Here is a 144,179-nt window from a genome sequence, read left to right on the forward strand (position 1 = left end):
GAACCCACCTTCTATACGTTTAGGTCAGTTTTTAAATTTAGCAAATGACAGGGGAAGACTGCACCAGTGTGAGGTTGAAGCTCCATCACTACAACTACTTTTAGCTTCTGGAACCAAACCAGACTCTAAATCATATGGATGCTCATCTGTAACGCTGTTCTGAGGTGGTGGATGGATGCGGCCGGGACGCTGCCTGTTTTGTTTTGATCCACAGCTTTTGGTAGGTGACACTCAATTTAGGTGTCAGGTGATATCAAATTAAATTTGACTTATGGAAATGTTGAGTCTGCCAAGAACGTTTCTCTATAGGTGGGCTCTGACCGCATCTTTAAAAATAAGTGACGGCGGCTTCTCTCTTGCTGCCAAAGCCGTCAGAGCACAGATTTCAACATAATGTGTCCTCAGCTCTGTCTGAGCTCAGGTGAGTGTTTGGATTCCTGAGCTTGTCACTGCTCTCTCAGGTCCTGCCCCAGCAAAGCCTCAGGTCAAGGCAGGGCACTGCAGGTCTGCAAGGGTCGGGTTTACATACTAGCCTGGCCTTGCTGTCCCCACCTTCCCTCATTCCCTGCACCCACCCAAAGCCTACATGAGATAGTTGAGTTAAAAGCGGTGCAACATCCAAATCTACACAAATTACCTTGTAACAGAAAATGTTCCTTTGCTTTCTAAACTGCTGACAAAAGTAAACACTACTTTCCACTTTAAAGCTTCTGTTAAGTGAGGTTTTCTCAGGAAACCATCCTGTATTTTGTGGAAATACAGGATGGTGGGGGGGTGGCGATTTCTCTGTAATAAAGTCTCTTCCATGAGTCAGCATGCTGGTTCTTTTCCATCTGTCTCCAACAATCAGGTTATGGTGACCACATGCAACCTTTCAATGAAATAAAAGACTGAGTCAACTGGAAGCGCTATCAGACGGCCACAGCTTAAACAGAAATGTTTACTCACACACAATCCTGTCAAACAATCCCAATCTGTCCAGCAGATTTGTCCCTAATTTACTCAGCATACAAGCTCTGACGTGAGGTGATGGGCATCTTGTGGCTACATATTTGTATTGTGTGATGTGGGCTGCTGCAGGCATGTTTTGCCCTCACTCTGAAGTGCACCCAAGCTCCGGGACATGGTCTTTAGCACCGCTTAATGAGCTGCCTTTTTACAGCGAGCTGTAAAGCCAAACAATACATCATTAGTCTTTTCTCGTGAAATACACGGGTTCAGAATCTATTTATTATATAACCAAAAAGGAAGTTTCCATGTCAATAATGAACACACATTTAGGAGATCCTGTCAAACAAGATTCCCTCCATACCAATGGTTTCAAACTGTTTTGTTTAAAGTACACTGTCCGCAAAACTGTAATTCCAATTCCCCCTCCTCCTCTTTTGGTTGGAAAATAACAAAATGGTCCTATACTGGCGTCGTCTGTATTTGAACAAATATGGTTGGACGCTCTGCTTGGTCTCTGCAGAGTAAAGCTCTTTTTTATCTACTTAAACGGTCTGTGTTTCAGTACAGCAACTCAAAAACTACAGGTATATTTACTGACATATGTTTATGTTTTTGTTGTCAAATTACTGCATCTAATAAGACTAATGTTAAGGCATTCTACACATAAATGGTAAACGGACTTGCACTTGTATAACACTTTTCTAGTCTTACTGACCACTCAAAGTGCTTTACAGTACTTGCCACATTCACCCATTCACTCACACATTCATACATCACTCACACACTGATGGGTCAGCTATCAGGGGCAACGTGGTTCAGTATCTTCAACATGCAGCCTGGAGGAGCCAGAGGTTGAACCACCAACCAACTTTGTAATTATTGTACAACTTGCTCTACCTCTTAAGCCACAGCCACCCCATTAGATAGGGGTGGGGGGGTTGGAGTTGAGCTCGAGAGTTGTGCTCACCGCAAGGCAGGGTATACAGCACAGTGAAGAGACAAAGTGGACTCACTTCTTCTCCTCTAAGAGTACTGACTCTTTCTCATCTTCTGTCAGGTGGATCATGGACTAACTGAGACTTCTCCCTGATCTACTGTGGCCTGAATTGTCCCTCATTTGTCCATCACTTTGGACCAAAGCGTCTGCTCAGTGCCTCAGTATAAATCTGTGGTGTGACATTGTTCATGAGAAAAAAAAAGCATCCTGTCTGGTTAAAGAGATTGTGTTTCTGCTTGTGATGTTAATCTCAACTTCACTACCCCCGTCTAATGGATAAGGCCATTCCATTGATTCAGCGTGGTGCCAACACTCAGCAAAAACATGCAGTGCAGGGTTGTCTGGGGAAAAAAAAAAGTTGAACCCTATTCAACTTTTTCCCGACCTCATCCGGCAATGCATTGCAACAGTCTGTCATTCTGCATAGGAGCAAGTGAAGGTTTCTGATGAAACTGTGACATTAACATGTATTTCTACTGTTTACGTCATGATCATTGTGACCAAACCAAATAACTGCCGCCGTGACAACTTTCCAGAGTTGTAAAATAGACAGATTAGACGGAGACACAGATAATCAGTTATCACAGAGACAGATGAAAGTGACTATGAACATATGTGGAAGATGATTAAAATCATACGCCAGCTCAGTTTTTTGCTCTGGTTTTGGATGAAGACAGTGCTGCTATGAGTGAATACAGAGAAACATTCACTTATTGCTGGAAATATGAACATCTTCGGCAGCTCTAAGTAGTCATCATCTGAAGTTCAGGATGAGTTAGTAATAAAAGAAGCTTTTGACATCTCAGGACAGCAACATTCTTGGTGCAGATGGAAATGATGATGGGGGATCACAGACAAGATGGATTATAAGAAAAGGGGGTAGTAATGATGGAGGGTCGCACAGGAGGACAGGAAGATGGTAGTGGGGTGTGGGGCTGAGAGGATCAGGGGGCTGTTTACAGAATCCACAGTCTGCTAAACACATTAGATCCCTCTCCCTTCAGCTCAATGCTGCCAGAACCACTCATTCATAATCAGTCATGGTAACACACATTAATGCTCTTAAACACACTAACACAAAACCAGTCATGTGAGCAGAAACATCCTCCACAAATACAACAGCATATACAAACACACTATGGTGCACTAGCAATAAAATTCCTAGATATGGATTGAATTAAACGAGTCCTGCAGATAAGGAGAATCAGTCCAGACTGTAATTAAAAAACCCAGAGGGCTTGTGGGAGAGTGCTGACGTGGATGTTTTGCCTGAAAAGAGATGCTTTGCAGTTGAGTCATCCCAGGCAGAGGGAGCCATATCCTGGGCAGGCTGAGCCCCTCTGACCCCTCCCTGGCTCTCCCCCTGGGCGCCCTCCTCTCTGTCTCTGATTTACACTGCGTTTCCACAGGGACTCTTAGTTGATATGCTGGATGCCATCCCCCCTGGGAGGTCATCCCAAATCATGACGACAAGTTAGCCCCCCCAGGAGGAAGTTGGCTCCATGTGGAACATGAGAGGGTCTCCTCCTGGGAGAGATGGAGGACAACCATTGGCTGCTGCTGGAAACAGAAGACAGGCAAACAGGTGTGCGTCTGTTCCCCATAAACTGCCTCTAACAGGGCCAGGGACCCCCAGCGGAGGCCTGACACCTACACATATGTGTGTGTGTAACTGCAGAGACACACACACACAGAGACACCTACAGCTGGCTGGGTGGGCCTGCTGTTTGCTGAAACAACAGGATGCATCACGGCTGTCAACATTTCGCCATTCTGATTGTTTGTTTCTGTCTCTTTGGTTCAGTACCTCTCTCTGCTTGGCATCAGCCTCACACACACAGAGAGATCACCTAAATAGCAAAAAAAAACCCAAAAATAACATAGTTTCAGTTTTACTGAGGTTTTGAGATGTCAGCTGCTGAGACTTCTGCCTCCACCTCAACACGATGGAGGTCAGAAAGTTTGCGCTACTCAGCGCTCTGAAGAACTACGTTTAAATTATTCAACGTGCCTTTCCAGGAATACTGTCCCCATCTCTTGGAGGTGAGCTTCCAAAGCTTCAGCGCTCCTTGAAAGCATTGGCAGGCGGACATTTTTCCATCTTCAACAGGCCCCTAAAGTTCTCCAAGCAGAAGGCTTCCTCCAACCTGCGCCATTTTTCAGTTTGATTTAGCACTAAACCGACATTTATTTTTGTATCTTTATTTAGATTTTTTTTGTGTGTGTGTGTGTGTGTGTGAATAAACCAAGATTCTGACATTTTGTAGGTGCATGTGTATATATGTGTGTAACAAATGTAGATATGTGAGCAGCACTCACCTATTTCTTATCAAATGCTGTTATATTTTAAAGGGCCATATCAGTGTTTATAGCCCGTTTACAACACATCACGGTATAGACTTCACAGCGTCATAGTTAACTGTTTTGAATATGATGTCATGTTTTGTAATCCCAAATGTATTTTTCCTGCTATTCCAGGCATCCATTGGCTTCCATTCATTTCCAAACAGTATGAAAATCAGTAAGCAGACTCTTGACACTTGTTTGAGTTGTATAATCGTGTGTAATTCTAGTTTACATCACTTAAGCAAGTGTCAAGAGTCTGGCAATAGATCTTAATACTGTGCAGAAGAATAATGAGCAAAAATAAGACGTATTTATGACCTTCCCTTCTAAAACTAAAACACACTGTCTGTCAAGTCTGGGGATATTTTAATTTTCTCATTGTCAGCAAATGCACCAAATCCACCAGCCCCCTACAAATACACCTACTCTGCTTACTGAAACAGTTGGCTCCGGTTGAGAGCCTAACTTACCATTTTACACTTGAACAGTTTGAATGGATGAAACAGACAATATATAACATCCAAATTAGTGAGTATCAGAAAGGCTGGCAGGTAGTTTTTTTTTTTTGTTTTTTTTTTTTACCTTTGGACAGACCCAGGCTAGTTGTTTCCTCTTGTTTCCACACTTTATGCTACGCTAAGCTAACTGACAAGAAAGTGAATGAGCATATTTCTTAAAAAAATATCCCTTTAAAGTGTGTCCACAAGTCTGGGGTCAGCAGAGAGCTCATTCAGGCCATCTGGCCCATCTTGGGCTGGTACTGTTCTCTGAGACCAGTGTTGTATTTCAGTTTTCACATCTCTTTGAGTCTGAAATTCAAGGTTAAAATACATCTTTTACATTTTTTCTTCCTATTCCTATCCACCCACCCTCCTTCTCCTCCTTTTCTTCTGTCCTTTTTTGCCATTCCATCTCTCCACAGTTTTTCATTCTCCTCCTCCCCATCCGCTTCACTTCTTCTCCACTCTCCCTTTCTCCTTCTCTCCATGTGTAAATGGCGGCTGAGGGGGTTTGAGATGGTGGGAAAGCTGCTTGTAGGAGGTTTCCTCCCCCCCTCCATGTTAACGTGTTCACCGGCTGGACAGCACATTCTTTCCACCTCTGTCGGCCTCACGGGTCAAGCAGAACCATACCTCCTCTTCTCTCTCTCTCTCTCTCTCTCTCTCTCTCTCTCTCTCTCTCCCTCTCTCCCTTCTGGTTAATACACTGATCAGACTCTGCTAAGCTGCTGGAGTGGGAGCCTCAGATGTGGTGGTGGTGGTGGGGGGGCCGTGGGCTGACATTTTCATTTGAATCACACTTTCCAGTGGTTTCCCCCTCCTGTGTTTTTCAGGTGCTTTCTGCGAAAGAGTTTTAAAAAAAGAGGAAAAGGTTTTAAAGATAAACATATGTGGCACACCAGCAACGTGAGTGTTTCCATTCCAGATCCTTGATTTATGTCTGCCAGCTACAACACAAGACACAAGATAAAGAGGAGGGGGTGGAAGAGACAGATACGGTCAGAATGGAAAGACTGAGGATGGAAGAGAAGATGGAGAGTGCTCATTAGGTTACAGTGGATGCAGACCTTTCTAAAACATGTCTCTTTCTCTTTTTCTGTCTCTGAAACACAAGCACAAATAGTAACACGTGCTCACAAAATGAGCATACAAATCCTCTTACAGCTGAGCAATCATCAAGACAAGATCTGGGGAGTGTTGACTGTCTCTGCTGTTAACATCTTTAAACATCTGTAGAGCCTGCGCAGCCACTTTGTTTACTTTCTTAGAAGTAGGATATCTCCTCGTCTATCCCTTCAGTACACACACAACTGGAGAAACTACAGAGTTAAAATCACTGTGAGACGGCGAATAGAGACATACAGTGCTACAAGGGTGAGTCATAGTGTACTTAGCGAGACATTTCCCTCATTGTGGGTTTAAACACTCCATGCCCCCCCTCCAGTAATCACTAATATGAACTCAAGCACAGACACTGAGTAATCCTTACGAGAGGCGACTCAACAGATGCAGTGTAAAGAAATCTGAAGGAATCTGGGCCCTGAACGCTGTGGGAGAGTGAAAAAACAAAAACAAAACAAAAAACAGCCTCTTGTTGCATGGTCGATTGTACATTTTCCTGAAGTGGTTCAGATTAAGTTTTTGGACAGGATGAGCTGGTTATGAATTTGTTACGTGGCAACCCAGTGAAGTCATGATGCATATTTCAGGAATTGATACATCAACCTGGAGGAGCTTATCATCCCCAGGGAGGTCTGTGAAGAGCAAACTCTCACACACACCTCAGTTGAGAACAAGATGATGCAAGTCGATGTACAGTGGGTCTACCAGACTTCGAGGAGCCCAGAGGAGGTTCGTGGGGGGTTGGTGGGAGCTGTGGGGGGGGTGTAAAGATGGTGAGTTTTTGTGGGTCAAAGAGTCAGCGATTTCAGGTGTAGTGTGGTTCAGATGGCCTGGGTGATATCGGAGGTAACTTACACCTCTCTTTAAACAACCTGAGAGAAGTAGTGAAGTGAAAAAAAAAAAGGGTGAGCTCATTTGTTTTTGCCTGAGGTCCTGGATGGTGAGGGGTCAGGGGTTTGTGCTGTCAAGTGTGATGGGGGATGGCTGAGGGTAAAGAAGGGACAGGATGAATAACAGGCATTTACCAAAATCAGCAGGTAATGAGAAGTTCCTTCCTCCGCCTTTTATCCCAGTCACAAGAAAGCGAGCATGATCCTGCTTTTATATCTTTATAATCTACACTCAGACATAAACCCGCACAGACAAACACACACTTCATCATTTGCTGTAATGACACATACAAGATGAATGACATACATCCAACTGCCGACCAAAACTGTTTAAAGTTACAAAAGAGACCTGTGATTGTAGGAGGATGAGAAAACTAAAACAGTAGTTCTCCTTTAAGAGTAGTTATATTGTGCTTTTGTTTATTTTCAAGAGAAATAAAATCCAACAGAAAGTCTCAACAAAAGTGGTCTTTGCAGGGCCCAAAACATTGGCTCAGATGTCTCCATGTTGAGAGGTCCCACAGATTTGCGGGGGAGTCAGTACAGAAAAGAAAAACACAAGTCACGGAAGCACAGAAGAAGGGTTATTTTATAAAACTTTGGCCGTCTGCAGGATTCTGCTCCCTCCACAGGTTTGTGGATTGAGCATTACTGCCATCTGTATTTTCATGGCAAAGAGGGCACCAAACAAGTGGTTGGGAAAAATGTCTGCAAACAACTCTTTAACTTTGTTTAATCCCAAAGTTAAACTCATTGGAGACAATGGTGTTCTTATTTTTGAAGGCACGTTTTAAACACGCATTATCTACTTGTTAAATCTTCTTAATGCATGCACTATGTCACACTGTCTGTCATCACCATTAACAATGTACAATTGTACAAAGTTAAGTTGGCAGGGAGGATGATGAAGATGAAATTGACTATGCCTGTCAAGGGACAAGGTGCCCACAGCATTTCCAAAAGTCTGTTTTAGGGGCATGAAAACTCAGGAACACTATGGACACAAGAACAAGCTTAGTTTGTTCCCCCTGAATCCAGTCTTTAGTCTTTATGCCTTTGATATTTTACAAAAATGCCCCCTCCTAACAGAATGGTCTTTCGAAATTTCACTTCTATGCTGATGACACCGAAATCTAAATTCACAGTGTTGAGGTGTGTATATCTGCAGTCAAATGTTGAATCTTTTTGCTATGGACTTAACAACGAATATAGAGATGTAGATGTTTAACTACTCTACAACCATGAGTGGCAGGACTAATTTCAAGATCCAAGTTCTTCTTCTTTCATGAGGTCAACCAACTCAGACAGCAGATCATAATTTTGAATCCTGGTGCTCAGTTCTGGTTTTGAAACCTAGAATACTGCTGTATTCTGTCCCAAGTCTAAATTGGTTTCTGATGTGATACTTGTAATGAAAACCATGTGGGCTCTGGCCTGGGCGCTGAATTCCAGGATTGAAAACCAATGGTCAAGAGAGTCCACAGAGTTGCTGCAGTTTGTGGTCACAGACTGTTGATGCTGACTCCTCTGTAGGAGGTTCTCATAGACAATGGCACCAACTCTGCGTCTATTTCAGGGAGAGTTTAAGTCAGTTAACCACCTAGCTTGCTTTTAGCTTTTCATCATCAATCTTCTCTGTCTGTCTAACCTACTGTATATTTTAATGTAGCTTACTTTTTGTTCATTTATGGTGATCTAAAAAGCACTTCTTACCAGGGGGTCTGAAGAGCATGTACTCTTTAGTATCTAGCCAAGGGTTGTATTTGCATTATGAGGTCATTTGATCACACCATTGATAGGAGTGGAACTGGACATTATGATAAGATCTTCAAAACTGGAAAAACTGTGATGCAGACAATGACCTTGACAGTCACTGTTATTGTCTATTGTCACCATTTGTTAAAACCTATGGATTTCAAAAATATCTGTCCACAATATTTAAAGATAACAGCATAAGACAAGATGTCTAATGCTCACATTTTCAAAAAATTCTCCTCTGTGATTTAGGGTTTCTGTTATTGGTCTTAACAGAAGTAATGGACCTTCACACTTTGAGTCCCTTCTGCCAAACCAAAATGCGTCACCTCATGAGTCTTAGCAGACCCCCAACCCCAGTCCTGAATTTGGGCATTACTCAACCTTCAGCACCAGACAGTCTCTGCACATTTTCTCCCTCCATCAACAACAAAATGCAGTTTTTACAATCCCCCCAAATGAATGGAGGAGTGGAAAATAGCAGGAAATCGCATAACAGAGGGGGCAATGTGGGGATTCTGTTGTTTGATTGAAAACAGCTTGTTGGTCTTCATTACCGTGATGTTTTGAGGGCGAATGAAGGCAACGCTGACTAAAGCCTGCAGCTGGGAATTATTTTGTTCCTCAGTCTTTGCTGATATTCTAAGAGATGATTTATAAACTCACAGCTGTGTGTACAGCTCACTCGGCATTGGACATGTTTCATTTTGGACGGACAGAGCACTGTCATGTTCAAGATATCATTTGTTTCAACACATTACAAAGGACAGCTATGAAAACAGACTCATTTGCTGTGCATAAATAGTGCAAGGTGTAGCTATCAGTGCCAGCTAGATGCCATCAACAACGTGTACGACTACAAGTAAAAGCTCAAGCCAAGCAACATGAAGAACGGCGCCCAAGTCTGGCATGACACAACAATGTAAAGCCTCCATAGAAGCCAAACTCTGGCTCAAGTGTTGCAAAACCTATAACACTGACTGAAAAGTAATAATTCAACATCACTACAATATGAGACAGTCTCAGAATCAAACAGTTGCTACAGAAAAATCATAATTACACAAGCTTCAGTGCTAAATGAAACAATATTCTTCATCTTTGAGTACTGAAACCACAAAGTGGAATTACACTCAAAATGTCCAGAGCAAAGATATCATTAGCTGCAATTTGCTGATTATTAAGTTGAACTGAAATGTAGCATGAAAGCCAGGTTTTATTTATTTTAATTCATCAGTTCTTGCAACTTGTGGCAACTCACGCTGGTAATGGTTTCCTTGGGGAATCCTTCAACATTGGAAAGGAATTTATCACCTTGTGAGTCAGACCTTTTTCCACTTTTCCAGACTGAAGGAAGGATAGCCCCATGGGGGTGGAAGCCTTGTTCAGACTGCTGGATGGGGGTGGGAACAGGCTTATTCACTACAACCCCCACTGGTTCACTGATGGTCATGGAAAGAAAGATGAACATTGTAGACAAGTTTGTCATGTTGGTCAGTTAAGCAGTGATCTGATGCAATGGTACCCTGAACAAGACAGGAAGGAGGAGGCGAAAGAAGTTTGAGGAGGAGGAGAGAGTGACAGACAGACAGACAGAGTGGTCATGTGGCAGGGCAGTGACTTTGGCTCTGGTGGAAATGCATCCTAACTCAGCAGAGTTCAGGATCAGGGTTCTGGAGAGCACCGCTTTGCTGCGGTCCGCTGTGCTCCACAGGCCCTGCTGGAGACAACAACATTACAGGCTCTCGTGGCTGGATTAATGGGTCACACTGCACTCTGTTTTAGAGACAGAAAGTCTACCATGTAGTGAACTTACAATACACGTGGGCTCTGGAGACTATATCCAACATGCTCTCCCTCCCTCCTTTCTGTTTCCTCTCTCTTTTTCTGACCTTTCATTTCATGTTTTCTTGTGTAATATATTTGGACGCCCTTCTACAACTTGCTACTTAACCCCCCCACCCCTTTCTCCCTCACATCAACTTCAGTTTCTCTCTTTCCTCCCCACTGTAAATTCTGTCCCCTCCCCTTCCATGCCTGTTATGAAAATGCAGCACAAAGCCAGACAACAGCAGGGTATAGAATGAGAAATAATGCATGGATTAGACTGGGACAGAGGATAACGTGAAGGTTTGGAGTCAGCTTGAGTGATTCTCATCAAGGGAGGCTCAAAGTTGATCATAAAATACCAAATGAGAGGTTAGGCTCAAATTTTGTTTGTCAGGGCATGTTACAGTGTTGGAACAAACATCTAGCAAACAGCTTTCTCCACACCCCCCCCCCCCCAACCAAAGACTTCTCCATCTTCTCTTCCTCGTGTTTCTCTTTTTTTCCAACATTTCTCGTCTCTGCAGTTGTGTATGAATGTGAAGTGGAAGTCAACATATCGTTGAAGTGTACACGTGCTGTGCTTTGGGCTACTCCCTTTTTATTTGCCCGTCATCCAACAGATACACACCAATCAATGAATGCACTCATCACATACAGCATGAGAGCAGCATAAATCAGGAGGTCAGGTTAATATTATCTTTCTGTCCTTTTGCAGTTTTATAGCAATCATAAAAGGCTACAGTTCTCATGATTTGACAGGCAGTCGCTTACATGATTTCAGATCACTGACTGTACTGCACAACCTGTAAAGTAAAGTGTCCCCCTCTAGTGGTGAGAATGAGAAACAGAATCATAACGGTGCCAGATCTCCTTTTATTCTCTCACCCTATCACAGAATTTCTAGAAGCAGAAACAGATAACAAGTAAACAGCTTGTGCCTCAGCAAACAACAAAATAAATATAAAACACACCAAATGAATATATATGGTTACAGGCAGCATGTTACTTGAGTGTAACCCTTAAAGATTGGAAATACATTTTAGTATTGCCTTAAGAAAAAACATCATGCTTTCTTTTTTCTACAAAACATGAACATAACCAGTCTGGCGTTGAGTTCCTGTGTGGTTTCTGATTCATTAGTGCTCTGGCACAAAATAATGTGTTTACAATTTGCTTATACATCTCATCTTTGTCTGTGTTCCTCAGATAAACAGTCTCTTCCCCCTCCTGTCTTTCCCTCTTCCCCCACTTTTCCTCCATACTGCTGATGTGTCACCAGCCCCCCTATTCTTCTGCAGCTCCCCCTTCTCATACATACACACACACTAGCTCTAGCGTTTCCAGATGTGTGCAGGGGTGATGTCATGGCAGACCGGAGGCATTGGACTCCAATCCCTCTCTTTTTCCTCCAGAAAAAAAAAGTCATCGCAGACAAGTGAGCACGAGGCGGAAGAGAGAAGCGTTGATAAGTTCCCAGACAGCACTGTGAGTGTGCTGCGCTTAAAGCAGAGCTATCTCCCTCTGATTAGCCGAGTGGGGAGGGTTTTCTGAGTCACAACCTGTTTGTCATTGAACTCCTACCAGAGTTATTCACCATCTGACCCGACAGCCCCTGGAAAACTGTATTTCTGTCTTTCTGCATAGGTCACACCCCTGCATCACCAATAGTACCTGAACATCCCAAAACATGTGAACACATCTGCAGCAGATGTGGTTTTGTGCAAAAAGGGGGCTAGCTACTGATGACACAGGGAGTATAAGAGGAGGAGTTGGTGAGTGTTGTGTTGGTTGCTAGACAACTGCACTGTAAATAAATTGCAAGAGAAAAAAAAAAAAAAAAAAGGCCACAGCATGAGGCCTGTCTTAGTAGGAGATCGGCGGTGAATAGTGAGGGACAACATGAGCTGTCCCTAACCTAGTTACACACCCCAGCTGGACTGGAATTCAGGCCTCAGACACCAGCTGGAGGGAGGAAACCCACCTACCATCCTGTCACACTTTTACAAGGGCTCCAGCAAAGGAAAAAATACTTCACTCTTTGTGTAACAGCTAAAAGAGGGACATCAGAGCAAATACTGTACATGTGCAAAACTAGTCATGCAACTGACAGGCACAGTTAATGACTACCTAGTGAACACAGTGGAGCATTTAGCAGCTAAAAAGCCAGTTATTTAGAGCAAAACAGAGCAATGCAATGCACAAATGAAGTGGAGGAGCTGTTCACAGCTGCAAAACATTTAAAACAAAGTGTGAATGATGGTGGGTAAGCTCCAGGAACACCTCAGAAAACAAATAACTACTTAATATGTGGAAAAACATTTAGTTTTTTCTGAGTAAATTTTAATTGTCAGTGGCTTGCTAAAGTTGCAGTTTGAGGTCTGGTGCACATGTGTCGTTTTCTGTTGGTAAAAAACAGAAAAGTATGTTGACTAGTTTTCCAACTGCAAAAACTATGACAATAAGTACAAACTCCTAATACCATGAACGATGGCTGCAGTCCATCTCCACTTCCAGGGCTCTGGTATGAAGCACGATGACTCACTGGTGTGGCTTACTGGGACACCTCATGGAACAGAAGGATCATTAATGTCATTAGTTCCACCTGTGCTTTTACCACTGCCATGAAAAAGCCTGTAAAGCTTATTGAGTCTTGAATCGCCTGAGTTTCTTTAAATTTCATGGACATTTTCTAATTGTGTATCACTTTCATCTTACACCGTTTATAGTGTGATGTAGCACTGGCACATGACTCCTTTCTCTACTGTCCCAGTGTATTTAAAACAGCTGAGTGGATCAATCTAGCAGCTAATTGCTGACTTTAATCAGATTACTTCACTTTAGCCATGAAGATTACATCCCCAGCCCACCCACACACCACACAGTCTTGGTCTCAGACTTTTTTTTCTATAAAGACCTTGTGAGGACACAAAACTCAAAGCAAGTGATCCAAGAGACAATTGCTTTTGATTCTCTGTTGTGATTAAAAATAAAACCAAATTTTGGCTTTATTCCCCTTAAATCCAAATCCCCTCTCTGTTTTTCTCTGCTGGGTGGTTTCACTACAAAGGCTGGGTGACGGATCTCCCAGCTGAGGCTAATCTGTGCTGATCTGTGTGGCACCTTTTGGTGCTCTGTTATTCTCAGCTACGACTTATAATCAAATGATGTTTTGGTATTCAGTTGATTTAAGATGTAATCTCTAAATCCATCTGACACTCGACTGTTTTATGGTCCAACAAAAGAAAGGGAGATAAAAAAGGGAGAATCTCACACCTGGCTTTAGTTTCCAGTGATGGTGAAAAGTGAACTCAAATACGGGCCAAAATCGGCCTTTGAAGTTCAAACTTCATAGAGACAGGCTGAGAAAATCAGTCTTACATTAGTGATTGCATCAGCCATGAGCTGGAGATCCACTGGGGGCACTTTCACCATGCCTCTTTTAAACAAACACAATCACAGCAAGCCCCATACTGTATAAGTGATAGATTATTGAGAGGCCATTTGAAATCTTTCCAAACACTCTCAAGTAGCCAGTCTTGCCCCATTTAATAACACTTGTCTGTATTTTTAGAAGGGAAAAAAATATTTGTAAAATAAGAAGCCAGGCATTTTTGGTTTGACAGTTTCAACACGTGAGCCAATATCAATAGTTTGCATATTAACTTTTTCCAAAAGGCTGGGACCTGAAGGAACATTTTTTTTGTACTTCTCTAAAAAGCAATTTCAATTGCAAACATTTGTCTTACTCACATTGCACTCTATTCGAATACAATGTTGTTAAATTTCAACTCGAATCACATTCACCACACGTTGTAATTCTAGTGTTACAAAGGCAGCATTCATGAATGTAACACTGCCACGCTGGGAATGATTTTTACCATTAGCTTAACTTCCTGTAGCCTGTAGCAAATTACAACACATCATCTAGAAAGCCTTCAGGTAATTTTGAATCTTTTCACAGACCCAGAGACAGTAGCCTACATATGATAATAGTAATCAAGATAATAATGTGCTTCTGGCTGTTTCCTTCAAGAGAAAATTATGGATTTGTTCCATTATTTACTGTTTGTTTGTCTCTATATTTTTTACAGAAAAAACAACAGGGAATTTCAGCTAGATTGAAATGAAATGGTTGAGTTAAAGCTACCCTGTGGAAATTAGCGCCATGGAGCAATGCTTTTAAGAGTGGGTCCCTTTTTGTTGCTGATGAAATGGTTTCACAATATTCCCTATTGGTGGAGCTAACAGGAAATGCAGCCATGTATCTACAAAAGGAGAGGAAGAAGACTGATGGCTAATAAACATAGACAAACAACACTGGTTCCAAAATGTTTAATGAGCATTTGAAATGCATTCAACATGTCTGTCAGACCTCAACAATATACCCACAAAGCATTGTGGTGAGAAACAGTAAATGTAAATATAACTTTATGTGTTCACAAGAAAAATATACATGTTGCCTTTAAACCTTTCGTTTCCATGAGTCAAAGAGATGCTTTTGTTTTTTTTCTGGGACAGCACCACTATGTTGAAATTCAGTGAAATAAGGATATAGCTGATATTATGAAGTTGTGCACCTTTGATAAAACAAGATGTGCTAGCCCACAAAAGTCAAGCTACTTGTATGTGAATTGATCATGGACTGCTTCTCATCATTTTAACTGAGAGTTTTGCCACTTAGCTTGTGCACAAAGAATGTGCAGTCACTGACATATTACAGCACATGCTCTCATATTTGGGTGTGCACTTGTCCCACGTTTCAGCTGCCATGAACTCACCAGACAACAGTTGGAGACACAAGAAAAAGAAAGACAGCATGGATCCAGACTCTGGGATGCTGTTGCCAGGTGAGGTCGGAGACAAGGTGGATGTTTGTTCTAACCCACTGATGAAATAATTCTCAAGGCATAGACAGGACAGAAATTAGTCCATGTTTCCTGCACTGTTGAGTAACATCACAATGCTGCTAAATCTTGACTAGATTTGACATTTCTGACACAGAAAACGGCTCAGCCAGAAACACAGCACCGGGTGATTCTGGAAGAAACAAAAAACATGAATCAGTTTTTCTAGGTCAGTGAAGAAGAGGAAACATGTAATCCTAGAGGCGCTTCCCAGATGGAAAAGTGTGCTTGTTTTGGATTTTGCCTTTATGTGACTGTCAAAGAGGAAATGCAGATGAAGCTCGCAGAAGCTCACCTGCATCAAGAGTGACGAAGTTGTCATTCATGTTTTGATGTCTGAAATAAAAGATTGGCGGTGTTAAGCTGATGTATTATCAATGTTAATTGCTATGTAAAGTTGTGTGTCATCTGCATAAGAATGGAAGAGAGTGAGAATTCAGACAAATAACCAACAAGCAGAGAAATTTGAAGCATTACTTCAGATGGGAAACAGGTAGCATCATTATTTTCACAGGATGCCTGTGAAGACCACTGTGTTGTTTTAGCTTGTTACAGCTTGAAAATCGCAGGTGCAACTAATTACATTAATGATGACTCATCTGCTTTATTTATGTGTCCCAGTAAGCAATTACTGATAATTAACTACATCTGTGCTTTTCCTGTTAAGTCATGTCAAAATGTCTGCGGAGACAAATGCCTGCTGACAGCTGAACAGTCTCCGAGTACAACGTCTGTGGCTAACAAAGGCATATTTTATTTTACATTTATTAATTCTGAATTTAAAGCTGCATTCATTAGTATATTTATTAGAAACACAACGAGTAATTTATGTGATTTCTGTAGCGTCCACTATGGTCCAAAGTGGCCATTACAGAATAATGTAAATCTTCGTACATTTGCCAAGAATTTATTGAGTTCATTGCTTTACTTACACCAGACTGAAAACAAGATGAACATGGGACCACGAGCAGGACACAACAGTGTCTTTAATGAGGTACATGTGTTAACTTCTTGTTTTAGTTTTGTGTTAAAACCTAAAATATCCGCCTGTGATAACGTAGCAATAGCACAAGCAGAGAGCAAAGATAGCATTAGCCACCATTAGCTACTGTTCATACCAGACCAAGCAAAAGTTGTAGCTGCCCTTTGGTCTACAGAGCTTTCTAGCTAATTTTAAGCTTTTAAGCAGCAGCAGGCAACTGCTTTTAGAAAAAATCTTACAAAGTTAGTGAATATAGTTTGTGAACAAAATGGAGCATTTAGCAGCGAAAGAGGCAAACATTTCCCTCACAGGTGGAGACCAAAACAAACCTAAAAAAAATTGAATATTTGGGCCATATGACAAGAAATATGTCTCCAAATAAATGCAAATGTTGTTGGATATGTAGAAAATGCCCAGCTGTTATTCCCTTTTTCCCCATAGTCTTGTTTTCCTCCATTATACCTACATTTAAGTACCAGTTGGAGCTATTAAGTATGGTATTGCTCCCTGATTTGTACTGTGAAAATTACAGTGTAAATTGCAATAATACAAATATTTTTTCAAATTCAATTCAGTTTCAATTTCAAGTCAAACTGTCACCAGCAAGTTCTCGAGAAAGTTGGTGTGATGCCCATTTACAAAAGAGAACCTGACAAAGAATGCTGGACATTTGGTGTTTGGTGGGAGACAATGATGAAGAGTCAAAGAGCCAGTTCTTTGACTGTCAAAAGACAATAAAAAAAGAAGCAATTCCTCAGGTAAATGCTTGCGTTCACAAGGTTTCTACCAGATTTTCATTTGTGGCGCCGGGGGTATCCTTTCTGTGTCAGTTCAGAAATGAGACAAGCCTGCTGCGAGAGTCATCTCATGAATTAACTGGAAGAAATAAGATCTGCTGTCCTACAGGCACCTTGGGATTTCACTGGTGACAAGGCCTCTTAATTAAAGCTCGTTTTTGGGTCATCTAGGGTGGAGGCCATTTCTCAGTAAGAGGCCGAGACTTCCTCAGGAGCAGGACTGCGATCCAGGTTTACTGCAACGTGCTGTATGATTCATAACAGCAATCCTGAGTCATCTCTAAAAGCTCTTATGGTCTGGTCATGTTGACTTCTTTGGTATTTTATTTCACCAATATAATTTCCCATAGGACTGCTGAATATGGGACATTGTCCACCCAACAGGCTTGTTAACTGTTTTCTTCAGGAGGAAAACTGAATGTAATTGGAACGACGTCAGGGAAAATAACATCAGCTACAGGTTAATGTCCTGTTAAAAATACCCATTAGGTGTTTAGGATTCACAAGAGGTGGACACAATAACGTGAACACCTCTAGAATTTAATGTAATCAGTGTATCTTATGAATCTGTGGTTTATATGAAGTAAAAGATGTGGTAGAAACCTTTAATGGAGGACAGGAGAAGGGTTTGTTTACAAGCCTCCTCCATTAGGGTTTCGGCTGTTTTCGTGTATCCATGTCTTTGGTTTCGAAGGGTTGGGGAGGATCTGTGCACTTAATTACCCTGGGTTCATTGCTGGCTCCATCAGAGCGCGGTGGTTGGACCATCACTGATTGTGAGATAGTTTCTCTGTGGTACGGCTGCCTGGAGTCAGAGGTGGTCAAATGGTCTGGACGTTTGCCACAGCTGCAGTCACACCGGGTAGAAAAAGGCCTTCTGAAATTGTCCAAAGATTACAAAGAGCGGCTGGGGCAACAGAAGTTCCTTTGTCCTGCGGTGAAGGCTTTCCTTACACTCATACGCTGTGGTATTCACTGTGAATACGTTAGTTTCCAAATGTCATTTTCCATCGTGGTGTGTGAGTGCATGTGTGTGTGATTTACTGTGGGATCTAAAGGAGGAGGATGACACTGGTAGAGCTGCCTATGAACCATCCCTCTGGTAAAAATGTCACACTGCAATCTAACCATGTCGCTCGGAGCCACTGCCGAAACCAAATTATAACTCAAGGTGGGGAGGTCAGAGGAGGAATTTCTTTTTTTTTTTTACAATTGGTGGGGGTTTCTTTAAAGGTGAAAGTTAGCTCACTGTTGCCTTCTTTCTCAAAGGAACTCCCAAGCACACATTTCCAAAACCACACAAAGAGAGGACTTTTACATCAAGTTAGCTATGAATGGAAATATGGAGATCATCAGGTTATTCCTTCTCTGAATTCTACCAAAACCAGGAACATTGTGGCATGTGGGCGTGAGTCTCCTTTGGTTTCCTTCTGTTAATGCGATGTTTTCTATAACTTCTGTTTATAAAGTGCATTCAGACCATTCAGACAAATGCTTTAAACATCATATGAACACCAATGCAGCAGTGCTGAGCTTGCCACTCTGGTAGGGAGCTTTTCCTAGCTCAAGTTTTCCCCACTCAGTGGCAGCATATTTTCCACTACTGCGCCAAAGAATAAATGGGATCCATCACAGTTCTGCTGATGCCTGGGGAGAAAGATGAAATAGAAAAGGAAAGTGAGAGGGCACGCCGAGCAGGAGAGATTTTCTGGTAGATTATGAAGTGTTTTACGGTCTCTGACCCACAGTTGTACGCTTTTGTCTCTAATTACCAGCAGCTAATTAAAGAGCAGAGATGAGTGGCCAGCAGCAGCCGGGCTGGCTGTGGGGAAAGTGAAAAGTATCTGCTGACACACCCGCAGGCCCTGTGTAAACTTATAGCACACATCAATGGTGCCTTAACCCCATGCTGTTTCAGCTCTGAGAAAGTTATGACTGCTGTAACTAGTACGTGCCCCGAATCAACCTAAGAGCTCATTCAAACAAACCTATAGCTCATTCTCTACTCTCTGTACCTTGTTGACCTTTATGTTTTTCTAAACAGATATTTGTTGATGATATAGAGGACTTATTACCAGATGGCTGCCTAACAAGGCCACATTGTTGTTGCTGTGAGGAGATGGGACAGTGCTGAGTTGTCATTTGGGATCATAATGTGCAGAATATCATAGAAAACTGAAGCAGTCCAAGTATTATCACAGCTCAGCTGAGGTCCCGGCCTGGTGACAGCATATCTATTCCAGATGGAGGAACCAGCTTCTCTCTGACCCCTTTTTGCACATTTTTCATTTTTCTTGGTTTTCAGAGCCCTTCTTTGTTACACTGGTCTGTGGTGTCATTTTGGGAAATGCCTTTGTGGATGCCTTTGTGTTTGTCTCTAAAATTCAAGTATGGCCTATTAATGGCTGTGGCATGAATCTTAACAGGCGTCCAGGCAGTCATACAAGACTGTGTCTTTTGTTGACTGGTGGTTTGTGTCATCCTTTCTTATTCTTTTGGGAAGAACTCAACATATTTTGGCCTTGAAAAATTCACTCAACTTGAATTTCACAGTGTGGAGGACAAAGCTGCAGCAGGCCAGCAGCTGAGTGCTGTTCAGCGCTGAGAGATGTTTACTCATTCCAGGCTTGATTTGACATTGCCATTACAGAGACTGTGAATAATAACGTTCCTCATTCGGCACACCTGCATTGTATCCATGTTGTAACTTTTATTAAAAAACTGGATAAGAGGTCCACGAGGCCCTCAGGGTTTTCTGGCTAACACTGCTTATGGGACATGAATAATGTGCAGTCATAATAATCATCATCAATAAGAGTTTGATTATTTGTTGTGACGGCTCTGTTCAGGACACTGAAGAATAAAATGGCTACACACATAAAAATAGGTTTAGCTGCTGTGGAATGACAACATGCTAAGTCTTAAATTTAGTCCAGGACACCAAAGCATGTTGTATAGGTACTGTAACACACACACACACACACACACACACACACACACACACACACACACACACACACACACACACACACACACACACACAAGGTATGAGGTGATGGCTTTGATGCGTTTCACAGTCAGACAGCTGCACCCACCGGTCCTTAATGACGGGACAGACCGGGCTGATCTCCAGAGGTGTGCTTTCCCCATCAGGCGCAGTGCTCTCACACCGGGCTAGACAGGAACATACCAGTAATGGAACAGACTGAAACCAGCAGGTAAAACACACTGTGGTGACCAGCCAAAAAACCTATTACAACCTTAAAACAGGCCGGAGACTTCAGCGCCGAGTTTTATTGTTTCACTGAAAACGCTGAGCACTGAAACAGTAGCACACAGTGTTTACTTCAGGTGAGGCTTTTCTTTCCTAGTGTTTTGTATTTTAATTTGTGAAGATGAAATGAAGACAGTTTTAAGGACCGCTTGAATTTACTGCTGGTCCAGCCAAGATCTCCCTGCTTTGGGGTTTGGTGGAGTCTTAAATCATATCATGAGGCTCAAGTCCAAGTGAAGTCACACAAAAGTGAAGTGTTGAAGGCAGAGCTGAGTCCCTTTGGATTTTGTGGTTATCAGAGGAAGGTCTTCAAGTCAAGTGGCATGTGGTAACAAAACTCTACAATGTAGTCACCATAAGTACAAAGGAAGGCAGACGACTTGTGTATATTATCAGCTGTTGACAGTATTACTTGATTATTAAATCATGCAACAGGAACATGTTCAATCAAGCCAAAATCTTGCAGGTTCAGCTAAACAAAGCTGAAAGAAATGAAGCAAATCACAAACTGAAGAGACACACAAACACAACTAATGGTCGTCAGCCATGATAGCAGCTTTCTGAGGCTTCAGCACAGTGACATTTGAGCTAACTGCTGATGTGAGCACACTAAAGATGCTACTGTAGCATGCTGTTGTTCAGCAGGAATAATGTTTAGCGTAGCGTGTTAGCACGCCAACATTTGCTAACTAGAGCTACATATAAAGTGCAGCTGAGGTTGAGATGATTGCCATCTGTGTTGCAGGCAGTTGGTGATAAACCAAAGGATTGGACAAGCTGAAATTTTGACCATATGATGCCAAGAGATCAGATAAAAAAAAAAGTTATTACACTTCATTCCAAAGGAAACACGTGTCTGAACCAAATTTCAAGGCAGTCCATCCAACAGTCATGGTGACACCAATGTCAGCCTCATGTTGGTGCTATAGAACATGGATGGAAGGATTAGGGTACATCCTCTGATCCAACAGACCAGTCAAACAGGCATTACCACCCCTAGCATAGTAGCATGGCTAAAAGGCATCCATATGGTAAAAATTCACTGTTCAATTAATGTCCACAACAGTGCCTTCCTCCTCTCTCCTTCCATCAAAGCATCTATTATCTTTTTCTGAGTGATGCCTGTCAAGCACCAACAAGCTCCTAACACACTGTGTATGTTGTACTCTAGGTGGAAAGGGAGGTGCTGAACCCCTAACCCTAAACCCCTGATGCCCAGATGGCATTCAGCATCGTCCTCCCTCTCACTCTCTGCAGGTTGTTCAGACTCTACAGTGCACCAGACCTTTTAACCTGCATGTTCATATTAGCTGAGACCTTCAGCCTCGATGCTGCCCTCCCAGTACACAGGCAATCCAATCATAACTGAGCGGCCGCACTGTTTTCTCGGTTCCACACAAGAAAACACCTGAATTTCTTAGAGCAGTCTCCTCAGTCTGTGGCAGCAGGAGATAATGACCAGACTTTAGTGTTAATTCATGAGAAAGTTTCACACAAATGTATTTGGTGACACTTCTTCAGTGCGAGTCCAAGATGTTCTGAAGTGTGTTTAATGTGCAGCCAGAATCCTAGAACTAAAGGGAAAAGATCATTAGTTTGGTTTACACTGGCTTCAAATAGCAAACACCAAAACAGCAAAAAAAATAAAAAACTTAAACAAAGGTGTGAACAATCCATCTGTGACCAGATATTAATATTTCTGTAGAGATTTTTCTCTGATATATGGGGGCCAAAAGACAGATTGAAGATTTGTCAGGGGCTGGTTTAATCAATCCCTACAGTGAAATTGAAAGCAGTGGCCTCTTTTAGAGAAGGAGTGTTGATGCTTTGGGATGATCTGCTCATCTTTACTCAGAACAGATGAAGCAGACACAAAACCACTTCAGGCTCAGGACTAAAAAGAGTCGGTTGTATTATGTGATGCTGTGGTGCCCTCTATTTATTCTGCCGGCTTAAATTCAGTTTACATGCCTGCTTGGTAGAGAACTGTTTTGTATTTTCTATCCGTGTGTTTGCCTGTTTCATGTTTTTTGTTCAATTTTAGCACTTTGATGCCTTCAAAGATGATTTACATGTGTGCATTTTACCCATGCTATTTTTAACAAATAGCTCAGGACTACAGATTAAACTTTCTGTTGTTCTCTAGGCTAACTCCTGCAAAGAATATAAAGTGATGAGTTGGATGTCCTTGCCAATCCAACCCATTATGAAGCTCTGAATCATGTTTAAATGGAAAACTGACTTTGCCCCCTTGGATTCACTGAAGCCATTCATTTTCTTCAGGCATATCAAGCCCCAGTACAGTACAGGGTGTTGGGTTCCAGGGAGCAAAGGCCAATTAGGCTGTTTGAAAGTGTTCAAGGAGGTGAGTGCTGCATCTGCTGCACAGCATGCGCCTGAATATTTCTGTGGGGCAACGAGGAACTGGTCACAGCTGCAGCTCTGTGGGCCAGAATCAATTGGCAATCCAGTTCTGTCTGTGGGCCAGATCAATATGTGTGACTGCTGCAGTGTCTGGAGGTCCAGTGCAATCTGCAAAACAGTGCAGCAATTAGAAAGAATAATGACAATGTCCATAAGACAGACACCTTAAAGGAGACTTTACTGGGATGAATTCAAATGTCAAAAAGGGAGAGTAAAGTCAAGGCAAACAGAATTCAAACACAGAGGTAAGAGCCTTTCTGAGGTACACTTTGCATTATTCAACAACCACCTGTGGAAGTTTTCTCGTGTTAAAAAAAGTGCTGCACTGTCACAGAAAAATAGTGCAATAAAAAAAGAAAAGAAGGAGCGAGAGAGAGCAAAGCACAGTTGGAGACGTCTTTGTCGCCAAGTTAGTGGATTTTGATGGAACATTGCTGCACTCTGGTGGACGAGAGAGGAAACATCCAAAATATGTTTGTCCAGTGTTTTGGTTTCTTGATGCCTTCAAAATAAAATCCCTAACATGTGTTTCATAAGTCACAGTTGTACCTGCTTTGTGTTAAAAACACTATGATTAAATTATCCCATTGAAGCAATGTTGCGATTGATTGATTCAGGGTAATGTTCAATGACCCCACACAAACTGGTTAAGACAGCCATTTTTTAAATTAGTTATCTACAGGAAATGGTTTTGTGCATGACTTATTTTCACTGTAGACTACTGAAAATATTATGGTTTATATTACAAACTGTCAACTATGTTTTTATCAAGTGTATATGGTTCCTACTAGAACTGAAATTATCTGCCAATTTATCATCAACAGAATATTAATAGGCAACAATTTTTGTCATTTAATTGTTGGAGTTGTTTAATTAAGCAGAAATGATAAAATAAAAAAAACCGAAGATTTCCTGCTTTTCTCTTCAATTTTATTTCTGTCTCTGTGTTTTAGATCATTGGCCAGTTTTAAAAGATATTGGAAGACATCACCTCGACTCTTCAGAACTTACATCCATATTTCATAAAGTAAACAATTAGTAAATTAGTTAAAATAATTTAAATATACTGAACATAAAATATAAACTGACAATAGAAATAATTTTAGTTGCAACCTTAGTTTGAACGCATATGCAAAAACATTAGAGAAATTACATGTGGTTGATTTGTGTTCAGAATAATCTTCTTTTAATTAAATCGATCATGAAGCTTCACCCACAGACCTGTGTATAAACATCTATAAACCCAGGCCTGATTGTGGGTAATTAAAGCTGCTGTTAGTGATGATTGACACTGTGGGATTGAGGCTGCTGATTGTGGCCGACTCCCAGGAGGAGAAAGAAAAGACATAATGCATTATTTACTTTCCAGGCATATTTAATTGGCACAGTAAACACAATACAAAGTATTCAGTGCTCCAAAACACAAGCATGGGCTACCAAATGGAACACAAACAAAAAAGTGCAAAACACACCATTTGGTAGACCTTACAAAGGAAAAGAAGTCTTACTTTGCAAAGCAGATAAAGTAATGGTAAGACTCTCAATAGTTAAAATAGATGTTTTCCTTTTTTTAAACTTTATTTATATATTCATATATATTCTCTCTAATTCCATCGCGCCATTTCCACTGTACAGGCAGGTTATTCTGGGGCATGGACTAAAAGGTTTGTGGTGGTCTCATTGCAGAGCACCGGCAGGCAGGGGGCTACTGGAAAGCTGCTGCTGCCCGTGAAGCGGTGGTCTTTGCCTCGTCAGATTTATCTTGTCATTTATCAATGAGAAATAAAAAAAACAAACAGAAGGGCTTGTTCGACAACTTGACGTGTTGAGATCGGTGGCTAAAAGCAAACGTGATACTTTTAAGCTTGATTCAGCAGGGATTTGATCATTCCTTCCATCAAATGGTCATTAAGTCCATCACTCGTCCATTTAGGAAGCGTACATAATATTCTGCATCACATGAATATTCAGCAATGGCTTCATCCAAAACACAAACAGTGTAATTGTTACTTATATTTGCAGTTAAGGGATTTTAGTCCCGTTCAGGCAGAATAAGCTACAACAAATTTCCAGCTTAAAATAAAAACAGAAAAGCAGAATCTCAACTTAAGATCATCAAATATAAAACAAAAATGTTAAAATCACATATAATATGTGCCATTGAGCAGGCGGGGGCAGTCAGTGGACATAATTCCTCTTGTTTGACAGTTTCATGATTATAAAAACTCTGAAATTTGCCCCCAAACTTTTTTTTTGCTTGTTTGCTTGGTTTTTTTTTGTTTTTTGTTTTTTTAGATAATCAGATCTTGATCCTTTCACCACACCACAGCTTCATCACCAGCATTCTTCTCTCTCTCAGTGATTGAACACAAACCCGGTAAAGGCCCAAAAACAGGTGATTCTGTCACACTTCAGTCACTAATTCACAGGAACATGATGAATCACAGTATATTTTCATATACAGTAGACAGTGAGTGGACCATCGTGAAAACATAGGGTGTAAATAAATCATATCTTCTTGGGTTTTATTTTTGGGCAGACTGCTGCTCGAGCCGAGTGGAAATGTTTCCACAAGGTGATTAACTGTAAACTAACAACAACTTGCGTTAGACACTCTGGTCAAAACATACAATACTAACATTTTTACATACATACTGTGAACTTACAGTAAAACAAATTCACAAGACATCCATGACCTACCTATGCATAAAATCACTCAGAAAACAACATTTCAGGTCCCTGTTGTCCTTTTCTGACAGTTTTGAGATTAAGCTGGGGAACACTGGGAGGAGGTGATCACTCACTCACTGTTAAAAACAGGAAAACATGCTCTCTGAACCAACAACAGAGAAGAGATTCAAAAAGAAAAAGAACCACAGGCACCGAACCCAAACAGTAGCATTCAGGTTAATTACGACCAGGCAATGAGGGTTAACTGAACAGAAAGGCTGGAGGCTGGAGGCAGGGGGGGGGCATAAGCTGACCAAACACCCCCCACCACCTCTTCCGGGCTGCCAGCAGAGGGGGCGAGGAGGACGACAGGGCAAGCATGCAGCACACCACAACGCTGAGAGGCCCCCGCCCCTGAGCTGTTGCAAAAAAACAAACAAACAAAAATAAAATAGGGTGGGGGGGGGGGGCGCTCAAAGCAGCCTAAGGGAGAGCCTGAGCCGCCTGAGAGGGGGAGGGCCGTGGAAGTGGGGGGGGGGGGGTGGTGTGTGGTCAGAGAGAGGAACAGACACCAGTGACAAGACAGGAATTGGTGGATGAGAGAGATGGTGAATGAGCCCATCATGCATCTCGTCTCCCTCTGGGCGGTCCTGGGGAGGTGGGAGTGCTTGTGGTGTGGTGAAAATGGGACATTAGGACACAAAACCTTTACAATAAGGCAGACACACAGGTGTCCACAATAATCAATAAAAAACAGGAGCAACACATGATTAACAACTTCACTTCTTCTGTTTCCTGTTGGATAAAACCTGCAAATATGGAGCTGATTTTAGTGAAGGGGGGGGGGTCACAGGCTCATGAGTCCAGGATGATTCTCTGTGTGAGTGACAAGTTCATGACTTACACGCATACACACACACACACACACACACACACACACCGCTGGATGAATTGGGGACATGGCTTCCTCCAGCTGGTCTTTAGTCCGTAGGCTCCTGCTGGTCTCCGTCCTGTCTCTGACCACACCCTCTGCCGTGTGTTTGTGTGTGTGTGTATAGGTGTGCGCAACGGGTCAAAGGTAAGGAAAAAGAGAAGTGGCAGAGCTGGGTGGGGGGGCGTTCAGAGCGAGGAAGCCAGAAGCCACTTTCATGACCGCGCATGGTGCAAGCGGAGTTAGTTACATTAAGAAGCAAAAGCTTTGCTGAAAACAACAAGAAGCAAATCGTATACTGTGGTTGTGACTGCTGCTGGATGACTGTTAAGAATGGAAAAGGTTATGAACGCTAAAATTTAGATGGATTTCCCTTATCCTTGCTTCACACTGCAGAGTTCTGCAGAGGAAGCATAACACTGCGGATAAGTTTTTTTTTCTTTTCTTTTTTTGTTACGGTTTGGAAACTGAGATGCGTTATTATCGGCCGTCTCTCTCTCTCTCTCTCTCTTTTAGATTCAGGTCATCGTTCACTTTTTCTCTCTGACTCTGTGAGCGTGTGAGGAACGTGGTGGTTTCTCCGAGGCTGCTTGCCCTGCCATTCCTCCGTCAGCCTCACACTTTTAGGAATCTGCAATTCAAAAAGGAAATACAAACAAACAAAAGAAGAAAAAAAAATGACAAAAAAGGAAAGTTAGATAGCTTTAAAGGAAAATCGGGTCAAAAGACAAGCAACCCAAATATTCAGACATGGAGAGGAGGAAGAAAGAAGTCACTGCATATATGAAAACTGCTTTAAATTGACTGAATGTGAATCTGTGAAACACCTCAACAATGAATCTGTTTAACTAAGAACCTTTCAGTTTTCACTCTCTGGCTTGAATGCATGTCAGGATGCAGCCACTCGACTTTGTCACAACATGCTGAGATCATGTCACGACAAACACCGCAGCATGCACCACATTTCAAATCCTCTTCAATCAAAACAATCACAGGAGGCGTGAAAGGTGTATTTACAGCACTGATGTAAAATGACATCCTTAAAAATAAGAGCCCCATGCTGTGCCGGTAACGAGCCGTCAACGCTGATTAAAACGTGTGAAAGGAAGTTAAACACAGGCTTGTGCGATGAGTGAGGAAAGAGATGATTTCTGAGGTTTTGAAAAGCAGCACAGACGTGTCTCATTATTATTATAGCAGTGAGGTGAAATGACACGCCATGCTTTCACACAGGTGCTGCTCAGAGACCCATGCAAGAAACCACAAAGCTTTAAAGTCATGACCAGCTCCATCTCTCAGCCCAGTCTCACCATAGAGCTTAGTACAGCTAATTCTCAGTCCTTTATTCCTTTACCACTGGCCTGGAAGAAGGGACCAGAACAGCCCAACACTATCATTACCACAGAGTGGATTTAAAAAAGAAAAAAAAACATCTGAACAGGGGCTATCAGTTACTGATTTAATCATTAATTTTTATAAAATTAACCCTAAACAAGGGAGAGTAATTACTTTCACAACTTCTTTATGTTGTAACAGCACTATGATCAATCTACAGCATGCAACACTTGAGTGGGGGGCGGCATATTTTTTTCATTTTTTTTTCCTGTTTAGCCTAGAAAAATATCTTTTAACATGTGTCCATAATTTACAGCAGATTTAAATTACATTTGCATGATTGCACATCGAGCATGCTCTTCGTTTACAGCGCGACAAGCAAACACAACGCAGTAACTTGTGTTGTGGTCACTTGGGCGACAATTCAACTTTCGCTTGATGTTCAGTGTCACTTCAGGTGGTGCATACATTCGCTCGGCTGAGTTCAGTGATTTATCGCCACAGTGGCTTTGACAGAGGCTGTGGATCAGACTCGTGATTACAAGCGCTTTCATTTGAGTGGAATCTGGTGATCTGACGAAAAAAAACAAATCCAGTACTGTGTTTGAAATGTACACGTGATCATTGTCAGTGAGTGATTTGTCCCATCATGCTCAGCTTTGACTGGGGTGGTGTCGCATTTTCTTTGCATGACCACTAGGTGGCACTGCAGTGAATAAGTGGTGAGGAACTACAAGCGTCTTGTACACAACATCCTTCAGGCTCAGCTGGCATTCAGTGTCATTTCCTATACATTACTACATGTTTTGTTCTCATGAACAGTGCACAGTTACACACACACACACACACACACACACACACACACACACACAACACACTGTCTGCCACAACTGTCCCGACTGTCATGAAGCACAATGGACAATTCTGATTGGGACACAGAGAACAAGTGCATGTGTGTGTGTTAGAGGAGTGTATTCTCTTAACTGAGCTACCAGTAACAATCTTTAATCTCCGTAACTTTCCCCATTCACTTAGCGTGTGAACGGAAACTTACTGACTCGCAGTAACAGAAAACACTTCGTGCTGAGTTAAATGTATGTCATAGCACCTTTGGCATTTGTTTCCAAAAAGACCTCAACGTAGGATGTGGGGACGTATCCCTCCTCGTCCTCGTTCCTGCGCACTCGCGTCCACCCGTCTCCTTTGTCTTCCTCTATGACGTACAACAGCTCACCCTCGGCCACGGAGATAGTACCCTCATTATGACCTGCAGGAAAGGGAGGGGGAAAAAAAGAGAGAAATAAGAGAGGGCAAGACATTCACACTCTGTGCACTTGGAGGAACTAACTTCATGTAGATTAGATATTGTAAATTAGATTTCCTGAATAAAAAGAGGTAGTAAAACCAGCTGGTGTGTGATATGAAAATGATGTAACTTCTACTCTGCAGTAGCCCACAGAGTGTGTGTGCTGCCCTGTGTTAGATATGAATGAATTATAACATCAACCTGCAAAAATGTCCACCTCTCAAGGAAGGAAATTACAACTTTCTTATCAACAGTTTCCAGAAAACCATCACATGATCACAGTCACTTTATCCTCTAAACTTAATCTGTTCATTAATTCAAAATCTGAATTATTTATGGGCACAGCAGAAAGTGACTGTCTGCAGATGGAATCTCACCTCTCATTCAAATCCCAAACAAAACTGGATGTAAGCATTTGTGGATATTTTACATTATGAATGAACAACTCCAGGACTGTGTGGTTCCAATATTCTTTATACCAGTGGATCCCAGCCTGCCAGTCAGGACCCTCCAGAGGGGTCCAAACATAAATCTGGCGGATCACCAGGTGATTAATGATATAAAGAATACAATATGTTACAGAAAACTTTTTTTTCTTGTGAAATACTGCATATTTACACATCTTAGCCTCAAAAATCCTTAAAACAGGCTGCAGCCAATATATTTATTACTTAAGACCTTTAAAAATCCTTTAAAAAAGTAAAATACAAGACACTTTCACATCCTCAGGCTTTTAAAATTCCTTCAAATGAGACAAACAAGATGAAAAAAATCACTGTTCACTACCCATGACTGTGCTGTCATGAGGTCACAATTAAACTTGGCCTAATTATAAGGAGTCACAAGCTTTAATGAAACAGGGCCGTTAAAAGGAGTGGCCTTTCTGGTAGCGATGAAATATGCTGCCCTTTAATTCATCAGTGTCTATGAATTCTCTTTTGCTGTGATTGTGCTTATTCCAGGGCCGATAGTCGTATTATATCAATTATATCTATTATATATGACTGTACTGTGTTGTTGTTGAACATTTACATTTACTCATTTGGCAGATGCTTCTATCCAGAGCAATTTACAAGGGAAGCTTCAGTGCGGTAGGAAACCTTGGTTAAGTATTAAGTACTACATGTATTTAATAGATAACTAAATATAAAGTGTGCACAAGAAAATAAAAATCAGCTTTAAACTAATTACTCCTGACAATCATTATTAGGAACATATAGAGGTTTTGGATTCACCTGCATTCATCACCTCTCTCTGCTTTGCGACCATATTTGACATCTTTTGAGAATTCAAATTTGAAAATAGTTTACCAGAGAAATGACTGTATTTTGCACTTCCACATATTTACTCAGAAAGGTCAGACCTCTACTCCTCCTCATTCAGAGGAAATCAAGTCAGATTCCTCCGCCCTGCATTCATAGAGGTCAGGTCCCTGTTCAATCTGTTTCCAGAAATAACAGGACTCAACCAGCAGCAGCCGCCCAATAGACCCCAGCCAACCAGCAAGCTTCACGCTTTAAAACTTGAGCAGATAAGTCTTTTGGGTTCATGCTTTTTAATTTGAACGTGTGATTGTAGTTACCTTCAAAGGGATACAAGGCTTTGCAGGTGCCGATGGCGGGCAAGGTCTCCTCATCGTCAAACTCATCGTCAAACTCCGGCGTGGTGGAGGTGGGGATGGGGTGGGTGTTGGCTTTGACCTGAGTCTCTGAATTCTGCTCCTCTGTGTAGCTGCCATCCGGGCTGCTCAAGGGCCAACACACACACAGTAAATATACTGTGAAAACATACATAGTTTTCTTTGGAAAAAAATAAAACGTGCAACAACTGTGGGGTCTGGGGCTGATGTGGGTTTGGGTGTTTGTCAGAGTATACCATACCTCTCTCTGTCCTGTGCGCAGTTGTTGCTCACTGTTGTGTTGTTCTGGGTCTCATAGAGCCCACTTCTCCTGTGTGTATCGCTCTTGGATGGCATCCTCTCCTCCACCTCTGCTAACCAGCCCTGAAACACATGCAGCGATGATGTGTGCGTTGGCTGAAGCTGCATCTTTTTTTTTTCTCCCCCTACATGACTACATGGCAACTTGAAATTTATTTTAAGTGTAATGGAATTCTGTTTATCCAATATTAATTTGGCTTTACACTCCACCTAGTTTGCCATTTATTTACAGGGTTAAAGCAGGCCAATGTTCTGGGAGTCGTCTCTGCCTGCACAGAGGAGGATCAGGCAGCCGGCCTGTCCAGCTGTATCACATCTTCTCCTAATATGGACGAGCGGCGGTCTTCTCTGGAACTATCCCAGCTGGAGGTGTGTGTTTGAACTCCTCATTATTTACTGTCTCACATAAACCAAACAAGACAACTTTGCCAACACTAACATTCACACAGAAATGAGAGAACCGAGCCTGGCATCGAACTAACCTCGAATTTCTGCACTTCAGACTGGAGCTTCTCGATGTTCTGGCCTATTTCTAATAGCCGGGGGTCTACGCTGGCAGGGTCTCCCATCTGAGGGTTCTTCACGTACACGTCTTTCATCTTAGTTAGAGCGTCCCTATGAGAGCAAATTGCTACAGTCAGTACAAGTCTTTGAGCCTTTGTTGCATATTAAGAGGTGAACACACGCATCACTTGTCAAATGTAGAAGGGAAAAGAATTATAACATTTAGAATTTAATGAAGTTACCGCTGGTCCATCTCTTTCTGAATATCTTTATTTAATTCATCTATCTTGCCCTGCAGCTTCTTCCTCCTCTGCTCTGGTGGCAGGTGGCTGAAGTCCTCTGGTCCAGAACCCTGAGAGGAAAAAAATGGAGGAAGAGAGGAAGGAAGGAGAAACAAAAAAATGGAGAAAGAGGTAGAAAGAAAGTGTAAGATAAAGAAAAGCAACTTTTATGGTCCATTGTCTGTTGTGTTGCTGTTTTGGCAGGGATTTTATCATGTCAGGTGCAGTATCTCCCTTTGCTGTGAACCCTGTGAGCCAAGACTCAGGGATTAATGGACAACAGGATCACAAATGGAGTTTATTTTTATGTTCCAACCACATAATTCAACCTGAAGGAGATACTGCAGCTGCTCTCTAACACACACTCACTGAGAGTTGGGATGTTTTCTGTGTATAGACTTCAGACCTTCCACCTATTCAGTCGCCACACCTAATCTAGTGCTCTCTGTGAATGCATCGGAAATGTAATACAGTATTACCTACTTCCTATTATTGCTCATATAGTGTTTCAGTGTGAGCTGGCTAATGCGTGTTGTAATAATGGTGGTTGTGTAAGTGAGAGTTTTTTTGAGGGGTGACTGATGGGTGATATTTCCTGATGAGAAGGTTTCCAGGCTGCAACACTGAATTATCTGCAGATATAATGGATCTGTATCCTGAAGCTTGCTTTATTACAATGATATCTGGTCTGTATGGAGCTCCAACAAGTTCACAATTAAATGAATACATAATCAGAAAATAAATAATCATATCAAAATATAAATAAAAATATATAAATGAACTATTAAATTGTGAAATAATTACATATATTTTGACATTCATTTTATCTTATTTATTTCCTGTTAATTCCTGTTAGCAAAAACTATTTGCAGTACAGATAAAGTAACTAACCCCTCTTTAAACTTAGTTCAAAAATGCTGCATATGCTACCAACCAAGCCAGCTAACTAGCTAGGTTGGTTTCTAACCTTGGATTATTATTTGTCTTAAAAGTTAAAAGCCACTGTTAGCAACAGCAGCTAGCTGGCTGATTCAGAGCGTTGTAAATAACTAAATACGGTGTTCAGAGAATACCTAGTTCTGCAAAGAGCAAAAACACACAACCTTTCTCTGTGCTTGCTTTAGCCAACAGAGGCTGACTAGTTAGCAGGCAGTTGGTTAGCTTGACAAACCTAGCTAGACAAGACACTTGAAAATAAGATGTATGATTTACTGGAAGTGTTTTCAAACAATATGTTTTGCTTTTACGACAGCAAAGACATCTGGGGAGAGGACTAAATGATTGGTTTGGCAGATACACCACCTTTCATAATTTGTTGGTTCATTCCATAGTTTCCTCTATTTAGTCACATAAGTATATGTGTACATTTCATTAATACTGAACTAATCGGGATGGTAGTCTCTATCATTTTATTTTTGAGTAGAGAAAACAAAGAGAAAGCACTGTGTGGACTGAACAGATGAAGGCCTGCGATCGGATCTCATTGAGATGGGTCACAGCGTCACCACGGGCTTTAACTGCTGGAGCTACAGACTCAAGGTCAGGATTCACTGCACATGAGCCAGGTCAAACACAGCAGCTAGGTTACCATGGCAACCTTACCCTTTCTCCCTGTATCATCACGCAACACTTACCAGGCATGCAACATAACAAAGATCTGTCAATCATCATGCAGAGACATGCTCCTTTCTCAGTCACATGTTACAGTACAGAGGTCATGTATTAGTCTTTACTTTCTCTATGAACCCCAAGACAAATGAAAACACTATCATCTAACGTATAATTCAACTCTACATGATCAAAAGTAAAAGTATGGGCAGACACAGGCTTAATGCCTGCAGTATGATGAAATTATGAATAATAGCTCTGTATGGAATTAAACTCCCATATTAAATACAAGAATACTGAAATTATAAAATCATGAAAAGGCCTAATTTTCATTACAAAATTAGCTTAGTTCCACATTTCAGGAAATACGCTCCTCTTTCTTTCCAAGAGACGTTCTCATGTCTGTACAGCCGTTAGCTTAGCATAACTGGGAGCAGGAGGGGAAACAGCTAGCCTGGCTGTTTCTGGAGCTGAGCTATTTCTTAGCAGTTGGTTTTTGTACTTATTAAACAAACAAGATATGACATATGATATAGTGAGCAAGTGTCAACCTATTTCCAGTCTTTATGCTAAGCTAAAGTAAAGTAAAGTATTTACTTGCTGTAGCCTCATATTTATTAATTTAAAAACACAACAATAAAAGCATATTTCCAAAAATGTCAAATAATTTAACACTTAAATTGTCTTGGTCTGAAAATATGAAGTGATGGAGGCCTGGCAATGTACACTTCTCTAATATATCACTTTCACAGAACAAATGAAACTGGCATGCAGTGTAAGGACATGAGTGAGCAACTACTACATAAGATCAGATTAGTATTTGTTACAAAGACATACAATTTGTCGAGACAGTAGGGACTACCAGACAGGCTACGAGACGGATACATAAAACATAGAGTAAATCTGATCACCTCAATGAGATTCCGGACGTTGGAATTGAGTGTGATCTGCACCACAGAGACCACAGACACGGTTTGGGAGAGACATGATGACAACACAACCACAACATAAAAACAAACAACAAAATAACACATAAAATGAGACAACGACATGAGTCTGAGGGTCCATCGTTGTGTCACAGCAAAAAATTAAATTATTAACTCAAATCCCAAAAAAATAAAAAAAAGAGCACAACAAAAACATAACGGCGTACAGAACGTTATTAACAATGTGTTACTGAGGGGGGGGGGCGTGACATGCGTGCTATGGTCATGCCGCTACGGTCGTGCGGTTATACGGTCATGCTTACCAGCTTGAGAGAAAGCTTCATGGGGGAGAAGAGATAGAAATGGCGAGGAGCAGGAGAGAAAAAGAGACAACATACAAAAGTCAACATCAGGAGAATATTATAGCCATTTGTTTCATTTTCCTTCAAACAAAAATTCCTTACATGTATTTTATGATAATGTTTTGCTTTGCCAAACTTCACCACTTAGCCAAAAGAGGGTGCAGCTCTTAAAGGATGAACGATTTGGATTTATATGCAAGTTGTGTTGTAAAAAAAAAAACAGCAATTTCAGCTCTAGAGCCCCCACTCTTTTCTAATGTGATGAAGTTTAACATTTTCTAATATGATGGATTAAATGAGAAATGAGAAATAAGTTGGCAAAAAGGACCAACCTACAGCACAAGCATGGAGTAAAGGATGAAAACAATTAAGGGAAGACAGATGAAAACAAATGTAGGGGAAGAAGTAGAGGTACGGTGGCTTCGACAGGGACGGATGTGCCCTTTACTTCTTGATCCTGCTGCCATTACAGTGACACGCAAAGTGACAGCAGAGGGCGCCAAAAGCATGTACCACATTAGCGGATCCATAAGTTGACATGGAGGCAGATACAGAGCACACTCAAGCCTTTCAAAACCAAAGTAATACACTCCAAACGAAAGCAGCTGAATGAGGGTAGAGAACAAGTGAGAGCAATCATGAACTCAAAGGCAAACACAGCAAAAAGAACAAAAGAAACTTTTCAATGTGTTTATTCGGATCGTTCGCAGAGTGATTCTGGAAGGGACGTGGTTATGTTTTGAATACAAAGAACAAGAGTAGAGAGCATGTTAACGACCACTGGCTGGTATAGCTGGAGCAGATGACTTGTAATCCTGTTAGAGGCTCACAGGCTGGTGCACTGAGGAGCTCTACTCCACTTTAGGCCACTAATCAAGTCATCCACCTGGAATGGACTGATGCAGTCCTCACTGTGACGCCCTGTGATCCTTCACCACCACTACATCAGTCTAACATTTACTCTGACACGTAATAAAATGTTTGCATCCAGTTTGGGCCTTGTTTCTGTTTCTATAATCTAATGAGCCTGGCTATGAGAGAAATCCTGAGTCTTGGAATGAAAAAAAAAAAAATTGCTTGTAAAAGCAATGAAGTAATACAGTATGTATAAATGAGAATGTTTGCATTTGATAGGATGTTAGACCACTTTTAATTCATTATTTTGCATCTGTCAAGTCTGCATACAGCAAGAATAAAGCTTGTTTGCAATCACTTTCCATGTATCTCCATCTTCTTCACTTGTCAATATGTTACTGTATCCTGTTTATTACATGACTGTGTCTGATGTAAATTGAAAACACATATGCCGCTGAGTAAAATGAGGCAGATTCTGGGTAAATCCTTGTCTCTGATTGGCTATTCCTGCTCTGAGCACTCTTATGAGAAATCATGCAAACACTTGAAATCTGCAGTTTGCCTTAAGCTGCAGGAAGTCACATGATATAAGTGTTTTGTTCTACACTTTGAAAAATAACTCTTCACTCATGTGTTGGCACTTTAGAGCATTCTACGTTTGATAAATACGATCTACCTGAGCTCTTTCCAACCACCCAGACAGACACAGATATACAGGTATATTATGGTACTTACACACAGATAACATCGCTGCTGTATGGCACACCAGCACAGAGAAAGCCCTGGAGGGGTGAATTCTGGGTCCTGTAGGCTGAACCCAGACCCAAAGTGTGACCGGCACCTCACCTGATGTTACATCCACCTGACAGTGAGATTTAAATGGCAAGGAGTGTGGGGGGGGTGATTGCTGGGTGGGATGAATAACATCCTCACACCCAGAGTTCCCCACATCCACAGGTGCTTGTGACACTTTGTGAATTGACCCCTTGTAGATGCTCAGTGGGAGTGGGGGTGGGGTGGGGGTGGGGAGCCCTTAAAACAGCTGCGGGACACAGCGAGCGTCAAGAAACCTCAAGCTGATACATGTGATGTGGGATGAAGTCATCATCTTCTCCGATCATTCGTCCTGCTTCTACACGTGTCCGGGCCGTGTGATCAATAATGAGCCAGGCACAGACACTCGCCTCCTTTGTGAGGAGAATTTTCCTCATTAACTGTGACAAACAATCTCCTCGTAGAGACTGAACATGTCACACAACAAATTATTATTAATGAGGCTACTGCCTGTGTCGTACATGGCTTTTACTAATCACACACATCCAATCACGTACAATATTCATTCATACTTTCTGGCAGCCACACACCTGTACACACACACACACACACACACACACACACACACACACACGCTGCTGGTGCTCACTGACGCCCATCACACACACACTTACAACATATTGCCTGGCTTCGAAAGCATATGTGGGTCGGCCCAGAGTCCTCTTCATGAGCTCTTTGTGACAAATGAGCGAGCGCGGGGATTGCTGCTGTGGTGGTCGTCAGAGAGAATACAGCTTTGTCAAAGAGAACTCAGAAAACAGCACTGACGTCTTAAAGCTCTTATAAGGTATGTCGCCGTAGTTTCACTCACAAAACACGTACACTTTCTCCTCTTCCTCCCAAGCAACACACATACACGCACACATACACGGTGACTGTGGATGGATTGCACAGCTAATATGCGACACACAAAGGCTCTCCTGCAGAGGCAGACATCCTTCCACTGTGCAGAGACACGACACCCCGCCCCCACTGGCAAAACTACTCTGATCCCTAATGTGTCGCTATGCTCTCCTTGCAGGAGACGGGAGAGGGATGCTTTTGTGTTTACTTTATTTACCTGCAGCTTTAACCAGTATCAGTATCACATCTTGTTTTGCTTTGTGAAGTCTTTAAACAGGGTTTCTGCAGGGCTCACTAAGTTAAGTTTAGGCAAATAAATACCTGATTCCTGACTATACCATCCAAAGTATGATGGAAAACCGGTGGGGATGACATTGCCTAGAAATATTTATTATTAGATCACATTTTTTTTTCAGCACTTCCCAGCAGCATATAACTAATTTTCAATGAGGCAACGTCCTAGATATGAGGCATAAAAAGGATGGATGTATTAACCAATTCAAGGTGATTCATTCTTTTAAGTCCATTTAAGTTTTTGCTAAAATCAGCACTATGAGTCTGTGAGCTTCCTTGCTACAGTGGTAGTGACAGCGTTTGCTACAGATCTGAAGCTGCTGACTGAAACCCCCCCCCCAAAAAAAAGGATTGAATAGCATCCTGCATCCATTGTCACAACAATCCCACTTTAATTAATTAGCATGTAATATCTCCCAACGGTCTGCCATCAGATAGAATTACTGTCTGTGGCAGGCAAGGAAAATATCTGTGACTTAAAATTAAGACCTCCTAAGCTTCTAAGACCTTAAAATCCTGCAGATACCCTGTTAGAAATAAGCCTTCCCTCTCAAAATGAACACAAGACACTGTAGCGCTGGTAAGCTTGGTTTGACCAGATGGATGCAGGCCGAGGAACTGCCCTGACCCTCCACCAGCAGTTGTTCACAGGCATTAGCCCAGACTGTCTGTGCCAGTGAGGCAGTGGGGCTGGCGTCCCTACAGGACCTCGTGTCATTTTACTGCATGAACCATGCACCTTCTGTTGCCTTTTATTTACCTTTAATATCCGGTAGATTTTTTCAAAAACAGAAGCAGTTATACTGTAAAATATACTCTAAATTAAACAACATCTATATACATGAAAAACAGAAACAAGTAACTGTCATGAGACATGCAAAGGAGTACAAATTTATTTAATGTGTTGTTATGAGGTATGGAAAGGAGTGCTAATTTGATTCTCCAAAGGGCTTTCTACTCTGATAGTTTCTAACCTCTCATGGCCTTAAAAAACATCATTCAGCCTCATACTTGTTCTGTGAAATGTTGCAGTAAGGTCAAACTTCAATCTTTTTAATCTATGAATAGTTGAATACAATGCATCTGATTTTTCTTTGAACCTTTTTTATCGCTCTTCTCGAGAGTTGTTGCAGCACTTCCGCTTTGAGAAACGGGCACTTCCTGCTAGATCTGTCTGGTGCTAGAAAAAAAAAATACATGCTTCCCTTTTTCTGCTGACCTTCACTTGTTTCCTCTCCGATATGCTCGTGTACCGCACTGTAGCGCCGTATTGTTCTTGGACCCCTTTTCAGACGTCATGTTAGCACCAATTCATACCAATGTTTTCACTTTGAGTAACTGCGACCCTTTCAAAATATGAGCGTAAACAAAAGCTATATTTGCAGGGGACCGGAAGGAACACGTGAGTTGCCGCCCATTCCTGAGGTCAGGGAGAGCTGGAGGGTGATAACGGGAAGGCCTGCCATGACCTGCCCCAGCGGGAACTGGTGATGACACCCACCTGGACCCTGAGCTGGTGCTGATAAAGCCACCCTACAGGAAGCCTTCTAAAATTACTCTCCTGGCCTTCTCACTGTACCCTCCAGCCATATCCACAGCCCTTTACTTGATTCATATTGTGATATTCAACTCTCTTCTTTATGTTCTTTTCCTTATATCGCGTGCAAAAAAGAAAACCAAAACAAAAACAATCTGCCTCCGGCACAGACTGCAGAGAAGTGCGCAGGGAGCAACTGCAGTCTCCATGCTACTACCAAGACTGCTCAGGCGTCTTGCTAATTTCTGTCAAGAGGGGAGGGAGGGGAGGGAAATGTGGATGAGAGGGATCTGTCATTGTGAGCACAGTTAATATGAAGAATGAAGGGACGAGATGGAGAGACTGCTGGTGTGTCAGACAGGTACTATGGATTCATAGTTATGCGCTACAGAAGCATGCTAGAGAAGCAAAAAGCCTGAGCACTGTATGAGTGAAGCTGAGAGGCCTGTTTAAGATTGACCTTCACCGACTGGACTATTTGAGCTGTTTGTAATAATAGCATCAATTTTGAAGGCAGTTCTGAACTCAAAGTGTGAAAGTGAAAGCAGGAATGTGAGCACTGTTTTCTGCATAAAGATGCATGAAGCTGCTGGATTCTACCTTTGTATGACTTCACCCATACAGTGTGGCAGGTACAGAGCTCAGAGACAGGTGTACAGACAGACAAACACGTGCACAAAGCTCGCTGGACACACACACTTACCCCTCGCCTCAGGCTCCGGAGGCAGTGCATTTTGGGTTTGGAGGTCATGAAGTCGTTGAGGCGGTGGGAGAGGGGCTCCTTTTGCTGCTTGGGAGACTGGGGGTCGTTGGGAACAGCAGAGGGTGAGGGCGGGGATGAGGCTGGGGGGGCAGGTGGGGGCTGGTGGGGGGATGTTAACAGGGACATAAGCTACCAGTAAGAGAGGGAGCCGTGACGGAGAGGAGGAGGAGGAGGAAAAACATGGAAGAAGAAGAAGAAGAAGAAGGGGTCGAGAATCCAACGAAAAAAGAGGAAAAGGAGGAGGGAACACAAAACGAAATAAATAAGCCTCCTACAAATATTAAAAAATAAACACACAACAGAAAACCCAAACAGAACGTAAAAGACAACTGAAGGAACGTCAAACCTAGTGTATCAGTAGTTATGTCGTGGAGAAAAAAAAAACAAATATCGAACACAGAAATCATAAAAACTGTTAAAACAAAAAGAAGAAAACAACCAGAGTGAGTAGGAAGCGTAATATGTGTTAAAGCAAGCGGCTGCAACAAAGCAAACAGCAAAGAGTTTCAGTCAAAGCGCATGCAGGCTTCCATTTTAGAAATCCTTCTCCTTTTTTTTTTTCCCTTTCCCGACCTCATCGCATGCCAGCTAGGACGAGAGATCCACCACATCCCCACGGATACCAGCAGTTGATTTTGAGGTCATCATCAGAGAAAATTTAATTGCTTATCGCTGTCCTAAGGCATCTGACTGCATAATTCATCAACCGGTTTTTAGAGGAGTTAGAAGATGAAGCAGTGACGAGTTCTGAGATGCCGCACGATGCGCATGCATGGGCGAGTGATTCAGAAACAGTTCTTTACAAAACAAAGAGACTGAGAAATCCCTAAAAGCCCTGGTTCTTTAAGGCAAAAATGGTGCTTTTATACTGAAATGTCAGTATAATGTTTTATTTTTGTACATCTTTCTGGTGTGCTTGCATGCAGGTTTGTGAATGTACAGTATAAATACCTGTGTGTGTTGCTGTCTGTGCTCCCAAACGTTCTCTATAGAAAACTAATTCTGAGTACATCAAGCACAGATAATAGAAACATACTGTTCTGAATGAGTATATGTTTGGGAGTTTACACTGAGTTTAAACACCATTTTCTGCACACATACAGTCAATACGCAGGGGTTTCTCATCTAGCACTGCACACACTTGCTTCCAGCCTTCCTCTTCCACACACACGCACGCACACACACACACACACAGCCAATTACCCTCTCATGCTCTGATCTAATTCAATACCAACAGTGCCACCAGCCCATAAGACGGAAAGGGATCAGTTTTGCTGTTCAGAGGCAGGAAATTGAAGGATGCTACTCAAGGCCGATCACCAGTCGATGGAAAAAAACGAGTGAAGGGGAACGGTTACTTTAGATCGAGTTAATATCTGCCAGATGAGTCCGTCCGCAGGTTTTGAAGGTAGAAGTACATTAGTGTGTGTTACAAGAAGGGAGGCTCCAAAATCGGTGAGGGTGGTTGCCGGGGGAGGGGGGGGGGGGAGGAAAACGGGTGGCAAATAATAACAACAAAAATGGCAACACCAACAGAGAACTAGCAACAGAGTTCTTGAGCTTAACAGAAGTCAACAAAAGTCAAAAAATCTACATAAAAATGAAACTGAATTAAATACACAACCACTACCAGCAATGTGACAGATACTACAAATGTAACATTGAACACAGGTATTTCTATAGCCACTGGATCACGAGACATAACCAACATAAAGTAATGCAACCTATAATATCCACCCCACCCCAAAAAAATCTCCCCAATGTGACCTTCAAATGTGCAAAACCAAGTCCTCTACAACCAGTGAGGCTTCGCTGCATGTGCGAGTGTAAACGTGACTCCGTGTTCAGTGTGCATTCATGTGTTACCTTGTTCTTGTTCTTAATGAAAGGCCACAGTTTGGTCTTGCTCTTGCCAGCAGGCTTCTCCTTGCCCTCTCTGGGGTTGGACAGGCTGGTGTCAGACGCCGTCCTCTTCATGGGCTGGCCGTAGTCCTCAAACTCCACATCGCCCGGGGGCTCAAAGCCAGACTTATAGGACTCCACCACCTGCTTTGAATCCTAGGAGGGGGGACAGTGGTCACAGCAATCAGGGACAGTCTTACTCTTAATACAGTTTTGTCTGTTTTTTAAATGTTATATCTCGCTTTTAAAAACTTTTTAAAATGCCAGCGATGTCTGAAAGAGGGATTTCTGTTTGTTCAGATTGTCCAGCTAAGCAGCAGGTCGGGAGATAAGATGCAACACAATGGCGGCCTGCTGATTCTGTTGTTTAGAGTTGTTTCTGTCTGATAACAGTTGGTGAGCGTGTCATGACAGGAGAGGGAGAGGGACTGTCGTTATTCAGTTTGTGGGCCACAGAAGAAAGAGGAAAAGACCTAAATCTGTCAGGCAAGAGTTATGACAAAACAGTGAGGTCAGGGACACAGCCGAGCTCGTCAGACACAGGAAGAAGCACATTAATCAAGTGCAGTGTGCATCGACCTATCTGCACTGATAAGGGCAGAGGGTCTGGTTGCAGTTCAGGATCAGGGGTCAAAGATCTGCTCTTGTGCACTGTATACATGACAGAAGAATAAGAGACAGAGAGGCAAGGAGCATGTGATATGTTATTCCCTGCTGTTGTTTACTGCAGCAGACAGTCACAGGCTGGAGTCATCTCCCTGGAGCTGGGCCATGCACGCAGTGACACACACACACATACACACACATACATACTATGTGATCCCTGAGGATAGTCTTGTTTTTTGTTATAAGGCAGGCAGCCAGCATGTGACATCTCAATATATCAAACTGCTCATTTTCTCTTTAACGTTGGCGAATCGTTGTTTCTTATTCAGCATCCAAGTTATAAATAATAAGCCATGGGACAGATCTGAGGCCAACGACTGCATATTATTATTATTATTTTATTTTATTTTTTTCAACGACTGCATATTAGCTACGAAGAAGTTCTAAAATGAAAATAGAAAGGCTCTGATCAACAGAGGGTTTAAACTATAAGAAGCAAAGGGGTTTGACTTCTTCCTGTTTCCAGAGCAGCTACTGTGGAGGTATTATTAAAGAAATGTCCAGGCACTTTATTAGCTTTTCTATCTGTTAAGAATAAGGCCTCTGTCAGCAGCTGGTTAGCTTAACATAGCATAAAGACTGGAAACAGCTAGCCTGGCCGTGACTAACAGTAGCAAACTCTGCCTACTAGCACATCTAAAGCTCAATAACTTCTGGTGGATGAGTTAGCCTTAAAGGTGCTGATTTGCAGATTTCAAAGCCACTGCACTGACCCAGGCAAGCTGTTTCCCTGTTTCTTTATGCTAAGCTAACCGGCTGCTTGCAGTAGCTTTATATGTACAGCAGCCTTTGTGGAGAGCGGTATTAATCTTCTCCAACTCTGCACCAGAAAGTGATGAAGCACACTTCCCGAAATATCAAACTATTTCTTCACATTTAATGGACTGCAGCGAGGCACACTTAGCAGCTCTGCTCTGGGTGTGTATCAGGAGTGAGGCGTCCTCTGGAAGAGGGCCAGCACAGCCTCCTTTATCTGTATCGCCGAGCTCTCAAGTCAGCCCTCCTTATTTTCAACTACTTTCCTCAGATCTTCAGCAGCACCTAAGGGTGAAACTCAGACTGTTGCAGCTATGAGCTCATTGAGAGGCACTGGACAGGAAGCACCTTGGAGGAAACTGTGTGTGTGTGTGTGTGTGTGTGTGTGTGTGTGTGTGTGTGTGTGTGTGTGTGTGTGTGTGTGTGTGTGCTCACTCATCACGTCATATGAAACTTAAGGGGTAATCCAGAGATTCATTGTGCTGCAGTTTCTCTCCACTTCACACAAAACAGATTAAAAAAATAATGGTCAAACTGAAACTGTTTGATATTCTGACTATTTGTCCCTTGTATGGGTCAAGTTTCAAAAATGCTGCATCTTACATTTCCTGTAATGCCTGCAAGTAGCATCTTTCATGAGACTGCACCTGTGTAAATAACTGTGTCTTTCAAACCCCACACATTCAGTTTTTTTCAATCTCAAGCCAAAACTGAAACAACCCTGATTATATCATCAATGTCATTTTTTTCAGTGTTTGGAAATCTCCCTTCAGAGCCACAGGAGACAGTATCCAACTGTTTTCACAGGCTGAGCTGAAAAACAAGATGAGTTCACTGACATTTTTTGGTAAAATCGGTGGAATGCCCCTTTAAGGGAGACCACCGGTGTGTATTTTTTAGGCAACACAAAGGGGGAGAATACAGTGTGTGCTCACAGCACATTGATTTCACCATAAAGGGGAGGTCAGCACATAAATTTAATCTTTTTATTCAGCTGTTCTCTCAGCTACAGCACGGTTCTTTGTTGTTCGCAGGTGGGTTGTTTTTATTTTTAAAAAAAGCACTCCCCAAGAGTACCAACCCACCAGCACACTTGTTGCTTAAGTGAAAGCCTAAATCGGTTGTGTTTGGGTTGTGACCGACAGCCTAGCTGAGTGAGTAATATGTCCCACATGATGGTGTGTGTGTGTGTGTGTGTGCACACACATATATCTCCTTCTGTTTACTCACAGTCTTGGGCTCGATGGACTCTGCTGCTTTCGTCATGCCGTCTAAACATTTCCCCACGATGGGTAGCACTTGGCGGTCCACGTCTGCAAACGTCTTCATGCACACCCCTATCCTCTCGATTCGTTTCTCCTCCATGTCTTGAAGTTTCTAAATAAACATGCAGACATATTCATACGTAAATACAAGCTTCCCCAGCATGCGTTATAGAATGAGCGGGCAGGGCTGTTTGAAAGAGGTGTCTTTTGATATTGAGCATCAAAGATCTGACATGCCATCTGGTACAACTCTTATGCGCTTTCCATCCTTTTAAAATATTTGACTCCTCACTTTTCAAAAAACAGAGAACTTCAGAAGTGAAAAGCTTGTGAATATATGGAAAACCTCCTTTTTTTGCATCTCAAACTCACAACACTGTGACTCCAAGCTCACAATCTGTCAAAATGCAGCACACAGAGCAAACAGCTTGTACAAAATAGCTGTGCTCTTTATAATAATGGCTTGTTAGCCTCAGTGTTTCCCACATGTTGAGAATTTATTTTTAGTTGTTGACCCTGAGGGGACTGGGGTGTGGGGGGCGTGATGGCCAGCAAACAGCAATGTATTCACAAGCGAACTAATGATTGCACATGAATGCACCTTTGTGGCCAACTTTTCAATCAGTCAGCACTTTCAGCTACATTTGCACACAAGGTTTTGAAAGCTGATAAACACATTACACAAAAAGGTAACCTCAGAATCTGATGTATGGGAAACACTGATAACCCAAAATAAAATGTAGGTCTGTTTAACACATTTAAGTGCAATTATCTTGCAGTAAAAAAATCAACTGAAGCATGGCAGGTGTTGCGGTGTTGTTGTATTTACCTGGAATATGTTGGGGATAATTGTGTAGTAATGGTCATTCTGCTCCTGGTTGAACTTCTGCAGGTAGGAGGAGTATTCGCTCTTACTGTCGGCGGCCATCTGGTGTCTCATCTGAGCTTGCTGTCGTGCCTGAAGAAAACAAAACACACAAACGTGCACATCACTGACATGCTCTCCGCACTATCCCTCAGTGTCCCCGTTTAACACAGACATATGGGTTTTACACACACACACACACACACACACACACAGCCAGGGCATAAAAACCTACATGAGTTGACATATTTGTGCACACGAGTGTTCATGCATGCTCATGTACACACATTAACACAGAGCTCGTAACAGGGTCACAGGTGCAGATCCAAGTCGGGCGGCAGCAACAGCCTTTGGCATTAGACTTATGTAGGACAGAGCAAACATATAAACAGGGATACAACAGCCTGCTATGGCTGCAGAATGGAGGGATTTGGATTTTGATTGCCCGCCCCATCTCACCTCTCTCTGCTGTCAATAATGTTGATTATTTTAAGCTAGTTCAGTTTCAGGAAGCAAAGGCAGGCAGTCAGAAACGCAGCAGGGGCAGCCTATTACAGATCCACGGCAAGCAGATGGAGATGAGATTATCTCAGCTAGACAGCATGAGGGATGTGTGTGTTGTGTGTGTGTGTGCTCATGCAGCTAAGTGCTCATATCTCTTTCCTCTTTCCATTAGATCTGTGTGGCCGCGCTGCACATAAATAGTGATTTCACTGGTTCTTCCGTAACAAAGAGTCACCTCATGAACCTGTGATTGCAATCAGCGTTCAGTCTGCTGAATAGCAGATGAACAAAAACAACTGCGGCCGTTTAGCTGTGCAGTGGAGGAAAAATAACCCTGATCTGTCATAGTCCTGAGGGAAACATTTAAAGGACTTCATATAAGGACTTTCCCCCTCATCTGAGGCAAGATTTAAATCTCTCACACTCACACTCGCACACATATGGGTAAGTAATAGATGACATAATAGAAGAAAAGGAGGACATCAGAGCCGAGGTGCTTGTCAGACACAAAGGTACATTATGTGCAGCACATGAGGGATGACAGATAATACTTCAGTGGAAAATGATAGTCAGTCTACGAAAGAGAGAAAAAAAGGAATCTAGAGAAAAGCTAAAACACACATGTGAAAGTCCAGCTGTTTAAAATCTGCATGCAGGCCCGTGAGCGTGCATTTTAGAGACATGCTACAGTAGGTGTAGGTTCATGCAGAGTGTTCTGAATGTTTTGAAAAAAAGGATGAGGGCAAACAACATCGCCATGGTAACCTGGCGGATAACGAAACCTCGAAACAAGATTCTGCGTCGGCAGCCACATCACATCCTGTTGTCATTTTCTGGAAATTACCTGTTTCACTGTTACTCACACCTCTGTGTGTGTGTGTGTGTACGTGCACCTATACATACATCTCTATCTATCTATCTATCTGTCTGTCTATCAACGCATATCTTAATGCGGCTTATTTACAATACAGAGAGTGAAGAGCAAAATCTGAATGGAAGAATGAAAGCTGCCGCCTTACGCAACATATTCAGCATTTCTCTCATTTCACTTTTCATCACACACATAAACCTGAGGGTGACAAAGTGTTCGGCAGGAAACAGCAAGGCAAGCCACTGATCACGGTCAGACAGGACAGGGCGTGTTAACAGTGAGCCAGTGGAGGCTGTGTGTCAGACTCTACATGAGTGTGAGTGTGTGTGTCTTTGTGTGTGTGTGTGTGTGTGTGTGTGTGTGTGTGTGTGTGTGTGTGTGTGTGTGTGTGTGTGTGTGTGTATTGAGACACAAGTCGAGACAGTGTGTGTTCCTACAGATATAACAGGCTGTCTGTCCGCTGGACCTACCTTGTGGGAACTTCGCTTCAAGGTATTGCATAAAATAAATATACAAACACACGCACACACACACACACAAAAAAACAAAAAAAAAGGTTTGTTAGCTGTTTCCAGCCAAACAAGAAGTTGCCATAGATGCACTTCCTGGACCACCAGGCCTGTCATCTGTCAAAAGGGGAAGCTGGCATCATCCTGCACAAACACAATAACCGCTAATATACTAGTATTGCTAACCGCTGTCTTGTGATTTTAGTCGAGGCAGAAAGTGTTTTTTCTCCAATTCTCTATGACTGATGATATCCACCATAGGGAAGTCTGTGTGTGTGTGTGAGGGCCAGGGGTCCGTCACAGGACTTGAACGGGCTTTGTGGATATCTGGGCTGTGACTCCAAACCCCAAATTGAGGGATTTTGTTTGCCAGCCGAGAAGAGGGAACAGTTAGAGGTTTGCTCCGGTTGCGGTGAAAACCACAATGCATCAGCTCAACAAACAGCAGCTCTTTTGCATTAGACAGAGACAGCACATTACAGACAACAGCAACTCCTGGAACTTAGCTTGTCAGAATGAATCTGCATCAAATAATAGCAGATTTTTCTTTATTGTTAGTGACAAGTAACTCTGTTTGAGGGATCAAATGATATCAGTTCTTCATTAGTAATCCGTCAAATCCTAAACTGGCCTTCGGCTGCAGAATACCAATGTACAAAGACACAAGAACACACTCAACTTTGCTCAGAAACATGTATAAACACTGTCTCGTCTCCTCTTTTTTCTCCCACCATGCATCTGCTCTGTCCGCCTCAGACCTACTCACACCCCGAGGCTTTAACTATGACTAAAACACAAACTAGGTCGAGGTTGTGGTATTTCATCCCTTCCAGTGATAAATGCTCAGAGGCCCTGTGAATAACATCTCTGTATCTCACCTCATCTATTCATCACCTCAAAACAAACTGTGCACTTAATAAATGATAATTCATTTAAATCTTAACATGATGTAGCAATGATAGCATTGTATGAATATCTATAATATACACTCTCTGTGCTACTGAGCAAATTTTTTAACATCAAGCACATGGAAAAGACACACAACACTGAAAGACAACATAGATGTAAAACACACACACATTTACACACTTTTGCACACTTTGTTTAGAATCAGATACAGATTTGACACACACCAGTAAAGTACCTGTTTGAAAAACACACGTCAGAGCAGAATTGTGTGGGACAAAAACATCTTCCACACAATCAGTCTTTTCTATTCTAAGTTCTTCATTTCTGAACAATGGAAATGTGAGTAGGTGAAGAGCAGAGCTGAGGTCGGTCAAAACACCCACACTAAGCTAATATTTGACATTTTGTCACCTTTATTTTATGTTTTTAGGAAAACTCACTTTGTTTTAGGATCAAAAACCTAAGGCTCATCTGAAAGTGAGACATTGAACAGCATCACATTTACTACCAACACTGTGCTGCCAGAAAATCAGACCTTAGACGAAAATTTAGGTATTTTTCAGCCACAGTCTCTCACTATGGGTCACAGCAACTTAACCACCTTCATTATGGAGATTTGGAAACTCCTGACACTTTCCAAAGAAACTCAAGTTTCTGACTTGAGTCTGTTGGTACAAAACTGTTATAACCAGTGGTCAGAATGGCAACAACGGTAAGAATAAGACCTGGGTTGAAACATGCCACAATTTTCCTTTAATTAAAAAAGGCAAAAAGTAATAATAATCTGGACATTATAAAAATGATAATGTAGTTTAATTTGGTAGTTTCTTCCATTATAAAAGTGGCTACTCTTTATAAAATTTTTGATGTCTGGGCATCCTAGTAGGGACTAACCCAGAATTGAATTTCAGTGGCATAAACGGAAACTAAAAGTTAAGAGAAAATGATCAGCAGAAATGTAATTAATGCACAATTTGGTGTTAAACACAAGCAAAACCACTGGTATGATCCTTAAGAGTTTAGAGTTGTTATTATTATTGCTTTACACAAACAGTGATACAGTGATAAATCAGAGTCAAAAAAACACAGAACTCTTTCTCTTCCTTTTACAGAATTCTGTGTATGACTCTTTCATGCTCCCATAAATGGAATAACTGTAATCACAAACAACACAACTCTTGTTTCAAAACTTTTTTTTTTTTGAGCTGCTGTGCTGGGTCTTTCCAGTTGAGTTCAGTGTTAGCCTAAGCCTATTGTAGCTGTCTGGCTGTATGTCCAGAGTGCAGAAAGGCTCTTTATTCCAGCCTATATTTGCATAATAATCGGGTCTGAACTGTGTCAACTCAGAGACTGAGCTCTGCTCCAACAGCTGATGAAGCAGCAGGAGCACGCGCTGCTGACCCATGATGCCTTGCGGCCGTGGGAGCTGTGTGGGTTAAAGGCTGAGATGCTGATGGCTCGTTTAATTGGTTATGACAACAGGAAATGACATCAGCTACAGGCCCAGGGGGCTCTGGTCTACAGTTCCTCAGAACTGGATGATGGCTGCATGTGTTGATTTATTGAAGTGGACGTATGATAAAAAAATACACATTCAGATCCTTTGCTTATCCACATTAACACACACAAGTGCTACCATGAACACACAGTCCTCTTTGTTGCTAAGGCCCATACAGCTCAGCAGAGTGTTTGGTGGCTGCACTACAGTGATAGTGAGGACTCGGCGCTGCTATCAGCTTTGTTTAGCTGCAGATCTGAGACAATGCCAGCTTTTACACAGAGTTCCTGGCATCAAACACACGGTCACTCAATCTTTACTGTCTTTCAAGCTCTGTGGAATGAGGAGTCAGGGCTGGAAGTGGGGGGCGGGGGTTGCATAAAATGTAAAAGAAGATGGCGAGAGCTAAGGGGAGGGTGCTAGGTGGGAGAGTGAGGGAAGCCAGGCAATCAGTTGTGGGGAAGCTGTGTTGTAAGCATGGAGGGTGTGGGACAAGCTCGTGTGTGACTGGCGTGAGATGACACATACCTTCTCCACGTCAGCCTTAGTCACGTTAATGTCAGCGTCCATCTTCTCAAAGTATTGCTGTGCTCTGTCGGCCTCTTTGCAGTCCCTCTCAAACCGTTTTTTACTCTGGAACATGAGACAGAAAACCAAATTTAATTTGATCACAGGCAGTAAAATCAAACAGCATATAACCTGACGTTTTAATGAGCCCCGTAAATGGACGTCATAACATGTACATATACGTCATATGTGTTTGAGGCCCAGCATTGTGTGCGACAGAGGTTTGTTTATGTCACTGACACAGCCCCAGGGTCTGTCAAAGTCTGCAGCCTGCAGATTAAACAAATGTTCATAGAGGCCGTTTGTGTACAGAAAAACAAGCATTCATCCAGCCCTCTTTCGACCCCTCCAACCAAACAATCAGTGTTTGTTGGGCCAGCGTGCACTCTGAACTATGCCTATCTGCCTCGCACAACACAATGCGATCATTGAATGCACAGAGAAGTTTGAGGAGGACAAGGAAGTTATGCATCTCTCTCACACTCTTTTCTCTCCCCCGTCAAAGGGGCCAGGCAGAGATAAGAGGTGGTGCTCTGTGCAATCTCTCTTTTCGCTCCTCCACAAAAACAAATACAACAGACACTCCTGGATCTGCTCTTGTCTAGTTTTCCAACAGTGACATTACAGAGAATACCAAACATTTGGTCTACAACTGATGATTAAAACACACAACTGATACTCAGTGATGCTCCTTTGTTTCAGTGTCTAAGGTCATCTTTTATCTAGATTTACCTCGGGCTGTAATTTGTGTTCATTATCTAACTGAATGTCTTTATCTTCATACATTCTTAGCATTGTAAGTCTGTCATCCAGGCAACAGATGACATACATTATACAAGAGCACATTCATTACAAGTTAGCTGTAGCTTTAACATAACCTTATTTGTACTGTATTGTAGAATTTCTTGCTGTGTATATTCATCATATACTTATGAAGTCTGTCCTGTCTCCAGCTGAAGAAAGATAACATTGTTTGAGGTTTCTGATGAAGACAGAACAGGAGGTCCCTCAGGGCTCTGTGCAAGATCCTCTGCTTTTGTTTATTTCACCTCCTTTATGTTCTCCCTCCCTTTATAGTCACATGGCTCTTCCCTGAGTGTGTGTTGTAGGTTGTGGCGTTAATGATGATGAGTTGATTTTCATCCCTTTATTCTGCAGTGGGAGGCCCTGATGTATTTGATGTATCATTCGATGAACCTTGAGTAAATGACGGCATAGATCTAAACTACATTTTCTGTCATGACTTAAGTTCTGATAGCTGCTTTTATTTTGAAAAAAAAAAAATGGCATTCATTAGCATCAGAGCAAACAAATCTGAATAACACTTATCAATCCTTTCATCTCATAAAAAGACATACAGTATATCACCTGCAGCCAATCATATATCATCTTTAGATAACTACCAGGCATAAATTTCTTAATGACTGAATGAAACTGACTAAGCTGTTGTCTGACTGATGTGCTCTCTGCAAGAAAACATCTGTACATCTTTATTTACATGCAAACAAAACCCAGCTAGTTTGATTAAAAATTATTCAATAAGCTGGATTCAGATTTGATATCACTTCTTCATGCTAATGATTGAAATAAAAAAACTAGTGTCATAAGTTTTCAGTATTTCTTAAAATTTAACCTATTCACTTAGGTAGAACAGCTATCAACTGAATCTGAATTCGGTGGTGTAAATATACATATTTTCTACAGCTAATAGTGTTGATGTATTCAAAAGTTTAAAATTCTATCAATACGATCATTTTTAGCGTTTGAAATAGTTATACTAGAAATCAAGCTGAAGTTGGCAACTTTAGTGATACAGCAGAATTAAGTGTAGTTATTCTTTAACTGCTACTTGTGAACCTTTGTGATACTGCACATTAACAAACTCACCGATTCCAGCTGTTTCCACGAGCTCTCAATGTGCTGCTGTGCCTTACGTCCATCGTGGAAGTGCTGTAAGAAGAGTTGGAGAAGGGGAAGAAAAAAATTAGAAATATTATGATACTATTCCCAAGCTTAAGGGATTTAAAAGCAGGTGAATCTGACCTTGACATCGTCTGGAAAATAAATTATAAGCAGTGGGAATGAAAGTCTCAACCATACCATTAAACACTCTGAATATTACTCACACTGTGACAGGAAAGTATTAATGTGATCTGAGAAAGTAGGGCAAATTCAAATGGATACTATACTGTGACTGCATTAAAATTATGACCACATAACCCACAAGCTTAACTCCCAGAGATTTGTACAAGCTCGAGCAGATGGCTAAAAGTCTATTTGATTAAAGAGAAACCAGATCATATCCCACCAGTTCAGCACAGGTGCATAAACACTGTGTTTTAAAACTCTGGAGAAACAGTGTTAGAGTTTTAACTTATATTAAATCACCACTACTAAAAATTAAGACTCTATACGAGGTAGAAATTCCACTGAAGTAAAAAAAAAGGTCAAACATACTGTAGCTCAAGTAACAATGGCATCCAAGGGACAAGTAACAGACAGGGAACAGATGCTGCTTTATGAAGCTATTAAGCCACATGTCCTCTAAGGAATATTGTGCCAACGGCAAGGTTTTGTCCTCGTGCATACTTCCAAGACACATTTCAGTGATTTCATGACCTCAGTGCAGTAACATTTATGAAATCACCACACTTCTCTAACAAGGAATATTTCAACAGAAAAGGTTTGCAAGATAAATATAGAGTAGAGCAAATCTTGAATGTCCACAAGGGGCAGTTTGGCTTACAGACAGCAAGTCAGTAATAATAAATACAAAAAAGAAAGAAATATACACACACATACATAAATAAACACACACAATGTTTTCACTCCAAAAGGTGATGAAGCACCTTTCAATAGGAAAACATGTTTAAAGAAAATACCCAAGCTTCTCTCTACTGAGGCCTAAATAATGGAGTGTTTAGCCTGCTAGCAGCGTGTGTGTATGGATGGTAATGTGGGGGATCCCCTAACTTTTTCTCTAGAGCCACAGTGAGGTTAACATTTGTGGGTTCGAATGAAATGTCTAAACATCTGTTGGTGATCCCCTGACGTTTCCTCTAGAGCAGTGGTTCTCAAACTTTTTCACATCAAGCACTGACCCCTAACAACTTAGACCATGGATCCCCATTTGATAAGATTTTGTCCCAGGGTCCCTCATCTGATAAGATTTTTTGCTTTTATATGTTTTATTTTAAAACCCATGTCAGAAATAGCTGACATGGGTTTTAAAATAATAAACAGACCCATACATTCTGTCACTGTTATAATGGATAGAACTATAAAACAAATATAAAAACAAATAACATTCCCATCAGCCTCAGGTGTAGGATACTTTATTTTTAGTAGTGATTAGCAAATGTTAGCATGTTAGCATGCTAAACTAAGATGATCAACATTGTACCTGTTGTGTCATTATGAGCATGTTAGCATGTTGGCTCTATTCGATGTATGTTCAGTATATGAATGGACAGAGGGATAGAAAATATTCAGAACGAGACGGTTACAACTGTTAGATGAGATAGTAGGAGGGAGAATAAGAAACAGAAAGGCTAACGGACACACTGAAGCTTACAGTGAACATATAACAAGATAAAACATGAAAGTGTATGAGGAAGCAGATATTGTAATCTAGGGGGAGACAGACAGGCTACAACGGAGTCTGGAATATGCCAAATGTGGCGTTTTGGACGAGGCTAGGTGGCAGCGGTGATCTCAACTCTTACAGCTCAGACACTGTGTTTTTATAATGGGCCTCACTTGGTCTGTCTCACTCCAGGAGACCAGAGGACTTGGCCTGTAGGCAGAGCACATCCCTCTACAGCTCTCTGTGTGGATCACAGCCAAATCCCCCGACATGGAAGCACAGACCCACCAATTCTACAACGTTTGCTGTTTTTAAATTAGATTGCGATTACACATAAAACATGCAAATGATTCCTCCAGTGCCTGCGGTCACGTTACTCTGCTAAAAACTCCAAAAAGAAATCAAATCAAAATGAAAAACGCCACAGAGACTTGACCATCAATGAGGTTTCCCCTGGTTACGCAGCCTGCGGAAGCTGGGGTTGGTAGCTGAGCTGAATATCGATGCTGCCTTTCAATAACAGACCCAGGCTGTTGGAAAGAACAGAAAGCTGCTGCTTGTACTTCTCCTGAATTTTCAGTGCTTGGACAGCACAAGGAAGTCCTCAGTATTCTGTGTGTTAACTCACACACACAAACAAGAGATGTGAAATTAGCACTGATGCAAAAGGCTTAAAGGTTAATCCCACCTGAATAACACTGGACATGAGAGCAGTTAGTGAGAATGCGCTCTGGTTTACCTCAGGTAGTCGCACTTCTCATTTCCCAAAGTTTCGAGGGAAGCTGCGTAAAATAAGGAAGTGCTCCAGTGTTTCAGAGGAAGTATTTGAGCTCAAACAGAAAATGGGACATTGTGGAGCAAGTAAAGTCCTTTCAAACCAGCGTATCATCATGTGCTTCGTTTTTTGTTTTTTTTTTCAACTGCTGTTAAGACCTTAACCTTCAGATTCCTGTTAGATATGATATAATGACGAACTCTAAAAATGTCTCACTAACTGATGATACGATGCAGTGAAGATGCCATGAAGCCTTTTCACACCATGTAGCGCTGGCCTGCATGATGTCATTGTTAGTGTGAAGCATTCTTTCAACCAAATATTTGTCTCCATAACAACATTTCTGAAAAAAATCCAGGATGCATCAACAAATCTTCCATCACTGTGAAGATGAACAAACTCCGCTGACACTCTTCTCCAAACACCTCCATCAGATTCAGATTATCTACCGACCACATCGTGTTTGCTTTGACCAAACCAAACACTGACATGTGAGTCCATTCACTTTCCAGCACGATTTAAAAAAAGGAGCCATCAGCCATCTGGGCTGCAGGTATACAGTAAACGTTGCAGCCATTTTGGCAGATGTTCTGAAGCGTTGGTCTCGCCGTGTTTAGAGTCGCACGCTGCAGAAATACACTTGGCTCGGCGCAAGAGAGAGCAGACGTGTCCCGTCTTTCCTCCACTCATCCCTCTCAGTAACAGCATGTGACTGCTGGCACTGTCAGGGACATCTGGGCCGCTTCAACAGGTCGGTGACCTGAAGCTGCCACTCTCAGTTACCCAGGTAGTTGACAGACAGCGAGAGAAAGGAAAAAAAAAAAAAAAAGCTGGATTTAACACAGCAACAAATTCTGTCCTATAAAAGTGTGGACTGGAAAATATGATCATTATCCATCCACATTAGATCAGCAGATTTAATATTTACTTAATAATGTGGAGCAGGCCTGCTCTCTGTGCTATGACTACGTCTTCAAAGACAAAGGAATTCTTCAAGCTGGTCCCTGTAGTTACGCAAGTCCACCAGGCTCCCTGCAGGAACCATAATGACAGAACCAGGGCATGCTACAATGAAAGACCATATACTTGAAGTAACAAATAGTGATTTTGTGAACTGTTGTTCAGGCAGAGTTCAACAAATACCACCTTTCTCTGCAGTTCTCTGTGTATTACATTGTCACCAGTTAGTATCTGCTGTCTACCTTATCGGCCAGGCTACTTTCCAGTGTCGTCCTTGTACCAGACTGAGCTGAGGTGGGACAGACGTGCTCTGGCGGGGCATGCACCCTGTGTGACTCACAAGCCGTCCGCTCCATGAACACAATGTGCTTTCAGCAAAACAAAGACATGAGCTGAAAGAAACAAACATCTTTTCCTGTTTGAATAATAAGAGGGGAACAAAAACTTTAGAGCATTTAAACTTTAGAGAGTGAAAAGGTGCACATGTGTATCTGTGCGCACACTCACACAGGCTCTAAGTGACCTGTCATTCATTGACATGATTTGGTTCATAGGAATGTGCACCTGCAGTCCTGTGCAGTTGTCAACACACATATAATCAAGACACAGCCACAAGTCATACGAGATTAGACGATGAAACCTCCTGAAAGCTCCGCTGAGACGTTCCTCCTCGTGTTTAGACCATTAAGCAACGATTCAAACAGAGCGAGACTGCGGAGGTTATTCATTCTGAAGTCTCTCTTCTTTTTTCTTTTTTCTTTTTTTTTTAAGATTGACATGTGCTTTCAGCGACTATGGGAAGATCCAACGATCAATCCTCCCTCTCAGCTTCCTATTTGTCTTTCCACTCAGCACAAGGAGGCATGTGAGGCCACTCCAGAGACACACTGTTCCCACACTGCACTTGCATCTCTCTTCTCTCGCCTCTCACGGATAAGTGAGGTGAGCATTCTCTGCCAAAACCCACCTAAAGATGTTTTATAGCGCATTATGGCTTTCAGCTGACCTTTCGGTAAATGCTATGCTTACTTTCCTGGCCTTGGCAGCTGAGTAAGATGATTTTCTTTTTCTTTCTTTTTTTTAAATGATTTTTTTCTAGCTGGTTGAACTTGTCTCATTGCAGCAGGATAAGATAGATAAACCTTTCCCCTCAACACCAAAGGATATAATTATGGGCCGTGATGGGGGTGCAAGTGGACCCCTCCACTAACACTACACTTAATATAGTACAGTGACATTTATACAGTAAATGTTACAGTCTTGGGAGCCTTGGGAGTGATAAAGGGTCTTTATGAGCCCTCATGGACAGCAGTATGCTGACCAAACACTTTATTATGATTCCTCAGCACAATCACAGTCCGGTGAGGCTTAGGCTCTTCATCCTGTATTAACCCTGCCTGGTCTTCATCTTTACCTGTTATACTATTAAGCATAAGAAAGCAATGCATGCCAAACAAGAGGGTATCTTGAAGAGGTTTACATAAACTGTAAATATCTAAATCTGCTATCAGGCTACTAAACACTGACAGTTGTCATTTAACTGTTACTGTTATTTAAATTCAGTCATTCATTTATTTGTGTTATCTATACTATATGAATTGTAACGAAATGTGATATTTTATCCGTTTTATGTAACTTTCTGTGAAGTTTGAAGTTGTGTGTGTGTGGACTGGCTAAGCTGCAAAGGAATTCTCCTTTTTGCAATTAAAAAAGTTGTCTGAATCTGAATCTAAATGATGAATAAAATATGTTTGCGCAACACATTAAACCAAGTAGCTTCTCTTATAAAGCCAGGTTCCACTTTTGTAAAAGCAAGTATATGAGCTCTGAAATAAAATCCTTTAAGACAACATTCTTGGCCTCACCCCCTGTGCCACCCCAAGCCAAGCTTAGTGAGAGGTTCACCCAGGGAAACAGCAAAGGGAGGTGGGGAGGGTTACAAAACCCCACATGAGAAACTAATGAGGTATTATTATTTTGTTCCCCTCCTGGGTTTGTAGTGTGGATTTTTTTTCACCTGTCCAATAAGCTCTCTACAAACCCAGGAGGCTCTGACCCTCCTCCTATCTAATCCTACTGTCTGGGTTTTGCCTGCATAGCTGCGTCTGACAGAGACACAAATCAAAAAGCTCCAACAGAAGAAAAAACACTCAGTGGTGCTTAAAAATTCATGTGAATGAAACCAGAGGAAGGACTGACGGGTAGCACGAGGCAGGACTGCTTTACCTCCACCTTTCAGAATATCACTAACACTTTCTCCAATAGTGTTTTAGACAGACTTGCTCTGAAACCACTTTCTTCTAAAAAATATACATATTTAAAGATCACACTTTATGAAGGTGTTTTCTCTGTAGCTTGTGGTTTCTGTTATTGTCAGTCACCTTTTCAACACTCGAACATGTCAGAGTGTCATCCTCCATCATTCATGGCTATATTGAATCTGTCTTTGAATCAAAACTGGGGAAAAAATAAAAGCTTAATGGGATACATTTACCCAACAAGGATACTACTCTGAATACAACTATTTGTTCAGATTAAAGAATGCTCTGTTGGCAGAATATACTCTTGTAAGTTATGGTGTAATGCTATGAAGGGAACCCCCCACCCCCTGCACAACTGAAGAAACACTGTTCTGGACTTCTTTGGTCAAGACACATGATGAGCTATTCGCAATATCAAAAGGAGATGGATGGAGGGGAGAGAAACACAGATATAGGGTAAATAAATACAGGAAAAGTGCAGAGAAATGAAGAGGAAGAGAAGTGTCAGAGTGACATCCTGCAGCCTCGGGGGCAGCCGGGGGTCTGTCCAATGACCCTCTATGATAAGAGCCAAATCTGGACACTAGAAACAAGCCAAACCAAGCCAGGCTAAACCAAAGCCAAAAGAGCAAAACAGGTCTTGGCAGGGTGGATGATTCCCCTTTGGAAGCATCGGAAATTCCCTTTCTCTCTGTTTACTGCAACCAAAACTAAACTAAAATCAAAACTGATCACAATAATGTGACCCACGGCTTCCTGTATTTATAGCAGCAACACTGATGGAACCAGCTCTGCATATTAACATATGCTGTTTAAAAAAAAAAAAAAAAAGAAGTCCCTTTGCCTTTGTGCCCTCTGGTCTTGGTTTTCCACTCCACTTCCCTCAGCTGGACTTTGTGACATGAGAGTCCATGACAGATTTTTCAGAAAGTACTTTTTTTTCTTCCAGCTGTGTGGCTTTCTCTCTGCTCCTTCACCAACTCCATGGATTACATGGACACCACACTGTTATCTATTAATCATGCGCTGCAGGTTCCGAATCACTTTATAATGGCGAGGAGGAAAAGTGACTTCACCGTTTAAGAATAGTGCAGGGTGTGTGGAGCACCAATTATTTTGTTAGTTGGTTTAAAAAAGAGAAATAAGGCTGTAATGATAGAGAGAGACGACGACTTTGTTCCATAAAAAGGACGCAGTCGGTCATGTTGTGCGCTGCTGGCCAGCCTTTGGGTGTATCTATATTTATTCAGCGATGACCTCAGATCATGGAGAAAAGAGCATGCAGAGGAAATGGGCTACTTAAGCTCTTGTTTTCCTTTACAGAATCCATGTGCTGCTGCCTAGACATTAAACATGTTTAATTTAAAGCACTGGTATGTGGAGACTGACAGCATGACGTAGACAAAACTCAGATAGTGTAGGAAAAAGCAGTGGATGTGGAAAGAGGGCAACTTCATGTAGTTCAAAGACGACGCCTCACCGATTTTCTCTCGGCCTTGAGTTCCTGCAGGTAGCGTGAGAGCTCAGTGATGATCTGAGACGTTAGGTTCTCCGCTATAACCTCGTGTTGACCTGCATAGTCATTTAACTCATTAAGCGTCATCAGGAAGGCTCGACAGAAGGTGTACCTGGGGACACACGGGAAATGGTGTTAGAGGAAACACAGTATAGTTGCCAACACAGAAAGAGTAGCGATAATAGTAGCAGTAATTCAGATTTGGTTTGAAACATCTTAAAGGAATAGTCTGACATGTTGAATAACTGAGAAGACTGATACAACTCTTATTACTGTCACAACTACATTCACTATTTAACAAGTTATGTCTTGTTTGTTTAATCTATACAAAAACTAAAGTGTGAAAACATCAACTTTGTTTTAAGGAGTGTTGTTTTTACTGAGGCTAGATTACCAACCAGGCCCAGGGGCTCCAAAATCTACATTTACTCCTGTGTTTGACCAAATTGCTTTAATCTATTTCTGTGTTTCAAGTCATTAACGCACGGAAAACCTTGAGAAAGGTTGTATTACTCCATCACAGATGTACTGTATGACTGAAACCCAGTGAATGTTTTGATTATCAATAAATATAACAGTTATTTTCTTTAGTAATCACTTGTGTCATGTATAAAATGTCAGAAATAAGTTCATTCAAATTGCTTTTGATATCTGATCAACAGTCAGAAGATGTTGAGTTTAGTATCATAGAAAACTGGGAAACTACCAAACATTCACTTTTGAGAAACTGGAGCTAGAGACTTTTGGGTACTTTTGATTAAAAGTCACTTAAATGAGTAATCAAATTGCTGCCAGTTAAGTGGTGTCTAACTTCTCATTTAAATCTCCACAAGAAAATGACTCAGCATATTTCCCAAAATGTCAAACTCTTCCTTTAATTCACTTTGTGGGCAGCATCCTTCGACTCACTTGCTCTCCTCCTCTTCTCGTGAGTTCTTCTTGGGTTGATACTTCTTTGATAAATTCCTGTGAGGACAAAGAGAGTTCAGCATCGTCAGCCCAGCCTGCAGACGGGCAGAGCACCATTACCATTATACTTCCCTCACACTGCCCTTATAGACCTGCCAAAGGATCATCCAGTACACCATTCAATCCAGCAGAGTGCTTTCTGCTCCTGCCCCCCCCCCCACACACACACACACACTTCCCTCTCTCCAGGACATAAATCATCGCCCCCAGGAGAACGCATGCAGAAGCAGTCACCAGAAACAAGTATGCTTTTCTTATGCAGCCATTGCCCTTGTTTGGACTCTGGCTGTATGTCGGTGGCACGACATGAGTGCAGCATGTAGACGTATGGTGTAGAGAGTTGTGTGAGGAAAGAAAGAAAAGAAAGGAAATATGTCACTGTGCTGGCTGAAGGTCAACGGGTAATGCTGGGGAATAGGCTGCAGATAACAACGATGTCCTTTTCTCAACCTAGCGACTGTTGTGTTGTTTGACAGGCTGCAGTGCATCTTGTCACGTCTGTTTCATCATGACAGTGTGACACTCTCACCACCCAACTGGACCTCTGTCAGCAAAACATAATAACGCGCACCATGCTCTGATGGATTTGGGTGGCCGCTGTGGACTTAGGCCTTCAGAATCCTTTGTTTAATTAAAGAGCGTTGTTGTCAAGTTAAAAATGAACCAACATACAAGCACAAAAAAGGCCACAAGGCCTGTACCAAAAGTGTGACTAATAGTGAGTCATGCTGTAATTTTCCAGTTGTATTGTATTTGTTTTACAAGTCAGTCCAATGCTTATTAAAAATTTATGAAATTTTATAACAATTACTAGTACATCTTTAAAACCACATTACAGAACAATTCAATTGTTGTGAGTTAATTACTTTGAAAAAGCTGGAAACAGCAAGGCGTTGCAAGATTATAGCACTTTACTCACAGATGTGATCTAAATCTCTCAGCATGTACATGTCTGTACAACAAAAAAAAACATGTAACATGTGCCTGCACTCCATCCAGCTCTGTCTGCCCCCCCCCCCCCCCCCCCGACACCTCTCCTCCCTGATGGTGTTTGCACTGTTGCTAGGCAGATCTATCTGTCTGTCCTTCTCAGCCCATCTCTAATTATAGTCCTGGTTCCCGCTCACTCATTCATCCACTCACAGTCAGATGTTGACTGGCAGACTGTATAAGCCTGTTCACTTTAAAAAACATATTTAACATGGTTGCTCACATTCAGAAGCAGCTTTCGCTTAATTAGGATTGTTAAGTGTATATTTGAGTACACGTGTCGGGTTATGTGTATGTCTATGTGTGCATCTTTGTCTGGAGTATGAAACAGTATGAATCTATGGTTTACTGGAAACTTGCTGGAGGAAAACGTCTATACATACTGGTTGATAATATGACACCAGGCTCTTTTTCTTCCTCCCTCACCCAGTCTCTTTTGTTCGGGGACTTTATTCACACTGTGTTATGGATTATGCCAGACTGGAATTTGGGGGAGGAGGAGGAGGAGGCATTAATGCATTGCCCTGCAATGACTAGACTGAAGCATTGTGCATGTTTACACCAATGCAATGGAAGAGGATTATTCATGGATTAGGGCAGTGTGTGGTTGGTATGGTGACAGAAATGGTACAAAGTAGTGTAATAGCCATAGATGACATTCAATCAGTGACACTTTATTTGCAATTGTATGAAAAAATGCTGAACCATCCAACTTTTGATCACTGACCACTCTCCTTTAACTGGACCTGTTCTGCAGGCATTTTACTGATCTGACCCACATTTTCTCGAATAATCATTTGGTCTATAAAATGTCATATAATTTAAAAAAAAAATCAGTATTATGAAATCAGTATTATTCACAATCTTGACTTATCAGAGCCCAGAGTGACGTCCTCAGATTGCATGTTTTGTCTAAACAGGTTTCCAAAACCCCAAAATATAAAATTTACTTTTTCATAAACAAAGACAAAGACAAGCTCAAAATCCTCATAAGAGATAAACTGGAGACAAAATGTTTCACAATTTTACTTGAAAAATAACCTACAGCGTCAATGGATCAATCATTTCATGACTCATGACTGACTGAAATTTATTAATTTCCTCAGTGAGTCAGCACCAGGGCCTGAGACTTAGTTACAGTAGATATAATGCACCAAATTTAAATGATATCAAGTTACACCTGTGCTGGTGAAACGCCTTCTGTGAACAGGTCTATTACCACTAAAAGGGAAGGAAAGAAGAGATGGAAAAATCTCCCCAACAACAGAAAAGAAGACTTGATCAAAGGGCCAATTCCATTAGTTTATTAGATCCAACAGCCGTGTGTTTCTTTTTGGTTTGAGTTTGCTCGTTAGATTAAACCTGATTCCATGAGCTAAGTTGATTACAAAGGATAATTAGTCCTGAGGTACAGCCAAGTAGCACAACAACAAAGAAGCATAGTGTGTCGAAAACACAGGAAAAACCTTATGACTCAATCTGTCCTGCCTGCACGTCCCAATTTCCTCATTTTAGCCTCTTCTGACAAGTGTGCCAGTGTGGACATCCGTGTGTGTATGTGTGTGTGTGTGTGTGTGTGTGTGTGTGTGTCAACCAGATAACAGGCCCAGTTTGACAGCGGGTCATCTGTGTAAGCACAATGACTGAAAACATCCGCACCATCTGTGGAGCCTTAACTTCAATAAAAGCCAACCTGCCGTGGCAAGACGAGTCTCCCCCTGTTCTTTTGTCAGACATACTGTAGACAGATGCTGACTAATTGAATTATGGGACGTCTGCTTGTGTTCAAATGCAAGTGCAAATGTGCGAAGGCATATGTTATTCGTCCATAATATTTGTTAAAAACATTGTTTTATTTGGGAATTGTTGTTGTTGTTGTATGCGGGTAAAATAAGAAATATCCACAAGTGAACAAATTCAATTTTACATGGTCTGAGTGCACTTGAATATTTTCTGTTCATCACCCATTTGCTTTTAATAAGTTGGACATTGTTTCTCTTAATTCAAATGTTTGAGCAAATGTATATTAATGGGAAAAAATAGAACAAAATGAAGGGACATCAAAAAAATACACAAATATCAATTATTATTATTTTTGAGGAAAAATTTATATTTCTATTTGATATGTGTCTGTCTTTAAGTGAAAAGTTGCAGGGGTATGAGGATAATGCATCCATGTAAACACAGACAGTCCTATTATCTCAAGACGACTTAATTCTCAAAAAGAGTGGTATGGTCTGTTGAGGATCTGGTGCAGGGTTGTTGCTATGTGAATGCGTGATTGGTATTGGCTGGTATGAAATGGGGGCGGGGGGTTGGGGTCAATACTTATGGCATTAGCCATATTGTCAGTCCTGTTTAAAGATGGGGATTGTGGATTTGGTGGTGTCTCCCACTGTGTTGGGACGCTGGATATGGATCCTCTCAATGCGGTCACTCATCACCGCCCTTAAAAATCAGTGACTGCACCAAAGTGTGTTTGTGTGGAGGGAAATGGAGGGAGGCGGAGCAGACACTTGTGGTTGGAGGAAAAAAAAAAATCTGGGTCAAACCTGGGGTTGATAATGCTGATACCTACTAGTCTCTATGGAAACACAAGCTCCACCCCACCCCACCCCACCCCCCACAGCCTGACTTCCTCTTCCCTGAAGCAGAATCCAGCAACTACAGCAGACAGCATGCATGCACCAGAGAGGTAGACAGACAGACTCTTCACAGAGCAAAGAAAAAAAAAAGATGAGAGGGGGAGCAGACATCCTCTTCTGCTTGTTTACCTATATACTTACATAAAGCCAGTCTGCTTCCCTGCAGAGAAACAACAGTGCCCCAGTGAAAATGTAATTTCTTTTTTGGATTATTAATATAACTGTTAACATACTCCATCCCATATGGGAATTCCCGTTTCAGTTTCCCCCTCCAGAGGGAGGTCAGAGGTCAGGGTCGGCTACATAATGAGCTGGTGAGGATCCAGTCTCTTGTTTCAAGGACACTTCAGTAGGTCAAACCCTGCTGTAGAGGGGGATTTCTTTATCTAAGCCATGTGGATGGAAAACAGTAACACCCTAATCACTGCACTGCAACCTACCAAATACGGATCATAAGTCTGCTGGAGTACTCACCTAATTTGTTTTGCATAGTTGGTTTCAATCTCTGATCGCTCCTTGACAAATTTGGTGTACTTCTCCACAAACTCGATCCCCCACTGTGTATGCTTCTCCAAGTTGTCAAACTGATCCTGCAGGAAAGAAGAAGATGTAATGATTAAATCATTAAAGTGCAATGGAGAGAGAAATCTGTCATCATTAACCCACCCATAACATATCTAAACAACATAGCATATGTATACTGTTTGACCTACTGCACACAGTTCACTCAGATTTACGTCAAATACCACCAAATATCCATCTGGGTATTTGAGCTTTACACTGAAATAGATTCGTATTAATCTTAACCTGACATCTGAAAATTCAACTTCATCTGTGAGCTTCATTTGTTGTTGAAATACTGCTCATCTGGCTGCCCTCAAACAAAGTAATCAGGCAGCCTCTGCTGACATGACAAAAGCATGTGACCCACTCTCTTGGCTGCAATTCAGACATTTAAACACCTTCGAAACCTTCAGCCTGCTCTGTGACTGACACTGTCCTGATGTGACAGGTGAGTTTTCTCTTGATACCCCTCGTTTCTTCTTGCACTGAGGGCTGTCACAGAGGCCTATTGTGGTTCACAGTAAAAAAAAAAAAATGGAGCCTAATGCCCTTCACTACTGATAACCAAACACAGCTGTTCAGGCTGAACTCATTATTCATGATTTGCTCATGACTTGTGAGGAAAAAATTAGCCACTAGTTGGCTGAGGTCACATCTTGAAATCCATGAGTTCAGAAAAGACAGTATTTCATCTTTCATTTGGGACATTGCTTTCCACACACACACACACACACACACATCACAGCTGACATACACTGACAATCGTATGGTTACGATCTTCTTACAGCACTGTTGGTATCATTTTAAAGATGAAGCAGGAAAAAAAACAACCTTGGTGTAGCTCCAACAGATCCCCATCCTCTCCTCTACCATGTCTGGAGTCTCCCTGAGTCCAGTTAATAACGGCTCCTCTCGCACGACACTCGTGAAGTGCCAGCTCGCAAAAGTTTCTACTGATTCTCTGAGCAAACCATGCAGTGTGCTCTATGGCTGCTTTATGCATGTCTGTTATTCACCTGCACCACAAATGAGATGAAGCAAGTGGTGTACACTTTGCCTCCTACTCATTTGCTTTAAGCATCTCTGCACTATAAGCATTTTCATATCGAACACACAGGAAGCGGTTGTGGCAATGAAAAACTTGAGAGTTAAACTGAAGCCGTCACAGTGGCACAGCACTTTGAGGAAATATTTTTTTATTGTTAGAATAACGTCATGCTTAAGAATTACTGTTGCAGCTTCGCTGAAGCCACATTATGTCACATGAAGAGTGATAAAACCCCTTGAACACCTTTAAAACAGTGTTCACAATTTAACAACTTCCGACTGACGAACTCAAAGGAAAACAATAGAGAGTGCTTTGATTGTGTTGGGGGGTCAGGGGGGCGGAGGGGGATTTCCAGTCTGCATTGTTAGTAAGTTTCAATGAGCAATCACTCATCAACAAGCCACTCAAGAGAGGAATGACAAGATAAAACCAAACAATTCACTGAAATAATGAGGCGACTTCTCCCCAGACACCCATCTCTTGCTCCTCCTGTTTCTACAACAAGCTTCTCTTCCCCTTTAAAGCCCAAGAGCAAGGCTCACTCTCCCACCCATGTGCCAATTAAAGTAATCAAACTGCATTCACTTCATTACCACTAGACCTCATCCAGTCTTGGAGGAAAAGGCAAAACAATCAGCCCACGTCACTGCAGCCACATCATGCACATGAAACCCTCCCCTCTCTCACACTCCTCCACACACATAACTCAGATTACCCTTTTCTGCAGGGGCACCATCTTATCCAGTGTGTCTCAGCGTGGTGCGTGTACCCTTTTGAAATATCCAAATGTAGTAAATGCCCATCCAATCACTCCAGCCCCCTTCCAAAGCAGCACAACAGAGGGCCGAGGTTAGGTTCAAGGAGGCGTCCACGAGACCATTTCCCAGGTATCCAAAGCAGAGGGAGTGTGAGAGCGAGCCTGGGTTGGGAACAATGTCCGCTCACCCCACTCCCACGCAGTGACAAAGAAACTGTACTGGTGTAGCAAGTAATTCCCAAATGCTTGGAAGACGCGAGAATCCCAGAGAGCAGGGGAGGAACCGACGCAGCACTGGCTCACTCACACACTCACACACTCACACAGACACACAGCACTCTGAAGCTGAGGCCACGGCTGCCCACAGCATAAAGGCTTAATGCTCCATCAGGCGTAAGGTGGAATAAGTGGGATGGGACAGAAGGATAGTGAGGGAGAGAAAGAGAGAGAGAGAGCGGAAAAACAGAGGGAGGGGGCTTGAAAGGAGCAGAGATGACAGAAGAGGCGGGATTACATGGGAGGGGATTAAATTTGGAGGGGGACTAGTCCATCCTGCTGGGGCCTCATACCACTCTGTCGTCCCCTAATAAATAAATATAAAATAAAACGATAGCATAAAGGTTCAAATCTGCAGTATGACAAGTCATTCTGAGCTTATGAATCTTTAATATCATAAAGGGCAGAAGAGGCAATTGCTCAAGTAAAATGGAAAATCATCAACAAAGATATTCCCCAGCAACAAGAGAGGGAGAGAGCAGGTTAATGAATTATGAATCAGGCTGAAAGAAAACTACACATTATGCAAAACTGTGTCAGACATGGGCATATAGTAGACTCTAACTTGTAAGGAACCTTCCCATATACACTGTGACCATTTGTCTGCACATAGAAAGCAGATAAAGTGACACAAATGTATGTAAACAAAGGCAAAACACAGGCACGTAGGGTTAAAGACACTGATGGAACAAGAGGAAAAAGACCAAAACTACAAACTTCAGAGATGAAATGATTAGTCAATCCACAGACAAATAACCAGCAACTATTTTCAATATTTTAAATTTTAATAGTTATTTTAATAGCAAAAATAATCGTCAGACTAATGGATACTGGAAATAATAAATTGCAGCTTTAACCAGGTTGAAATTAGGCCTCAACAATAAAAAAATCACAATGGAATTATTTTGGCAGATATTGTGATATGAGTCACAATAAAAAGAATTTAAATGATTTTTGTAAAACAAGCATGTTCCCTTACATCTGGAGTATATGATTTGCGGGCCAGGATGTCTCTGTAGCATCACAATGCACAACAATGTTGTGATACATTTTACCTTTATCAAAAAAGGTGCATCTCCTGTGATCTGGATATTGCTCTTGTCCACAGTGAGATTTCGATTATATTTCAATTAACTGTGCAGCCCTGGTTTAAATGAGTTAAATGATGATGAGAGAGGCTCAAATATGAAGAAAACTTCTGACAGCGATGAAATATGAAAATATGAATTCATCCAAGTGCTGTGATGTGTCTCTTCAACATTTTTTTGCTGCACTTCTGGCTTTGATCTTGACTATAAACACATTTTTTTCCAAACCAAAAAGGCAGAAGCGAAGACAAAATCACTTTCCCATCATTTCATTTCCCTGCTTTTTTTCTGCTGTTGCTCCAATGGAAACTATACAGCAGCAGCATGCCAAGGACAGATCATGTGACCATTCTCATTTGTTTTGGTAAAAAATATTTTCAATAGGAAAAGACTGAGTCAAAAAAATTTGACTGTGAAAAATGAATCCCCCTTTCCGCTGACTCAAGTTACTGTGCATGTGCACCGCATGTGAATGACACGGTGACAGTCATCCTGTCACAGTTAGCTCCAGAGTAGCTCCACTCAAAGTCGAACCTGTTTTTGTAAAAACCCCCTCCTATGGCTCTGAGCCTGCTCGTGCTCTCCTCCTGCGGCCCCTGACACCTGACCTTGATCCTGCAGGAGGGAATAAGTGGGGGATCCCTTCAGGAGACGAACCAGCCCCACTCTGCTTGTTATCTCGGAATACAATGCGATGTATGTTCTATAGTCGAAGTACATGACTAAAAATAAATAAAACTGCCTGGCTAAATATTTTTTTATTATCCAGGAAATGGGAAACAGGTTCAAACTGAGAACAAAGGAGACACCTAGCAGTTACTAAATTTATGTAGGTTGCCCGTGTGTTGTTAAAAAAACAAAACAAATGCATGCTTGTTTAAGGATCAGCCTCCTGACCTCCAACCCTTTCCAACTGGTGATGGGGATTATGGTGCGGTTTAGTGTGCTGGACCTCCAGTTAATCTCAACGAATGCACATTATTTAGCTACCACTCCAGATCAGATCGCTTGATCTCAGCCACACCCAGGACCGACTGACCTGCATCCCACACAGGAGGAGGTCTTCTCTTTTCTCTCTGTTTATCACTGATGGAGGAGAAACACATCTGGCTGATGGTTTCCCAGAACCTGAACAACAAACCTACTGCTTCTTTTCAATGAAGTGATTGTGACCAAGTTCTGAAAACTCTGCAGCAAGGAGAAGATTAACATAAACAAAAACAAAAATCTTTTTATAATCAGTTTTAATCCTTCAGATTCTCATTATGTCAAACCCATTTGATACTATTTATGGTCAACATTTTCCTGCAATAGCCACTCAGTGTATTCACATTCACTAATTACCTCTTTGTAAAGTAGATTTTATTGGCAGAGGCGGAGGCTGCCATTCCCACCTGGATTCAGACTGAGGGGAGTCACAGGAAAACTATGCAGCATTTAATCCAGTGCAGTTTCACCTAACAGCCTCACAGTTTATGATTCACTCTCTTTGTGCCATGTCAGAGCTGCATGAGGTGACTGCTAATGCAAACAGAACATCCCACTGCTTCGCATGTAAAGAGTTATTTGAGCAAATGTCTAAGGATGACAGTGAATTTAATGGCAAAAACAGACCGCTGGCATATTAAGCGGCTCTTGTGGCACTGCTGTTGATTTTAGGATTATTACTTTTTTATTCTCCAGTAGATTCCAAAGAAACATGGTTTGTAATAAACTGAGCACATGGCGGAGCACTTCTGTGACCTGACCACAAATTTCCAGGAGACATGTGGGTTTCACAGAACAATGCACCTGTAAAACCTCAGCACATGTCGACTGATGATTCGTGGATTCATGAGCATTCAGGAACACAGACATCACACTGGTATTAACATGTGTCTTCAGTGATCCAATCACAGGTGGTCAGCTCTCAGTTCTGTTCACACCTGGCTTTAAAATGCATCTCCACATGCGTCTCCAGTGATCACTTGTGATTGGATCTCACTTCCCCGCTTCATATGCAAATGAACAGGTATGCCGTGCTGTTTTCAGCCAATCCGACAGACGGGTCTGTTGTCAATGTGCTTCTATGTATGTGTGTGTGTGTGAGAGAGAGAGAGGCTTTGGAGGGTTTAAGGGAATCACTGCACTGCACACAACTCTACAGTGAAATAAGGTTAAATTACTATTATTAGAAATAGTAAAATATTTTCAGTTCATTATGAAACTGTGACGGGACTAATCAGACTGTGGCAGAGGACGTCAATATGTACATCAGATCTCAAACGCATCCTGAATGCGTCCTGGGTGATCGCACTTTTGATCGGATCAAACCACTTGATGTGGTAATTTCTATTTTAAAGAGGAGATAACGAGATCAATAACTTCAAAAACACTCTGATCCAGTGTTCAGGCCGCTTCACACAAAGGAAGACAAAAGAGAGCAGAACGACTTCAGGACAAGTTTGTTGAAAGCAGGACTGCACCGCTTTAAAATCTCTGAACAAATGCTTCCCGGGACACTTCCTGTTTTATTACCTATACCACCTCTACAGAGGCTGCTTTGCTGCTCTGATGATAATGGCAAGAATCAATACACAGTTAAAAACACAAGAGAGGAGAAAAAAAGTGAGCAGTTTCCTCGGGTCGACTGAGGGGAATGAACAGATAACAGAAAAAGGAAATGTTAAAAAGATGTAAATGCAGATGTGAGTTTGCCATCATGCCACAAATACACACTATAACATAAAGAAAGAAAAGGAAAAAAAACGATAGTGTATGAAATTAAATTTTGCATCTCAACACCAGTTTGTAATCAGACATTTGATATCCTTTCTTTTGCAGATGGTTGTTGTTATAGAGGATTTCACTGATGGGTGCATAGTGAGTCTGATGTCTGACGTTTCTGCATCAACAAGGGTACAGACTTGACACAACTGCTTCCTGACCCCAAACATACAACTGACAAAACTCACATTTGTGGCTTTATCTTAATGCATCCATTAATGTCAGATTAATGTAACTGTTAGCCAACCAGCATTTAAATCCACATTCAAGTCAGACTTTTCCAGCGTGCAAAGTTTTATTGCAGCTATGAACTTTAACACAGTCGTATGAATTAATCCCTGAAAGGACTAAAAACTAAACTTATTCAACCTTCAAGCTTTCGCAACTAAGTTTCATACTTTCCAGCCTTAGCTTCAAGCTTTCAGATTGTGTCGGTGGTGACGATATGAAATCTGGCTCCTGACAGGAAACCTGCTGAGACAAAGAGAAGCAGAAGTCACGCCAGAGTAGGGGGGTAATTCACAGAGGCTGAGGGGACAGATGTTCTGCTGGAGGCAGGACAATAGGACAAGAGGCCTTTAGATGCTTTTGTCTTTTTTATTGGTTCAGTGTGTTGAGCAAGGAGCAAAGACAGTCAGCTAGGTCGGGGGCCATGGGCTTTTGGTGAAAACATTTGAGCCCAAACTGCCCAGTAGAAGAGCTCCCTGCTTTCCTACTGACCTGGGCTTCTTTTCAGTGGACCTCATATAGAACATGTACTGACCATAAACTTGATATAAAAATGGACGAAGGCCGGGGTCTTAAAAAGAGAAGCCAATGCTGAAGTGCCTTAAACCTGCATTCTATCTAATGACCATCAGAGGGCGACTCCACTGGTTTCAAAAAGAAGTCTGATTGTATTGAAGTCTGTGGGAAAATGTATTTACTTTTGACCTGATTTATTACCTCAGTAAATGTTTACTAATGAGTTTATGCTCTCAATCGCTAGTTTCAAGTCTTCTTCAATACAACATGATGTTCACGTTTTAAATCATTGTCCCATTTAGAGGAAAATAGATGATAAAGCAGTGGTTGTACCACCTTCTCGTCCAAACATGGTTTCTTCGGGTTTCAAAAAAACAAAGATGGCGACAGCCAAATTGCATACCTGAGGCTTCAAAATGGCAGTTCACAAACCAATTGGTGGCGTCACGGTGGCTTGCCACTTGGTACTGACCTGGAGTCCAGACCAGTAATTGTTAGAGATACAAGAAAAAGTGGAGGGTCATAAACTATGATGAAAGTACCCACTGCGTCATACCCAAGCCTACGCCTATTTTGTCAGATCTTCTCCCTTTGGCCTCAGAAAAGATGGTTCCAGTGTGGTTTTTACATGCTTGTCTGCAAGAAATTCTACGGTAAACAAGTTATTTTTAGGCATCTAGTCAGCTAACAAACTGCAAACTGCAGTGAGAATGAGAAAGGTGACAAAGGAACTGCATTCATCCAGAACTGTTCATTAGACTGTGAATGTTCTGCCAATTTAGATGCTGATAAATAGCCCAATTGTTCCAGCAAATGAAGCAAAGAGGTGGAAAATGTCTAATGTTCCGGGGTTGTTCCTTTAGTGATCATCCAAAGCTCCGTGTACAGCCTCTGATTGACCACAGCAGATATCAGGGAAGCTCTGTGTTCAGTAAAGCAGAACCGCTGAAATCTGCTGTCGTGCACGAGTCCGTCAATGCAGCGCTTCACTGTATCTCGCGACCGTGGGCGTCATGCAGCAAGAACAAATATTTGGGGGAGATGCCAAACCCTCTCTCGGACACACACCGCGCTTTGTCCAAGAAAGCTGGGTGGAACAATGCCGCCATGGCCCGGAGTAACCCCTGTGTCAGAGACGAGTCACAGGAAAAGAGACACTAGACTCAAACACACAAAAAAACGCACGTGCACACACATAAACAAAGACTGATGATCATGTGATGGACCGCTGAATAGCTGCCCTCAGCTATTTCACTTTGGGCTATTAAAGGGCGAGAAAGACTCATCTCCCCTCTTGCCCACCCTGAGTGAGGACACACAACCCATTATTTCTTCACAGCTCAAACAATTTTCAATAGAACAAATAAATCATGTGATTTTTAGAGTTTTTTTAAAGTTTGATTTCAGTATTTATTTTCCTCACGCTAATTAAAGAGTGGACAACTGCTACTTTGCAAAATACGACTCAAACACTGATAAGTCAGCTGACATTTGCAAAGAGATTTTCACTATCACTATCCAGGATAAGTCACCAACGGCCTGATGTTAGGTGATATGCGAGGGCCTCTTCTTAAAGAAGCAAACACACACACATGTCCACAGGCAAATACCACATCCACATGCACAGACTCACAAACTTCCTGCAGAATATGAACAGCTGTTTGGGGCAGTGGGTGACCTTACGCGTAACAGCTCTTGTTTGCATGCCATGTAGGTATTTATAGAAACAACGCCTCTGCCTGCCTGAAATTTAAGAATGTGTGTTGGTGCATGCACACGTGTATCGTTCTTCTGCGCTGGTAATATGTTTCTTCTCTGTGCCTGCCTGTACGTGGTCCAGGCCGCTTTTCAGTCACTCCCCCTCTGTCCGCGTCTGTTGCGAGTCATGAGCAGTGTCACATATGAGTAATGTGTTCACTTGATTAGAAAGACCAACCCCTTCCTATGCCGGTTAAGGAACAGGAAATTGCTGCCTCTCAGTTGTGAATCATAGCAACTGAAAGGGTGGTCAACTCATTCAAGGACATCAAAAAGAAACTTTTAGTGCCGCATTTTTTTAGGCTTTACCCCTTGTTAAGTAAATGAGCTGATATGTAACAAGTTCCTGATTTTACAAAGCAAAAAGTCTTGTCGTGTCGTAATGTATAATGGTACATACTGACTAATGATCCTGTATGTTTCAATGGAAAGAACAACTGCAAGAATTGTTTTACTTCTCCGCTCACTTACAGCACTGGCCAGTTTCATCTGCAGCAGCACCTGCAGATACTCCTCATAAGGACTCAGCTTGCTCTCCTCCTTTTCCTTTTCCTCTTCCTTTTCTGCTTTCACAGAACGGACGCTGTCCAGGAAAACGAAAAACTCGCTTTTTCGGCGCAACATGGTCATGCTTTTTGCAAAGTGGATGAAAAAGGAGCTCAGAATGAAGTTAATCCATCTCAGAGGGATATCGTATGGTGGAAGAACAAGTGCTAGTCAAGCAGAGCGGCATTAACAGTTAGCAGATCCTGCATATGGTTATACAAAGACTGCATCCAAACACATCCTATATCCTGGCAGAACACAAGGTGCAATGAGAGGGAACAACAGAAATGTTGCAACCAGCACAGAACTTGATTAAATGACGCTGTTATTAATCTGATTACTACACCTCCCTTCTAACTACCTTCACCACCCAATAGGCTGTTCTGTGGACTAATCCTGCTAGGCCAGCGAACACACACCAGCCATTGTTCCTGTTGAGCTGTTTTTGTTCTTTTTGGAGGATAAAGCTCTTTCATTCTTATATAACAATGTCTATGGAATTGAGGAAAACTTTGAACTCTAGAATAAGAGAGAACTGCAATGACACTTTAATGTAATGGCAAGCTATTAGCTTCAGTTTAAAGCCATCCCCGATTCATGCACTGGACAAGTTGGAGGCAATCCAGATTAGCCTGCGATAGGCCATCTGTTAGCCCGTCAGCTTGACAACATTATGTGGATATGTGCAGTTAAAGCGAGGGGGATATTGATGGAGAAATGAATGGCAAGTGGTTGTAGACTTAATATAAGTGGCCTGCAGTTTACTAAAATGTGTCACTTTTAGTTGATGAAGCTTATGGCAGATGTACTGGTATCAACGGTACTGATATTAAGAGAAACTGCAGTACAGATATCGGGGTAACAGTGTCACGGTTACAGTTTGTCCACCAGAAAACACAGACAAGTTGACTATTTGAGACTTTCCTCCTATAAAAAACGAGTCCATAGATCGTTTTTATGGTTTTTATGACCCACAGTTAGGTTTTTTTGTTAGGTGACATCTAGTGGTTGTAGTAATTATGACAGGAGCAAAGGGAAAAGTGCGGTGATGTAGTTTATAGGGTGACAAAGGAGGTTGGGGTGGTAACAAAACACAGGAGAGCGGTGTTCGATTCCCATGTGAAAGTAGCAGTTTATGCTGTTTCTATTATCCACGAGCGTTAGACAAAGCCAAACCTAACCAAGCCATGACTGTTATTATAGTAAATCATAGTGATGAAGGTAGGTACGTTGCTCTCGATACCATCAGTGTGTTTGTGGTTGTAACCATGACAACCAAGGTCCGGTATGCCTGCCCCTGTAGGTGCTATTTCAGGAGACACTCCTACGCGTCCTATCAGAGACTTGAAAAAAAAACAGCCTGTTCAGGTTGGAGGACTGGTTGGAATTTTTACACTGCAAACTGTAAAAACCAAATCTAGAGGATCTGCATCAAGACTGTTTATGTTATGTCCACTGCAGGTGGTCCACATGTGGTTATTGACAGTTCTAATAGATCAGTTCTAATCTGTCAAAATGACAGACAGCCTTCAGATTCTTCCGTCACTATTAAAATAAATTCAGTCAATGACAGAAAGCATTCAGCCATCGCAACCCCTGGTTAACCCTGACTTCAGTGTTACAGTAAATGACAGCCCTGCTCAGCTGCCCACTAACAGTATACAGTAGATGCTATTAATGGCTCAGGTGTATCTCTTGCCAAGGCACTCGTGCTGTGTGCTGCCATGACATGTTTCATGTGCACATTTCCTACTGAGGAACATAATAACCACATGTTCCTTTGCAGTTGGTCAAAATGGTACCTGCGTGATTACTATACTTCATTGCTAATAGGTGTCAGTCTTTAAAGGTAATCACAGCTCTTATGGATCTTGAGGAATTTGAAAAAAAAAAAAACATACACAGACAGCACTAACTCATAATTAAGTCTGTAGGCAATTGTGATGGTAGGAAATAAGATACTAGATTTAACATATTTGCATTTTACGTGTTTCACACTTACACCGAGGTGCATGCCTTGCTTACAGTTTCAGTTCATAAATAGATCAGTGATTCTTTTTCTGTCAGCGTTACGAAAGGCAGGGGGGTCTTCACTCACCACAGCCACAGCTTAATAACTTAGCTTCAAATGACAAGAGTCAAATAACTTCCTTAACGATCAAGTCAGACTGTAGTAAAACTCATCCAGTTATTTGCCAACCATGTATTATATTCCTCTTTTCAGTCTCACACCACATCTTTTCCTCCCTAACTAAGCCAGTTTGTGACGTTCTGTTTGTGTTGCTGATGCTGTATTTACCTACTTAATTTAGCTTGTTTATCTTAGCTACTGCAGAACAGTGTCATAAGTTATATAAGTTTTGCAGAAATGGTCTGCGGGGGTTAACGGTGATAAACAAATAGCTGCTCTGGTTGGTCTTTTTTTTTCTGCTGGCAGCACTAACAGTTTTTCGGGTAGTTTCTCTGAATTGCGTTGCAGCACTTTCACTCCACCCTGACGTGCCTCATTTCAGGATATGAGTAAAGATGGCACTGCTTAAGAGCCAGCATGACACAACAAGAAAGTTACTCATCTTGGAGAGACTCAGATCTCTCAGTGTGTTTCATACACTGGTGTGCATGACAATGGCAGCCAGTGTTTTCTGTGCTAACATACAGTATGCTGAGGGGGTAGCATCAACTCAGGGAAGACATGCAAACATATTGGTTTTGTGAGAAAGGCTGTTTGTTATTGAATGTAGCCAGGCCCCACTGGAGGAAGTGATGGATCATTTCAAATATAATTTACTGCTAAGACAATTTTCTGATACAATCATTGACCTCAACCCTTTCTGACCACACGTCTCACATCCTACCCTGTTATAATAATTCCTAAATTCAGCTTGATATTCAAGTTAGAGCAAAAAAAAACAAAACAAAAAAACTAATTGATACAGTATCATACAAACTGCAACACAATGATCTCACCAGGAGGCCTCCTTCTGCTCACACAGCCTACAAAAATATATGAGGCAAATTCTAGGAAAAATCTAAGCGGAGAGACAGTGAACAACTGCGTTCACAGCAAGTATCCGTTAACATCTGTCTGAGAGAACCGGGGGAGACGGACAAGCTGGTGAGTGAGTGTGAAGAAAACAGAGAGAACAAAACAAAAACACAGCAAGACAGAAAATGTAAAGAAAGGCATGAGGGGGCTGGAGTAAATGCTGGACCTAATCTTCAACAGTTAGAATATCTTCAAGCTGTGGGAGACAACTGTGTGGTAACTGCATGGCTGCATGGGCCAGTTATTATTATGGCTCTGACTCATTTCACATTAAGCAGCCATAAAGTAACTGCTGAAAAGCTTCACGTGGTACCGACCATTTCTATCCACCACATCTGGTATCCTTTTCAGGAAGCAAAATAACAGACCACCGCTGTCACAAAGGCAGCAAACCCACTGTTTGATGGCCTGAGGAACATCCCCTAGCTTCACGATCACAACAGAGGGCAGATGGAGAACTGAAATAACAGAACCAAACAAATTTACACAAGCATCTTTTGCACACACACACACACACAGTTGCAGTGGATGTGTTTGCTTGCTAGCTGCAGCTAACATCTGCGCTGTCACATCCTTTGGGGCAAACAAATAGAGACTCCAGAAGATGTACTACCATAGATAAAAGAAAGTGAATCTTCTCTTTTCATTCAGCCCTTACACAAGGTTGATTTTTTTCTCTAAGCACACTGGGATGTTTCCTGCTCATTTGTTATTGTCCACATGTAGAGATGAGATTGTTTCAAACCTGGAAATATAGCATTTGCTGCTGCTATTTGTTCCATATGTGAACACTGAGCCCTAAAGTGCAATTTTTTCTTTGACAAAATCAAGCGAAATGCTATCAAATTAGTAAATATTTTTTGCTTTTCATCAAGTGAGACTTCTTTGCCCTTGATTTTCAGCAGCTGTATACTTCTGACCGGCTATGCACATGCTATTGCTGCCATTACAACTTGTTTATAAGCTACACAGTTACAATGAGGGACACTTAAAGCACGAGTAGTTTCAGAGGCTGCATAAAAAAAGGTGCTGCACCCCCCACCTTGAACAGCCATAAAACAGCCAACAATACAGTAACATCTCTGCGCTCGTGTTACTCCATTACCCTCCTGAGGGAAACTCAATGCCTCACAGCCTGGAGAACAGATGACACAAACAGTACAGTATGTAGTACAACATAGCAGTAATTCAGTGAACAATGGTGACAATATGTCAGGGCTCATGTGACTGAGGCCCATCAGCAGCATAATTTCCACTGTCGCAGCAGAGATTAGAGGCTGAATTTACAAATAACAGAACAGCGCCAGTGGCTAAAAATTAGAGGCTGCAGCAGTGTACGCTGGGAAGGATTGAGTCACCTTTTCATGGACAAGATGACACAACAGCTGAGCTCCTCTGTTCTGTTTTGAGAAAGCGGAACAACTACACTTGTGGTCAGAAAACGCCCTGGATCATTTAATCAATTAATCATTTGGTGTTTTAAACCTAAAAAGCAGCAATAAAACAATTTACTCCAGCCCAGGGAGATGTCTTTAAATATCTTGTTTTGTCTAAAACCCATTGCATTCAATTAAGACAATAAAAAGCAAAGTCTCACATTTAAGAAGCTGGGACTATGAAAATGTTTGGGATTTTTGCTTTAACTTACTTGATGATTAATTGGTCTTTCTGACATTAGTCAATATGAACCTTCTCTGTTTGAATACTCCTTCAACTCCACCCTCTCCACCCTCTCTTACTCCCCATGGTGCAGTCTGGGGGCCTCAGATCAAATGCAGATCCATTCAGGGGCTCAAAGAAAGAGGTGAAGAGAAAATGGGCTCAGGGTGGTTTCACTGAGTCAGCAGGTGGGTGGCGATGAGTATAAGATTTACTGGGGGGGGGGGGGGGGGGGGGGGGGGGGGGGTGCGCTGGAGTGTCTGTTGGAGTCTGCCAAAGGTTTCAGTCTCTCACCCCCACCACCCAGCCCCAACTCCAACACACTGACAGAAGGAAACATACTGGCTCAGGTTTCAGCCCTGGAAGTGGCCTGAATGTCAAGTGAGCAGCAGGGGATGCGGCCGGACCCTGGGGGAGTCTGAGTCAAGACGAGATACAACGGCAGAAAACACTGAGGAACTCTCAGTCTAACACCAGGCTGTTGGTGCTGGCTGTTGAGCTCAAAATAACACCACCAGGAGATCAGCCCTGATATCGCCACTGCAGTGAACGCATGGCTGAATTCCACACAAACAAGACCATGAGGTTTTGACGTAACTTTTCTGTCTGTGGCCCCTCTGGCAAAGTCTGAAGCACCACTTAACGACAAGAAAGAAAACAAGAGCCATTTAAACAGCCTCTCCAGACAATACCACTTTCCCTTCTCAATTACATTAGGGCATTAGGGCGTTGTAGGCATGTGCCTGCTTACAATTAAAAAGACCACACAAACTAGAGACTTTTCTCCATAGTTGTCCCTGATGGCAAGACAACGGCAGATATTCACGCCTCAGCTGACACTGAATAAACTAAGCAACACACCAACTGTCAAAGTTGGTTCAGCCAGGGACCATCCATGGGCCTCTTCTGATGACCCCTGTGCAGTTCAACTCACCTTAAGCTGCTGCTCTTTGAGAAGAGTTTCAACCTTGTCCATGTTGCCTCAGCAATAAATCGTGTCGGGGTAAAAAGGCACGTTTACATCCCACTGTCTGTGAAGTGTGCCTGTGTGCAACTGTGAGAAACACACTTTACATCCAGTTCCCAAATTAACCACACGAGAGAAGTGAAACATTCAAGGTGAGTTGTAGAGGAAAGTCGTAGTGGTCACCTTGTTTAACGTAAAACCAGATACTTACAATTAACCTATTCTTCTGCTATGTCCTGCTGATATTTAGTCTGAGAATGTGTGTGTGTGTGTGTGTGTGTGTGTGTGTGTGTGTGTGTGTGTGTGTGTGTGTGCGTGCGCGTATGTGTGGTACAACCGCCTGTCTTTTTGATCTTCCTTCACCAGACAGCTCTAGCTCTAACATCCGGGGCCTCAAAAGGAAACACTTGAGTGTGCGGTCTCCCTTTCTTCAGCATTTCTTAAAGCACGTGTATCTTGATTTAGCATGGTTATTCAGAGGGTAACGCTTCTGTATTTTGTCACACAAAATTGTCATTTACATCTTCATTTTTTTCTGACCCCTGTTCCACTAAGAAACAGTCACATGTTTAACCACATTCAACTTCCTTCTTCCTGGTTGCGTTTGTACATAAGGCCTCTTGTGGAGGCAGTTTAGGGTCCTAATTGTGCATGCAAGCGATGCTGATCCATTTACTTCGCTCTTTGCTTGCACAAAAAGAAAACAACTGGCTCTGTACATTTCAGACACAACTTTGTGAAAATGTAATGAAGTTTTCAAACATTTCTGTTGGTGACTTGTTCGTAATGTTACAGGACACTGATGGTCATTATTTTCATGGCGGCAAACATTCCCAGAGTCTGTCTGTAAGAACACAGTGAAGACTATAATCAGTGCTATGATGTTGCACCAAAGGCATTCAGCATTTTGGACTCTATCAACTGAGTGTAGCGCGTTACTCATGGTGACTCACAAAGCCAAAACAATAGAAGTCCACCACACTCATCTCTGCTTATTTATTTACTCAGTTCGTTTGTCTGACTGTGAACACTCTTTTCCAGCCGTAACCTGCCCCTCCTTCACAGCAGCCAAACAAGTAAGCTACTTGATCAATATAATTTGATTCAGTTCAGCTCAGACTCAACAGTTTCGCCCTGTGTTGTAATAAAATTTCAATTCCACACTATTAACTTCACAAGCCAGTAATGGGGAGGAATATCACAGCATGGCTTGTTTGCACTACCTCACCGCAGCCGTCATGTTTGTGAGAAGTTGAGAAACCCTGCTCAGCTGTGACTGTGACTTACTGAGATATCATTTATTTTCCTGTTTGCAGCGAGGAACGACAGGATGAGTGTGATGAAGTGTGTGCTGCATGTGGTGCCTCATCCTTAATGTGTAATGCTGCACCGTCTCTTTTTTCTTTCAGCTAACTAACCTAAATGACAGTGATCATTAAATTAATCGTAAAAATGAATTTGACGTCCAAGATCTGGCTCTTGCTTTTAAAAGTTATATAAAGGTAATCCAGAATAGCTAATGTTGATTTGACTTTTACTTTGAAAAATCAGGTTAATTTAGGATGCAGCAATGATTAATTGATCAATCAGTTAGTTGATCAGAAGAAAATTAGCAATCATTATGATAATCAGTTAATTGCTTAACATTTTTTGACTTCAGCTTCTCACATCTGAAATTTTGCTCCACGTCTTTGTGTTTTGTTGACTGTAAACTGCACAAAAATGCATTTGAAGGCATCACCTTTGGTCATTTCATAAGATCAAATGAATTAGCGAAATCAATAATCGTTAGTTGCAGCTCTGCCAATAACAACTAAAGGTGCATGTACCCACAACATCCTGCACTTGCTCTGCATAGAAGTGTGGGTGCTGCCACACTGGTGGTATTACTGCATGTTTTCCTGTTTGATCTGGTTTTGGACAACAAGAAAATAAGACGTGTGCATTCTCCAGTGGCAACAGTCACCTGCAGAGTACTGCTCAACGGCTCAGTCTGCTGTCCTATAGATGGGACTAAGATTAAAGAAACAAGTGTCTGGATTCCATTCAGACCGCTAAGGGAAAAAAAAGCAAACATCTGGTTGTAATACATTATTCTCTGCAAAAGCACAGCCTCTGTTTAAAAAAGTTGCAAACGTTTTCCAGACTTAAGCTACACATGAAAGCACGTCAAGTACCTCCAGGCTGTGTTCGCTTTGCATGACTACCTGGGCAGCGGTGTCTCTCGGTCAAGCATTGCAGTAGTAAAGTAAAACTACACTGACATCACTGGGAGAACACAAAGAATGTGTACTAGTGGTTTTGCTGTGAACTTTGGACCAGGTAAATTACTGGAGAATTCGGGGTTGTGCTTACCCCTCCTTTCTTTCTTAGAAAGGAAAACACAACCCTGATTCGACTATCTCCAGGCCTCTTTGCTGCTTGGTAGAGGAGCGACAAATCTAACTCATAATATTGACTTTAGACTGCAGTTTTATCAGAGGAGAAAAGTGCTTTACACTGCAAGTATTGTGATCAGGTGTTGTGCAGAGTCAGTGGCGTTTGGATCAAATCCAAATTCAATAAATTTAGATATCCTTTAAACTGCACAAGCCATGTAAAAAAAACTGCTGTTTTTTGCTGTATACTTACAAGGGGTGCAGCATGAGTTAAATAAAATAAGATATGACCCCTCCTGCAGGTTCAAATGCCAGCCCCATGTCGTAACTTGCAAGCATACACTCTTGCATGTCACCGCTGACACACAAATGCACATATAATGAAAGTATACCACCATTCATTAAAAATGTGCAACATCAAGCTGGCACCTCGACCGGGCTGTTCATCAGCGCACAGACAGCAGAATGACTGCTTCTCCCAGTGGATCACATCCACAACAAAACAACAACATGAGCCATTGAAACAAAACCCTGACACCAGGAATTCCACTCACCACAACTGCTTATTATCAAGTTGTAAAAATAGTTTCAACACAATCCTGTAATCTTCATCATTACCGCCCTGTAGTTTACAACACATCACCTTAAATGTATGAGTATGGGTCTGAATATGGGGAAATACCACTGATACAGTGGCTGGCTTGATAAGGGCTGCTTACTGATAGTAATAAGTTCCATGTTAGTTTTATAAGTGAATTGAACTGGGATAAAGAAAAAAGTGACATCACAGCACAGGAATTTGTTGTAGTAAGGTCACTGGGCTTCTACTGTTTTCTAGTGTTGCTCACTGAGTGCTAGGTTTTGTTTGCCTGATGAATTAAATCAAACATTAACGAGATATATAAGGTAACCCTATTACCTTCTATATCATTTATGAAGGATTAAACTCTATGAGATCTGGTTACTTGGTCCAATGAAATGCTATTTGTGGTCAAATCTTGAAAATCCTACTGGACATTTAAGTTTGTTGAGGCAAATATTTCTATTAGGCCCAGATTTGGGTGGGTTGCGAATAAAATAAAAAAATGACACAAGATTTTTTTCATTAAACCAGGTCTCATTTTCTCACGGTGATGACTTAGAGGCCTACTTTACATCTGAGGTGAAGTTAGCAAGCTATTGTCTGGTTATTGTCTAGTTATTGAAGTGCTGCTTCACCAGTTAACCAGTTAGTCTTCACCTCTGCTTGTAAAATGTGACGGTAATGCGTCAAAACCCTTTTTTTGGTTGAAGACGAATACTTCATGTTCATCTACTTCCTCCACTGAATGGTTGAAGGAAACGCTTGTTACACATTTATCGGATTGGCTACAAAAGACAAGTGTCACTGCAACATGAACATGCAGCCTCTACAGCTCGGCGCCGCAGGCACAGCTACGGTATTTGATGAGGGGGTGTGTGTGTGTGTGTGTGTGTGTGTGTGTGTGCAAAGCGTGGTTTGAAATGCTCTAATATAAACTAAAATGGATGTTGAGCTGGCTGCGGGTTTCCACCGATACCCCTCCTTGCTAACAACACCGTGTTACACTGATATTAACGGGGGAATGAAACACGAACCGACGGCACATAAGCGTCAGTGATAACCGCTACAAATTAGCCCCCTGTCGGCTAACATCACAGAGCTGCGCGTAACAAAACATCGTTTTAGTGGCAAAAAAAAAAAAAAAAAAAAAAAAAGGAGCGACTGCGCCTCGTCATGCGGGCTCCATAACAAAGTAATCATAAAAAAATAACGTTACAAGTGCGCTGAGACTCACCCATAGCTCTGACCCCCAGCTCATGGTTTCAGTACGATGTCCTCGGAATAATCCACAACTCTTCTGAGGTGTTTTCAGTGCACACAGCGCCAGACGTGATTTGTGCCCTTTGAGATCTTCGCCTGTCAGCGGCCGTATGGTGGATAAAAAAAAAAACACGCTTCTCTGCTCGTAGTTTTTTTTTTTTTTTTTTTTTTTTCAGAGTCTCATCCTGTCTGATACAAGATGGCCATGAGCTGCAGCGTAATCTCCACACAGGATAGTCTCGCTATATGCAGTTCGCGGGCACCCGCCTCAACACTGACAGCTGCTCCTGCGCGCACACTGGCGGTGGCGGGGGGGGGGGGGGGGGGGGGGGGGGGCCGTCCCTGCAGGGTTGTCCACTGAAGAAGCCTTTACCAATATCTCTGCTCACTCACTATCCCTTTTTGAAATTTGACTTGAATGCTAGAGGAACTTAGGGCGGTGGTGGGTGGTTCAAGAAGGTCACCACCCATGGCAGATGTTTGACTGAATGGCCTCAGAGGGTTTGATACTAACTTCTGGGCAACAATACTTACTTTCTCTTAATGTCTTCAGCTCTCTCTCTCTTTGTAATCATGCACATCACCTTAGATTTACTTGACACTTACCCCACAATAGCCACAAGCCTCCACTTTGCACACAGGATGTTGTGTCGAAGTTGAAGAGTTTAGAAACTTTGATGCACCAAGAGTCAGAGGATATTTGTTAAGCTCAGCTTGTGGTAAACAGCAACACAGCGGCCAATGGCTGCTCTGTTCAGATAAGTGAGCAGATATTTGCTGTAACTCTTTGTGGAAAACTATTTGTAGATAAATTTGAGACACCAAAAATTGCAATTATTCAGTGCATCTACATATTTTTTTGAATCTGTGCCTTGTTACAGACTTCACCTGACTGTACAAGCTCACCTGATTAAGTACCACTGCAAGGAATTCATGTATCTTCTAATAGTACTCAGTTGTTATTATGACTAGGACATACATTGTCTGTATCCATGGATTGCTCAGGTACTGCAAATGTTGAGTACAGATACACTTTTGTGGCAAAAAGGAAGACACTTTGATATCTCACATCATGCACAGGTGTAAATAATAAAATGAATGGCACTGGCTATGCTGGCTGAATGCAACACTGTCATGACTTGAACAGAATCCAGTCATTGTTAATGAAAAAGGCCTGTTTGGTCAGATACCTCAATTTATTTATATTACTAACATGTTATCCAGACATAAAAGTTTCACATTAGTAGCGATTGTCACAGCTGCCATGATTTTTTTTTTTTTTTGGATGTGAAGCATTACATAATCTTAATTTTTTATAGCGATGGTCCCTTTAAATTATACAGTCCAGTTCTTATCAGCTCTATGGCCAATATCGGTATAACAACACTACCATCTAGTGGTTAAAAATGTGCAAAGCAGTGAGACACCACTGGGGTCACTAAGTGCAGATGAGGGCATTTCAGAATTAGAACATTTCAATGCAGATTTTCCAGAAAAATTTATATTAGGATCAAGAGGCCTAGGCCTTAATAACGTATTGTATTGATGGTGCATGTGCAATGTGCTTTACTGATCTTTCTCCATGCAGATTAACATGATTTATGTTGCTATTCTTTACAGGTGTGCCTGATCCAGGGCCCTGGAATTCAGCATGGCTTAATGGAACAGAGCCACAGTTAACTTCATAACCTAAACCTGTATTTTTCCTGCTCTGAAAATGTATGCTGTGAAAAAAGAATCGTCTGTTGGCAGCAATAACAGATTAGCATTCAGAAGTATCCACTAGCTAAACTGTCTGTAACAGTAGTTCTGCCGTTTGCAGCTAAAAATATGACCGAGAGACAACCAGGTGTTCATTTTTACTGAAGCTCCTGAAATATTTTCGGCTCATCATCCTTGTACAGCCACTAAATGGAGCAAACCCATACACAGATGTGTAGTTCAAAGTAAGCGGTTCTTTTGAAATTACTCAATAGGACCGAACCATTTGAGATATGCGTGCAATTACTTCATGGTCTGTGCTTTCAAAATTACACAGTATCAAAGCTGCTGTACTCAAACATGCCTTAACGGCTCATTAACACATTCTGGCACATTTTAGCTTATTTTCAACAAATTATGTTTTGGCTGTCATAGCATTTTCAAGTCCAGTGTCAGACCAACTTTCTTTTTTTACATTTGGTTCATAGATTCATAGATTGCTCCTTCAAAGAATTATTTGAAATATTTTTTTTCACCAACAGGGGGTACCCAAGGACCTTCACTTTCAGTGTCAAACACTGGTCTGCATACACAAAATCACAAACTAGTGTAATCAAGAATTTTGAGATGTTAAGCAAGGACGTGTTAGAACAAAACACTTTGAATGGCTCCTATCAGTGAAGGGGGGATATGCAGCTACGTGTGATACTTATGACATATCAATAGTTTCCACCACCTGCTTGTGATTTTAAAGATGAGATCATCAGTCTTAGCTAATCCAACAGGCCACCAGATGGTGACAGGTTAGCCTCTAAATTCATCCAGTTGTATAATTCTGATTGACTCCAAAGTCAACATCAGTCTTTGGCCCAAGGTCCTCTGATACTATGAACATTTGTGACTCTACTTTTGTTTCAAGTTGATGTTTAGATTGAAAAATTTTGTGGCTTACACAGATGTCCAGTCACAACAAACAATGTTCATGACTAAACCGTTGCTCTTAATCACTCCTCTCAAGGTTTCTCAATAGTTTCCTGTATTGAATGCTACTTGAGAACTCCAAACTTTGATTGGGTCTTTACACTCTCCACATGGAGAGGTTTGATTCCAGAGCTGACAGAAAGCCTGAATGCGAACCCCAACCTTTCAGTCAATCACACAAGAGCTGGATCCTTCCTCTAGCAGTGTTTTCATTCCACATTTAGACCGCCAGTTTCCCAGCAAGCACTGCACCCTCGGTTTCATTTGGCTTTCTTCTTGGGGATTCAGAAGCTTCAGTTGAGTCAGCGTTGGGATGCAGAGATGTGCCATTTTAAAGTGTCTTAATTCAGGTGTCTTATTCCTACAAGGCCTTGCAAGGAAATATTTGATCTACAGAGCAAAGCATAAAAAACCACTGACCTCTGCAAAATGGAACAAACATAGCTCTGCGTCCCCATCCCCATTCCCCTGTTGAACACCTTTAGACTGTCAGGTAGAGATGAATCACCATTTAGTACATAGTGTTGTCAGGAAATGTAATGGTTTAATAAAGATGCAGCTGAGATGGGAGGGGATTTCAGTTTTACCACGTAAAGTGCACAATTAGACTTCATTAAGGGGTGACCCAGAGCTTTCTGATAATGACTCCAGAAGGCTTTGTAACTCTATGTGCAGAAATGCTGATGTAATCACTGACAACACTAATGTAGTGTTAACAGTCATCTATGATATATCTTCTTAAGGTCCTCAGGATGCATTCACTGAGTGGCTTGTTTTTTTCCAGCAAGCTTTCAATTTTGTAGGTTGAAGTTTTGCGCTAAACAAGCAGAAGTGAAACAGTGGGACAGGAGATTGCAGTTGTGGTGAGAAAAGGGAAAAGGAAATGGCAACTTGACTTGGAAGCGATTTAACCTACTGTTAATCTGTCAGATGCATTTGTCGACAGTCATGTGAACAAGCTAATTTTTGTTGCAACCTCACCAGGTGGATGTACTTTTGTAATCCTCTGAAATTCACATAAACACATTGATGCATTGTTCCCTTGCAATAATCATCAACAAAACACATTTATGAGTACAAATATACCGCAACCACACGTACTATAAAGACTGAAAACACAAACCCACATCTATAACACTCAGACAAACACACTCACACAAACGATAGAGGCTCTCCAATGCTGGTTGTTATAACTCAGTGTATCTTGTTATCATGTTTCTTGCTTTTTCTTCGAGTTTTAAAGTGAACATTTCAGGAGATTTCATCAGCTCTGCAGGGAGAAGGTGTTTACTGTGCACCTGCATAACTGGGCATAGTGACACAGTGGTATTCATGTCAAAATCCTATGAAAGGGTTGCAGCTGCACCTGATATCAAAACCCTGCTGTTCTCCTGGGTGAAGCAGCAGAACAGTAACTTCACCATTTTTCATGAAGCCATCTTGGAAAAATTCCAACAAAGCAGATGGAGCTTTTATTTTTTCTGACACACTAAGTTGCTGTATTAAAACACACCCTGAAATAAATATGAAATAATTATCAAGCAGCTGTTAATTCATATATCACACATGTAACTGGGTGCAAATCGGAACCTTTGCATTCCCAACTTTGAGCAGATATCTGATATTTGGTACCAGCCTCTCTTTTGAACAATGTGTCACGGCAATAAATAGGGAACCAGTAGGTTGTGCAAGAATATGTCAAACACCAATGACTCCAGTTTGTTGACTTTAACTCCACCTTATGCACTGTCACGCTATACCAGTTCAAATACAAACTTTTCCAATTTGATGTTGACCCTTACTTGCTCAAAGGAGGAGTTGGTACGCAGAGTTTTTACCACCAGTATATCAAACAAACATCATCATGTTGTCACAGCACACAGTTTACATTGCCGTCAAGGTTAAATACAGTCCCCCCACCCACAACCATACATGTTAAATCTCCTGTTAACTTACATGGAGACACAATAAGATATAATGACAGGTTCCCATTGGCCAGTATGACAGTGTTATCAATTTTAAAAGTGAATTACTAACATATATACTGTATGCAAACCTGTGCACACATACACATGCAACGTCCCATTTCATAATTAGAGTGGTAATGCTAAAGTAAAGTAGCAGCAGTCCGTCTTTAAGAAAAACCTCTGTGTTCATATTTTCTACCATTGTCGTCATTGTGATTCTGGACCTGCACAAAGTGTAGTCACCATATACACAAGCCAACAAAGAAACTTCTAAATGATTTTGAAAGGAGATTAATAAGAGCAATCTGGAAAACATGTTAATAGTTTGAGGTTTCATTTTAATGAACATTATATTTTTCTTCTGTGCATTTTACAAAGTGGAAATTAGACTCATTTCTGCTACTGCCTAAGTAGACTGGTGCCAAGTTTTTTTAGATTCAGTCAATGATTAGGGTAACTGCACATATTAAAACAGGATTAATGACTGATTGATCCTAATCTTAAGTAGAGCTCTTCAACATGGCTGCAGCATAGTCAAGGCTGTTGGGCAGTGTCAGATTATAGCCAAGGATTGGATTATCACTGCTAATCCAATTATTCTAAGGATATCCCTTTGGAGAGAGTGAATCCACATAGGTTTATTACAGCAGACAAAAAATTGGGATGTTTGGCCAGGCAAAACTTACACCAGGTATCCTGCAAAAGCTCGGCTTGTGGAATAAATGACTAAAACTAATTCAATTTTATCGCACACAGGCTGTATATAAAATAAGCTGAGTTGTTAGTCTGTAGTTGGTGACATCAGACCACAGTGGTCCAGCAAGGTCCAGCAACCGGAAATAGAAAAAAGATACAACCGATGACGCCTTGACTCCACCTCATGATGCCATTTAGCAACAGATGAGCAGCGTTTGCATGTTCATTTCAGGCAGCCAGAGACGAGCACTGCTACCGCCAGGATTCCCCGGAGGAGCACTTTTTGAGTGTGTGATGTTTGTCAGGGCATCGGTGCTTCCCTCCTCTCCCGCACCGTAGCTAACCGACGTGTTAGCGGCTTTCTCATCCGCCCCAAAAAAAAAAAAAAACCCAAAAAACGCGTGTTACCGCCGGCACTGGTGAGCCTCTGTGGCGGATCGCTATGGATGTGCTGTGGGTGATACCGCTGCTGCTGATCCCGCTCCTGATGTGGACCAGCAGCACGTTTGTTTTTTATTTCAAAAAGTGCTTTTACGTCGCCTGGATGATGTGCTTGGCCCTGCTTGCGATTCCTCTGTGCATACTGAAAAGCGGGGGCAGGGACATTGAAAACATGAGGTGAGTTTGTTTGCATAATAAAAGTCGCTCGCGTGATAAAACGTCTAACAGCTAGCCAGCGTTAGCTCGTTAGCTGGCTAGCAGCAGCCGTGGTTCACGTTAAACATTCAGATAAAGCTTGCTAGCAACATCACCCTTCTTATTGTGGATCTTCTTCGTGTGAGCATAACATGACTGTGACCTCAGGGAGCTTCTACTCTACAAATTAGTCTCACATTTGAAAGGAAAACATAACGAAATATGAAATACTTGATGCATTTTTAATCATAGATATGCTAACATTAGCCCGCCCCCCCCTTGACTCATTGGCAGTGTGAATGTGTTAGCTGGAAACAGGAATGCTAACATTGACATGTTTTATGTTCATGGCTAACCCAAACCAAGTCAGGGCATGTTCTGACCATTCCCAACCTTGGTGAAACAATACTACCCTAAGATGACTGTAATTACCTTAATTTCATTTTCTGCAAGAATGCCTTCCCTCCAGTCAAATGTTTGGCGTTAGCTAAGTTACATGAGGCGAGCACACAACGTCTGCTCCCTTAGTATCACATCACTGTTTAAGAAGCTTGTTTTTAAGGAACAGTGTAAAATACGCCAGCTGGATCTGTTTCAGTGAAGCAGCTGATAGGTGTAGCATTATGCATTGAGCTGCTAGTGTGAAGCTGCACCTCTGAACATGCACTCCAGCACATCTCTGCAATAAACCCTGTCTTCAGGAAGCTTATATGTTCAGTTTCTGTAATGAGTTCGTAAGGGCAACCTTTTCCCATTCAAGTGAGTGTATATCAGGGGCAGGTGATCAGACACATCTTTTACTAATACAGCACCTCTAACGACAACTACAACCCTTCAAATGGTTAGTAACATACTGTGAATGCAGGTATGGCCTCTGTAAGAATGACCCTGTGGCCTTACCACTGGAGGAAATGCGTTATTTTATACTTGACACACACACACACACACACACACACACATTGACCAGGTCATTTGATACCTGTTAGGATAGAAACGTAGTAAACCTTTGAGGTCAGTCTTCACTTGGGGGTTGTTTTTGTTGTTGTGGTTAAACTTAGATGGCGAGGATGGATTGCTGGACACAAATGACTGCATTCCAGTAATTACTGGCCAGAGACAGATGCCAGGTGGCAAGTTCCCCCTGATTAGAGTTGGGTTACTGTATAGTTATGAGGCCCGTCCTCGATGCAACCTCACTTGGCCTTGATCTGCTGACAGCAGCCCTGTCGGTTACAACAGCAGACCTTACTGCCTCGCTGCTCTTGGAATAACTATTTTGCAGTCACGTTAGCCGTGGTGGTGGTGGTGGTGTCATGTTGCACCAGTGTACCACTCTGACAGCTCAAAGGTTATCAGGACCTGTTGATTGTGGCAAAGTGACTGAAATGGGGTCAGACCTTGCACGGGGAGCGAATAGAGTTTTGGCTGCATGTTCTACATACTAGCCAACTGTGGCAAAAAAGAGCTTTGTGATTCATCAAGGACAGAGCAGTCTGTAACAGACATTTGCTGTCTGACAGTACACAAAGGGCTGAATTCTGGGGGTGACTATTTACTCCACAGCTGACTTACAGGAACTGAGTGTGACCCAGTGACAAGCCTCCACGTGTACAGTCATCCAAAGGCATCCACAGAACTCAGGTTACTGTGAATGTTGTGCTTGCATTTCCTGAAACACTCTTGTTGGATTTCAGTGTATTGTAAATGCAGACACACAGCATCTATCAATCATGTGAGCAGCTAATTTTGGCTAAGGCTGCAGCATTAATTATCAGGTAGGATGTCATGACAACAGATAAAGGACAGAGGCTTAGTTTTCTCTCTCACAATTGCTTGATCTCAGGTTCCATACTGTGTAATGGCATCTAACATCAGCGGGAGACTCCCATTGTTACTGTCAGTTTGACTAAACAGTCATGTTGTCACTCAGACCCTCGGAAGCCTACATTGGTACAACTACCCATTTTCTTGTCCCTGGCTGTCTGAGTGACTTAATCCTCTCCATTTTCACTCCAATCCTGTGACCATGCTCCTGTCTCAAACAGCCCTCTGACCTTCAGCACCTGAATTAGCTTCAGCATCAGTATCTTTGTTTGTTGGTACAATATTTTCACGGCTAACAGGTCAGACTCACCTTTTATCCGTGAGCAGCCAGGTTGCATGCAACCCGTGCTGTTATCAGATGAACCTAAATGTCATTATGCTCGGTAGGTTCAAAAGGAACTTATTTAGAGACAGATAATGAAATGAACAAGAGGAAAAGCTTAGTGGATTGGCCATAAAAAGAATTCAACTGAGGCCATTTCATTCCCCTTGAATAATCTTAATATTGCTCCAACGCTGGCTGAGTCATTGCATAACCAGTGACTTTTACACTAGACTGAGTGTGTTATCACTGTAAGATAACCCCAAGACTGTATTCTGGTTTAAAGGTTAAGTTGTTTTACTATTGTGAGACAATCAAACGTAAATGTGCAAGCTTAGCTGAAAGTGAAGCAAGGTAGTTGCATTATGAAGAGTCACATGTTAATGAACTTAAAGGCAGTTAAGAACTTCCTTATGTTTTTGATTATGAAAACACACTGAGCTTTACTTTTTCATACAGTGATCAAATCTGTCTGTTACCACCTATACTAGCTCATCATGAGTTTCCATATAATAGTAATAAAATTAAAGTTTGGCAAGAGTTTAGCTCTGTAATCATCACATATTAACATGTATCATATGACGACTAATTAGTTTCATTTATGCTCAATTCCTAAAAGTATTTTTTTTTGTAGCAATCTGTGTCTCTTTTTGATGTTTCGCTTATCAACCTCATCAGTGATGATAATCTTACTTCCCAGCTTAATTGCTTAGATATGGATTTGCTGGTACCCCAGTCAACGCTGCTTTGCAGGGGACTTCATTGGAAATCATATAGTCAGACCAATTTTAGAAAAACAGCTTAACCATGTTTTCTAAACCACTTTTTGACTTATGTCTGTTAGCTGTCAGCTCTCAATAGTTGTTGAATAATTGAATTATGCTTGTTTAGGTTTCATAATATTCCTTAAAATGTACAATTGTAATATGCAGATCATCACCATGCAGCTGCTCCTTCTTGGGGGCAAGTTAAAAAAAACAACAACTTATGAGCGATTTGTTCATTTGTGATCAGCATGCATTGTGCAATTAAGTTGGAAATTTACAAAATGTCCATATAGTGGCAAATCTGAAACCATAGTGTACAACCTTCCTATTAAAGAGGTGTCAGGGAAAAAAACTAGCCTAAAGTACATAGAGATTGGTAGAAGGCATTTTTAAAATGAGGGCATATTAGGACAATATGAGGAGCAAGTTCGAGAGGGGAGTATGATTCATGAGGTTTGTTTTGTTTTTTGTTTTTTTTTTGAAGTGATGATTTCTCCGGCTGAGACAGAAGATGGGGAGTGACTCTGCTGTTTTCCCTGAGAGGGAAGGTCATTGAAGTCGGTGGTGTAACAGAAGCCAGTTTTGGTGTGTTGCACAGGAAAAACAGCTGGTTATTATACAAAATTTGTTGGCCAGTTTTGCAGGGAAAAATGTTTTCCCTGCCAATTTGGACAATATGTTATGGTTATATGATTGTTAACCTGTGCTTCATAACACATTTCAGTGCCAGAGGATTTCATTTTTTCTTGTCTTTAGTATTTATTTATTCTGATAGACTACTTATAAACTTACTCAGAGTTTATACAATACATTACATCGTTAATAAATATTTTAATATCATATTTGAAGATATTTATTTTGCCGTCACTACATTTCAATTCATTTTCACTTACACAAATGACTTGCATATGTGGCCTGTACTTTTTGAGCAGCCCTACTCTTGAAGCCTGAAGAAATTTGGTTGTTAATTAGATGTCAAATTGAATGAAAGAACTTGAACAGATTTGCAATGCACCTTTACTTTATGCAATTCTGACTGGTGTTTCTTTCCCCTTTTTCAAAGTTCAAATGGTCCTGTGTTTTATAGATGAATGTGCAGATATATTAACATTTACTGAAAGGACTGTGTGGGATCACAGTTTTGAATAACTTCGATTTTCCTGCTACAGTGCTACCGCCTTTGCCTCCAAGAGGGAAAAGAGTGAAACCACAATCGAATGATGATCAGATAATACTTGCAGATCTGATTAGCTGATTGTAGTGTGGAGTTGGCCTGCACATGAAATGCCAAGTCCCTCTTTGCAGTCTTACACACCAACACCAGAGTGTAGATACATTTTAAATTGGCAGCCATACTCCATGTGATCGAGGTGAGTCGGTATACTGGTTGAGGACTAGACAGACTTTTTTTAAAGTGTTACAGGGGCCAAGGAGAAAATATCATGGAGGTAGTTGCAGGCGTTTACATGAGAGAGGATTAAATCTTTAACCTTGAAGAGTGCCACAGTGATTAGTGAGATAGGATTTTAATAGCATGTATCCTGCACGAACAGTTTATGATATTGGTCTTACCCTGGAGCTGGTTGGATCATAATTAAAGCTTTCCAAGTCAGGGCAGGGGTCACCTCTGATATGTCCCAGCAGAGTTCAGAGATATGATCGTCTTTGTCTCTACAACAGTCAAGTTCCAGTATAAACAGGAAACAGTGCAACTGATATTGTGAATATTTGGGTTTTTTTTATATTTTTAAATGAGGTTGAGACATTTTTAACGAGCATTATTAACAATGAGTGATATGTTAATGAATCACCAAGTGTGCCAGTTAACACCCACATGTGCAGCTCTACAGAGCTTTTCAGCCTCTTTCAGCTCATTTTGGTTTCTGCTCCACACATGATGTACTTTGAGGTTTAGACTCAGATGTTCCTGTCCTCAACAAGCTTTGATTAAACCCCTCTGTACACAACACTGTTATTCCACAGGAAATTAGCAGCTAACTGGTAAACAGTTAAGCACTGAGCAGCTGAGAAAAACCCACATATTTTTCTTCAGAGTTGATGAGGACAAAATGGTTAAAAGGAGAGAGAGTATTGAATTTACATTTACCTGGTGGCTAGACATATGACTCGACATGCTTGGTAGTGTTGCTTCCTGTTTGCTAGGTACTGTGTGAAAGTGGGCAACGATTTCCCGTTACAACATCACAAGGTGGTGTCACAGTGGTGGCTGTAACTTTGTCAGCCTGTTGGAAGGTTTCTATTTCCCCTTGTGGCAAAAAAAACAGCTTTAAAGTAATGTGTATATCAAATATGAACTTTTAGTGTCACCCCACTTTTAAGGTTCTAATTCCAGATAAATCAAAGTAGTGATTTGATTGGACTAATCACAGCCCACACTGGCTGTGTTGCTTTGATATTGGTATCAAATATGTGTCAAAATGTTGCTATATTTATTTCTTTTCAGCGTCAGAGACGGACGAGCAGATGGTAGGACATTCTTTCTCAAAGCTAATTGGAGCGTTTACCGACTACAGGCAATTATTTAACCAACCCACAAAAAAAACAAAGCTAATGTTTGCAGTGTTGCATGTGGATTATCAACCAGATGTCTTGCACTTCTAAGACAGCCATGCCTGTATTGTCTGATTGTGGTCAAATGTAAAATATCAGAGCTGTTGTTCTGACAGTGTAAGGTAACACCTTAGTATTTAACAGGCTTTATACCTTCCACTGTTACCGTCAACCTTTCCCATGAGGCTTAATATGTTGCCCACTGCTCAAATGACTGTGAACAGTAACCTGTACTCAGGACTGTAATTAACCTTTCTCCCCTCAGGATTATCCGCTTCCTGGTTCGTCATGTGAAGTATTTCCTGGGTCTTCGGTTTGAAGTGAGCGGTTGGGAGCATCTGCAGACAGAGGGACCCTACGTCATCATCTCCAACCACCAGAGTTCCCTGGATGTTTTGGGTGAGTATTATTGTACTATATGAACTTTTTTTTTCCTTGTGTTGGGTCTGTGCTCCAGCACTGTGGAACTAAAATGAAATAATAACTTTGACACTGAAGTGTTGGTTTTAATTTTAGATATTAACATCCACATTGGACTATGTAAGAACCACTGCCTTGTTGTTAAACACTGGAGGGGCTGTGTGCAAAGGTTCTGACATTGATCATACACTATGTGAAGCTCTTTAAAATCCGATCTATAAGTGCCAACACTGGCATTTGTCGTTCCTGTTTAAAAGTGAGTCAGAAACAATGGTGAGAGGTTAGGAAATACAGCCTGTCTCGTCTATTTTTCAATACTGACTGAAATACTTTGTTGGATGATGCAAGATGGTTGCGCAGATGGCAGCTTTTCCTGAGCAGCAGTTTTTATTTTGGTCAGTTTTTGTTTGTCTCTTGTCTTCAGGGACTCAAATAAGATCAGATTTTACCAGGGAAGAAGTGTTTCCCAGTCAACACTTCGCCTCGAACTGAGCTATTTGACAGAGCACTGATGCACTCTGGGAGCTTTCTGGACATTCTTAGTTGAAGAACCCTCTGCAGTAGGTGCAAGAGTTGCAGATAGAAGAAAGGTACCATTACACCGGTTAAGCTCCGACTGTGGGGATTTCTGATTTTGCTCCTGAGTAAACATGAGGCGAGGCAAAGCTCCACTCCCTGGCCAACAACACGGACAAGCTGCTACTGCTCAATGGAACTAACAAGGATTATTCACACTCTGCTGCTCTGCTGGTAGATAAATATTTCCAGGACAGTTTTCATATCAGAGCTATCGAGGAAAACACGTGGCGGGAGAATGTGCTTTTATAAGGATGAATGTTGTTTGTCACAGAGGTGGGGGATTTTTGTCATTTTTAAGCTGACCTTTATTTTCTGGTCAGTGCTGACATCCTGCTCCAAGCCTGTGTGAGCAAGATGCTACACACCTGACTGACCAGGTAATCCATACAGAGAATGTCTCACTCCCTTGTTAGAGAAGTGGTCACCAGTGTTCAGATGCTCTGGCTGCTGATCTGGATGAGCTCACTGACACCATGACACAGGAAACCATCCCCCCACACTGTAAACAGCTGGCTGATGACCTGAATGTATTTTACTGTAGCGTTGACCCCTGACTACTTGTCTATAGTAATTAGCAGCCGAATGAGTAATATCATATGGATTTCATTGGCTCATCCACCAAATGACGCAAGAGCAGACTGAAACAGACAGTCGGGACTGCTGAAGACATCACTGGTCCCACCCTGCCCACCCTCCAGGACTTAATACCTCTCCTGATCCAGTGAGGAAGGGTCAGTACAGAACCCTCACAACATATTTGAGCCAAATATCGAAGCCTGTCAGGTTGATCACATCCAAACTTTAAACTTCTCCTCATTCCAGGAAGAACCAGCTCTCTTGGTTTTGGTTGCTAAATCTGATTGTAGTGAATGTTAAGCAATAGTCCTGCTAGAACTGGGACAAATGTAAAATGATACCAGCTTTGTGCTGACCTAATGGAGAATGATGTGCAGCAGACTACCATGCAACCACAGAAAGGATTCTAACATAGTTTTTAGTGGTTTGGATTGGGCACAGGAGATTGTGGAACGAGTTGATCACTACATACACTAATAAAATCTGCATACATCACTGGCCTCAGAGGACCCTGTCTGAGATAAAAGCGGGCTATGAATTTACTGACTCCCATTTAAAGTTGGTGTAGATGAACTAAGAGCTTGTAGCAAGGTTTTTACTCCTGTTTCATGTCGTGTTTGTCTTTGATGTTGCACGTGTGGGCATGTCTTTTAACATTGCGTCATTCCTCTCAGTCCTAAATCTCATTGTTGAAGGCACGAATTTAGAGAAGGTGTGTTTTCTCTCCATCAGAGCCTGGGAGAGAGTATTTCTCAGTGCCACTGAGTGATGAGGCCAGGCTCGAGGCCAGGGTAGTGACAGCAGGGGGAGAACTAGGCATCTAATTAGTGCTGAGGAAACTCGGCATGAGTCTGATTTGGCGTCCAAGTTGCCATGGCAACAGCTACACCCAGTCACTAACAGCTGCTCATCCTCAAGATGATGCGATAAAATCCTCACCTCACCTCACCTCACACTTGGTTTTAAGCAACTCTCTCTGACATAATTTCTCATTTTTGTTCTGTCTGCTCTGTTGTTCTCGCCTCAGTACAGACACGTCTCCTTCTGTTTTCTATCCTGCGTGTTTTACATCTTACACTGCCCTATCTTTTGCACCAGCAGCCTTTGTACGAAGGTCAATCAAACACGTCTGATTTCATAACGCAAGTGCAAGTCATGGAGATAATTTTCATCAGTAAACTTGACCTTAAATAAACTTGATGAAATCCAGGGTTTCACAAGGCCATAGATAAAAATGATGGAGAGGCCAAAGGTCATCTTCACATTGAGTTATTGGATGTCACATTTAAGCCAATGGGAGACAACATATTTCTCTCTCTCTCTCAAAGGTCTTTTTATTGATTGTCAATAATGAATGAAACAGTTACTGAACAGGGAAAGGATTTTTTTGTTTTGTTTTTCTGAACACTCACCCGTGTCACAGCACATTCATCTGCCCAAACAAAAACAAACATAAACAACAGCTGACCACAAAAAATATATTCTAGATTATGGATAAATGAAATTAAAATTATAGGCAACAATACAGAGAAAATATCTATAATGTACCCAAATAGTAAAAAGGAAAAAAGCTAAGAATAAAATAAAATAAAATAAAAAAATAACTAATAAAAGAAATCAAATCAAATTTATTTATAGAGCACATTTTTTAAAAAAACAGCTGACCAACATGCTGTACAACACCAGGAAAACACAATCAACACACAGAATCAAAAACATGAACAGACAATAAAACACAATGATTGGTTTCTCAAAAAATACTAAGAAAGGGCGCCACACTTTACGCTCTGCTCCACAGGTAGTGTATATCAGATTCATACAGGACGTAATGTTTAATCCAGTGCGTGGGAGAAAGGGCAGAATCCCTTCACTTGAATAAGATACCTCGTCGAGCCGGTGAAAGAAGTCAAAGTCAACACGTTCGGTTTTGCTTTCTGTAAATCCAAGTCTGGAGCGATGCCAAAAGTGTCAGGGAAAGGATTTGGCTCAGTTTGGTGGTGAAGGGTTTCTGAAAAAGTTTAAAAGACTGATGTGCAAAACTAAAACTTCACTAAAAAGAGACATGAAGGAGTGAGACAGGTACACTTTAACTTTTACCACATGCAGGGTTCACATCAGGGCAATTTTAAAGCAGTCCGTTGTATCCACATATTTAAAACCAAAGTGCATGTGGGGCACAAATGGAAGAAGGGTCGAGTCCCATGGGTCATCTGTAAACATAAAATGCTGGATGTGGGGTCGACAGAGAGAAATATATCAACAGCATTGCGGTGAGGTTTATGAGGAACTTGGGATATTAAATGCTGTACATAACGCCTAACTTGTAAAAATCTAATCTAATCTGGAGCATTGATGAAACCAAAGGTGTCTGATAACCGAGAAAAACAAAGTGATAATCAATAAATAGATGGAGATGAGTTGTATACTCGTCTTACATAATACCTGGACTATTTTTATGACAGGATGCTCTTTTTTGAAAGCGATGGAAAAGATAAAACACACAGTTTATTAGGTACTATCATATATACACTCTATGGGTGCAGCTACGTAAATTTAATACAGTATAATGCAACAGCCATGACACAGATCCTCCCTTCGGGAAGGTTATAATGTTGAGTTTTTGTTGAAACAGTTTTCAGAGAGGTGGTGACGGTCATTTTAGAGGCTGTAGTTTGTAGTGCTGCTGAATTGTGTCACACACTGACAGGTGTTTCTATTATTGACTCTACCCTCATTGATATAAATGGGTTTGACATAATATTAGAAACATACCTCAGTATGATGCAGCACTGTTTAACCCCAGCCTCTGTAATAACACTTGAATCAACAAACGGGTCCAAACAAAAGCTACATAATAACTTCATGACAGGATTTATTGTGTTGGACTGAAGAACATTTAGCTTGTTGTACCTAATAATCGAGAGACTGGGTGTATATCAGATGTTTATGTCGCTTTTCATAAACTATCAGTGGTAAAAGGTTAGAGCGTAGCGGTGGTGAGCATTTAACCTCTGGAGGATCATACTGAAGAATCCTGTCCTTCATCAAATTTAGTAAAAAGGGAAGATTTTTTTTTTTAGCACTTTCTCAAAATTAAATTACAGACAGACGTTCGCACATGTCGTCCTTTATTAGTCCTTTCATTCATCATTCCAGCAATCACGCAACTGAGATTTCACACAGACACCAGGCACTACTGAGTTTTTCCATTCATCGTGTAGTGTATGTTTTTTTGTTTTTTATCTTTTGCACTAATTCTCCTAAAATCAAAGTTTGGAGCAGCCTTTACCTGTCACAAACCGTAGCTAGATGAACAAACTTTGATTCTTTCAGTGGAAAATGCTTCACATCTAGAGAGAGAAATGAAAAAATAAACCAATCACTGTGTAATCAAGGCTTGATGGGGTTACATGACAACAAAGTGGCCAACATCTTGAGCATGTAAACATTTTACTTCTCTGATTTACAACTCTTGTGTGAACAAAATTACAGATTTGATTGTAGCTGCTCAGGTTTGATTTTGAATGTCCAAGTTATGAAATTTAATCTCAACATATTTTAAATCATATTTGGAGATATTCTGAACATATTTCTCTACCTGGACAGAAGATAAACCGGGTAGAGAATATTTCTCTAATCATCCTTGGTTCTATATTTTTCTTTTGCTTCTACTGTCAATGCAGAATTTAATTCATTCATAGAGCCAAACTTATTCATTTATTAGTTTTATTTCTCAGTTGCTTGTTGGTCACAAACAGTTTATTTCAAATAACGTGTGAAATTGGATACATACTGTATGTATATATACTGTAACATTGACATCAATGGTTCTCATTTCTTACACTTTAAATATTCAAAACAAAATATTGTGTACATACAGTAGCTCTGACTTTCTTTTCCTCTGTTTCTCAGGCCTGATGGAGATCCTACCAGACCGCTGCACCATGATCGCCAAGAAGGAGCTGATCTACGCTGGCACAGTAGGCCTCATCTGCTGGCTGGGCGGCATCGTCTTCATCAACCGCAAGAAGACGAGCGACGCCAAGAGTGTCATGGCTGACGCAGCCAAAACCATGTTGGACGACCAGGTAAGCTGCCTCGGGAGTTTTCAGTGATGATAGAGGAAGCTCTGTTTTAAGTCAGAACAGTTTGAATTTCAAATATTCAAATGATAGAAATGTATAATTTATGTGTGTGGATTTGGAGCAACTCACTGTCTTTACTTTAAATTGAGGGGAGCACAGCCTCTTTTTTAAAATTCAGGCTTAGAGCTTGTGTGTTATTTGTATTTGGATTATATAATGTATGAAATTACATTTATTTATATTTATATATATATATTATTAATATTTTAATTGATAAACTGATTTTAGATTTTTTTCATTTCCACTCTTTTTGATGAGATCTCCTTAAAAGCAATTTTAAATTTTTTGTATTCATCTTGGATATAATATTTACATTTTTGGCAAATAAACTAAAAACTAAATGATTGAATATTTCACAAGCTCTGGTTTTTAAGGGTTTAATATTTGTCATATTAATTTGTCACTTAGTTATTTGTGGTTGTCTTGATCTGTCACACGGTTTTGGTTTTGACTGACTGATGATGACGATGTAGGATGAATAAATCTGATTTCTTCCTGTCACTTTGTCCTGTGACCCTCAGATTCGTCTGTGGGTGTTCCCAGAGGGAACGCGGAACCAGAGAGGCGACCTGCTGCCCTTTAAAAAAGGTGCTTTCCACTTGGCAGTGCAGGCACAAGTAAGTACTTTTTCTCTGATCTCCTTAAAAATCCACCTCCTTCTCCTGGGTCTCTTGCTGCTGAGTAGAGCGAGGTTAAGCTGTTCTATCTATATCCCGTCTGAACATGTGAATTAAGTCGACGTTTCATGTGGTGTAACCGTACACCCTCATCCCCTTCATGCTTCATACCCCACTGGCAGAAAGGCTGTGATGATGCTGGCTGTTCACCAGGAGGCTTTTGCCAACATTTGTCTCCTGAAGGAGCGAGGGGGTCATGTTGCCAGCATTGTGCTGCTTCTAGACACATGGGGGAGCTAGCAACCTTACATGGCACGAGGCAGCAGTATGATCTCACCATATCCAATATGCAAATCATGGTATGAATAGAAAACAATGAACCAGCCAGACTTGGTAGGAAGAAGAGCTTTGAAATGGTCAGAATAGTTTTGACTTTGAGTGTTTTCAATCTGCTAGCTCTGCTCTGAAGTTGTTGTTTGTCCAATATGAGGCAACTCATTCCCCAACTGTTCAGACCAGGTTATCAGAGGGAGGGCAGGTGGAGCTCCCGACGACACCCCCTCTGGGAACACCCACAGACGAATCTGTGAGGGTCACAGGACAAAGTGACAGGAAGAAATCAGATTTATTCATCCTACATCGTCATCATCAGTCAGTCAAAACCAAAACCGTGTGACAGCTGAGCTCAGCGTTATCTCTGCATGCACGCAGGAAGTCTCTGCTCTTGAGTCGATGTTTCGTAGCACACACTCAGGGCCAGGCAGGTGGAATGAATTTAAAAAAAAAAAAAAAAAAAAAAGAAAGAAAGAAACTGCAACGTGGTTCACTCCAGGCAGAAATGTTTGTGTTTAAAAATGTGAGCCCACTTTTTTTTCTTTTTTTTTTTTTTTTTGTAACTCACTGCTAAAGATTAATATCAGTTTGGTTCAGATGTGCACCAGGGCTGAGAGGTAACAAAAACAAAGTCCCGTTGGTCCTAATTAGCAAACACATTAACATTTTCTATTGGAGTGGGGAGGGGGGGTCTTTTTGCTCTGCAGTGCTTATATGTTATACAATTAGTGTTTAGATGTTAACAGGAGAAGTTGATTTGGATTTGTTTTGTGTGTGTGTGTGTGTGTGTGTGTGTGTGTGTGTGTGTTGGTGTGAGGTGGCAGAGCAACTTCATTTGAGGTCTGTGTTTAGGTTTTCCCCCGTTGGCTTCACTTTACACTCGAGACTTTTTCTGTGTGAACATAGACTATTTCAGTCTCTCTGCGTTTACTCCTGCCGAGTTACTGCGCAGCCTTTCCATTTGTGCCCAGCTCAGCCCGATTGAGTGGAAGCAGGACAGCCCCCAGGGGGAGCCACGTTTGGCTCAGTTAGTCCTGTTGAAGGGCCACTCGGGGCCTCGAGAGAGCAACTCGGCCTCTATTAGCAGCAGTGGAGGAGACAGAGATTGCTGTTTTTGTGTGTGAGAGAGAATTTGATGTTGGTTCAGTGAAGCATTCCTGCCTGTTTGTTTCTCATGTTTAGGAGAAAGAAGACGGTCAAACGTAAAGCTTAGAAGTCAGATTCATTTAAATATTTGTGCTGAACATGGGGAAATAAGAGACGATGATATTTTGGGATAGTGTGTGAATCCTCTTTTCGTTCTTGTTTTCCAGGCACCCATCATACCTGTGGTTTTCTCCTCCTACAGCAGCTTCTACCTACGGAAAGAAAAGCAGTTCAATTCGGGTAACTCAGCTCCATTGTCCCCCTTGTCATTTTTAATTTTGTATGACTAATCCACATCTGTATTTGAAGAGCTGCTTGATGTTCTGTGAGACCTCTGACAATAAAGTTTTGCGCCTCCGCAGGGACCATCAGATTGAAGATCCTTCCAAAGATCGAGACAAAGGGGATGACGTCAGACGATGTGTCATCCCTCTCCGACAAATCCTTCAACCTGATGCGCTCGGCCTTCCTGGACATCTCTGACTCCGTAACCCAGAGCAACGGGCCCTTGAGGCACTGAACATTTACCATACTCCCGCCTCTCTTTCTCCTATGTCCCCATCTGAGACCCATTCCTCCCCCAGACCTCCCTGCTCCCCCCAGGTTGTCCCATTACCTGGCCAGGAAACAACATGACACAGGTCTCTTGTCATGAAATCTCCTCTTGTCTAGTTGACGCCTGGTCCAGTCCGCCTCCGGCCTGACCATACAGCACAGTCAGTCCCGACCCTCACTGTGTCTGCAGCAGCACCGGCAGCAGCGCTGCTCTGCACGCCGTGAGCGGAGTGACGGACGGCAAGCCGAACAGTATGGATGTGTGTTGTTCTTCATGCATGCCTTTTTGGATGGCTCTGTCCACCTTCAACCTTGCTTTGTTCTCTGGCTTTGGAAGCCTGGTTTTGTTATTGTCTGACTTTATCACCATTTTATACTTTTTTTTTTCTTCTTCTCTTTTTTTTTTCCTCCTTTCCGCTTTTTGTTGAGCAGATAAACCTTGGCATTTTCTCTTTCTGTTCATAAATGTCAGTGGGTATTTGTGGTTCTCATGTTGCCTTTGTTTTACTTATCTTTGGACACTCACACACACACACACACACACACAAACACCATCAAAGAACCCCATCTCCTTCCTTCCTTTCCTTTTTAGTGTGTTCTCCCCCTTTCTGCATTCCAGTCTCTTGCCTAAAGACAAAAGGAGCGGGGTCTCCACGAGGGGTGGAGTGCGTGGAGGTGAGAGGTCGACACCGGTTGACCGTGGACTTCTTTAGTTCTGTCGCTGTGAATCCAACCTTGTATCCATATTGGCTCTTCAGCTCTTATGACCAATAGTTCATCGACATACTTCATGATGTCCGAAAGCAAAGGAATCCAAGGTTACAGGATGCAGTGTATAACAATATCACCCATCTGTACTGAATTAATGGACTTCAGTGGACTGATCAGTCTTCAGTGTTGTGCGTTGTTGGTGTACCATTGTGCTTTCTTTCAGTCGGTCTCTCCAAACTTTAGAAATAACCTGCGTGCAGCAAGTGTCTTCTGCCTGTATTCTGTATTTTTGCTCTATTTATTTCCATGTTGGATAATCTTGTTTTTTTTTGTTTGTTTTTTTTAATCACATGTTTTATCACAAGTGAGCCTACTTAACGTGTCAAAAAAAAAGGTGATTTCATAAAGTGCAATGTCCAACTGTTTTAGCGTCACCGTTCCAAAGTGCAAGCCACCTGCTGTGCCATGATTGAGTATATTTGGGGAAGTTTCTGATGCAAGCCCATTTACTGACTCACTATGACCTGTTAAACCAGTCATCCGCTGACTGACTGACTTTACCAATAATTTAATTTACCTGTACCAATGATTTAAGGTGGTTCTTGCTGTAAGGAAGAGAATTAATGGGATTATTTAAAACTGTTTGATTTATATTTGTCCTGATGAACTTGGAAGATCCACTAATTACATACATCTCAGAAGAGTTTAATCACTTCAAATGTATTTTGTTAATTGGAAATGTGAAGGGTTGCCCCCGTTTTGTACTAATATAATATAAAAGTGACATGAAAGTGAGTAACATTGTTTTTAATTGTGATTTAATTGTTATTACTTAACCTCATCAAGGATGTTTAGATGATAATTTAAAAAGTTGTGGAAATTTTGGCCTTAAGTTTGATTGGTTGTCGTTGTTGTTGCACTTTGGATTGTTCCGCTTGTTTGCTTATGATCAGGTTTTATTTTGTCATTTGTACTGATGATGACTTCTAACCAGATTGACTGAACTGTTTTTAGTTTACATCCAGGTCTTAAATTACACATTACCCACTGCCTTTTACACGGTTTGCAAAGTCACTTCTTTTGCCGCTTTTGCCCATCAAACACCATCTGAGAATGTATTTCAGCATTCAGGATATTTATGTGCTACTAACTGTTTTTTTTTTGTTTTTTGTTTTTTTTTTTATTAAAAGTTGTTATTTTTAAGTGGGTTGCTGTCTTGCATACAGTTGGCATCAAATCTATGAAATGTATTTATTGAGCATTAGGCCGACTTGTGCACACAGACCTGTGGTGATGTTGTGAATGGACTTATCAATACGCTGGTACTCAGCCTGTACACTGCGGCTCATGTTTGAGTGCATCAGTAGTTTTACTGATACCTGCTCAGCTTTAAGTACATGACAGCCAGGGTTTCATTTATGTTCAAGGCCAGTGTGGAATAATATTCGATCCCTACTTACAATAATTAATCAAATTCTGTATTTTTTTTTTTTTTCTTAGTTTGAATATAGTATTTATTGACTTTTTTTCTTAACTGTAAGAGCAGATTTAACCTTTGCAGCAAGTGGTTTGAATGTTAAAAAGTACTTTACCAAATTGTTTTTTTCCAAAATATGAACTATACCGTATAAATTTTGCTAATGGAGTGTTTTATCCATTCATTTCCTGTTTATTTCTTGCTTAGTTTGTAACAGAAATGTGTGATTTGTAAGCTTTGTGTCATGAGCTTGAACCAGTGGCTTACAGGCTCTGCAATAATCCCTGCTGGTTGACTTTTTTTTTTTTTTTTTTTTTTTTTTTTTCTTTTTCTTTATTTTTGGGCAGTCGTTTACAAACTAATATGTAAGATATTGGAAAAGATTCAAAAGTATTCTGAACCTTAATAAAGCACCTTTCATGCTGAGTTTGGGTGGAAAAAAATAAAAAGGACTTCAAGTTTTCTCTGATTTTCACCGAAGCTATTAAAGTGTAATTGGTGGTAGCTTTAGATGGATACGAGAAACAGAGCTGACATCCTGCAGAGCCTTGTATGTGTGTGGTCCCCTGTTGTACTATATGTGTGTAAGTACGCACACATGGTATAGACGCCCATTATAGTATCGGGTTTAATATTGATGATGTAGTGTTCTTGATTTCACCTATTCTGGGTAGACGTGAATGCCTTGCAAAAGAATAAATAACAATGATTTTTTTTTTTTTTTTCCCTTAGGTTTTTGTGCACTGAAATGCCTGCTTCGCTTTCCGCTGTGATTTATATTAAAATCAGTGATGGAAAGTAAATTTACTCAAGTACAATTTATAGATGTACTTTACTTGAGCATTTTCATTTTTTGCTACTTGTACTCTGGAGAGAAATACTTCTTTTACAACACTAGTTTGTTTGTAGAGTAACATTTTTGCATATTGCAAACATTGCAAAAGTCTTCATTTTACCAAGTCATTTGTGTCTCTTGACTTATTTTATTAAAAGAAGTGAATAAAATCTGCCATTGCAGTGAGATAAATAAACCTGTTTTAATAGAAGTCAGCTAGTTTCATGAACTTTCTAGAACAAAGTGACATTTCTCTTCATTTTAAAGCAGCAGTCTCTTCTTTCATTATGATTTCTAAACTTTTTTTTTTTAACTTATTTTAAGAAATAATATATTTATCATATAAAATCCTTTTTTACCTTCATCAGGTAACATTGAATAAAACTATTCTAAAATAAATAAAATATTATAAATATATATAATAAAGCTATTCTGTATAATGAAGAATTGTACTTTTCGTATTGAAATTACATTTATCTAATAACATCTATGTACTCTGGATGCAGTACTTGTAATGGAGTATTCTCACACTGCAGCAGTGATACTTCTACATAAGTAAAGGGTCTGAATCCTCCGCTGATCAGAGGACATGTATAGGAGAGGTCAGGAGGAAACGTCCAGTGTTGTGTTAGCTCAATGGAGAGTTTGTCTAATCTTGCGTCAGCAGTGCAGACACACAGTGATCCTTTCATTTCAGTGAGCACACCACATGTTTTGATTAAGGCTTTTTATTACAAAATGTTACAAAACTAGGTAAAAAAAAATGTCTACTGGAGCACTGAGAAATAACTAAAAGTAATCATAATTTAAATAGATAAATACAGATGTCCACATCTGGGGCTCAGACAGAGGACACAGCTGCACTGATGCAAAAACAAACACAGAAACAAAAGCGGCCAGTTTAACCTCTGACCCCCAGGGGGTTCAATTTGGATGTTACAGGGATGATGTAATGGTGACACAGGTACTTTTACAAAATCAAGAATTTGACAGTGATTCAAGAGGAAAAGTAAATGAAGCTGTTGGGAAAAATCACAGATGATTGTGTCACAGCATGAGAAAGAGTGAGGCTGGGTCTGCTGTCTGCCAGCCCCTTCTCACACACACACACACACACACGCACACACCAGCTGTACTGCTGCACAGGTTTGTGTCACTCTTAACTTCATGAGACACGTCTGTAAATAATGATGGCTGAAGATGTTGGCTGGTTAATTCTCCTGGCAAGAACCTGCAGGGGAAGAAGAGTACAACGTTCTCTCAATGTACTGTCCACATGTTTTTAAATTAATTCCATATTCACTGGTAGCGATTGTGAAATTAAATAAAAATAAGCCATACTGAACTCCACTTTAATGCTAATTGAGAGGAATTTCCAAATCAATTGTTGGCCTCAGATTTTCACAGTTGGAGCTTCATGGTCTGAAGTCCCATAATGCAATAATTGGACATAATGTAATAACACCAAATGTGATAAAGCTCCTAATGTCATAAACATCTGTAATAAGAAGCTGAAGCCTCCAGTGTGGAGATTATTAAACTGTGGGTCGGGGGGATGTCGTGGGGGATGCCTGATATGCAGATGGGAGTTCCACCACATTCTCTCGACTGTCACGTTTCCCTGGTGACGACACCTCATGACCCCTCTGCTGTTCTCCTAGCGCCACCATCAGGCTGATATTTGTGGTGTTGAGTGAACGTCTGAACATTCATGCCCCCCTCAGGATCAACTGTCCTAACTTTGGTTGATCCATCTGATTTTTTATTTGTCTTAATTAGGTTAAAATTTAATTGCACTTGCAGTTTGATCTACTTTGACTGGACCATCTAACTTATTGTGTCATTGCCAAAACAATTATTACATTACAGACACAAGATTTTATTATGTTATTGGATTTTTTAAGAATATGGGCTTTAATACGTTTTTATTTTTTATTCAATTATGGACAGCTGTTGCATTTGGGCTTTTACATGGTAAAAGTTTTCCTGGGACACAAAATCAACTGAATATTGGCTTTTCCCTCCTCTTAAGTGCAACGTCCGCAGCTCCATGCAATCAAAGGTGAGCCCGCGGTCACTCACATGTGCCGAGGCGCTCCTCCAGGAAGCCGATCTGCTCGCTCAGGGAGTCAATGCGGTCTAGTTGCTGGAAGGAGTGGGACAGTAAGGTGGTCTTCTCTGACAGGCCCTCGTCCAGCGACAGCGGGAAGAAGCTGCTGAACGGGGTCAAGACCAACTGCAACTTCTGCATGGAGTGAGGAAGAGGAGAAACCTCGTAAACAAAAATAATTATACTTCACCAACTAAACTTCATTTACCCTTTATGCTTGTTTCACTAAACACAGGCAGGTTTTTAATAAAAGCCCGTTAAAAAATCTTAAAAAGCAGGTCTGGCATTTCAAAGAATCTATGGTTTGGGGATGAAATGGCGACAAGGATTTTACATCAGACCAGCAAAGAAGGATCAGAGGTGTTCATGGTGAGCGAGGCCGGGAGGTATCGGGGTAGGTGGCTTTTATATGTGTGTGTTTGAACGTGTTCATGTGTTTTCCCATGTACCTTCTCCAGGAGCTCTACTCTGTTCCTCAGGCTCTGTACCTCCTCCGTCACATTCTCCACCAGGCTGAAGCTTCCACCTGCATAAACCATACAAACACGTCAGAGGATGGTCAGTGTTGTGTTTATGGAAAAGCCATAGATCTCAATCCGCCTCAGATTTAAAGTTTTTATCTTTATGAATTCTTTCAGTGCATCCTGTTCTCATCAGTCCCCTCCTCCAAAGATTCATGGCCACTGCAACGTCTCGAAAACAAACCAGGAAGAGGATCGCGGAGCTGCAGGGAGGCCGGGGGAATTTTATGCACAGAGGGGGAATCGTGGATATGGGAACGACAGAAAAAGCTGATACACAAGCCGAAAGAGAGGGCACTAGAAATAGACATGCACTCATTCATCCCTCCTGTGAACATGCTTCGGTTACAGGGAAGTGTCTGTCTGCCTCCACCCGATGGGAACGTCCCTGTGGACAAGCGGGACCAAGATCAGGGATGCAGAATTAACCCCCCCCCCTCCCCTCCCCACGCTCTCTGGCAGCACTTCGGCATACAGGCAGAGAGCGGCTCAATCTCTCCCAGATGTGGTCCATTACTGATACAGGAATGAGTTGAGAAACAGGAGGGGGGGGGGGGCGTTGACCCCCAGCAGACAGGGTTGATGGAGCTGGAATGAGAACACAAGCACTGGCCAAGTGCAGAGTGAGAAGACGGAGACGTCGTCGAGGAGGGGGGAGAAAAAAAAAAAAAAAAAAAAAAAGAGGAGGATGGAGACAGAAACGAAGTCCAACACTCCTCCACGGCAGCTCAGCGGGGTCAGAGCGGTGGTCCACTTCATAAGCATTTAAACCTGTGTTTATGTCTGTGATCTCCGTCAACAGGCCTCTGACGTGTGTATATGAGCTGATAAAAGAATGCAGCTTCAGGCAAAACATCTCTGCTGGCCTCGCATGAAGCTGAACACGCTCCCACAAATAACTCCCCATCGCTTCCACCGAGTCAATGTTTTTTTTTTTTTTTTTTTCAACCAAGTGCCCTTTTTTTATTTTAATCCCTCTGTCTTTATGTGTTTTTCTGATGACTCAGCAACACTCGCAAGACTCATCAATCCATATCATGTAGAGTCATGGGGGGGTGAACAGTCATGTTGTGTGATTTTAGTCTTTTTTTTCCCTCGTAGGAACACTGATAAATTGGAGGGAGTTTGGAGCAGAGCCTGAGAAATTTGGCAGTCTCACATTAATAGAGAGATATTTCTTCTTTTTTTTTTTTAATACAATACATGAGACAGTACGGCATTTTAGATTTACAGTGACTCACAAAAATCCCCAAAGGTGGAAAAATTTGGGAGAAATCGGGGGAAGATTTCTTTAAGGTTTCATGTTGCATAAGTTCCCAAAAGAGCAATAACACTGACTCAGATGAGAATATCCGGGGGTCAACTACCACATTTGTAGACATTGGGGAGGGGGGGGGGGTGTATTATTATTTGTTGCTAGGATACAGGAACCACACACACAAATGAAAATCAACTTTTTCATGGTGACAGAAAACATTGCAACATTTTTAAGGAAACTAATGGAGTGTGCGGGATAAAAATATGTCTGTATTAGCATGGGAGCTCGATTAGACTCAGATGTTTGCTTTACTCGCAGGACTCACAGGAGTCAACTGAGTCATTATCAAAGTCCAACTGGTCCCAGTCTCACTGCACGGGGGCCAGACCACAAGATCTCCGTCTGGAGTCGGCACCAGTCGCAGTGCATTATTACTCACGGTACGAGTTGAGAGTGGCATAGCGCGTACCAAAAGTAATAATGGACCGCGAAGCTGGCTATGTTCCTCTCTTCTGCGCTGCTGCAAGACACAAAATTACACCGTTTGAACGCACACACACGCGTCTGTGCTGCTCATTTACCCGCATCAGGGTGACCACCCACTGTTGCCTGGCTGGTCTGGGTGGTAGAGGGAGGCGTGGCAGGAGGAGGAGGAGGAGAAGGAGGAGGAGGAAGACTTTGACAAGAGCGGCCGTCTCCGGCGAGCCTGAAGCCGTCCCTGCACACACATCGATAGCTGCCAGCTGTGTTCACACACTCCTGGGCGCAGGGCCGCTGCTCGCTGCACTCATCCACATCTGACAGACAGGAGACACAAGGGAACGTGGTTTGTGTGTGTGTGTGAATATGCACAGAGAACTCGTGTGTGGTTGTGCAGGTATATGTGTGTATACCTGTTTGGCACTGGAAGCCCGTCCAGCCCAGCGGACAAGCACACTGGTTGGGTCTTAAGCAGGTGCCTCCATTCACACAGGCTTGTCCACACACGGCTGCAAGACACATTTAAAGGAACAGTTTGGGTGGTTGATGTGTTCGACTATTTCTTGGCTGGATGCACATTATAAGTAATATTATTATCTGGATTTTTGCCGAAAGATGATATCAGTCTCCTATTTATCTTTTAAATATGAAGCTACAACTGGCGTAGCTTAGCACAAAGACTGGAAGCTAGGCTAGGCTAGCTCTGTTTGACTATATAACTTCTGCCTACCAGCACCTTTAAAGTTTCTTTTGTTTAATCCGTGCAAGTAAGTTTGAAAATGAAAAGTTGTGATCTTCCAGGGCATTATGTGTTGAAATATTTTCTTTGGAGTTTTCGCTAGTTGCCTTGTTGCATCTGGCTAACAAATAGTGAAGCTCATAGTCACCAATAAAACCACAACTTGTCTTGTTTTTACCTTTAAACGGGGCTAGGCTAGCTGTTTCCCCCTGCTTCCAGTCTTTATGCTAAGCTAAGCTATTATCTTCCTGTTCCTTTAACATTTGAAGAGCTCCCCCACTACACAGGTGCAGGTTGTGCAGGAGCAACAGGTCCCTTCAGGTTACCTTGGTTACAGTTGTGAGAGTGAAACCTCCGCCAGCCCGGGCAACACTCCAGGTAGAAATGTGAAGGAGACGCCACTCTGCTCACCTGCCGGTACGCCACCGAGTACACAGTCCTGCGTGAGACAAAACAGAGACACCCACAGCAGTTAGGCATTTCTGGGTATTCATGCTGTCATCGCCTTCGTGTATGCGGTCTGTTCTGTCAGGCTGCAAGAACGCTGATGAGAGAACGGGAATTTGGAGGAGTATTGAAACCACGGACCACTGACTTCCAAGAGTGTGTCAGAGATGACATGAGATGGGGTGAGATGGGGCAGGAGAAGAGATGCAAATTCAGATCTAAAATCTGAGGTTTTTCTGCAGCCTGCTGAGACTCTGGTATGTTTAGTTTGCGAGGAGAGATGCAGGGTGGAGATGGAGGGTGATAAACTGAGGCTAAAGCTTAAAGCAAAGTGAAAGAAATGTGTTTTCTGAAAACAAAAAGGATCAAATAATTTCATCAAAGCGAGGAGAACCATGCGATTAGAGGCCTGTAATTATCTTATGAGATCTGCCCACATAATGAGCAAAAGAATGAAAAACCCAAAAGTGAAACTGGACTTTGGTGGTGAGGGAAGAGTTAAAGAAAAAAAAGGGAAAAGGATTAAAATTGAGGGAATGTTAAGGGGGAACTAGACAGCATCAGAGCTGGAGAGAGAGAGAGGGAGCGAGATCGAGAGCGCCTAAGTATGGAGGGAGACGTAGTCCAAAATAAACATAACCACAGTCTCTGCAGGCAGGCAGTTCATTTCCCGTAGTTACACAAAGTGCTCGATATTTAGATTCCAACCAAATATGTGCCATCATGACCCAGTTCTGTGTAAAATGCATATTTGTGTGTGTATGTGTGTGGGACCAAGTCTAGATCTATTTATGACTGCACCCCTAACCCTCTCCCTTCCTAAACATGTCAAGCATTGTTTACCCCTTAATTAAATAAACATCTTATCGTGGCGTAATTAGGAAACGGATTTGACACTGTTATGGCTCGAGGCCTCATATACAGTAAATGCTCGACCGTGTGGTTCAGCTCGGCCGAAATAAAAACAGAAATAAAATTTGTTGTTAATTTTGTTGTTGTTGAGTGCGAGTTGTGCGCTGGTACATGAGGAGGTCGTGTCTTACTTGTAAGTGCTACAGAGGCGATGCCCCTGACACAGGGTGATGTAGGGCTTGTGCACCGGCTGGACGTAGGACTCCGTTGCCATGACAACGCTGCGGCGGAGGTCTCGGCCACACACCCTCCTCCTGCCAGAAGGGATGAGACATGAGATCAAATATTAAAACTGACCTGAAATACAGATTTTCCGGCTGCGAATAGCATCTGCGCCTGAAGCCGAGCTGGTTTCAGACGATTTGAGTTTTCCAGAGAGATACTCAGGAAGTAAGTTTCTCCTGTCTGATTCAGAAAGCCTGAGAAAGTCCAGATTAACGCTTAAAGGTTTCTGTTTGTCACCAAAGAGCTGGCATGCAGCCTAACTGCTCCTGACTAACCAGCGTAATCACTCCAGAATGTGTCAAATTTGAGAGTTGATCTTTGACCTCTTTGGCTCCACTTGACCTTTCATTTGGCTTTGAGTTTATTTTGGTCTTTGTGCAAATCAACTGAAAATGACAACATGAGCCTGCAGACTCCCCCGTGCTGGTGTGTGTCTAATCATCTAGGACAGAGAGGGAGAAGCCTTGGTCCTGAGAGAGTGCTCTCTTAAATGTTTAAATGTCATTTAACCAATCTGTATACATTCACAGCGGGTCAAGAGGTCTCTAAAGCAAACAGGCCTGAATGACAGCTGAAGTGGAGATCCACGGCTGAGGGACCTCACGCAGCAAAATGACAGGCCATAATAAACACAGGAAGAGTATTAAGTGAGCCGTTACCCATGGTGAGCGAAGAACTGGGGAGTGCCCATCACATGAAGGATGAAGAGGGAGGAGGAGAGCAGCAGCGTTTGGTACATTGTCTTCCTCTTTCCCACGTTCTCTTGCTCGGTCTCTCATGCGCTTCTCTGTGCCAGTCGGAGGGAGGGAAGAGGAGAGGAGGATGAAGGGAGAGAGGGTGGTGGGGGCAAGGGGTGGGGTGGGGGGTCGTGGACAGCAGCCAACGCCTCCTCGCGCTTGAGCGTGTACGTTTGTCTCCGGGAGGATGAGTCCGGCTACCTGCAAGGAGAGGGAATGTGAGCTGATTATGAGATTCAGCCCTGTTTTCATCCTGCATCTGCTCGAGCTCAGAAATGAGGTGAACAGGGGGATAAATTCCACAAGTTTCAACAGAAACATGAATGAAATACAGCTCATTCCTCTGCAGCCACGGGTCAGAACTCATTTCCTTTGAAGAGGCCGACCACTAGAGGGATGGACACAGCACTGCCAGCGTCAGCTGTGTCGTGTCTCTGAGAGCAGACTCTTCTACAGTAAACCAGACCACCCCTTTCAAAAGCATTAGTGCGCATTAAATCTGGGTAGAAAATGTTAACCACCACCCTGCTATAGGAGCTCTGTCATTTCTCATCAGTGGCTGAAGAGGGCAGGTGAGGTAAGGGGGTGAGAAACAGCAGAGGTTTTACTCTTGGACTGTAAAAAGAAAGAGGCAAAAGTCGTCACGTCACAGTGTGAAATGAAAAACTGGCTGAAAAACTGCAAAGTGGCCACATTTTTATGTCAGGAGTGAACTTGAGTTGTACAACATGGGTCTATAAAAAGGAGAGAGGCTCTGTCGTGGGCGTCAGAAACAAGCACGGGGAGGGTTACTCTATAGTCATACATTTCCTTTAATTAAAATGTCAGCCAGCAGTTGAATTACATGACAGTTGTTGAGTTTTTTTTTTTTATGAACATTTCCTGCTTTGTTTGGTTTTACTGTTAAATCGTAATTTAAAAACATTCCCATAATCATTTGTATATTTTTGGAAATTCTAAGGTTTTCCTGACATTTTCACTTTTTATTTCTCATAGTTTTAATATGTTTCCCCGGTGAGTGATTTTAAAAGTCATAAAACTGATTGCAGTGGGGGGGTGTAGCGTAGCTGTAGCATGTTTACTTTGGTTGAATATGTCCCCAAGTCTAAAACATTTTTACGATCAGCAATAAAGACCTGACCTGTGTTTTGTTTGTGTTTTAAACTGAATATTTTGATTTGTGTGCTAATCTCAGGAGTATCCATGACAGCTTAATGTTCCCGACACAGAGAGAGAAACGCTGGGCTCCAACAGCAGATAACATGTTGTTAGGCAGATGTCAGGATGCATCACTGGGCCTGGCAACTTGCACAAGAGTCAGGAGTGAAGCTGAAATGAAATGTGGAACTGGCCCGCTGTGAGTGGCTCTCTGGCCTGAACTTCTGACCTCACTGAGCCACAAAGAAAAAGCAACAGTTGTGGACATTTATGCATCACATATATTCAGGTTCTCTACACACAGTCAGGAGTTCTTGTGGGCAAAGCAGATCTGAACTCTCGCTGACCCGCACCTGCATGGACTCAAAGACATGGAAAAAAGACAAAGAACTCTCCTTTCTTATCCCTTCACACCATATTAGCCACATTATTACGTACATACTGCACGGGATTAAAAGAAGGAGCGAGGCGTCCCTCTGTAAGGAAGAATGCTCATAACGCAGCGGTTCCAGGCTGCATGACCGTCAGCTTGGACCTGATCCTGCTCTGATGTTATCCAGCAGGCACGTTTTTAAACAGAGCAGATACTTCACCCCAGGGAAATGTGGAACAGGGCATTAAAGCCAGCGCGGTGTGATCGCAGGACCACAGCCTGCGGGAGAGACCTCACTTATCCTGGAGGTGATGCTAAAGCCTCGGTTGACAGCTTGCATGTCTCACTGATCCCCTGCTGGCACAGTGCCTGGAGACAGGACACGCACATCTAAAGTCTGTGTTCATTCACAAATCACCGCAACGAGTGTCACTGTCAGTGCAGTGGGGGGGGGGGGGGGGGGGGGGGGGGGGGGGCTGCTTTGAAGACAGTGTGTGTGCAGTGGTGTGACAATCTAAGCATCATCACATCAGCAACGAAAAAGGAGCCGTCCAAAAAGTTCACACTAGTTGGGTGTGGTATACAAACATGCCATTTTCTGATTGGATAACAGCTTTTTAGTAAGAAGAAATAAAATAAAATGTCAAAACTTCATTATTTCTTTGGGATGCATGAAGTGCATTTCTACACAAGCCACTGAACATTTCCAAAACATCATCCTGAATAAATCTCATTTTGCAAAAAAACAAAAAAAAACAAAACAAAAAAAAAACTACATTTCATAGAAAAGGAATCTTGTAATCTGGAAGAAAATGTGTGATCACAGTGTGTTTGTGTCTGCATCTGACCCACAATCACGACACATCAGGACTGAAGTTAAAGCAGACACACTCTCCTGTGGTCGCCATGAGAGGGCGCTGCTCCACAGCACCGCGCCACACGCTCCACTCAAAGCACTGTCTCTGTCACACTCTCACGGACACGCACGTAAAGTTACACACGCACGCACACACACACACACACACACACACACATTAAATCAATGACTCCACAAAATAGAGAAATAGGAAAAAGTGTGTTCCGACACTGAGCGACATGCGGGCTGCCGGACACGCACGGTTCAAGCCGCTAAAAGCCGATAAGCAGGGCGCAAGCATGGACACTGAGGTGATCACAAACCGTGCGAATGAGCAATCAGCTTTCCCGAGAATAATCCCCACGAAAACACGGCGGCGCGCCGCAGGAGCCGGAGACGCGGCCGCGGTCCCGTTATATTCCGCTGCGAAGAGCTAAAGAGTCCGGGGATAAAGCTCCGCTCCGAGTCAGGTTTGTGCCGGAGCGCAGACTGTCAGGGAGCGTGGGGGGTGATGGTAGGACCTCCTCCCACTCCTCCAGCTGGGTGTCCCGCAACTCAGACTGCCCGCACTGGGGGGGACCCGTGTGTGACGTCATAGTACAGACTTAATTTTATTTATTTTTATTTTTTTTCCTTTAAAACCTACTGATACACTCCCCAAGCTGGCGGGTAAGGACCTCACAGAGCTGCTCTAATTGAAGGGTTAGTGATTGTGCGCCCTCGTCATTCCTGCTGCTCAAGAGACCTCTTCCTGACAGCATGACTTCCAGTGGAAGTGAAGGGAGATAAAATCAGAGTTAGTCAAATCAAGTGGGTATCTTCCAAACTCACTGCCTCTGTAGTATGAAATTCTCTGTAGTTGCTTATAGGATTGTAAGTGGGTTTTTTTGGGGTTTTTTTTGGAAGATATCCCCTTGATTCTTGACTCTTGAGCTGACTCATGGCTGAGACTCAAGCCTTGCTGAAGACTGGGGATTTCATCCCCCATCACTTACTGTAAGCACATTACCAGATCTCATAATGGCTGGTATGGACAAAAGACATGTTTACTGCAAAGAAAACAAAAGAAAAAAAAAAAAAAACATTTTCACTGTTCATATGTTTTCAGATAAACATTAAAACCTGTGATCCTGCCCTTTAATCCACCGAGGAACCGCAGCCATATAGAAAGTTACCAGAAGAAAGAAAAGGTTGATTTAGTCAGGCTTTGTAGCCATAGGAGGATTCATGTCTTTTGCAAAATAAATAAATAAATTCCTGTAAAACCTTCCTGTGAGTGCAAAAGGAACAAATAACTGTCAACATTTTATTATAAATTAGAGACATTAAGAGCTTTAATCATGCCTTTCCGTCATTGCTAGTGTGCCAATCCTTTTCCTCAGAAATTACGTCCAAGGCAAATTAGGTCAATATTTGAAAGATCTTAATTCATGAATGAGGATAATATCAAGCCAAAAAGAAGAAATCTGACCTCTAATTATATCATGTGTTCGTTAACTAATGCAAACTATCAAAACTACATTATTCCCACTGAGAAATGATTACAGTTCACACACCCTGTATTGGAATTACTAATGACGCATATTGTGGCAAGATTTTTAAGAAAAAATGTCAAATATCCCCCAAATGAAAGGTTCAGGAGCACAGTGTGACACACACTGTTTAACAGCATGCATGTATACTCTCAACACATGGACATATAATCAACCTTAAGCCTTATCCATGCTCACTATGGCACAGTTACAGTCTGAGCTGCAGCTGTGTAGTTTGCTGTCCGGTTCTTGCCTGTATAAAATGTTGAAGTGTGATTATACCTTTGTGTGATTGTGGTGTTTAGCTTGTTAGCTTTGTTTAGCTGCGGTGATATAAAAAAAAAAAAGTAAAATCAATTGGAAAAACAAAGTTGTACAACACAAAATGAAACAGGCCTTTGAAAATGTGTAAAATAAATAAATAAATAATAAAAAAAAAAAGAAAAAGCTTACCCTCGCAGCGGGGGGGCTTCAGGTGCGTGTGCCGCCGGGCCGGTGGACTAGCGGACTCTTCCATGGTGGGAATTTCTTTTAAAGCTCGGGTTTGGTGGTTTGAAATAAAAACCTCTCGGGCAATTCGAGGTGCTCCCTGCGAGTCGACTGGCGACAAATGAAATGTCTTTGGGCGTTTTTCAGTTGCTTTTTATGCAGAGCTTCCTGTGGAACGCAGGAATTGGATGGACAATCCCAAACCGGACTTCCTGTGAGTGTTTGCCGCTGATAAAACCCCTCTCCTGCACAAACACTCTCCATCCTGCTCAAACCGCTTCGCGAATCTGATTTTGAGGCATTTTTCTGTCCCCATTGTGGCGCAGACATCTTGAAGGGGGGCAATAATAAGTGCCTTCAGCCTTCCTCACCTCATGGCCTTCTGCTGCCTTTGCAGCCCAGAGGAAAACACGGGAATTAACAGCACTGGAAGTTTATTTGTATTTACTGAACTTAAACCCAGCTTAATATAACACCACTTAACTGGCATTTCAAATACTTTAGCTGGTGGCACAATGGCAGCTTATATAGGCTCATGTTTACAGTGGTAATGGAGATCCAATCTGTTAAATTGCAGCATGTTAAACCCAAACAGTTGCATGATAAGGAAGAAGCCCCCCCCCCCCCCCCCCTTCTGCTTGTGTGCTTCTATTGTAGCTCAGTGTAGCTGAGGGAATGCTAAACCTGTCACAGAAGTGTTAAAAAAAAAAGATCTAACATAAATTTTGTCATTCTCATCCACACTGAGGGAGTTTTGTGAATTGTAAAAGCCACGGGCAAGCTGTATGTGTTGATCATGTTGTCAGAATAACTCAACAGAAACATGGTAATCTAGTTAGCAGTTAGCTGGCAGTTGGCAAAAATCTATTTTAAAATGAGGAAAACAGTCTGACAATGACTTGTTGTTCTGGAGCTTTCAAGCAGAACAGAAAAGAACCGAGTGGTGAGATTGTTTTCTCAGCTGCTCTTTCTAAATTCTCAAATCGACGGAAATCCTTTGGCTCTAAACATGTTGCAGAATTTCAACATTTAAGTGATAAATTGGTAAAAGGTGGTGGTACTAAAAACTCCTGCACACTGCTAATCACTCATAGATTATGAGTTTTGGTCTTTGTGCAAGATTTGTTTATTTTTGTTCTCTCTCAATCAGAGATAATGATCCAACACACCTTTCTGTATGGTTTTCTGGAGAGCGAGAACTTTGTAGTATTTCAGTAACACAAATTTATTTGAGCTGACAAATCGCCTCGTGTGAGAGCCTCATGTTTCCCAGTCCAGTTGAGAGTCGTGGAGTTTTTCCGGACGGGGTCTTGCCATCTTGGTTCAGACCAGGTACCGAACGTGAGCCTAAAAAGCTTTGAGTCGTGGTTGCTGACATCCTGTACCAAAGACAGAAAAGGCTGCTCTTCCTCTGCCTTGAAGCTGAGCTTGACTAAGATTAGCCCGACAACCAGGACTCATTTGTCATTTTAAGTACATGCAGAACTGCACCACATACTCACACAGTTAAACATGCATGCAAGTGTGCACACACACTCACACAACGTTTTTTTTTCTTTTTGTGTGCGTGTGTGTTTATGGTTCAGCGGCTGGGCTTCAGGGGGCATGAACCAGAACATGGACTACGTCTCTACTTAAATTTATGATGAGAAATTACTTGATATTAGATCATACTTTTTAGGCTTAAGTTTGTTTCTATTTGTCATGTGATGATAGATTATTTAATGTTTTTTTAAATGTTAATTCAAGGGCTTATACTGACTAATGGTCTGACCCTCCCTGCATACAAAGAACTACTACTACGTGCTGAGGAACCATGGGAATGCTCCACTTTGGGGTCGCAGGTGAGCACACACCCCTTCAAGGCTGATTGCTCAGAGGGGGCGCATTAGAATAAAGGATGCAAAATCAGTGTGTGCTTGTTTGTGAATACACTGGTCCAGGTGTGTGTGTGTGTGTGTGTCTAAGATTGTGTAAGTGAAACTAAAGTAGGAGGATATCTCATTTTAAGGAACTCTTTTTATTCTTTGAAATCAAGACTTGGCCGACACAAGCAAAGTTTTACAGTCAGTGTTCCAGATTTGTCCCAGAGAAGATACAGGGGGTTAGAGAAACTGAAGCATAGCAGCACTTCCTCTTTAAGAGGAAACAGGAAAAGGCTGAGGGAGGTAGATTCTGGAGTCTGCTCCCTTGGAACAATAAAAATCTCACTTCGAGAGGAAACGGATCTGCGTCAAAGAGGACCTGACAGATTTTGCTAAAGGGCAGTAGCAGTGACCCTGGATGGGGCATGAACAAGGGGGCAGCTGTGCCCCACAATAACACTAAGAGAGTAAAAATTTTAAGTTCTTGCAAAACATTCTAACTCTAAGATTTCAAGTCAGTATTGTGAAGATCGGCACAGGAGGGATGCATGTGTGCGACTGCACAGAAGGGAAGTAACGTTCAAACCCTTACAATAAACGCAGTAAAGTTTTATGACAAGATGAATAGTTCTTGAAAAGTGAGAGGAAGAGGTAGACAACACAATACAGATTAAATATTATTGTTCCCCATAAATATATCTGAACATGGTGAAGTGCTTTTGTGGCTGGTTTCAGCCAGTTTGTTTTTGTGCTTAATTTTGCATGTGTGTGTGCGCGCAGTAATATGCCTGTGTGTGGTTGCTTTGTGCTCATTGGAATATATATATATATATATATATATATATATAGAGAGAGAGAGAGAGAGAGAGAGAGAGAGGGATGAACATTAGTGTTTTGAAGATAGTGGTGAAGAGCACTGTCTAACACAATGGTCCAAAATCTCCCATGGGTGCTGGCTGAGATCTGGTGTCTGCGAAAACCAAAGCAGGGAGGCAGCATTTGCACCCGTTTTGCATGTTTTCCCACTTATTTATTTTTATCTTTTCTTTTAATTCAACTTCAATATGATTTACATTTCTACAGAAAGAGGAACCCCACCACTGGCGGTGAATTTTTGATCCTGACTCACAACTGTAATGTAATTGCTTTAACATCTGTGCGGGTAAGGGAAAAAAAGCTGCTAGACCCGCTCCTTTCTATAATGCACAGCACTGTGTGTGTGTGTGTGAGAGAGAGAGCTGCTGATGTGTCAGCAGGTGTTGAAAGCTGATTTAGTAGAAATCTGTGCTGACATTAGCAAGCTAGGCTAACTAACTATCTTCCATTTACTGAATAGAATCCTAAATGCTGGGGGCTCCCGGTACAGGGTTAGGCCTAACCGCAGCAGCCCGGGTTCAAATCTGACCTGTGGCCCTTTGCTGCATTTGCCCCCTGACTTTCCTGTCTCTCACTCACTGCAACTTTCAGAATAAAGGCAAAAATGTCCTAAAATAACTATAAATAAATCCCTGAATAAATGCTGAATGCTGAAGACAGCACATTTGATCTTAATTTGCACAACAGCTCGAGTATTATAGTACAGAAAGTAGGAAGAATTAGTTTCCATCTTTACATTTTGAAGCAGAGTTGTGTGCCAGAGTTTTACAGTCACCGCCACTAAAGGAGGAATGTAAGTCAGCAGAATGAGCAATGTTTTCTATAACTGCAGCTTTTAGGGATTTGATACTTTAATAGGGTTATAACATGCTTTGCTGTCTAGAGAAGTGAAGCCAGACTTAATGTTGTGTGATTGTGTTTGTGGTTTACTGTAAAACAGGCAGAGATGGGTGTGATGATATGCAGACTCGCTGCAGTTGTGCAACAACATTCCTACCGTTCCTACGTTTTGAAATCTCATTTTAGATGTGTTAGATTTTGTCAAAATTAAATGTTCCAATAATGTTAGATTTGATCAACTTTGCTGACTCACAAGTGACCCGGGAACAAGACTCGAGGTGTAGCATGTGTCTCTGCTCTGTAGGATTTCCATGCTGAGCAGCCAAACAGGACATCCTGTTGTCCAAGGCCTGCCACCATACCATCACTCCCCTGTCACCCTCCGCATCAGACAAAGCAGAGGCATGCACTCATCTCATCTGCAGACCCCCCTCCCTGGAAATGAAAAGACTTTGTTGGTTTGTTGGTGGTCCCAGTGCTTCCTGACTGTGCTCCACTTCAACAGCTAGTGGTAGTTTGAAAATACATCATTCAAATCTGCTGCAGGATTCAGAGAGACCCAACCAAACCAAAAATATCCTTGACTAATTTTGCTCCATGTGAGTGTTTTCTTTTTAAGTCCATGTTTCAATGTCCCTCTTAATGGCCTCTCCTTCATACAGTATTTCCGTCCTCCCGCTGCCAGCTCTCCTTGTCAGTCTGTCATCAACAGTGCGGAGAGATTAGGGAGTTAAACACATTCCACCAAACTCTGTGTCTCAGAAACACGTGAGTCTGATTTACCATAGTAATCAAATTCTCCCGCTCTGAGGCTCATGTTTGGAACAGTGGCCGTGTCAGCTGTGGTCCTTTGAAGCTGCGAGAGTGTTAAATGTGGACACTCTCACTGCGCTGCAACAATAATCCTGAAATATTTTCTCCAGCCTGTTCCACAATGATTTAATGTTCTGTTCCCATACAAATATTTATTTCCTGGATGCAGCGATGTCACAGCGAGGGTCGTTGTTACAAGAAGAAATGTAATATTTCTAGGCTGTGGGATTCGTCAGAGTGTTGCCAACTTTTATGACGCCTTGTCAGCAGCAGTATTTGGCAGTTTACTGTTTAGTGTGTTGTTTCAGTGAGGGTTATCTTTCGATTTCTTCTGCAGAAATAGACAAGACAAGGAAACGATATTGGAGGGAAAACATTACTCATTTCAAGAATGGTTAAAGAGACATTAAACATGTCTGTTTCATAAATGCAGGCACTTAAACAGCTGCCTGCATGTCTGGTTTCATCCAGACATGATGCTTAGAATTGAGGCCAAAAAGTTCAATCTTGTTTCATCAGATCAGAGAATCCTGTTTCTCACAGTCTGAGAGTCCTTCAGGTGTTTTTTTTTGGTAAACTTTCACTAAGGAGAGGTTCGGTCTGGCCTCTCTGCCGTAAAGCCCAGATCGGTGGAGAGCTGCAGTGATGGCTGACTTTCTGGAAGATTCTCCTACTTCCATGCAGGATCTCTGGAGCCCATCCAGAGTGACCATCTCCACTTCTGCTCAGTTTGGTTGGGCGGCCAGCTTGAGGAAGAGTCCTGGCTGCCCCAGACTTCTTCCATAAGAATCATGGAGGCCACTGTGCTCTTGAGAATATTTAATGCAGATTTTTTTCCCCTAGATCTGTGTCTCGAAACAATCCTGTCTCTGAGCTCTGCAGGCAGTTCCTTCCTCCTCATGACTTGGTTTTCGCTCTGATGTTCATTGTCAGCTGTGAGACTTCATATAGTATGATGTGCACCTTTCCAAAATCACATCCAATCAGTAGAACTGACCACAGGTGAACTCCAATCAATGTGTAGAGACATCTCAAAGATGATCAAGACAAATGGAAGCCACCTAACCCAAGTGTCATAGCAAAGGGCCTGAATACTCAGTGTTATCTGAATGCTTATTGTTTGTGGTTTCCCATGTAGATAAGCAGGGAAAATTAAGAATCATTCATTTAAATTGCTCATTATTTAACATTCCTGCAATCCAGTTTTCTCCTGCTCATCTTTCTCAGTATATGAACCATTGTGGGAGATCTTTACCAAACTCTCCACTGCTCATAGATCCCCATATGACCCTTTTAACCACAGATTCATCCCCTTGTCCTCCACATCCTCAACACTGTCTTCTTCACAATTTGACCTAAAGTTGTTATTGAAAATCTGCTTTGACTACAAGGCTCAGCATAAGTGATTCTCTTCCTGCAGCAGCCAGTTGATTTCGTAGGTTGTTGATGCGTGCCAGTCTGGATGACAGCCACAAGTATGATGTCCACACTCCTGAATGGAGGGATACTACATCAAAAGGGACTGAGTGACATCAGGGTGGAGCAGAGAGCAGGAAGGTTTCTGTTCAGCCAGGCAGCCATCTGTTTCAGAGCTGTCCCCAGGGAGAAAGAGCACTGGCCCATTAAGACCAGGACCACCCAACACACCGACCACTTCTTCCCAAGAGGTAACATTTAAGTCATTTACTCAGTGTCTCACTGTTTAGTGTTTTATCCATGTTTTGCTTAATTTACAAAATTGTCCACAATATTATCATCTCAGACTTAGGCTTGCAGGCATCTTATTTTCATTAGATTATCATTAACAACAATAGAGTTTTTTTCCTATTAGCTCTGTTTTTGTTCTCCACCAGCTCCTCTGGGAGATATCTGGCTCTTTAGCAGCTAAATGCTCCACTACATTCACTACAGGGCCTCTCTTTCACATACAAGGAGCCATGTGACCAATTGTTAATACAGAAATATTGATTCTAGCCGATTTCAACAGTCAATCAATTATCAAAATTGTGGATCAAATGATCGATTAATCAACTAACCAAATAATTGCTTTGTTAACATTCATTACTTTCACTTCAACTCACTCATACACAAATACACACAGTTAAATAGATAAAAAATAAAAATATATATCTGTGCTATGTCTGCAGGAAATGAATAATAGCCATTCACATAAAATGACAACCTCCCACTATGAAAAGCCCTATTTGAATCTTCTCTAGGGACATGGACATGGATGGATTATCAATTGGACCTACCAGGCACAGGCCCAGGGGCCCAAGAGGTCAGGGGGCCCCTGAGCTAGAGCTTCTGTATGAAGAGACTGTCAATATTTCTTGTTTGAAAGTCATAGAGCTCAGTTAAAAGACACAAAATGACCACAAAGACACGCAAAACAACCACAGAGATAAAAATGACCACGAATAGATGCAAAACAACCATAAAGAGGTTGTGATGTTTGTATGTGTTTCGGTCTGGGGGTCCTATATAGGAAGGGTAGGTGCCTTTTACCTGTCTGTGCCCAGGTGCCCTTTTAGTCTGTCAATGCCTGCAGGGCTTTGCAACCACAGTCAATTTATGTGTTGCTTAGTCCTTACAAAATCATTTTTACAAGATAAACACCTTTTCTTTATATCTGTCGAATAATAATAAATAAATTAATATTTTAATATCGGTCATAAAAATGAACGTCTGAGTTATTTCATTTCAGCCACTTCTGGTGTTACTTGGTTACTTTCATAACCAAAATATTAACATACATTCTGCAGCATGATTGCATGTATATGTATTTTGCCCTTACCAGGCAGCTGCTCTTTCTCAGTTTCCCCTCACATGTTCACGTATTGAGAGAAAAGGGAGAACGTATAATGGACCATGCAGGAGTGTAAGTAAAGAGCGAGCTGCTGCAGCATGACTCCGTGTGCTGATGAGAGGTTTATGAGAATCCAGCTCTGTGTATGAGACCCCACCCTGCTCTTTCTGTCGGGTTATAACTTGATTGTCATTGATGTAGTTAAGTGATTTTCCCTTTTTTTTTTTTTTTTGTCGTAGTGTGAACTAACACAGCTTGTGTGGAGATCCCAGTCCTGCAATGCAGATGCAGCTCTGTAATGAAGTACAGTGCTGTTTGAATTGTTGCATTTAGTGGGGCCATCAGTGGACCACAGAGAGGGAATACCAGCACAAAGCCGTTACTTTCTCCTAATGTCTTAATGACGGGTTCATTAAAAAGGTATCTAGCTCACTAACTATGCACAGATGGCCAAGAGGCAGTTATGGTATATCAGACAGGCTCTGGAGAAGATTTATGTCAGACCACAGCCGAGCCCCAGGAACACTGTGCAACAGTCTCAACATTACAGCTATTTGATCTCCTGTCTGTCTCCAGTTGTACATGAGCTCCAAAGCTCCACTGTCCTTGACATCCATTTAGTATAAATGTGATTATTCACTGTAGCTATGGAGAGCAAATCAGAGCAAATCAAAAGTGACAGTTTGTTCAGCATTTCTATGAATGTGCCTGTTGAACTTAAGGGAGAATTGTTGGGTCTCTTTCTTTCCTATACTTTATAGAGAAGGTCTTGACCTGCTCCAATTGGAAAGTGCCAACTTCTGTTGTGATTTGGCACTATTTAAATAAAACTTGATTTGATTTGAGACACATGAGGGGCATCAGATCCTGTACCTCCACAGACTGGAAACACTCAAAGAATATACCCACATGCTTTTTGCTTTGCTCCCCTATCAGTGTCAATCATTTTAATAAGAGAGCATGAAAATATAAATCGCGACCTTCGATGTAACCAGCGTGCACAGCAGCAAAATGTCTCAATAAACAAGCCTGACAAATGGGCCTCTCTCTCTGACGGGGCTTGCAGCTACTGCACGCTGCTGCACACGGTCTTTATGAGGCAAGGCACTCTCATAACTATGTCAAAGACATTAGCAGTGGGGCCCTAATGCGCCCACAAAGTGTGAGTGGCATTGCCTCATCAACATACTGTCTCCAGTTCAACGGCACTGATTGCGCAGAGGAGACGGCCATGGACGAAAAGTAAGAACAGCGCGGCATTAAGAAATAAATGAGGACAATTGAGGGTGATAAACCAAGGGGAAGGCAGGCTGAGCTGAACTCGCGTGCAAGATAAACAATTCGTCAGCAAAACAATTGTTGAGTTGAATCTGTTTTATTTTTCCAAGTGGGTTCCTCTGGCATATAAAAGATTTTAGTAGAAACCATAAATGTATTTAACCACACCAGATTAAAAACATTGTGGCCCGCAACAGACCTGTGTTTATTCTTTAATTTGTCATGTTGTCTCTTAAAGAAGCGGTTTGACATTTTGGGAAATACACTTTTTTTTTTTTTTTTCTTTCTTGCTGAGAATTAAAAGAGAGGGTCAATGTGACTCTCATGTCTGTGTGGTAACTTTAAAACTGCAGCCAGCAGCCACTTAGCATTAAGAATGGAAGCAAGGGGAAACAGCTAGCCTCGCTGGGTCTTCAGATGAAAATGTACGGGGGCAGGGGGCATGGGAAAAAAAACAACAAAGAACAACAGATATGTGTTATATCTACTCTGTTTTTTTTCTTGTGAAATACTGGGCGGTTTACATCTTCAGGGCTGTCAAAATTAGTCCAATTAAGCAATGAGGAAAAGCAAAATTGATTGGACAGGGTTAGGCTCAAAACTTACAGACTTGTGCAACTTGTGACGAGGAGTGACAAATGCACATCACTCATTTCTCTCATATTTCTGAAAGGTTGTCAAACTAGAGTTGGAAAGAACTTTACTCAGCTTCAAATCCTGCTGCTGCTGACTGCAGTTTCCTAGAGAGTCATTAGCAGGACTGAGGTCTTTTGGATTTCCGGATGTCTGTGTGCAGAGAACTGGGCACCGCTGAGATGTCCCCAGAGAGATATACCCACTTAAAAAACCTGTAGACAGACCAGTGGTGAAAACATGACAGATATCCTGCCTTTAACAATGCAACACAATGGAAGTGTCAGGTGTTGTCGAGCAGTGGAAACGTATTTGTTGAGCCAAGGGAGGTTTAGTTAAATAGGAACAAAGTCATCAAATATGTGCATCTTACATATGAAGTTGATAGCAGTTTAAACACTGGCATACACAAGCCTGCAAGTGTACACACACAACTACACACACAGGCTTCCTTTCAAGGGTCAGTGTTTATATCAGTGTGCTGGGACTGCAGGGCTTTGGTATGTCTCTGGACCCTGGCCTGAGACACACACAAGGACAGGCCTGCCACAGGATGTGATGAGGGTGTGGCGCTCGAGTTTTCTCATTCTCCCACACAAACCCTGTGACACACACAGGACGTACAACTCACACAGTTGTAAACCAGTTGAACTAGATTGGGTTTACCAAGCTCATCAGAGATAGTGAAAACACATGCGGTCTTGTCGATGCCCTCTCCGCAGACTCATTCATTCACAAACACGACAACAACGACACACACGTGCAGAGTCCGTTCCCACCTCAGCGCTCCCCTACGCTGAGGTTAATGAACTTGTTTTGAATTCCTTCACCTCTTGCAGGAACTACATTCCAGGCCTTGAAAATAGCGGCTAAAACAAAGAGAGGAAGTGATGTGAGAGCACTTCCCATCGACTCCCCTCTGAATTTATCTCAATCCTGCAGACTTGCTCTCCCGCTCGGCCCCACCCAGACGAACGCTGTGAAAAACGGGCAGATTTGCTGCTCCAACCTTTTGTCCGCAGACATCAGTTGAGTTAGCCCCGACATTTTAACATCAGGCAAAGCCACATCTTCCAATTGTCCCCCTCCTTTGATCCTCATCATCTGAACTTTTGCTCGTTCTTTCAGCCTGGTTGTGATTATCCGCCCAGTTTGGCCCAAACTTAAATTTCTCCTCGACCCCCTTGACTTAAATGTAGATGTATTGGTGGTGAGAAGTGGAGGATACATCTGTAACATGTGTCAGGGTGTAGTTTGCGCTTGATTCAATGCAAACCTGCTGTGACCTGTGACCTCTGATTCATATGGCATTCTGCTGCAGGGACGGCGGTGGGCAATGGCAATGAGCGAAATGTCTTTGGCAGAGCTGAAGGAGGGGGGTCTCACATTGGATTTGCTGTTCACAAAGTCTGCACTTTCTCCGTGACTGTTTATTTTTGTCATGATTCATTTGAATGTGATAAATGTTCATCATGCAAATAACTTTTTTTTTTTTTGTAAAATATGCAAACCTTGACTGTTCTCATAATGGAAAATATCACTGTTTCCTCCCTCCTAGCCACACTACAGGTACGATTGGTTGATTGTATAATATATTTGCTACAGCATGAATGACATGATTGTTTTTCAGCATTGGTTATATAAGCATAGGGCTCTAATCTCCAGTTCAAATGGGTAAAAAAATAATTTAGTGAGGCTATAATGTGGCTTTTAATGTTGATGTAATGGTGCTGTAGGCAACATTAGAAGGGGGATAAGGGGGTGGGAGACAGGAAGCGTCATTTAGCTACTGGCTCAATCTCCAGAAGCAGATCTTCCGGTCAACGGGTGCTTCCCTGCGTTAACGCTACAATAATATATGAGTCACAACACAGGCTGATAGATGAGGAGAAGAACAGGAGGGAAGGGCGGACTGAGACGGGGATAAAAAGCCGTGCAAAATCACACTGTGCAGCGGGATTGGAATTAGAAATCTGTGATGTGCAAGAGCAGATCTGCAAAGCGGGTGGTCTGTTTGGGCAGTAACACAGCCTGGCGATCTGTAGCTGTTCCACTAACAGTGAAAAGGTGTAAAATAGACACCTTTATAATAGATACCAAGTGGGGACTTTAGCACATGGGATTGTGAGGGGAACATGTAGCCCAAAGAGAGCGAAAGAGAGACAACACCATCTATATTTCACTTCAGGGTTGCATGAACATGCTGGTAAACCCTGCTGCTATAGTATTAAAAAAAAAATACAGTTCCTCCTCGACCACACTGTTTCAGGATCGGGTTGCACTGAAGGCCACAAAACAAGCCTGATGACTGGATTTCCTGCTCCACGGATGCAGATATTCATGTTCCTGTCTCTCCACCTCTTAATCATTCTCTTGGGTCTCTGTCATTGGCACCATCTGTACCATTTCCCAGCATGTAATCTATACACTGGAGAACACATCTCCCAAGAAGCAAAACTCTCACTGAAAAACATAATGAAGTGCTGACATCCCATATACGGAAACCCCCTGCGGTTCAATCATGCTAGAACATGAGCACACACACGAATATGAGTTCAGGTTTCCCTCTCAGAAACTATATGGATACATGTTGCGCTTTGTGGCTGGTGGTAAGCTTTAAAGGCCGCTAATGTGGGGGACGACGACCCCCAGAGTGACCCCCCCCCTCCTGCTCCTGCCCAAAGCAGCACAGCGAGGTTCCCCCTTTTAACAAGTCTCTGCAGGCCCATCCGTCTTCCCAGAGACCCTGTCAGTCTGAGCTCAGGGATTTATCAGGTTGAAAAATGAACCGGTCTTACATGAAAAGGCGCCATCAGAGGATAGTAGGCGCAACGGGGCCGAGCCTGAATGTCGCTATCACAGAGCCGCTGCTCAGCTGTCAGCTAACTCTGTTTCCATTGAACTAAACCACAATCTGCTCCACTCTAGTGTTCAGAACCACTTTCCATCCCAGCCAGTGATTTCCCTTCGCCTTATTTTGCATGAAAGCATGTTAAACGCTCAATAGACAATTTTCTGGCATTATGGGTTGAAAATGGCAAAACAACTGGGATCATGAGAGTTGTTGTCTTCACCATCACTGCTGTCATTTCTGTTAACTACCTCTGGTTAGGATTCTCCTTCTGTGTAAATTGTTCAGGAGGTTTTTACCAGAAGCCTCCTCTCCAAAACAAACAGACCAGGTGGCTAAAATTGGTAACAACACTGAATAAAGCGGAGCCACATAAAAAACTTGGAGGGGCTGTGAGCTGACCTGCCGCTCAGCTTGTTTCTCTCATATCTTATGATCCAGGCTTTTACAAGGTTTTAACCTGGAGCCAAATTATCCACAGAGGTCTCCTTCAGATTAAATCCAGTAAAAACAGTAACAGAAACAGTAGTTTCACGTAAAAAAAAAAAAAAAAAAAAAAAAAGAAATCTGTTTCTCGAAAACTGTTCAGCAGGACATGAGTCTGACACTAATTTTTGTTCAGCTTGTTTCTCTGTTAACCCGCTTAAAACATTTAGTTGAAAATGACCAAAATGGAAAAAACTGCTGTAAAAATGCGGCTTAAATGTGGACAAAAATGTTATTTGACACACTGACAGGCAACCGAATGAAATGGACCTTTATTGATTAAAATTACAGATTTTTTTAGTTTTGAAAGTTGCTGGAAATATTTGGGATAATGGAAGTAGACAACAAAATATATAACATAGGCATAATCGTTTTTAGACATTTTAATGGAGAAAAGTTACATATTGTATCTTTAATAGTATAGTATATAGTAATAGTATAGGACTACTACTAGCTGTGCAGCATGGGGGTAAACTTAACTGTGAAGAAAAAGTTTTGGTGTTTTTGATTTAGTCTGTATTCGTGTGGACACGGTGTGGATGGCAGTTAATCAGTGCAGTGAGTTTAAACAGGAGCGCAAACATCCAGACACACACTTGTACAGATGGTGTGTGTGACCATTGATCACCAGCTCCACTAACAGCTCTTATCAGTGTCTTGGTCCATTGGCTGTCTGCACCAAGTCACTTTCACAGACCAATCAGCGCTCTGTGATTGAACGTGACTCCCTCCCTCTGTAACATTTATTATCTCCGTTTGTGTGTGTGCTTTTTTTTTGTGTGTGTGTGTCTGCGTGGGTGGGTGAGGGGGGGGGGGGGGGTCAAAGAGTAAAGGAGGGAGATTAAATGAAAAGGATTCCCAGAGTTGCGAGCCATAAAGGTTGCAGATGGCTTTAGCGACCTCACGCTCTCCATCTTCGTCAGGAAAGTTAAAGCAATTAACTCTTATCTCACAGCTGAGCCTTTGGTACCGTCCACTGAACCCCTCAGTGTCACTTCACAGCTTTTAGTGGGAAAGTGATGAACCGTGTGTGTGTGTGTGTGTGTGTGTGTGTGAGACAGTTCCTTCACCTGAGCTTGAAAATCCTCTCTGCTTTTGGTGCTTCTTTTAAAATTTCATGTTTCCTAAATACATTATTACTAATCTATGCAGAATTAATAACTTCCTGGTACAACTTTTTAATAAGGCATTATTTAGAATTAGCTGTGATAATGGATTCGTTATTAATACATAACTTACTAATGCTTTATAGATAAGTTATAAGCCATTGAATAACAACTTTTGATTGAGATGGATTATTTGACTTCTTACCTTCTGGAAGAAAATCCGTTTATAATCTTCTTATTCACATTTACATCTGCAGACTTGATGGACTGTAGAACCTTTTAATGACCAACCATCTATTGCTAATGGCTCATGAGACATTTATACTGAACATTTGTAACCACAAACCAGGTAACTTATTTGAAAGTGTGAAACCATAAGTGCTTATTAATGCTTCAACAACTTTTATAACTGAATAGAAACACACAGCTATGCTATTACCATAACATTTTATTTTAACAGAGCACACTGATGCAAGAGTCTATATTCAAACAACAGACTGGGCAGTGCTTAACCTAAACAGAGAGCTTTGCGCGGATCCCGGCTTGTCTCTATTTGAAGGAAAGCCACCTGAACTCCAGGTCATCCCAGCCAGTCAGTCTCTTCATCACGACATCTATCTTCATCCCTTACCCCGACCAAGGTTGTAAGAAGCCTGGTTTTCATCTTTGATGAGCAACTCTCCTTCACTGACCATGTTGCATCCAGCTCCTGGTCCTTGCTCTATACAACACCAGAAAAATCAGACCTTACCTGCCTCAGTTCTCCACCCAGCTCTTGGTCCAGGCCGTGGTTATCTTTTGTCTTGGCTCCTGTAATGCTCTTCTGTTGGGCCTTCCTCCATGCACAGTGGAAGAAACCCTTGCAGATGGTCCAGAATGCAGCAGCCCGTCTGGTCTGTGATCAGCCCAAAAGTGCACGTGCCACTCCCCCATGCACCAGCCTACTATGGCTGCCCATATTGTTAATATAAAAGTATTGATTAGAGTAGCTTTAAGTATGGGACCTTAATATTTCTTCCACTCTTGCTACTGTGTGCTCAAACAAAGAGAAAAGTCTGTCACCACAGGTATATTAACGGTTCTTGCGTTCACTTACTAGTGGTCAAACTCTGCTGTCAGAGGCCTGTAAAAAAAAAAACAGCCAGTGGAGCAGCCTGGTGTAAAACTAGCCCTGCGTTTGTTTATTTCTCCCCCTCACCTGCTGTTTCTTCCTCCTTTCTTTTATTTTGGGTTTCCCTTTTTCATCCTCCACTCCTCTGTTCATGGGAGGTTGTTCCCAAGCCCCTCTCACAGCAGGGAGTCACAGATGGTAGCTGGATAGTCCACAGGTTGCATCACTGCTTCTGATCCAGCTGCAGCTCAGATTCAGTTCAGTAGTACAGAGTCGCATACTCGTAACAGTATGATCCCACATTCTGATCTATTGGATTGATTGAATTGTAAGTTAGAATGCACTTCTGGTTGCTTTTGTGTCTACTTTTTAAACAGGAGTCGAGTTTCAACTCAAATTGCCCCAAGACACCTGTTTGAAGAATCCGTGACCCCAGTTCACAGTGTGTTTGTTTAGCTTTTAAACCAGAAGGACACTCGCTCACATACAAACACCCGAGCAAACATGACTGAAAGGCCCGGTCACCTTGAAGGTCACCACAGGTGTGTTTGTCTGTTCCTGTCCTTTCACTGTTCCCAGTCTTTTAAAAAAAACCAGCCCTTTTTTGTGTCTCTGCTGTCACCGTGAAACACTCAGTTTGTGAAGTTTGTAACCGAATGGCTCCTCACAGACTAGAGTCACTGAAAGAAAGAAAAAACCAAAAACACATTAATTTCTATGTTTGCCATGTATGCATAAACCTAGCTTTAATCATGTGTTATGTGTTTGTCAAGCCTTTCCACACTGTGGTTACAGCCCAGTGATTTTAAGTCAAATTTTGTGTTTTCAGGCTCTTTAAAAACAATAATGATACCACTGTTCAGCTTCAGTGCTTTTGTAAATGTTCTGGACTGGTTAGCTCACCAACTTAAGGCTCAATTTGGAGTTTGGCCCTCTCAACCTGGGAATGGAAAAGTGATTTTTTTTCACAAGCACATCATATACCAAAAAGTGAAAAATTTGTCTTTTTTTTTAATTAAAGTTATAGTTATATTGGACTATAATGTATCTTGACCCTATCAAACCTTTTTATTTCTCTTATATTCCCACTTGTACCTCTCATTGACTTTGCTCATTACCATGCACAGACTACACATGTGGGTGAGTATGTTTTAATACACTGCGATACAAGTTTTCTGGCTTTGGCCCAGCGTGAACCTTGTAGCTCCCTCATAAGGATTTACGACTGTGAGCCAAGCCTGTCAGTCCTTTTCATCAGCTTCTTTTTCTCCCTACAGGTTCCTTGTCTCAAACTCATGCTTGTTCTGTTGTAATCAGTGGAGTTGAATGTGTTTGCCGATCTGACAGCTCCACAGTGGATATTATGTTGGTTTCTCAGTATGGTTAATATTCTAAAATGATTGTAAAGACAAGAAACATTTAGATTTTACATTGTTGTAAATTGAGAAAATAGCCCGATGTCTTACACAGATCAGTGAAAACAGCCTTGTTGAATTTTTTTATTTTTTTGGGGGGGGATTAATATGAACATTGGTGCCTTGGGCTCAGGCGCCAACAGATGTTGACTGGTGTCTATGTAAGTCTGCTTCACTCTCACCTTTTTCAGATGTCCACATGACGAGCTGCTCCACGAGAATCCTGACAGAGTTTGTCTTTTTCTGCCTGTGCTGTTGCACAGGTTCAGCATATTTCTCCTTAGAAACTGAGAAAGACATTTCAGTGTCTACAAAATGTAAATATTACCTTTTGCAAATAGGGTACATGTTCTGAACTCTCCTATTCTGAAATCACCCCACCAAAATAACCAGATTTGAGTTTTAAAGATGCCTTTGTTTCCTCTCAACTGGACCAGTGCAACAGGTGATGGTAGACTTTTAATGAAAACCAGGGAGAGAGAAACATCACTACACTGATTTACACATTTGTATTAGGATTGATTTGAAGATTTTATTGATTTCTCATAGGCTCCAGAATTTCTTTCCTCTCAGCAACAACCTATGTGCAGCCTGAAGACCTCAGACAAGAGCCCGCTGGTCGTGATAAGGTTTAAGACTGGTGGGGATTGAACCTTTGCTGTCAGAGCTCCCCGGCCCTGGAATAACCTGCATGAGGTCAGGTCAAATCACTATTGTGCTTTAATTCACTTCTTAAAAGTAATTTTCAATGATTATCCTACTACTAATTTGTCAAATACTTGATATAGCATTATCTTTATGTTTGCTTTATTGGTTTATTATTCTTAAGGCTTTTTGCAGATATATATATATGCATATTCTGTGATCCAAATTCAAAACCACCACTAAAATTCAAAATAGGTGTCTGATCACTGATTGGTTCATCTTTTGATACCCAGCCATTATACAACAACTAATGCTTTGTGAAGCAGCAAAAGTATTTTAACGGCTATAGGCTCATATTTTTCAATCGCAATCAACTGAGAAACACAAAAATATCCTCGGTCATGTCAGTGGTAAAAAAAATTAACAAAAACAAAAAAAACAATTGCACCTTTAGGTTTTTAAAGTGATGAACGAATGGAGAACAGTACACAGTAGAAATGAAATCATGTGGCTCATGACTGTGTCACAGGCCACACATATACATGTTTTCAGGATATAAAGAATTCATCTAGAGGAAAGAGCTGTGAATAACAATATACTGAGGTAACAAGATTTGTTGGCTGTACCATTCAGGTCCAACCTTTCCCTGCTCTCCATCACCCTCTTCCTTGATCTGGGAGGTCTGCTGCCGGGAATGTTCACCACCTGAGAGAGGAAGACTGAGGCGGATGTTGGATATGAAATCACTTCCTGCTCAGGGTCTGAATATAGTCATGATGGGGTACAAAGGGGATGTTTACATAGTGGACTACAGGGGCTCCTGACACAATAGGGACAGCTCAGAGCATGTTTGTTGGATGACGGCAGGCATTGTACTGCAGAAGTGTATTCTCTCTCTTTCTCTCTCTCTCAGCCTCCAAGAAAGCTCCAGTTAGCCCTTTGTTGCTCTGTATTGTCCTGTTGCATGCTGGGATATCTGTGTTCCTATTTTGCCAGGGAACATTTAGCTTTCTGCAGGGTGCCACAGGAAACCACTTGGAGAAGAGCACTGCCTTTGTCATCATGTCACATCTGTTGTTGAGACAAAAAAAAGTGCAACAGGTTATCATCTCTCTTCAGACACTTGGAGCCTGACATTTATTTGGCAGCCAGCAGAAAACACAACCCACTCCTGCAGGGAGCAGGCAATTCTCTGGGCTCTCGTACGTTTGAACACACTGTTTTTGAATTACTTTCCAGGCTTGTAGAGTTGTGCAGACCTGAGAGCAGGTGTTCCAGGTTATCTGTGTCAAATGGACTCTTCCTTCCTCTCTGAGCCAAGTCTTGGCCTGTTTGATGGACTTATTCACTTTCCAGGGCCAAACAACATACTCCCTTACTGTAGATGGGTCTACCATGTGGTGAGCAAAACACCTCCTGTGACTTTCATCCATTTCTGATGACAGATAAGAAATGTGCATTAACATTTTTTCAACGGGTAATAAAACATGAACTCTAATATAATATTAATTGTCCTTTTTGGCCACTTGGTGTCAGTGCAGCATGCTGTAAGAGCAACACGTTATCACCCTGCAAGTAGCTGAAAACAGTTTTGAACTGTTGACATTGCATATTAGGAAACTTCCATAGGACCTGTGTGGAAGCCAGTTTCAGGCCTCTGGGACCAGAGCCTGCAGGTAAGAGGGTACCTCCAGTCTGTGAGGGGAACTGTGGCCCACATGATCTGTCACATACAAGTCTCCATAGAAGTCTAGCAGCTTGAGGGGTGTGCATCTTATCCTGTGGCGCCACCATTAGGAGAAACCCATTGATCTGGAGAAAATAGATTATCCCTGCTAGAGACACATTGTCATCCTGGTTGACATCAGCCAGAGTAATGACCCTGTCCACCAAGGTGCTAAAAGATGGCAACAGACATTTACCCTGTCTGTGGCCGAGATGAATGAAAGACCGTGAAACAGACACTTTACTGGCACAATAATCTGCACAATTCAATTAACAGTTTATAAGAGCTTTCTCCATCTCTCTCTCTGTGTGTGTGTATGTGTGTTCCATGAGTAGGTTTGTCAAATAATAATCTTTAAATTTTTTTATACGACCTTTGTGGAGTTAAATTTTTGTGTTTTATTTTATTTTATTTATTGGTGAATTTTTTTAAGTGTTTTTTTTGTTTGTTTGTTTGTTTTTATTTGGGGGGGCAGACATTTTTCTTCCTTCAAGTAGAATATTATTCATTATAATTAACCCATTTCTACATCTGAAGATGTTGGAGAGTCAAGAGATGTTGTGTTCCAAAGAGGAGACAATGCATTTTTCAAATTCTGGTTCACCAAAAATCATGGAAGCCAGCACCATCTGCATAGCCCCAACTCTTACACAGATCACTGAGAACAGCCTTGTCAAGGTTTGTTTCAATTTTTCAAAATTCGAACAATTGTTCAGATGTAGGGGAAAAGTTAATATTCGAACTGTAATGACCTGTTCAAATTCAAAGTCTGCAGTCTGTAAACTCTACAGATTGTTTGAAGCAGTTTGTCTTGTGATCCAGCAGAGAGCGCTCTAAACCTTCACCACCAGCATGACCTGTGGCATGCCCTCTTGACCCATCAGTAAACCAAGCAGCTAATGTTAATGTTGAAGCAGTGTGTTTAAGTGTAATGAGCATAATGGTCTGGTCTGGACATACTGGACTTGGTCTTTGAGGTCCAAAAACTTGTTCCCCTCATAATTATGAGGGCAAATAGTTTCCTTCCTTGCGGCATTTGCCTCCATCACTATTAACAGTTTAATACTTTTACTTTGGATGTACATGTTAGTGATTGTATTTGTGTGGCAATGAATGATATATATATATATATATATATGTGTGTGTGTGTATGCCTCTGACATCAAATAATTAAAACAGCTGCTTTTGTTTCCACGGTTGCGTTTTATGTATTTTAAAACATTGATTTGTTGGTTTCAGACACAAGAAGCCAAAAGCAGGCGTCTCATTTTTCAGATACATATTTCATCAGATGTAGCTGGTTGGTTTGAAAACGCATTCTGACTTCATATGTCCTGCTGAGGCTTCCGTCGGCAAATGTATGTTTTTGAAAATTATTCAGTAGTAGCTAACTAGCAGCTAGTCAGCATGGTTTTGCTGTGTCCCATTAAGTCCCATTCACACTCAACTGGCTCCTTTCTCCAATATGTGTGGCATAATCCGTCGTGGGTCAATGGTTGGGATCCTTCAAATGTATGAGTGTCTGAGGAGTGTATTCAGTCCAGTCTGGGCAACACACTCTCTCAAAGTTTTGCTGAGGTACTGGACGTTACAGACCAAGTCCAGTGTGTCAGCTCTGAGCGACTGTCACTCTTGACAGGCAAAGAGATTACAGAAAGTGTAAATTCTGCCCTCTCCACTTACATGTCCTCTGCTGAGCTCTCAATAAGTCATGTCACTCCACCCCACACACTAAACAAGATGGTGCGTCATGCCTGCAAAATGTTAAAGGAATTTGCAGCCAACATGAAAGTAAGCAAAACACCACCAAGTACAAGAAGACAGACATCCTCTATACACACAATAATTAGCAAGGAGGTCAACACATTCACAGAGCCTCTTATGGCTGAAGTGTCACATTCTGACTTTGAGCTGCTGCAAGTTTAATCTTCTCTGGAGAGTCAAAGTTTTGCAAACAACATTGTTCAGTCAAGTCTTACAGAGTCTGAGAGTTTGAAGGGAACAGAATGTTCAGGTCCAAGCCCCAAATCCCAGCAGAGACACAAAATGTCTCTGAAAGGACTGAAGAAAAAGATAAAGACCTTTTTTGCAAAGAAGTTTGTCAACGCATCCATTCGTCGGATAGTGGCACAGCTAATGGCTAAATTCCACCAGGACTCCAAAGTTGAGAGCAGAGAGTCAGTCCAGTCTCTCGTGGCCAGTATTGAGTCTCTGCTTCTGACAGAAGATGGAGAAAAACAAAGAGGTGGAAATGAAGTCTCCGCGTTGCAGAGATTCAAACAGCTTTCACCTGATACAGTCCTGGTGTTCACTAAAGAACTTAGTGATTTGCTCTACAGTCACCTGACAGATGGGGGGGGGGCGCCAGAAGTTATTCCAAAGCCCATTCAGGTACATGCTAACATGTACCTTGATGTACAGAGCAAAGTGGTTTGTTTCCTGGCACTGATTAGCTGGTGGCTGAACACTCAGGCTGCCAGCCACAGTCACAGGGTGACACTCGCTTTGATGGACATTGAACCATTGACAGCATCACAGCTCCCAGAGGAGACAGCACCTTTGGCAGCTGCTGCCCCAGTTTGTGAGGAAACACGTGCTGAACGTGTGCAGGATGCAAGAGCACAGGCAGAAAAAATCAAAATGTCTGTCAGGGTTCTTGTGGTGAAACTCGTCACACACACGTTTAAAAAGGCAAAAGTCATCTTTACTCAAGACTCAGAGGCCGTCATTAAACATCTGTTTGAAAAAACATGGGTCGAAGTCAAAGCCGCCAGTTTTCACGTTACCCCGGACACTGTTCATTCCCTCGACAAGACCGTTTTCAAGGACCTGTGTCAGAGATGGAGCAATGCAGAGATGGTGCTGATTTCCATGAAGTTACGGGAACCAGAACTTGAAAAATTAATTGCGTCTTCTTTCAAAAGACACCTGACAGCACCCAAACAGCCTAACGCCTTCTCTAGATTCTTCTCCTCTGTGAGAAAAGGCATCTCCAACATCTTCAGATGTAGAAATGACGTCAGTGTCATTTAGATGACATTTAATATTCATCTTGAAGGAAAACATTATCTTGCATTTCTCTTTTTTCCTTCAAGGTGAATATTATGAATCGCTCCTTTCTCCTTTCTCCTATCTTTATAGGTTGACCAAGTCGTGCCTCACAGCCAGGTTACCTCCCCTGGACATGAGGCAGGACTTGGTCAATCTATAGCCCACCTCTTCCCTTTCCCCCTGTGGGTTTCCCCCTGGTGCTCCAGTTTCTTCCCACATTCTTCATAACCATTCTAAACGCTAAATCACCTCCTTCCCTCAACCAGAGAATAAATACATAAATAAACATAAATAAATTCAGACTGAAGTTCTTCTGTTTTAATCATACCCTCGTGAATTCCCACATGTGTATAGCACAATGGAAACTGTACGTTCTGTTGCTACAGTGTTTGTTTGTTCCTTCAAGGTGATTAATAGCTCCAGTCTTCAGCTCCTATACCATATCCATGTTAGTGTCTAACTGAGAACTTTATTTGTCCTTATTTCTTTAATAAGGACTTATGAGACCACTTTGACTTATTGTATTAAGTTTAGTCTTTAATCTCTGTTTGTTTCCATATATGTTCTTCTTTCATGTACGAATGTGTTTCTTTCAAGACTTGAAAATACACTTCTGGTCACAGGATTGAAGCTTCATGGCTTTCTTTTCCATGCATTCTGACCCGATGCCCATGATTATGATTAATATTTCATTCCGAACATCCTAATTTACACAAATACAAACAAACAACAGCACTACCATGGTAGTCAGGGTCAGTGTGTGGTTGCGGTGCCCTCTAGAGGTTGATCTGAGCTCTCTGTTTCCCCCTCGACACTACACTGCATCCACCAGTGCTTTCTCCCATTGAGTGAAGCAGAACTGGATAACTTAGAGGGAATAAAAACAGAGACAAGATCTCCAACCAGGTATTAAGATGTGACTGTTATTCTGCAGTTGAAGTTATTTTTTGTTCACATGATAGCCATTGAGAAGATCCCCAGATTTCTCAGGCCAAAAGACTACACTTACAGCTTAAGAAGCCCCATCTCTGTAACGTTGCAATACATTTTCACCATTAACTTTCACATGTTTAAGTTCAAATCACTCCTTAAAGAGACACTCCATCCATAAAAAATAAATCCAAGTCAAAAATAATTTTATTCAAGCAAAAGTCAAAAACCTTAGTTTTATTTTTTGTACAGTGATGCCACTTTTAGCCATGCTACACGTGTGTCTCAAGCAAAGGTTACAGTTCATCATACTGGGGCTTTTGAGGCTCTTGGGGATCTGGGGCCTTGTGGCAGGTAATCCAGCCTTGCATTATGAAATCATTCAAACACAACTTCCCTGTATCGTAGGCACCTGGTTTAACATCAAAGCAGTTCAGCTTGTTTGGCAACTTTCTGGGACACGTTGACAATAACTCAAGGAAGGATGCTGGACCTGTTTACACTGCTGGGAGTTACTGTCACAGAGAAGCTATTAGTCTGCTGAATCAGTGAGGTCTTACCGTGTTTGGATTGTTTTACAAGCTTATGTCAGGAATTAAGTGATTTTGACGATGAAAGCAGTGGAAATATATTTGTTGCTACACCTTATTTTGACAGCAAGTGTCCTGGTAAACACGTTTGATCCGATCACAGTGACTGTTGGTGTCATTTCGAATCTGTGGCAGTTATTCAATACGCATGAAAGATGTGATTCAGAATGGATTTCCTTCAACGCAGAAGGTAAGGATGTGAGGAATGTAAATGTACTGTGTTTACAGCTTGTTTGAACCCAACTTAAACAACAATCTTCTGCAGTTATTTGCTTAACATATTGTCCAAAAACACACATAGCTAATAAAGCTAAGCACTTCAATCACAACACATTATACAGTCTTTGAAATGGATTCCAAGTAGTACATTAAAACTATTTTGTACACCAAGAACAAGAAGGTAAAACTATTTTTTTGCACGATATTTTTAAATTTTCATATCTATTGTGATGTATGAGCTCTGCCTCTGAACCCCTTGGCTGTGAACTGTTCTGTTCTTGTTGTTACTCGCTCAATGATAAGGTTATGCTGCTGATGTTCTGCTGTGTACTCTCTAGGTCTCAGGGCAGACCTGGAAAGCAAACTGTTTGGTCAGCACATTGCATCACGCGTCATCCTGAAAGCTGTGAATGGATTCATGAGCGATGACAACCCACAGAAGCCCCTGGTGCTCTCTCTGCACGGACGTAGTGGCACAGGGAAGAACTTTGTTAGTAGGTTGATTGCTGAAAACATTTACAAGGAGGGAATGGACAGCAGCTTTGTTCATGTTTTCATAGCTACATATCACTTCCCACATAAAAGTCAAATTGATTCCTACAAGGTATGAAAACGTAGACACGATTCAAACACAGTGACATTGTTCTTTTTCAGCCTTCTGTATGAATTAAATATGCTGCTGTTTCTCCGCAGTCTCAGTTACAGCAGTGGATCAAAGGTAATGCCACCAACTGTGAACGCTCCATGTTCATCTTTGATGAGATGGACGAAATGAATCCTGGCTTGATTGACAGCATTAAGTCATTTCTGAACCACTACAAGAAGCTGGATGGAGTTTCTTATCGGAAAGCCATCTTCATCTTCCTCAGGTAAAAGGCCAAACACATTCTCTGACCAATCAGCTCATTCATTCAAACCTTTATACTGGAAGAAATATGTTTCCAGCTTTACAAGTATGTTGCAATAGGGGTGCAGTCCATGCATTCAGTTCAACATATTGCACTATTTAATCTTATACATGGTCTCTGAGGATACGGAACTGCACTGAAATGCGGCTGTTGCTATATGTATTCTTTTATATCTGATAAATAGTGATAACAATCACAGGCTGTTTCTAATGTATTGTATGGTGGCCCTGAGAGCTCAACACACTGCAACTTAAGAAAACACATACAAAAAGAGAAAACACAAGCAAATTCAGAAAACATCCTCTGCTGCAAATGTTCACAACACAATGGAAGAGTTTCTAGGGGACACTAAAAACTGATGAACCTGGCTGGAATACAGTTGATGTTCACTGATTTGTGACTTTTGAAGTTAAAAGCATTCAACAACAAATGCGTATTGATGTATTCATGGATGGTTTATGAATTATAATGCATTTGTGTATTTGGTTGTGTTGTAAATATTTGCAGCCCACATGTCAAATTGATGAAGATGTTTTTGTGAATTTTGCTTGTTGCAGTGCATTGAGCTCTCTGGGCCACTGTCATATTGCCTGTTTGTAATCTTCCTCCTAGCAATGCTGGAGGGGAGGTCATCACAGAAACAGCTTTAGATTTCTGGAAAGAAGGACGAAATCGAGATGAAATCAAGCTCATAGACTTGGAAACATCACTCTCTGCATCAGCATTTAATGACATCAATAGTGAGAGGACTTCTTTTTATTCTTGCTCATCACACACGGATGAAAAATGTGAAACCTTTTTTTTTTTCTTAACTTAACTACTGACAGCATAGATTTACAGGCAGCTTACCAGGTACATCTAGCTAAAGCTAATGCAGTCTAATACAACAGCCCTGCAATAAATCCTCCGTCATGATGGTGATAATATTCAGTTTTTGTTGAAACTGTTTTGAAGAAGCGTTGATTCAAATATATGATCATTTCATCGGCTGCTGTTGAACTGTATTGCATTGTACAGAGAGGTGTTTGTTATTTAGCCTACCCTCACTGATAGAAATGGGGAGGACACAATAATTGAAACAACTGTCAGTGTAATGCAATACAGTTCAACAGCATCACAAACTACTGCCTCAAAAATGACCACAACGTTGACTCAACAAAGCTCTAAAACAGTTTCAACACAAACTGAATAAATCCTTAAGTTTGTGATTTTTATTGTGGGGCTCTCAAATGAGATTGTAGGTGTACCTAATAAACTACCAACTGAGTGTATATTTTTATCTCATCATCATGTAGGTGGCTTTTGGCATTCACGCTTGATTGATGATAATCTGGTGGACTTCTTCATCCCATTCCTGCCTCTGGAGTACCGACACGTAGTCCAGTGTGCCATGGCTGAGATGAAAGCCAAAGGACTGGAGCCAGACCAGGACGTGGCAGCTGAGTTGGCCAAAGATTTAATCTATTTCCCCAAATCTGAGAGGGTTTTCTCTGTCCAAGGCTGCAAGACAATAGAAAAAAGGTTGTACCACTATATTGACTGATGGACACTATGTTAATGTGTAATGCTTTCAGCCAAATGACTGAGGAGGGGAAGTGAAACTACATACAGATGGGTGACAAATTAGAGTAAAAACTAACATAATGCCTTTTGGTAAGGTGTTGGGCCACCACACGCTGCCAGGTAAGCTTCAGTGCATCTCGGCATTGATTCTACAAGTCTCTGAACTCTACTGGAGGGAGGTGAGACCATTTCTCCAAACAATATCCTCATTTGGTCTTTTGATGATGGCAGTGGAGAGCGCTGTCTAACAAAATCTCCTAAAGGTGTTCAATTGGGTTAAGATCTGGTGACTGTGCAGGCCACACCATGTGATTCACATCATTTTCATACTCAGGAAGCCATTCAGTGACCCATCATACCCTGTGGATGGGGGCATTGTCATCCTGTTTGTTCACTCATTTTTCAGGTTTTTCCTATAATGTGTCACCCATCTCGCTCTCTCTGTCTCTCTCTCTCTCTCTCTCTCTCTCTCGATGAATTACTGGTTCTCTTTCACCTTTACAGTGATGACAGACTCATTTGTAACTGTGAGGCTTTAATTACGGAGCCCCACAATG

General features: G+C 41.8%; 4 protein-coding genes and 2 long non-coding RNA genes across 29 annotated transcripts; 3 read left to right on the forward strand and 3 right to left on the reverse strand.

Annotated features, from left to right (window-relative positions):
* Positions 1-10,582: 10,582 nt before the first annotated feature.
* LOC139611902 (uncharacterized) lies at positions 10,583-16,371 on the reverse strand. Its single transcript, XR_011686379.1, has 4 exons — positions 15,770-16,371; positions 15,588-15,628; positions 12,868-15,425; positions 10,583-12,787 (listed from the first exon to the last, which is right to left on the reverse strand). It is a non-coding gene; the product is annotated as an uncharacterized lncRNA (long non-coding RNA).
* Positions 16,372-24,123: 7,752 nt separating this feature from the next.
* On the reverse strand, positions 24,124-83,530 carry fnbp1b (formin binding protein 1b). 22 transcript variants are annotated; one of them, XM_071466813.1, is made up of 18 exons: positions 65,167-65,368; positions 64,246-64,361; positions 60,077-60,133; positions 59,132-59,279; positions 51,957-52,019; positions 50,031-50,135; positions 45,176-45,304; positions 44,312-44,458; positions 41,624-41,815; positions 39,698-39,886; positions 34,593-34,607; positions 34,255-34,290; positions 31,697-31,806; positions 31,433-31,565; positions 30,892-31,013; positions 30,594-30,754; positions 28,814-28,972; positions 24,124-27,001 (listed from the first exon to the last, which is right to left on the reverse strand). In XM_071466813.1, exons 1-18 carry the CDS (start codon positions 65,206-65,208, stop codon positions 26,994-26,996), a joined length of 1,932 nt encoding a protein of 643 aa, XP_071322914.1. In that variant the 5' UTR covers positions 65,209-65,368; the 3' UTR covers positions 24,124-26,993. The 22 variants fall into 22 exon arrangements, with proteins under 22 accessions (XP_071322914.1, XP_071322922.1, XP_071322923.1 ...); XM_071466821.1 differs by lacking the exons at positions 34,593-34,607; positions 65,167-65,368 and adding an exon at positions 83,186-83,526; XM_071466822.1 differs by lacking the exons at positions 34,593-34,607; positions 65,167-65,368 and adding an exon at positions 66,099-66,521.
* Positions 83,531-88,385: 4,855 nt separating this feature from the next.
* On the forward strand, positions 88,386-106,238 carry agpat2 (1-acylglycerol-3-phosphate O-acyltransferase 2 (lysophosphatidic acid acyltransferase, beta)). Its single transcript, XM_071466834.1, has 6 exons — positions 88,386-89,174; positions 94,942-95,075; positions 100,164-100,339; positions 100,918-101,013; positions 102,660-102,732; positions 102,855-106,238. Exons 1-6 carry the CDS (start codon positions 88,999-89,001, stop codon positions 103,010-103,012), a joined length of 813 nt encoding a protein of 270 aa, XP_071322935.1. The 5' UTR covers positions 88,386-88,998; the 3' UTR covers positions 103,013-106,238.
* Positions 106,239-106,782: 544 nt separating this feature from the next.
* On the reverse strand, positions 106,783-118,308 carry egfl7 (EGF-like-domain, multiple 7). 2 transcript variants are annotated; one of them, XM_071466220.1, is made up of 9 exons: positions 117,872-118,308; positions 113,422-113,700; positions 112,669-112,791; positions 111,505-111,617; positions 110,853-110,948; positions 110,541-110,756; positions 108,630-108,706; positions 108,153-108,315; positions 106,783-107,301 (listed from the first exon to the last, which is right to left on the reverse strand). In XM_071466220.1, exons 2-9 carry the CDS (start codon positions 113,499-113,501, stop codon positions 107,282-107,284), a joined length of 888 nt encoding a protein of 295 aa, XP_071322321.1. In that variant the 5' UTR covers positions 113,502-113,700; positions 117,872-118,308; the 3' UTR covers positions 106,783-107,281. The 2 variants fall into 2 exon arrangements, with proteins under 2 accessions (XP_071322321.1, XP_071322322.1); XM_071466221.1 differs by lacking the exon at positions 117,872-118,308 and adding an exon at positions 116,210-116,450.
* LOC139611492 (uncharacterized) lies at positions 117,985-126,947 on the forward strand. The gene is made up of 4 exons (XR_011686319.1): positions 117,985-118,121; positions 119,657-119,751; positions 123,722-123,968; positions 124,521-126,947. It is a non-coding gene; the product is annotated as an uncharacterized lncRNA (long non-coding RNA).
* Positions 126,948-140,820: 13,873 nt separating this feature from the next.
* Positions 140,821-143,866, forward strand: LOC139611757 (torsin-1A-like). 2 transcript variants are annotated; one of them, XM_071466648.1, is made up of 5 exons: positions 140,821-141,122; positions 141,490-141,755; positions 141,845-142,020; positions 142,672-142,799; positions 143,355-143,866. In XM_071466648.1, exons 1-5 carry the CDS (start codon positions 140,954-140,956, stop codon positions 143,600-143,602), a joined length of 987 nt encoding a protein of 328 aa, XP_071322749.1. In that variant the 5' UTR covers positions 140,821-140,953; the 3' UTR covers positions 143,603-143,866. The 2 variants fall into 2 exon arrangements, with proteins under 2 accessions (XP_071322749.1, XP_071322750.1); XM_071466649.1 differs by having other exon boundaries at positions 141,490-141,641; positions 143,355-143,733.
* Positions 143,867-144,179: the final 313 nt, after the last annotated feature.

This window comes from Trachinotus anak, unplaced genomic scaffold, assembly GCF_046630095.1.
Source record: "Trachinotus anak isolate AG129_WGS33_773 ecotype Australia unplaced genomic scaffold, CSIRO_AGI_Tana_v1 ptg000028l, whole genome shotgun sequence".
Classification (NCBI taxonomy): Eukaryota; Metazoa; Chordata; class Actinopteri; order Carangiformes; family Carangidae; genus Trachinotus; species Trachinotus anak.

Excerpts from the sequence above, each read along its gene's own strand:
- fnbp1b (XM_071466812.1), bottom strand. The coding sequence starts at position 78,999 with ATGGACAAGGTTGAAACTCTTCTCAAAGAGCAGCAGCTTAAG. Across the intron at positions 60,134-64,245 it reads AACTATGCAAAACAAATTAG|GAATTTATCAAAGAAGTATC; the intron begins GTGAGTACTCCA and ends TTGTCCTCACAG. Across the intron at positions 59,280-60,076 it reads CGAGAAGAGGAGGAGAGCAA|GTACACCTTCTGTCGAGCCT; the intron begins GTGAGTCGAAGG and ends GTGTGTCCCCAG.
- agpat2 (XM_071466834.1), top strand. The coding sequence starts at position 88,999 with ATGGATGTGCTGTGGGTGATACCGCTGCTGCTGATCCCGCTCCTGATG. Across the intron at positions 95,076-100,163 it reads GAGTTCCCTGGATGTTTTGG|GCCTGATGGAGATCCTACCA; the intron begins GTGAGTATTATT and ends TCTGTTTCTCAG. Across the intron at positions 100,340-100,917 it reads AAACCATGTTGGACGACCAG|ATTCGTCTGTGGGTGTTCCC; the intron begins GTAAGCTGCCTC and ends TGTGACCCTCAG.
- egfl7 (XM_071466220.1), bottom strand. The coding sequence starts at position 113,501 with ATGTACCAAACGCTGCTGCTCTCCTCCTCCCTCTTCATCCTTCATGTG. Across the intron at positions 112,792-113,421 it reads CAGTTCTTCGCTCACCATGG|GAGGAGGGTGTGTGGCCGAG; the intron begins GTAACGGCTCAC and ends CCCTTCTGGCAG. Across the intron at positions 108,316-108,629 it reads GAGTAGAGCTCCTGGAGAAG|AAGTTGCAGTTGGTCTTGAC; the intron begins GTACATGGGAAA and ends CACTCCATGCAG.
- LOC139611757 (XM_071466648.1), top strand. The coding sequence starts at position 140,954 with ATGAAAGCAGTGGAAATATATTTGTTGCTACACCTTATTTTGACAGCA. Across the intron at positions 141,123-141,489 it reads GATTTCCTTCAACGCAGAAG|GTCTCAGGGCAGACCTGGAA; the intron begins GTAAGGATGTGA and ends TGTACTCTCTAG. Across the intron at positions 141,756-141,844 it reads GTCAAATTGATTCCTACAAG|TCTCAGTTACAGCAGTGGAT; the intron begins GTATGAAAACGT and ends GTTTCTCCGCAG.